We start from the raw sequence: 112,224 nt of genomic DNA, 5'->3' as shown, positions 1-112,224 counted from the left end.
AAGAAGTAGATGCTTAAAATAATGTAGTGAGAAAGCCCTCCTCTCCTCTCCTCCCCTCTGCCCTCTCCCCTCTCCTTCTCCCTTCCCTTCTCCCTCTCCTCTCCTTTCTTTCCTCCTTTCATTGTATGCAGATCGAGTCCGGTCAAAGCGCGTCGCTGTCACTCGCAGGTCCCTCACGGCAAGCCAGGACTCCCAAGTAAGTTCCGCCTCTCCCGCAGCCCGGGATGCTCTCCGCGCTCTCCGTGTGGGTGCCGGCTCGCCGCCGGCCGCCAGGTAAAGCTGCGGGGCGGCCGGGGGCCCATCCCGCGGCTCCCGGTGCCGCTCCCGGTGCCGCTCCCGGTGCCGCTCCCGTGCCGAGCCCGCCCCGCGCCGCCCTGCAGGGGGAGCCGCGGCGGCCGCGTCCTGCGCGGAGGCGGGAGCGGAGCGGGGCAGCGGCGGCACCGCCGCACGGCTCCGGGCGCGGCCGGAGCGGAGCCCCCGAGGCCAGGTGGGTGAGGCCGGCGGGGCCGCGGGGAGGGGCGGCGGGGCCCGGGGTGCAGCTCCCGGGGCGGAGCGGGAGCTCCCGGCCGGGGCGGGCGGCGGGGCTCGTCCCGCCGGAGCATCCCGAGCGCGGCTCGGTCCCGGCCCCGGCAGCCGGGGCTCGGTTTCCCTCACGGCGTCCGCGGCAGCCGCGGTCCCTCTGCTGCCTGTCCCGCGAATTTGAAAAGTGGCCGCCCGCTGCCCTCTCGGTGCAGCCGAGCCCCCAGCCCCAGGACGGGGCGATTTTGCCCGGCTGTCGCTTTCTCCTGCCCCGGCTCGGATGGTGTTTCCCCGTGGAGCCGGTGCGTTTCACTCCGTGCTGGTTCCCGACTGTCAGTCCCTCGACACACCCCCGCGCTCCAAGATGTTTGCTCCGCGGATCTTCCCTCAAACATCAGGTGCTGGACTTTGCCTCCCTGCAGCCACCCCTCCTCGGCCTTCCCGCGGATATTTGTGCTTAATGATAAAATAGTGATTCCGGGGGAGCACCCTTCGTCCTGCAAACTTCTCTGTAGTGCTTTCAAAGGAAATTTCTATCCGCTTCATAGTGTTAAAGGGAAAAGGGCAGGGACTGGCTCCAAACCTGTGCGGTCTTGTCCCATTGCTTGCCCCAAAGCCCCATCTCTGCCCTGTCTCTGCCCAGCAGCTGAAAGTTTCTCAGCAGAGCCCCTGTGCCCGTGCCCGGGAGCGCTCAGCCTCGGCCCCCGCGATGGAGCCGGCCCTGCCCGAGGGCCTCTGCCCTGTGCCCTGTGCCCTGTGCGGGGAGAGGGCGGCTGAAGGACGGCAGACGGGCTGCGGGATGTGGGCGCAGGGTTCTGCCCGCCCGGAGTGCCCGAGGTGCGTTCCCATCCCGCTGGGTCGGGGCTGGTGCGCGGTGCCCTCGCCGGGGATGCTCCCGGGAGGAGGTTTCTGCGTGGTCTGAGAGTCACGGTTGCTTTATTGCTCTTTTGTGCCCTGACCGGTGTGAGTTTGGGCGGTCTCGAGTGCGGGTTTTGCCATGGCCTGGAAGGAGGGAAGGTGGTTGAACACCTTCTTCAAAACTGCCTGGGGCACTGAGCCCACAGAGAGACAGGAAGGGTTAACTTAAAGAGAACAACATGACTCACTTGGTAAATAGTTAATAGAATTGCTGTAACTACTTAAAATGATTTTCCTAAGCAGATGGCCAACTATTAGATAACTCTGTCTTTGGATGTATTTGTTTTCAGGTTTCTTATCAGGCTTGTAAGTCTCAGGCACATGTAACTCAAGAACTGGAGTAATTGATAAATTCATTCTTCTGCATGAGGGAAACTAGCAGAGAGAGAAAGCATGGTCAGCCCCTGCAGTTAGAGACACCCCTGGAGCATATTGCCCAAGTGAGGTAGAAAAACATTAGATAAAGTGACCAGCAAGGATGTGAGAAATATTTCAATTGAATTAGGTCTGTTGAGGAAATGCCTTATTTTGAATCTCAATAAAAAAGTCAATATAAACGTAATCATGTACCACAAAAACCTATGGAAACCAAATCTTGTCTAATGTGGCAAATGGATTAAATTCTGAATTAACCAGGAAAGCTGTGAACCTCTGAATTTGTAGAGAAAACATGTGGGTACAAACTGCAAACATGGATGTGTGTACCTAAAATAAAAATGACCTATTGCAGGGTGTGAAAAAAAAAAACAAAAAAACCAAAGGCAAGCAGGTCTCCTTTTTAATGGTGGCCATGTGGTACATTTGTAATTTTCATGTGTATATAATCTGTGTCTTTCCATATGTACTTTTATATATAAAAAATAGAATCAGCATGACCCTGTACCAGGTCAGGGGATGGCCCAATAATGATGTTTTTAGCCTCTCTCCTTCTATCAGTGGGTGCAAAAGGCACCAAAGGTCTGGGCTAGAAAGCCTCTGCCAGGTCTCCCATATTTGCATTTCTGTTTTTGCTGGTATTTTAATAGGGTGTTTCCATAAGGGCTGCTGCTGCTATTGCATTTGAATAGAATCAACTTTTGAAAGCTCTTCATCTTTCTTGTTCAATCTTCAGTGACGGATTTCATGTAGAGAGAGCTGTGTGCTTAATTTCTCCTGAGAACCACTGGGAAAAGCTCAGCCCTGCAGAAGGTTTGGGGGGAATCTTTACTCTTCCTTTCAGTCCTGTCTCTCAGAAGGGTCTGGTCCCCCCTTGTTTTTGAACCTGGCTGCTTTTCCATTTGGTGTTGAGGGAAAGCCTCTCCCTTCACCACTTCCTTTCTGCCTGGCTGACTGATGGCTGCATGATTTCTTGTCTGCACAGGATATTTAAGGTTTCACAGATTTCTCACCATTTTCGCTGTGCTTCAGCTCTTCACTGGGGTTTGACATTTCTGCCCACACCAGGTGGGACAAGGCAGAGAGTGGGGAAAGTCTCTGAGTTCTGCACAGCTGGGAGTGAGGTGTTCTCCATCCAAAGGCTGGTGCCAACATCTCTCTTGGTGTCCTGCAAAGTTTGTCCTTGTCTTCAGCTCAAACAGATTCTGGCTCTGCTTGTTCATTTTCTCATTTGATCTGGATGGTGATTAAATCCCAAGCTTGTTCTTCATTGTGTGATTTCCATCTGAAAATGGAGATGGGCTATTAAACATTTTTTTTTTTGGTTGGACTCTAAAGTAAAAACCAGGAAAGAGATCTTGAGCTGTGTGTCAAGGAATCAGAGAAGAACCTCACAAGTCAGTGGAGGGTTGTTCCCTTTTATCAGGATATCTGGTGTTCAGGACCAGAAGGTTTGGTTGCTTCGTGACCATCTTCAGGTTTTGCACAGTGCACCTGAACAGCCTTGGTAAAGCTACATGAGCAAAACAGCACCAGTTCCTTTCCTCTCTGCTCATTTCAAAAATGCTGAGGAAGCTGCCACTTAATGAGATGCTTTAGTGGTTGAATATTGAGGGTTGGACTGTGAAGAACTGGCAGCATTCTCTCTTGGGAGGGCAGATGCACAGAAGGTGATTTAACCTCTGGAGGCTTCAGTTCCTTCTGTAGTCAGAAGATTCCTCTCCCTTCACAAAGGTTGCATCTCTATCAGGGATAATTATTGGTTGTATTGCACTTTTTTTTTCCTGCAGTAGATCTCTGTAGATCAGAATGGACAGATGGCACATACAATTCTCAATTATGGAAAATATCCTCAGGAGGCACTTGGAGGTCATCTACTCCAGACCTCTGCCCAAAGGCAGGATCAGCTATGGGTTTGCCATTCCTGACATCTTTCTCCATCCTGCTCTTAAAGACCAGCAGTGGAGACTCCTCACTTTCCTGGTGTGCAGGAAATACCCTGATTCCAGCTTAAACCTCCTTTGCTCTAACTCATTCTTCATCCTGATCACAGTGGGCAACCCACAGGCAATCAGCAAAGAGTATTTCAAAGCACTTCACCAAATGCAGGTATTTGGCAAATGTGAGTGGGTAAAGGTGTGATCTCTCATTCCTCAGCCTGGGTCCTGGGGCTCTTGCTGATGGGGATTTTTACATTTTTGTTTCTTCAAAAGTTACACATTTCAAGCCCAAATAAAGTAATTTTATTACCACTACAAAGGCAGCTGTGGAAGACGGGGTTTGAAGAGAAATGACAGCTACAAGACAAATTGTATTTATCTTAGATGGTAAGTCAGGGGTTGCATGCAGTAGGTTTATCACTATCTGACAGGTAACAAGATAAAGTCCAGGTGTTACACAGGGATGTGGAAAGACTTGAAACAGGAATAAAGAGTACTTTACAAAGCATTTTTAGGGAACATTTGCAAACAATGCATCTGAGACAATGGAGGAGTTAGCAGGGAGAGAAAGAAACTTCTTGCAGGGCTGATTTGAGCCAGGGGGAGGGAAAGGCATGCCGGGCTGAGGGAATCTTCCTGTGCCTCTGTGATAGCAGGAGAGGAAAGGGGGGTTTTCCTGGAGCTTTGGAGACGTGACGGGTGACATGCCGGGCTCCTGTCTGTGTGTCCATTAGCGTTTGTGATTGCTCCCAGTTGCAGGGGGAAGGCAGCGGCATGCTGCTCCTTGCAGCCTGGGGCTGTTCCATCTGCGGCAGGCTGCCGCACGGCATTCCCCGTGTCCCTGTGTCGCTGTTCGTGCTCCCAGCTCCTGCCGTGGGCCTCGTCCCGCAGCTCCCCGGGGGGATCTTGGCTGGTGGAGCCTCTGGAAGCCGCCCCGAGCCGCGGGTCCCGTCCGAGCATCCCCGGGCAGGGGCAGGAGCGCTGCTGAGCGGAGCCGAGTGCGAGCTTTCAGTGCATCCCTTCGGGAATGGTGAGCTTTGCACTTTTCCCTGTTAGAAGTTTGCTCATTTAGTATTCAGACCTCAGAGTCTCCTCTGTTTTTCTCCTGGCTTTGCTTTCTTGGAGATGTTTTGGTTTGGGTTTGCGCTGTTGTGTTCTCCTCTTGTTTCTTGTCTCCCCCTTTCCCTCCCACCCTCTCATTTTTTCTAACTAGGGCAGCATAAATGTTTCTGCTCTCTCTGCCCGTTCTCTAATATTGGCCTCTTATACAAATTCCCCTTCTTGTGCTGGGAAAGTCCTCAAAACCAGCCCTATCATTTTGGTTATTGAGTTTTCCCCATTAGAACAGGACTGTCAGATCCTGGTATGAATCAGTTGTTCAGCTTAAGGACTTAAGGGAGGTAGGTGGTTAAATGTCATATTCTCTGATAGTAACAACTTTGGTTTCAGTATAAGATCCATATACTTGGGCACAGGCTGGGATCTTCCATAGGAAACATTCCCCTGGATAAAAGACAGCTAAGAGGTAGGCAGCTTTTTACTAAAATCTTCAGAAGAGAGGCACGTGATTGAAATAGATTTGAATAATTGCAGTTTCCACATACGTCCAATCCACAGATCAGTGCCCAGCTTCAATGGGATGGTGGAAAATCACAGACTGAGCTGGGCTGGCACCAGCACCATTACAGCTCCTGCAGCATGTGTGGGGAAGCACACTGACATTTCAAAAGTTTGTAGGATGTTCTGCAGCCCGAATTTTGGCAAAAAAATGACCCCTGCTGATGGCTGCCTAGGGATATCCCAGAGATAATCTGGGACTGTTCCTGATAATCCCAAAATGCAGGCCTCTTTAGCAGACCTTTTAAAACTGAGGCACCTAACTTTGTCAAACACCTGAAAAACATTAAGACTTTGTTTTATGTCATCCTGTGTCTTATGAAATGTTGAGGCAAACTTTGCTTGACCATTATGATTCATTTAGGGTTCTTGTTAACTTTCCTACCCCATTCCTAAAGGGAAAACTTCCTTTTCCTCCCTGTGGCCATCCTACAGCCCAGCAGGATGATTACAGCAGGCAAGAGATGGACACAGTCCACCTGGGAGAAACCATCCTAAAGGCTTGGGGAATCTGTTCTGAGAGCTCCCCGGGATCCATCTCTGTCTGATTAACATCTTCTGTGTTTGGAGTCAAATGTCACAGTCCCCAAGGAATTTGCCTTGGGGGTCTTTTTTGGTTTCTCCTTGTTTGGCAAGGTGTGAGGATCATGGTTGTCATGCATTTGAGAAACGATCACAGGTTTCTTTACAGATGGACCTTTTCTATGATGTCTTGTTGTGCAGAGACTGTAAAATATCTAAAGTTTTCACAGGACAGGAGAGCCACTTGCCAAGGCTGGTGGAGGGATCTCTGCTGTAGTGGGGTCCTGACAGCTTCTCCTCTCCCCTCTCCCCTCTCTCCTCTCTCCTCTCTCCTCTCTCCTCTCTCCTCTCTCTCCTCTCTCTCCTCTCTCCTCTCTCCTCTCCTCTCCCCTCTCTCCTCTCTCCTCTCTCCTCCAGCAGCTCATGAACAGCCAGCAAAGGCAGGGAAGCGTTTTCTGAAGTGATTTCCGAGCGGCTGCTGTTCTCCAGCGTGAGGTGTGATGCACAAGGACAGAGCTCGGTGGTGAGCAGTGTAATTTCCCCAGCCCTGCGCTCTGCACCCCGGCCCGGCCGGCGCAGGAAGCGGGAGCGGCGCGGGGCGGATGCGCCCTGACCGCAGCGCAGGGGCTGGGAAATGTTGAACTGCGCTGAACTTAGAGGGAAATGACAGGAGGGCCGGAGAGTCCTCACAGCACCACACCGACACTCTGCATCGCTAACAGTGAGGCTGGAAATTCTTAATAAATAGGATCATTGTCAAGGACTTGGGGAAAACCCAGTCCCTGTGAGTTCGTGCAGTGTCGCTGTGGTTGGCGGGGACAGTGGAACTGCAAGTCACCTCCCAGGGGTGACAGCAGTGTGGTGCAAGTCACAGCAAGGGAGAGGGAATGACAAAGTGAGGCCATGCGGCCTCCGGGCGTCATCAGAGCATCCACTCCTTATCCACAGAGGGTGGCAGAGTCCTGAACATTTCCTAAATAGCTCTGAGGCTGTGGCCAAAGCACTGACAGGATGGTGAGACTGACCCTGAGCAAATAACCATTGGCAGTCAGAGCACCTTACAAAATGGATGAGGGAAGGTTGCTGGAAACAAACTCAGGGGACAGAACGTTTGCTATTGTGGCTTTTACCTGCTTTTGGGATGAGCAGGGTCCTACAATGCTTTCATCAGGACAGGGATGGACAGCTGGGGAAGCATTTACAGTTACATGGAGAGGGACAGTAAGAGTCACATTCTTCCTGCTGTGGAGGGGTGTTGGTTGACCTGCTACAACAGCTCTCCCTGCTCTGGGGTGAGTTTTTGTTTCACCATCAGAGTTTATGCAAACACTCCTGGCAGCCTGCAGGACAGCGCTGGAGGGAACAGGAGCAGGGATCACCACGGGCTATGTGGAGAGATAACCTGCACTTAGAGAAAGCAAATAGGGTTTGGGAATAACTGGATAAAAATGCAAGAAAACGAACAGATGTACCCAATTCTCAACTGCCTGTCTGGAAACTTCATACAGAAATGAGAGGCTAAGTCACATCTGGAGAGAAGTCTGCTCCATTATTTTAAAATAGACCAGAATGGATGCATTAGCCATATGATAAATATCTTCAGAGTAAATTCTTCCCTTGCCTGTATTCCTCAGTGGGTCACCTCTTCTTTATATTCTGTTTCCTCATTTCTCTTATTTTGTCCTTGAAGGAAATGCTCCTCATGTGTGAACACAGCTGGCTTTAGTAGGGCTGTGAGGAGGCAGAGTTTGCCTTTGAGTTCTTCCCTCACACAGGAAAGGAAAACTGGCTCCTCAGAGACATTGTGGATGATATTGGCAGTAGTAACTTGTTTCTGGCCATGGTACATGGTTTTAATTATGCTTTTTTACTTGTCTGCCTTATGAAAGCCTATCCAAATGCTCTATTTTTTTTTTTAGAAACACCACATAGATAAATGAACATCAGCTGTCCTGAGTACAAAAAATTTGCTAAAAAATCCAATGTTTTGGTGTCTTTTGGCAATACATCATGATGCCTGCTGCCCAGCAAGACTTTGGTGAGCACAGGGGAGCTGTTTTCCCTTCTGTTTGTTTGGTCTGGCTTATTTAACTGCTGGTCATTCATCCTTACTTAGTTTTGCCCTCCTTGGCTTTTTGTGACCATTAGAATTGGAATAATTACTGTGAGGTTTTTTCCTTGCTTTTTAAACATTTATAACATCCACTTAGGAAAAAAATATGGTCAAATGTGTTTTGTTCTAATCTTCTGCTACCACAATAAAAATGAATCCACTTCTAGCCCTTGGAGGGCAGGAGGCAAAGCTGCAATATTGGTTTAGGATTCACCATTCCTGTCAGCCAGCCCATCTTCCTTGTTGTCCAGTGGGATTTCACTTTTGGGGCAGTTTTGTTTTTTAGTTTTTTTCCTAATGGGCATAAACAGGAGGAGAAGAGAGGCCCAGGACAGGCTGGCAGGGTGTGGTTTTGTCACAGTTTTGGCTGCTGTCACTGGTGCAGCAGTCTGGGTATCTCTGGTAAATCAGCCAAGACTTTACAGCCAGGTTCACCATGCTTGTGGCTGGAGCACAGCCTCCTTTCTTGGCCTGCACTGCAGCAGGGATGGAAATGTAAAACAGAATTGTTGCCCCTCTTTCCCATTTTTAAACTGATAGACAAAGTTCAGGCACAGTACAGGTCTCTGAAGAGCCATTTCTTCTGCCTTTCACAAGTATGTGAAGGGAAGGTTTTAGGTCTTGGAGGGCTGTTGCTTTCCTGTAAGAGGGGATTACACCAAATTTAGCAAAGCTGAAACTCTCATTTTACTTATTATTTCAGGAGAACTTGCAAAGCCTATCCAGAAAGCTCATTACCCCACTGTAGGTTTATATTACAGCAGACTTCACTTCCCAAGAGGAGACAAAGTCTGTGCTTCCAAAAATCCCTGGCCTTGCATTTTTGCAGTCAGAGCATCAGTGGCTCAGATGATATTTTGGATAAAATCTGAAACGGTGCCTGGAAGGGTCAGACTGGCATGTGGAGCCCCTTGATAGAACAAAAAATTCCACACCTGCCCATGTTCTGCACTTGCAATGGTGTCCATGCAGGCAGGGGTGCAAGGGCCTCCAGGGAGGGCTGAGGGAAAGTCCAAGTGCTCCAGGTACCTGAAAACCAAGACCATGGTGTGCTGATAATTTTGCCTGCTTTGTTTCACTTGTACCCTTTGTTAACAAAGAGCAGTCTAGAGGGAAATAGTCTATTATTAATATTTAATTTCCTCCTATTACTGTAAGCAGATGACCTAAAAGATCATTTAGGCAGCAGCCAATAATAAAGCAAAGAGAGGAATCAGAGAATGTATGTCTTGGTTAGGTGGGTGATGCCTCCTTCCTCCTCTCTCCTGCCCCACCCAGCCCCAGCTCCTCATCCTTCCATGGGAGGCAGGGCTGGGGGTGCTCCCCCAGCTGTGTGTGAGCACTCAGGGACCTGGGGAGCTGCTCTGTGTGAAGTGCTCATAAAATACTGAACTACAGAAAGGAAACCCTTGAGCAGCACAGAGAAGTGCTCCTGCTGCCTTCCCTGTCGTGCTCCCCCAAGGACACCTGTTTTCAGCATGTTTTACAGCCCCGGTTGTTCTGCAAATTTGTGTTCTGCCTGTGAGCACATTGGCTCAGTTTATTGACTTGATCCTCTGAAGTGGTGGGGAGAGACAAGATTTCTTGGAGTCTTTGATTTAAAAGATAGGGAGATTCTCTTTGAGCTGAAGGGATTTCAAAGAGAGGATAAAAACTGACAAGCATCTCCCCCTCCAGGCTTTGGAACGTAGGAAACAAATGATTTAGCAGCACCAATGTTTCTGCTTAGGGCCATGTGTGAATTCAAGGATTCTCCCTTAGGGAATTAGGTAATCTGCATGTGGCTGGTACCTGGGAAGGGTCATGTCAGGAGGAGATGCAAGATTGTGATCTGTGGAATGGGCCCTGATGAACAGCCCCCTGGCCCCCTTAAGCTGCCTGCTGCCTCTGCTGCCCCATATCCTAGAGCAGGCACAGAACCCCTGTGGGGCCAGGGGAAGCTGCAGTTTGTCACCCACGTGCCCACAGACTGTCCTGGGTGCCCTAAGGGCTGCTGAGCATCTGCAGCTTTTGCTGACAGGTGAGAGGAGCTGTGGGGCTGAGGTGTCCCAGGCACTGGGAGCCTGGCAGGCACAGAGGTGCAGCTGCTCTGCAGCAGCTGCCAGAGCCTGGGCAGCCCAAAGCTCCCGGGGCAGGATGGGCTCAGCCTGCAGGGCCCAGAGCAGCAGATGAGCTGCTCTGAGCTGGGTGGCTTGAACCAAGCTCTGGCCAAGGGCTCAGCTCCATGCTCTGGCACTCAGGAGAGAGAAGGGGCAGCACCTTGGTCCAAAGTCAACTGGAGATGCCAAACTAAAGCTTGCTTGGGCTCTGCTGGTGAATTGCTTCATGGGAACGTGCTGTGCAGATGCTTTATTGAATTTTCAAGGAGGAGTTTCTCATTGGGACTGAAATATGAGAGAGAACAGAGTGTTCCAAGTCACTACAAATGAACAGAGCAGCAGGTTTACAGGTTTGTGAATGACAAAAAAGGTTTATTTAATAATGGGGGAAAGGCCGGAACATAGCCCGGGGTATCAAGAAGGAATTAACAAAATAAAACAAGGGCTTATGAAGAAATACTAATTGTAGCTGTCCAGCCTGTTGGATGATACAGGTTATTTTTCTTAAGTTTCAAGAAGCTTGCCATGCTGATCCCTCAAGGGCTTGAGATGTTAAATATACACTTCCCCAGTGAGTAAAGCAGATTGTTAATTAATTTTTGCTTACTAGGCCTGATTGCTGAGCCTTTGGGTCTTGCATGAAGTAGACAATTCTACAATAAATTTAATTTTGCCTCTGGACCTACGTCATCTTCTCTGGGTGGTCTCTATTTCATTTTGTCCCTGTGCAGTGAATTTCTATCTGTATAAGCAGAAAGACTGAGCCTGTTCTTGTTGTAAAGCAAGTTGCACACACTCCTGAAATGGAGATTTGTTATGTCAGGTGAGCAGTACAGCAGCTGACACTGAGAGAGGAATGAGGAGAGGTGGGTGAGCTCAGGTTGAGCATGAACCCTCCTGGGCTGTGGCACATTCTGTCAGCAGCAGGTGAGGCTGGGCTTGTGTGGTCAGTAATTGGTTTTTCTAATGTCAGTGGCTACTCAGCGGCGCTGAAGCAGAGACAAAATGTTGTTTTGTCGTGGCTGGGACACCTGCTCAGCTCCAGCCATCTCTCCCCTGAGATGTGCTGGCTCTGCAGAACTCCGAGTGTTTTCCGGCCCATCTGAGAGCAGAGGGTGGAAGGACATGCTGTCCTTTTCTGGACATAACATTCCAATTGCTTCAGAATAAATGACTGGGGCTTGGGATGAAGAATCAGGCCACTCACTGTTTGTGTAGAGAGATGGAAGCAAGAGACAAACAAACTCAGAGATAAAAAATTCAAATTCAACATGAGGCCACAAAAGAGTCAAAGTAGAAGGTTAAAAGCTCTGTTGTGTCAGAGAACAGTGTGTGATGCAGCTTCAGGTTCCAGCACTGTTCTTTTTCAGGTTCAGGCAGAGGTGTGGGGAATTTCAGCTCTGTGCTGAGCCATTGGTATGTGCAGAAGCTCCACAGTGATGTTTGTAACTTTCCTCCATGTCCTGCTGCAGTTTGAGATGAGCCAGAGTCAGGTTAAACAAAAATGCATCAAGGATTCGTATGGATTCATGATCCTACTGAAGGGAGCTCTGCAATGGGGAAGAATATGCAGTAATTTTGCTTTGATCCTCTTCACTGAGGTGAATGTGAACATGATGGACAAGAGCAACACAGCAGGACTGTAGGCAAATCCTCTGAGCACCAGGGTTAAGGTGCCCAGTTCCCAGGCTGGCTCCTCCCAAACAGGGCTTCCCTCAGTTCTTCTGACTCCATCTCAGATGAGCTTCTGGGGGAATTATAGTGGCTCTAGCAGTGGTTTGGGCCCAAGTATGTCAGAATAATTTGTTAAATTTTTCTAAACTTGGCCCTGGAGTTTGCTGTGCTCTTGTCCTGCATGGTGAGGTGTGAGGCTGTGGGAGGTGTGTGCTCCCACTCTGTCCTGCCGAGGGGCCCAGGGGCTCACACCCACCTCAGTCTCAGCCATGTCCTGCACCCCCCTTCCTCTTAGGAGCCTGTTTTGCCCACTGCTTCCTTTGTTAGGTTGTTTTTTTCCTCCTACCAGCTTTTTCCTGTCTTTTTTTCCTCCCTTCTTGCTCACACACATGCACAAAGCCTTGTTTATTTCTCATCCTGCCCCTTCTGTTCTCTCTGCCTCCAGATCTTCTTTATTTCTGTCTTATATTCATTCTAGTCCTCTTCCCTAGAAGCTGGGCTGGAGGATGAGGTTTCAGTGTCACTGCTTTCAAACAAACCTGTTGGGATTTGTAATGGACAAGCAGATCCTTGCTAGGGCATATCACTGACATCCCTGAAATCCTAGAAAGTAAAAGCCATCTTTAGGAAGCCACTGAAAAACTGAAGGTTTTGCTGTAGGAGCACAGACAATATAGAGAGTTCTTGGGGGTTTTCTTTTTTAAAAAAGATTAAATGGATGATCTTTATCTTCCTCTTAATAGCTAGATCACACACTGATCTCTTCTGTTGATCTTTTCCACTAAAACCAAACAAAACACAGAAACAAGATAGCTGAAGGTAGAGAAAAGCAAGAGTTTTGAAGCATGTCCAAACCACCAAGAATCATTCACTTTCCTTTCAAATGCAGCATTAGCAATAGAGCTCTAAATCAATGAAAGGTCTAAAATTAGATTATATTCCTGAGATCAGATGTGAATCACAAGTTAATCATATTTTCTTTTATTATCACTGTCTTTACCCTTTTATTTTATCCTGAGAAATTAGGTTTCTGACTTGAAAACAGAGTGAACTGTAAAGGCATCAAACCCTGATGGGTGAGACCACGCCAGATCACCTGTGGATGGGGCTCAAAAATCTTGTGTTTTGGAGGTTCATGTTGCATCCAAAACTGAGCTCAGTGATTTATCAGTTAGAGCTGTGCTTCTCTCTCTCCTAACCCTCTGATGTATCAAGCTGTTTCTTAAATTAATGAGAAAATATTATTGCTAAAGCTTGCTAAATAAGGTTTGCAACCCACTCTGGAAGTGACAGGCGAGGACAGCAAGCAATTATCTCTTGACTGTGGCACAAAGCTCAGGGAATTGTGTTCTCCCTTCTGTATTTTTAGCTGAAACTGTGGTGAAATGCGCCCATATCTGAAGCAGGGGTACGAGGTGACCGGCAAGGGCGTGCAGGTGATGTGTATCTGCTGGTACGAAATGCAGCTGCAGGATTGTTTCCTCACAAGCAGCAGCAGCTTTAGCCCCAGAGCTGTGTGCAGGACACTGCAGGAGCTGGAATGCAGCCCTGAGCCATGGCACTGGCACTGTGTCTGTGTGTGTTTTTCTGGGAGAGGTGTGTTTGGGTGGGCCTGGTTCTGGCTGGTTGTAGGAGAAGGATGATGCTGTCCTGGATGCAACAAACACTATGGACAGTGCAGGTATCATGAACAAATGGTTTGCTTATAGGATAGAGATTTACATGAACAAAAATAATGGAGTTGCAGGAGGGGAAAGAGTGAGCATGGTCAGCAGGAGTGTCCTCAAAGATGTCCCTGTCTGAACACCTTGAACACTCCTCCCTGCCCTGGATCTTGTTCCAGTGCCTGGATCCATGGAGGCCAGACAGGTGTGGCACAGAGTGGTGACCACACATGCCAGCAGAGCAGCTGCCCTGTGGGTGAGGGCTCCTGTCCTTGCAGAGCAGGGGATGGTGCAGCAGTTTTGTGGCAAAGCACGCGAGGGTGGGCAGCACGTGATGGCTCAAACGCGGTGTTTGCCATCAGAGGGAGACAGGTGTGTGTGAAAGGCTCCTCCACCTTTCCCCTGTGCAGCCTCAGCACTTGCCAGGACATAATTAGTGGGGCTCTCGTGTTTCAGGGCGGGCTGTGGAGCAGCTGCTGAAGTGCCAGCTCAGTTGGTAGCCTCGAAAACAAAACGTCCCTTGTTTCTCATCACCACTGTGAAACGCTGCCTTCCTGAACTTGGGTTTGGCCCTGCAGCTTTCAGGATAGACAAAATGTGAGAATTTTGCCAATAATGTATTCTTCTAGGTCTGTGTAATATCCGTTATCAATTTAATGTGCCACTTTAATGAGATTTTGCTTTCTCCATCTCCTCTGTAGAGCTGATTACTTAGTCTATCTGGTTGGTGTTTTCTTTTCTTTTTAGAGGAAACTGCAAGTGAAGAAGTTTAATGTTTGCTTCAGCTGAAGAGAATATTTCCCAAGTCCTGGTGGGAAAAGGTGAAAAAGAGGACCAGAGGATGTTGCTATGGTATGGAGATGACAGGAAGCCATGACTAGAAGGGGGATTGTCAACAGGAAACAAAGCACCGCAGCCAATGTGGCACTGCTGTACAGTACAGCTGCTGTGCTGTGCTGCCTGCTGGACCTGAGGCCTGGGGAGCACTGTCTGTCCCCAAGAGAGATTCTCCCGTCCATTTGTCTGCTGGAGCCTGAATTATTCTGCACCTGGTTAATCCACTTTGCTGGAGCTGGCAGACCCAGGGGTTTTTTTTCTTGACACCATCTACTGTAAAGTCCTTGAACAGCCATGGGGAGGAAAACGTGTGTGTGAGCAGCTTTCCTGGGCTGGCAGCGAGCCCTGCAGGGAGCCCAGGCAGCTTTGAGGGGTGCTGGCTGTTCAGGGCTCTGCAGATATGAACGCTGAGCTCTGGGGCTGGTTGTTCTCACCATGCTAGTACATGGGAAGGACGACTTCCTCTCAGACATAGCCTACATCATCCTGGAGCTGATCATTGCTGTGCTGGCCATCCTGGGCAACATCCTGGTCTGCTGGGCCGTCTATCTCAACAGCAACTTGCAGAACGTCACCAACTATTTTGTGGTGTCCCTGGCTGCTGCTGACATTGCTGTGGGGGTGCTGGCAATCCCCTTTGCCATCACCATCAGCACTGGCTTCTGTGCCTTCTTCTATGGCTGCCTTTTCATTGCCTGCTTTGTCCTGGTCTTGACTCAGAGCTCCATCTTCAGCCTCCTCGCCATCGCCATCGACAGAATCATTGCCATCCGAATACCCCTCAGGTAAGCAGGGGCTGGGCTGGGGAGGTGAGGGCTCAACATCCCTAAAAAACACAGGTCTGGAGATGAATCAAGGAAGGAAAAGTTAAATGAAGATTGGTTCTTTTTCTCTTGTATTTTGAAAGCAGCTTTTCTAGGTCCTAAAGTCTGCCTTGGCTGGTGGATTTTCTGGTTGCTTCCTTTTCCTGTTCTTCCCTGTTCTCCTATGGTGGGTATCCATGGCATCACAGAGGTGCTGCCTGGGAGCTGCCACTCCATACCCAGGCAAGCTGTGCCCTGAGCTGCAGCCAGAGGCACCAGAGGGATGGTGCAGGGCAGGAAGGGGGTGAGGTCAGCTTGTCCCCCTCCCCGTGGGGAGCAGGGGGCTCTGCCTGAAGCTGCAGCAGCAGGGCTGGGCGGAGGGAGGTGGGGTTTTCTCTCAGGAGTCTGTTATATGGGAAGGGAGAGGAAGCAGCAGGCTACCAAGAAATGGGCTTTAGGAAGGTTTGGACTGGCTCAGACACTGCCTCTGAAAGCACAGCATGGGCTGGGTCAAGGTGGAGGCTTGTCCCACCCCATGCCTGCAGGTGGGGATTTTTGGTCTCTGCAGTTGAAAGAAAGGAAAGGACATTTTAATGACTAAGACTGGCTGCTACTTGGTGTGGGACCAGGGAGGCTGGCATGGGACAAGGACAGGTTTTGTCACACACATGCAGGGGCTGCTGCTCAGTTCAGGCTGGCAGGAGCACGTTGCTGCAATGGGCTCTGAGTGCCCGTGGGCGCGAGGCAGCCCCGCGCTGCTGCGACTGCTCCAGAGATGGAGAGGAAGCTCTGGAGAGGCTGCAGGAGAACTGTAGGAGTCTCCTTCCTTCCTGTCTTGTCCTTAGGAGGATGCAGCACGCTCTCAGGAAAGGAGAGACCGCCTTCGTCTCCTGAACAGCCAACTGTGGCTGCAAAAATGGAACCAATTTCTGATTTTTATGCTCTTGAGTTTGAGTTTTTGGACATCCTCACTCTTCTTGAGCTTGAATCACTTTTGCTGATCTGTACAATTTATTTCTGTCTCTTCTGAGTACTTTGGTCATGCAGCACTTGTGTCAATTAACACAAACCTCCTGTTCAAAACCAGAATGGGAGCCCTGGAGAGCGGAAATTGCCTTTCCATGTGGATGGACCAGTGCAGCCAAGTCCTTCCTGAAGCCTCACCTCAGCAAGTTTGTGCTGCTCTAACATTGTCTCCAAACCCTATTGGTCATACCTGTTACAGCCTCTAGTTTTGATGTAGATGTAAGAAATAACTGTTCCATTCCATTGCAGAGAAAACTCTGTTGATAATAGTTATCTATAAACTGGACTGTCTCCACTTTTCTACAGTTCTTCTATAGATTATTTCAGTTTATAAACCAAAATAATGATAAATGGTACAAGGAAATATGTTGAGTAGCCCCTGGTGGGAGCTGCCTCTGAAATGGTTTTGAGAAGGGCTGATGTCTTGATTTCATCTCTCACAAGGTAACTCTGAGGATGCCTGCTGACAGTTTAAGCACTCTTATTGCTAGAGCATGACTTGCCAGGAAAGAGAGTTTTAAAATCTGGATTTCTGCCCACGTTTTGGGCTATCACTGTAACTATATTGTCTTGAAAATGTAATTTCCTGGAACAGCCAAGGTAAAAAGTCTTTTCAAAAAACCAGACCACATCAGTGCTGGGCATGACACCGGTTTCTTTCACTATCTTGTTTTGGAAAAAACAGAGCACACCCTCTTCCTCCCCAGGAACAGAGGGACTGATTGGATGCAGAAACCCACAGGTAAATCCATGGGTTCCTCCTCCTCTCTGTCCTCTGCTGTTTGTCCTTTCACAGCAGGAGTGATGTACTTGTCAGTTGTGTTTTGCCTTTAGAATTTATGGATGAACAAGCATTTATAGCCTCAGATATGCTGAGAAAGTGAAAGCTGATTATCTGAAGAGGAAAATGTGGTATAATTTAGATTGCCCACATCCTCATGTTTTTTCTTTTTTCTAATAGCTGTTTGTCTCAAAAAGGGGTCAAACAATTTGATGGAAAGTTCTGCCACTAACAGTGTGTTGTTTTCACCTCATCCTTTAATACCTGGGAAGGCCCCTTCTCCTCACAGGACACAAAAGGTACCAGCAGGTATTCCTAATATTCATTAGCTGAATAATTAATAAGCCAGACTTCCTTCACTCTAGGGAAACCAAAAAGGGCCAAACTTGTGCTTTATTCTTCTGTTTCTCTTTAAATATTTCATGTCTGATCTGTCCTAATGGAGATAACTCCATATGTGGATATGTATTCCCACAGAAATAAACTGTCAGTATTAAGAAGGCAGAAGAATGGGTTTTCTGATACTGCTTGCTTTTGGACCCTTCAGTACATTATTAGTTACCTTTGAAATTATTTTTTTTTGTGGAGAAGATACCCTCCTCCAAAAAATAAAATAGATAAAATAGATAAAAACTAATTTGTGAATATCTTATATGTTCTGCCTTTTATACAATGGAAACATTTCGTAGAATGTGGTCTATTTTCCACAAGTTCTCAAGCACTTGGCTGAATTCTGCCAGGTTTTATACAAATGTAACACTCTGCAAGTGGCAGTAAGGCACTCCCAAGGAAGGGAGCCCGAGCCATTGTTCACTCTAGGACAAAGTGAGGCTCTCCCGTGGCAGGTACCTGAAAACCTGCACTGGCTAAAACCCCCAGGTGCTCTGAACAAAAGTGGCTGTGAGTCTGAGCCCCGGGATGAAGCCCTGGGCCAAGGACAATTGCTGCTTTGCAGGCTCCGTGGTGCCAGCCAGGGCTGCGTGGGCAGCGTGCCCAGCCGCGTGCTCCTGGGCAGGCTTTTGTGGAAAGATATTCCCAGGGAAGGACAGGTAGCTCCAGCTCACTGGAAAGAGAGGGGAGGTTTTCCTTCCTGCAGCCAAACAGAGGAGTTTGCTGAGGTTACTGAGGTTGCTGCTTGCTCTCTGTGCTGGATTCAGGCATGAAGCACGTGGGTCACACAGTGCCCACTGCAGGTCTTTGCCTCTGGTGAAAGCTGCTTTTGCTGCTGCAAGGCTTCTCTGGGGAAACATTATTAAGGTGCAGCTCCCTGATGTTTGGAGCTTTGGGACTGATTTTTCCCATGTGGTGGTGATTTAAACTGCAGTTCTGAGGTGGCATTGGGACGTTTTTCTGCCACAGGACGTGAAGAACTGGGTTCCCAAAGTCTAGGGAGAACAGGGGAGATGAACACCAACCCTGAATAAAGTATAGGATGTGCAAGGGACCTTTGTGCTGAGAACAGCCTGTTTCAGTAGTTGCTTTAATTCCCTAGAGTCCTTTCTGAAATGCTCCTATGTGAGCATCTAAACCAGTGAATCAGGGTTTTAATGTTTTATTGCCACTTTGAGCCATATGTGGATTTATTTCTTTCCCTGCTCACCATAAACCTTTTGATTTTATGGCAGGCATTTCCTACGTATGCTCATATGTTAAATAGATTTAGGGCAGGTTCAGCCTAATGTGGGAACAGAGTAATTCCCCTCCTTCTTTTAAATGGGCACAGCTTTGAAAGCAGTGCCTTCATGGCCTGCACAGAACTTGCTGTTACCAAGGTTTTGTTCAGGAAGCTGATCACGTCACAAGCAGAACGTGTCTGCCCATCATTCCTGCTCCTGCTGATTAAAGAGATAATGCTGGGCACCTGTGCCCACCTGGGGACCTCCCCCCTCTCCATAGCGTGGATCAACACCAGGATCTGTTGGTACCTGGCAATAGAGGAGGAAGGTTCCAGATGACTGGTTTGGGAAAGGTTGTTCAGCTGGTACATGTGAAGGTCTCAGTGTGATTTGTTCAGTTGGTACATGTGAAGGTCTCAGTTTGATTTCTTGCCCTGTCACGGATTTCCTGGATGATCTGGGATTGCCAGGGTCTCTCATTTCCACATACATGTAATAGGGATTGAATCTCCTGCTTGATCCTGTCTCTGATGGCTGCAGCTGCCTGAGGTGTGGGCTGGTGGGTGCTTGGTGAGCAGCATTTTGTAGTGATTTGTTGAACACCTTTGAGCAGTGCCTGAATGCAGATCAAAGCCCTCAGCTGAGCATTAGGGTGATGCAGTGTCTGAAAAATGCTCCACAGCTGACAGAGGATGTGCAGTGCTGTCCACCAAAGGAGGGTTTGGAAGACAAGCAGCAGGATGGCTGGACACTGTGAGGGTGAGTTAGGCCAGCTACATATCACTCAGTGTATTGAAGGATTTTAACTTCTCCCTGAAGACACTCTGGACAGACTACCAGCTCTGTCTTCCACCCAGCCTCAGAGGATTCTTCGTCTTCATGGCACAGAACTGGTCCAAGGGCCCAGAAGTGGCACATCCACAGCCAGGTTACTCTAGGCAGCCCAGAGGAGCTGTACATTCACCAAGGGCAGCTGTTCTCCTGCTCCATTTTGCCAGCTGGGTATCTGGGAGAGCAGCAGGGCAGGTTGAAACTATTTTGGGGAAAACTTCCACATTTTCACGTGTTTGCAAAAGTTGGGTTTGCTTTTTAGAGGAGATGTGTGACTCTATCCCCACCATGAGCATCCCTGTGCTCTGCACTCACGTCCTTTGTGTCTGGAATTTCACAAGCAGAAGTGGTTGGTTGTGTAGCAAGTGTGTTATTTCCAGGAAGCAGAACTGCTGCTGCACAGACAATCCAGTGCTGCCTGGACACACCAGACACGCTGCAAAGTCACCTGCCAGCCATGCAGACCAGGGGCTGCAGGTGTGACCAGCTCCTTTCAGCTGGTTGTGTCTCCTGCGTGGTGCCAGCCACCCCCAGGGTAGGGGATGTGTCTGGGAAGCCCTGAGGTTACCCTGTAGAATGGAATGGCTTTGGCCTGGCTGCTGTGAGCCTGGAAAGATACTGAGACCAAGCACACAAAGATGTACACAAAGTCTTCAATGACATCTCCAAGTGGAGAAGAGGAAAGAGTCCAGGAAAGCCCATCTGGACTATGATGCTACCTCAGCCAAGTCAGTCAGAGGTGCCTCGTGTGGGTTCCAGAAATTAAACTCTCCTAAACAAATTAACACTTCTCAGTGGGTACCTGGCCAGCACAAGGCCATTGGCTTTGTCACCAGATGCTGTGAGCTTTCTGTCCTGACCCTGGGAGATATTGAGCAAGGTGTTATGGACATGCACTGCAGGACAATGCTCTGCAGCTGGGCAGCTGCTTGGGTTCAGTGCTGCTCTGAAGCCTTGTAAAGCTCCTTGCATGGGAATCCCCAGAGGACAAGAGGGAGGGGGAAGTGTGGCGGGGTGTTTGTCTGCAGCAGTAGTGAATGTATTTTTAGTGGAAGGGAAGGGACATCTCTAGTCGTGGGATAACAGCTGCACAATTTCAAAATTCCTCTGACAAGATGTAGCTAATTCCAGGGCTGCAGGGTTTTGGTGGTTGTGGGATGTTTTGGGGATTTTTTTTTGGTTGTTGTTGGGTTGTTTTGTCTTTTTTTGTTTGTTTTTGTTTGTTTTCTTCTGTTTGTTTTGTTTTGTTGCTTTTTCAAGCTTCAAGGGCCTCCAGCCACTCTCTTGCTCCCTGAGTGTACATTTCAAAGCACAGATGCTGTTTTGATGTGTTGATGAGGTCTGAATGGAGCAGCTCTCTGCTACCATTCATGCTGCGCCCTTTGCATCCTTTAAGCACTGGGCAGGATCCGCTAATTGCTGGAAAAAACCTTTTTCTCCCTCAGAATCAGCTGAATCCCTTCCTCATTTCTGGAAGGGCAATTTAGGTGTGTTTTGCGTGCTGGGAATTGTGTGCTTGGCTCCCTTATCCACTTACTCTTTTCTGGTTTTGAAATGCAACTGAGAAAGGGAAATTGGAGCCTGATGGGTCTTGTTTTTTCCAAGGCCCTTGGTCAAGGATTAAAGCATGTGCAGGATCTCCATTCCTTACTGTGCAAAAGCAGCCACTCTTCTCCCCTGTCTTGAACTTGTGCTGGGATAGGAGCATGAACCTGTGGGAGTAATTATTTCACTGGGAGATGGAAAGATTTCTGTGGTTTGTTGTATTATTTCTTGTAATGTTTGTTTTTGGAGAGAATTCTGGGGACAGAGGGAGAAGGAGCACTGGGTAAACACTGGGAGCTACTGTCCGGTCAAATACAGTGTGGGACCCACGCTGCCATGTGGGAACCCAGCCATCTACTTTCCATGCTGAGCATTACCCAGGGAAGGAAATTGCATTGAAATGTTAAACTGCTGCCCTAATTTACATTTTCAGAGGGGAGAACTGGTGGAGTCAGCTCAGGATTCGCAGTAACCTGTGAGGCCCTGGAAACTGGCTGATAACAAACAAACCAAGGTCTCTGCTGCACTGTCAGATTCTTACCATGTTGCTTATTGTTTCTTTCAACAGATTTTGGAAAGTTTACTATTAGGAGCACTGGCTTCAGGCAGGCATCAATACCTCCACCACTGAGGTCCCTTTGGTGTGTGCAGTGCAGGCCATGGCACACCTGTAGTCAGAGAATTGTCCCCAGCTTAATTCCTCTTTTCTGAGAAAGACATGGGGTCGACTTAGCTGGGCTGGTGAGGAAAACTGCTGACTTGCCTCAGTTATTTCAAGAAGGTTGGTGGTGCTGGTCTTCCTGAAAGTGCCACTGAGGAGCAGAGTGAGATGCCATGCAGGCAATGCCAGCCTGGCTGCTGCAACTGAGCCAGCAGGAATTCCCTGGAGCACACCAAAATGTGGATGCAGGGCTGGTGGCACTGTGCCTCCAGGCTCTTTTGTGCTATTTGGTTTACAGATCTACTGCAAGACAGACCTAACAATTCCATGCTAAAAGGCTGCTCCTTTGTCAGGAAGGAGATGCTGCCTTAGGCTTTGGCAAGAGACCCACAGTGGTCTTCATCACAAGGGTCAGAGCAGTGCTCTTGGTTATCCAGGCTGCAAGATCTGTGTGCACACCCAAGTGGACTGGTGCAGTGAAGGAGCACGGATGAAAACTGAATTGATTTCCCTGCTTTTCTGTCAACTATTCACTGCTTAAAGGAAAGAGGAGGGAAGTAGGTGGCAGACAGTGTCACCATGTCCTTGGTGTGCTGCATGGGTTCTGCACATCAGTGCAAAGGCCCCTCTGATGAAGCAGGTGCCTTTCTCAGTGTCTTCTGGACCATGGGGCCATTGTGAGGTTGTGTGAGTGCCAGCAGCTTGTTGAATGACACTGACACAGCTCCCATCTCCTCTGCTTTGCAGGTACAATGGCTTGGTGACTGGCTCTCGAGCCAAAGGCGTCATTGCCATCTGCTGGGTGTTGTCCTTCATCATCGGCCTGACCCCAATGCTGGGGTGGCACAAGCGTGCCCAGATCCAAGAGCCGCATTCCAACTGGTCCTCTCCCATCAACTGCAGCAACAGCATGGTGGCGTGTCTCTTCGAGGCCGTGGTCACCATGGAGTACATGGTCTACTACAACTTCTTTGCCTGTGTGCTCCTGCCCCTCCTTCTCATGTTTGGTATCTACTTGAAAATCTTCATGGCAGCCCGGCGCCAGCTCAAGCAGATGGAGAACAAGATGGTACACGGGGAACGTTCCCGCTCCACCTTGCAGAAGGAAGTCCATGCAGCCAAGTCTTTGGCCATCATCGTCGGGCTGTTTGCAGTCTGCTGGCTTCCACTGCACATCATTAACTGCTTTACCCTTTTTTGCCCAGATTGTGCCCACGCTCCCCTGTGGCTGATGTACCTGGCCATTATCCTGTCTCACGCTAACTCGGTGGTAAACCCCCTGATTTATGCCTACCGCATCAGGGAGTTCCGCCACACCTTCCGGAAAATCATCAGCCAGCACATCCTGGGCCGCAAGGAGCCGTTCAAGGCAGGAGCCGCCAGCTCCAGGACTTCCACCCACGGGGGGGACGCAGAGAACGCCAGCATACGGATCAGTGAGTATGCACTGGAGGTGTACAGCAACGGAGAGATCCACAGGGATCCTGAAAAGCAGGACTTGAACAAATGCAAAGCTGCCTTGGAATGGCACCAGAATGGAAATGCTCTGGACTTGGAGACAAACGGACATCTCCCACATTCCTGTAAAAATGGGATTCTCTCAGACGCATGCCTGAACAGGGAGCTTCACAGTGAAGAGCTAATTGATGCCCAGGTGTCTTACTCAGATCTGGAAAGAGCAGCCTTTGCTGCAGCTGATGTTTCCTGATGAGACTTTCGAAGTTTTCCTGGTAGAATTATTTTTTTTTCCATTGGTCACCTCTGCCATGGCAGAAAGGGAGGCTGGGGGGCGGGGGGAGAGCAGTGTACTCAGATCGCTGTGGAGAAAGGGGTCCATATCCAGGACTGTTGGATGATCCTAAATACCAGACTGGAGAAGAGCCAAGAGACCACTGAAGTGGACTAAGGAAGGAGGGACACGTTACCCATCAATGACCTGTCACCAAGAGAGGTGCCAAGGTCGAGGATGGCATTCCAAGCTGAGCACTGGGAGACTGCTGATGCAGGGATTTCAGGACATTTTGCTGTACTGTGCCTGTGGTTGAGAGTTGGTTTCGCTGTCTTTACCAATGGAAATAGAAGCGTGGCTGGAAGTATTCCCTGAATAACAAAGAGCAGCTGGGAAGGGCCTCTGAGTACTGTGGCCCTGCAACAAGCAGAAGGGGGGATAGCAAAATCTGTTGTCAGGAAGGATGCCAGGAACTGCTTGGAGAAGGAAGGAATTTACCTGATTGGAACTCTGGATACTTTCAACCATGGCACTTTGTCTTTCAGTTTGTGTTCTTGAAGCTTATACTGCAACAGGTTGCTCAAATTGTTTTTTTCCACATGATGATAAGGTTACTTTATGTTAACTTATAAAAGATGGGCAAGAGCTCATATCTTTTCCCTGAGTGCTCAGTGTTCCAGATGCACATGGCAAATATAACCTCTAAGCACTCCCCTTTGTCCAGCAAATCACCAAAGCTGAGCCTTGCCAAGGATTTCCCTTGGCAAAAGGTTGGCAGGACGTGGTGCTGCGGGCTGTGTCCTCAGGGCAGGGCTGTCAAGGGCTGTGGGTGTGTGAGCTCTTTGTAGAGCTCTCCCCCTGCCTCTGTGCTTCTCCTCCTGAGCTCCTAGAATGCAAATTCTTTCCATGGCCCCAGATGTGTGTGAGGGGAGGTAATATTCCATATTTCAGTCATCTTCATCCTCACTCAACAGGCTGAGGGACTTTTTTTTTACTTCTTTCTTGGGATGGAGAGCAACCCACACACATACCTTGACCTAATTTTGGAATTCCAATGAGCTCTATTTAAAAAACCTTTTCTCCTGTGATTTCAGTTTTTTTTCCTGTGAAGCCTGATGTGTCCCTGTGATGCAGAGGCCAACAGAGGAAGCTCTGGGCTCTGTCTGGTTAGAAGATGCTCCTGCTCTGAGAAGCTGAAAGGTGTCAGTGGTATTGGAACTCAGCTTAGAAACTGCAGTTTCTACTTCTGTAGAAGAGAACAGGCAAATTTGTGCTGCAGCAAGTGTACACGTTGCTGTGGTTTGTTGCAGAGGTGTTTCACTGCAGTTTGGTAATTTTCTGGAAGGAAAATTAAGGAAGTCTGGCAGCTCAAGAACAGCAGAAAACCACATCAGCTTGAATTCTACCTGAAGATTGCCTGGGTTGTGTTTTTCAGACAAATAATCCATGTCCAGTACTACCAGCCTTCTGGAGAGACAGGCAGTAGTCCCAGGTCCTACTGGGAAGTGAAAAGTCTGGTAATTCCAGGAATCTGAAGCTTATTCCCTAGCTGAAAACATCAGAAATATCCTCCCTCAATCTAGCTCCTCCTCGTGTCTGTCCACGAACATTTCAGAAGCTAAGGGGGATTTTCATACTTGAGGAAGAGCAGGTCAGGTCTGTGTGTTCTTATTCCATGTTTATTTTATATATTGTGAACTATTAAAATGAAAAATCAGTTTTATTTTGAGGAGAATTTTCTTTTTGCCAGTTTCCCTACGTACGTGGGGAGAAGTTTGTGATGCTGAATGTGTTTGAGCATGTAGCTGCTGTGGGCTAGCACAAAACTTACTGTGAGATAGATAAAATGATGTGGCTGCCACCACAGTCCTTACAGAAAGACAGGCCAGTTGTAAAACAATAGACTTGGTGGTTTAATTGAACTGCTGCTTTCTTGGCAGGGCTCTTGCCCGTGGTCTGACGTCAGAGGAGAGGATTATCCCTGCAGCAGCTAAAGGAACTCTGAGCCATTCCCCTGTCACTGACGTCACAGGCAGCTCCTCCACAGGGTGACTCGGGATCTCGTTACTCCTGGTCCTTCTTGGTGGAATATGTCTGTAGGTTCTTTGTGTGATGGCTTCTCTGACCTCCTGTAACAGCGGCAGAGGAACTCAGGAAAATGGGGGGCTGCTCTCTTCAGGCCTCAGCTGGGAGCTGAAATGTTTCTAAGAATAACACAAGATTACATCCGGCACTCATGTCAATAACAATTAGGTCCACAAAGACCCAGAGCAGGGAAGGAAGTGTGGGAAAATACCAGCATTGCTCATGTGCTGGAACACACACGAGTGCAGAAGTGTTGCCTGCTGAGCTTTAGCTGCCATTGGTGAAGGGATGGTTTGCACTGTATTGGATCAGACTTTCAACAGCTGGTGTGGATTGGTTGCTTTCTATATTTCCTGAGCATCTCTACACCTACTTGTGGCTGTTTCTTGCTTGGTTGCCCCAAGAATCAAGTTGATCTATGTCGATGGACAAGCTTAGGTTTGCTTTGCTTCCCAGATTGCTTTCCTGCCCAACCAGATCACCACGTGAGCTTAGTGACTTTCCACTTGAATTTAACTTTTGTGTTGCTGCTTGAGCTGCCCCCAAGTGTATCCAGTCCCTTTCAATATTGGTGATCAAGACTTGAAGTGAAAAGGGTGTGTGAAGGGGTGGGCTGTGTGCAGGAGGAAGGGCAGGGTATGGAGAGGGTGGTTTGTGGAGCTCTCTGCAGTCACAGCAAGGAAGGGATGGCAGCTGCACCACAGGCTGGGCCTTCTGGCAAACACATGGCTGAGGTGGACCCTCAGAGGACGTTTCTGAAGCAGTTGTTGGGGAGAGCAGGAGCTTTTTGAACAGAATTTTGGACTTCATATTTCTTGTTTCCTCGGGATCATAATTTCAGGGCTTCCTGCTTTTTTGTTTGTTTTCCATTAAAAAAAAAGAATAGGTCCCATCAATGAAGTGTGCTCTTCCCTTCTCCTGGCAGCTCTCCACTCTTGAGAGAAGTACCTGCCTTCCAAACTTCCTAGGACCACTCATATCCCCATTTTTCTTCCAGCTGGAGAATGTTTAGCTGATCCAGCTGTTCTGGATAAACAAAGATGGTGCCAAGACAAAGGGAAGAATGAGGTGACTATCAGGAGAGGCTGGAGGAGACCTTCCTGGGAATCCCAGGTGCAGTGGGTCCAGAGAGTAGGAGCTGGGGCCAGCAGAGACTAATTTAATTGAACGAGAACTTCTTGCTAAAAAAGTCTGAAGATGCATAGAGAGATGTGGTGCCTCATTTGGTGTGAGGGCATTCCATGAATTTCACCATTCCCTGAAGACTCTTAGGCTCCAGAGTTTATTTGCTTTATAAAAGTTTTGGAGAAAGCAATGTTTGATCCATTGCCAGGAGTAATTTTACCAAGAGTTCTTGGTGCTCTCTCCTCAACAGGGCACTGCTTTTTGTGTGTGCAAATAAATGCACTCACAGCTGTATCCTGCAGAGTCCCATTTGGATTAGTGATATTTCAAAGCTCTGTGCAAGTTTGAACTGCAGCTCTTGAACCAAGAAGCAATGTGGCATGGTGGGACAGCTGGGAATGCTGGAGACAGAAAGGGTTTCTCACTGGTCCCAGTTGGTGCAGGTGGACTTGGAGTGACATAGAATATTAGCCTGACATAGAATAATAGCCTGACATAGAATAATAACCTGAGCCTGTGATCATTTTTTGGCGATGCCTCAGGGGATGCTGGTGGAAATGGAGAAGTCTCTAAGGTGTGGGAGACTGGAGGGTCAGGATGGACAGGAACTCTTGGTAGTGAAGGAGCATTTGTAGAGTAGGTGTTTGGGAGGATTTCAGGGGAGCAGGAATGTGTTGGGAGGTACTGAGGGGTGCAGAGGATCAGCCTTTCCTGGGGCGTGCACAGGGCTGACTTTGTAGGGTCTGTATTGACTGAGGCAGGGATGGTTCTTATGGATTATGTTCTTTCCAGATACATTGTCCCATTTCATGAGCAACTCCAGGTATAACAAATCCCCTTCTCCTTCATGAGCATGGGCCCTACCTAAACCAAATCCTTCCAGCCAAGTTCTGTGGAAGGACAAACAGGCTGCAGTGGTGCCACAATGCATTAAACCTGCATGCAATACTCTCTGGTGGTGTTTGCTAAGTTCAGCTGCCTGAAAGTCAGTTCTCTCCCAAGTTGTTTTGGGCATCAAATTGCACTGAGTCATTTCAGCTTTTTTTTTCTTTCTAGCCCTCAGCTTCTGGCTGTCTTTATGGCAAAACACATAAAGAGTAACAAAAATCACCAGTTCCTGATTTGCATGAGAGGTGACTCACCCTGATAGATGAGAATCCCCAGACTGGGGCAATGCTGTGTGTAACTCCCCACCTCACTTGCCTGCTGGGGCTGTTCACACAAGGATGTGTTAAAATCAAGACTGGAACCTGGTGATCTGAGAACATCCATCCCTCCCCCACTGTCTCAGGAGCTGGTGTTCCTGCCCTGTCCTGTGGAGAGGTTCTCTGTGGTGTGCAAACCAAGACACTATGAACACCCCGCTGCACATGCTGTCAGTATGAAACAGTTACTCTTTTAATTTAAATGTTTTATGATATAGGTGTTGTTTTCCCTTTGTCAGTTACCATTGGGGGGGTGGGGGGTGGGAAGGGAGAAGGTGGGAGAATCTGTGCATGCAAATGTATTTAAAGTGCATTGACCAAAGGTTTTTTTGAATCTGTGAAGTTTTCTTATCTGTGAAGTCATCAGACTGCTGGGCAGTGAGGAGCCGCTGGTGCTGCGGAGTCTGTCTTGGTTACATTTCTTAATAAGCATTAAAATAATAAAATATATTTGTAAAAGAGAGTGTGAGTGCCTTTGTCCCAGGAAGATCCGGCTGGCTGGATCTTGTGTGCAAGTATTTTTTTATTATGTTGTTAGCTTTCTCCAGTGATTGATCCTTCTGGAGAGCTCTCTCCCTGGTGCTGCCTGTGCTTTCCCAGGAGAGATTAGCATGGACTAAAGTGACAGACCCAAATGGACTGGAAGACTTCTCCCATCGTGGCAGTAGAAATCCCTCACAGCTGTGTATGGAACACAAAGTAGAGCTGTTTTCACCCAAACCACTGCCCTGGCAAAGAAGAATCCCACAGCAGGACCTGGGCCATCCCACCCTGCTGGCTCTCCTTCCATGTGGCCCTGCTGGTGTACCTCAGACCATCACCCTTTCAGACTTCTGCCCAGCTCTTGCCAGCCAAATTAGTCTGGAAATGGAGGCAGGAAATCTAGATGCTGCTGTGCTGTTTCTCCTGTCAAATCTGAGCAATGCTGAAGCAGAAGTAATTTCCAGCTTTTTCCACCTGGCAGCTACTAAATGTGTGTCTAAGGAGGTTGATAGAAGTCTGTTCAGTCCGGGAGCACTTGGAATTGGGAGATTCTGAAATAAAAGTTCACCAGATAGCCATCAACCACCTTCTGGGTGGTCGTTCCCTCTTCTGGGTCACTTTGAGCTGTGCTCAAGGCCTCCTCATGGAGGTGCTGGCACCCTGGTGCTCTGCAGCCCTGGTGCTCTGCAGCCAACTGCCCGAGCTGTTCAACCAAGTGTGTAACTGAGCAGCTTTTTGATTTTCCCTCCTTTCACAAACACTGAGCGTTTTGTTCCGCAGCATCAAAGGCCGGGAGCTTCCGAACAATGGGCGTCTGCAGGAGCCCAGGGAACAATGCTGTGCCTGAGAAAGAGAACTTGGAAGAACAGAGAGAGCTCCCAGCTCAACAGCACAATTGGCCTGATCAGAAATCTCTGCTCAGAGATCCACACCTTGGCTCAGTCCCCCTGAGCAATTTGACTCTGCAGGGCTTTTGGTGCAGATATGAGCTGGCTGCAGCACTGGGGAACTGCTGACATTTCTGAGTGATGAAGTAGGATGGGACTGTGGAGGATTAGCAGGTTTTCCCTACAAATGGGAAATAACGATTTTGGCTCTAAAGAGCTTTTCACAGTATTTAAAGCAGCAGAATCTTACTTGTCACTTTTGCCACAAACTGGAAGACTTTGCTGCTAAGCATAATACACACAAGTGTCTGCATGTGTTTCAAGAAGTTTCAGGTAGTGAAAAAGCTCTGAGCACCTCCTCTGAGGCCCTGTGGACCTCACAATTTACTTTCACAGGAAGGATTCCTCCAGTCTTGCATTTGACTGTGACCATGTGAGAAAAGAGATTCTCTGTGTGTTCATTCATGGGAAGGAGACAGACTTTTGCCTGCTTTGAGTGACCCTGAGAGGAATCCACTCCTCTGATCCCACAGATGAGCACCTCAGGTTAAATGATGTGACCCACTGCAGGTTGGAGTCTCCCTGAATAGGAAGTGGACCTGTGCTCCTCTATGATTTCCCAATCTCCTCTTCAGTGTTGTTCAGACAACAAAGAGGGGCATCTCTGGATACTGGAGATGTTTCCTCAGAAACGACCCAGTGGGTGGAGTTGTTGGAGGAGTTTTGGCTGTAAGATGCAGTCATTCTCTGCTTTGGGACTGCAGCAGTCACTGCTAAGATCCTGCAGTGTCAGGAAAGGGCTGTCTAGATCTCAGAAAATCAGAATTTCACTTCAAGAATTAGAGTCCTTGCAACACATCAGAGAAAGTAATGTAAACCAGGTTTGGGTCTGAGAGCAGCGTGGTGATTTTTCAGCAGGTGAAAGGCAAGGAGTGGGAAAAGAACTTTCCATCTGCAAGTTCAGAGTGAGCTGTACAAAGATGAGGTTATGTGGAGTGCAGATCCATAATGTGTGGTCCAAGACTGTTACCCTGAACTCCAAAGCAAAGACTGTGGTTTCTGGGAGTGTTCTGCAATCCAGAGAGGTGACTGCAACTTCTGCAGATCCCAGGGAAGTCTTTAAACCCGCTGGCTTGGACAGACAGCAGTGAAGCTGCAATTGAATGGGTTTAGCCAAGGATTTAGCCAGAACCTGAGGCAGCTCCCATTTTTGTCTTTCCTAGGTAACAGCTCATGATGACAAAGAAGAAAGCTATGTGTGTGGGGTATCTTGCTGCCTCAGCTGTTGAGGAGATCATGGGGATTTTTTTTTGGGCTGCTATTGGTAGTTAAGCATATCTTGGGTACCTCATGTTGCTGGAGAACTTGCAGCTGCATCATTTGGGTATTTGGCATCATCTGGGCTGTGAAAGCTTTTGCCTGTTCTCTGGGATTTCCATGGATGCAGGGCAGTGTGGTGATTGCATCCAGGAAAAAAACCACCTCCTAATAAAGAGAATTGAGCAGCCTGGATCAGTTCTATGAAGAATGCAAAACAAGCCTGGGCCATCTCAGGGTAAGCTGCACTCACGGTGCCTCCTGAACCCATGTCCTGTTATTGTTGGTGTGGAACGTGAGGGTCTGGGCCAATGAAAATAAGGAAGGTGACTTGACAGACACAGATTTTATCATTTGAGATTCGTCATGACCTTTCTTGTGTATAATAAATAAAGTTGACTCAGGAATTGGCAAGTGCCCTATAACACGCAGTCCTGGTGTTGGGACTCGGCAGAACGTTCTGCTTAGCAATGCACTCTGTTGGCTCTGTTTGCCAAGTTCCTATTTTGGAGGTGCTGAAGGGCTGAGCAGTGGCAGATGCTGAAGCCTCCTGTGGACAGGTGTGCTGGGCCCAGCTGGGCTGGGTGAAGGCCGTTTTCACTCCGTGCTCATACAAGCTTTTATCACTGAGCTGTAGCAAAAGGAGTCCTGCCAAGGAGAAATGCTGTTTGCAGGGCTGTGAGTCCCAGGCAGGCTCCCATCCTTCCACATCACTGAATAACCTGCCAGGCAGTTAAGTCAACATTGAACAATATTGCTTCCTGTGTTAATGTCTTGAGCAGCCCTGCCACACACACTGGATCCTGTGATATTAAACCATTCCATCATCCAGAGAATTTGACTGGTTTCACAGGTGACAGGAATGGTGGCTCTGAGACTTGCCGAGTGACTCCCTGACATCCTGTCTTCTCTGTTAATGTGATTGTGAGCAATCACAGGTTTCCTGATCCAGCCCTGAGATCCACAAGGCTCCTTGCTGGCAACTGAAGATTGTGCTGCTGACTTGAAGCTGTTCTGTGCTGGTAACATATGCAATTGTGAAGTTATTCTGCAGATCCAAAAGACTTTGGGGAGAAGAAGGCTAATGTTTGCATTCCCAGCCCCAGAGAGGCTACTGGGGGACAGCTGCAGTTAATTCACAAGGATTGTGACTGATTGAAAGGCAGAGTCTCAAGAGGAGAGCACTCAGGACCAGCACAGGGGTGCTGGGTGGCACCCAGCACCTTAAAGGACAGCTGACTGCCTTGTTTCTGAGGTGTCTGCCACTTGGGAGCAGTCCAGTATTCCAAGTGTTTCCTGCCTTTCTTTATATCCATGCCAAAAGCACTAACAGAATAGGGTGGAGACAAAAAAAAAATTTCAGACCCTCCTCAAGATCCTCCTCTAATTCCAGAAGGATCAAAATGCTAAAGGTTGCATTGGAAAAACAGAAATAGTCTTTTCTCCCACCATCGGTAACTCAATGCCACGAGTAAAGCTGAGACTCAGCTGCTTGTTCTACAGCTGTGTCCTTTCTGAAGTCATGAGAAACAGCATTTTGGTTTCCTTCCAGAGGAAATACACAATAATATCCCTAACTTGCACTGAGGCCTTCCAGTCCGCTGAACTAACCCAGCTAGCACTCATCCACAACAAAATTAAACCCAAGATCCCCTATTCCTTATGGATTGAGCCAATGCATAGGAATCAAGTCTTTTGATCAGAAACACTTCCAGCTTGCTTTCTCTGAGCACTTGCTTCCCAAGCAATTTCTCTCCCATCCTAAATTCTGTGTTTGCAGATGATCCCTCCTTTCCTGCCACACACCAGACCTAATGCACAAGGAGTTTATCCAAGATGCAGGGGCCACCATGGTTCAGAACCACCTGCACTTTCAAGGACTGCAGCACCCATGTTCCTGTAGATTTTCCCTGTGTGGCTGGAGGAGATGTGCTCTCTACGTTAACAGAAGTCTCTGATTCCCTTGCAGGAGGATCTTTCCATCAGCATTTGATTTGGAAACACTGTGTGGGACATAGAGTCCTCCCTGGGAGAGTTTAATGCTTTCTTCCCATCAAAAGCACGAGGCTGCGTCCTGGGGTCGGGGTGTCAGTGACATGTGGCTGACACTGAACACTGAGCCTGTGTGTCAGTCAGGTCTTGGAAGAGCTGTGCTCTGCTGCACAGACACGTTCACAGTCTCCAAAGGGAGCTCCTTGAGGACAGAACCATGAATTCAGTGTTTTCCAGGTGGCTGTGCTCTCTCCGTGCCAGATGAATCCCAGCGCTGTGAAACGTGTCCCTGCTCTTCTTCCTAAAGAGATGCATCTGCTGATGTCAACTTCCAGGTAAGGACACAGGAACCTGCTCCCCCTCAGCATCTGTGGCCTTTGGCCTCTGCTGGTACTCAGGCATCCCAAGAAAACTAGAAGTGAACCTAAAACCCTTTTTTTTTTGCTAACCCTTGGCCAGTGTTGCAGATAGAGAAGTAATGGCAGTTTTCCAGCAGGTGAGACCCTCCAGGCCAGCTAAGCAGACAAGAAAAATAAACACAGGAAATATCATCCATGCAATAAGATAACAGAGAAAGGAGAGTCTGAGAGAGCTTTGTGATGCCTGTCTGTTGAGGGGAAACCCAGAGCTTGGAGCTCTCTCCAACAGGAGCAAGCAGATGTTGAACCTCAGCACAAAGGAAGGGGTTACTGCCTGGACAGAGGGGAGAGGAGAGAAATGGAGTTTTCTGCTTTGCTCAGACAGAGCAGGGGTTGCTCTCTAGGGTATGGGGTCTGTGGAATGAAAATCTTGGGTCCAGGTGTGGGGTGAGTTAGTGCTTTGCTCCAGGGCAGAGACCGATCAGCTCTGCTCTGTTTTTCTGTCTCAAAAGCAGTTCTCAGTCTCGGTGTTGATGGAAATTCTGCTCTGTCTCACCTGTGAAACCCATTCCCTGAACTCTTCCCTTTGTGTCCCATCCCCCCAGATCCAATGGGCTTATCAGAGCCTTCACAGTGCTCAGTTCAGCCCTGGTGGAATGGCAGAGCAGTATTGTGGTGAGGCATCTGCTGCCTCCATCCCTGTGCTCAGTGAGATGGAGAAACCACCTGTGGTGCCCAAAATAGCCCATGCCTGGGCAATCCAATCCAAATGGTGTTGATAGTGCTGGGGGATTCCCATGCCTCATAAAGAGGCTTTTGTTGGGAGGATCTAAACTGAGCTCCAGGCCTTGCCAGCTGTGGAGAGAAGCAGATGGATCTGCAGTATAAAAATAGATGGAAGCAGACTTGTTCTGCCTCTTTTCTTCACCAGCTCAAAGTACAGCCCCAGAGGTGCCTGGTCAGCAGAACCAGAGCAGGGAACTGGGTGCTTTGCAGCTGCCAGGCTGCCTGGAGCCCATTAGCTATTGTCAGAGACAGAAATTTATCTCTTCTCAGTCCCATTGCCTTACAGCTGCCATGTGGACAATCTCGTTTGCTCGCAGCTGTTGGCAGCATGTTACATCCCATTTCCCTGGGGCAACAAAAGCAGGAGAATGGGACATTTCTGTGAGACATTTCATGTCCCCAAAAGAGGTATTAGTCTGTGACTATGTCCTCTGAGATCTCTGTTCAGCACTTTAGGAAATGTGCTGAAGACTTGCACCAGTGTGCCAGGGGCTGTTTCAATAGCTGACTGGTAGATTTTGCAGCATCTGAGACCTTTGAGTATTGCACATGGAAATCTCACCTTTTCACAACCCCAGCTACAGGGGGAACATTTTGGACTGGTATTGTCTCTGCTGTTGCTCCAAGTGACTTGGCTGCCTGTTTCAATGCCATAAGTTCATATCCAAACTCTGAGGTTAAAACACCTTCCAAAGGCATCTGATGCTCATCAGCCTTGGTCTCTTATGTAGATTAAAAGGGGATGTCCCCTGTGGGTACCTCCAGGTCCAGTTGTTCATCCCAGTATTTTCCATCTAAGATTAGAATTTTTTCAACTCTAAAATATGATGGTTCTTGTGCACAAAAGCATTTGAGAGCTTGCACCAATATTCAGCTGCACCAATATTCAGTACAGGCAGGACATGTCCCTGTCAGTCCATCAGTCCCATGTTTGCATAAAATCCCCTTCTCAGCTGACATTCCTACTCCATCCCCCCAGATAACTGAATAAGGGGCATGTAGATGTTTCCTGAAGGGGCTTTCTAAAGGCACTAATTTGATACACACAGGGCATCTTCCTGTAATGAATATTCCTGAGGTAAGGTAATTAAAGCTGACTCTGCATGGCTGGCAGAGATCATGGGATGAATAGGAAAAAAAATTATTTTTCCAATGAATTCAAATGTGTTGTCCCTCTTTTTGCTCCTGAACTTCTACCTGTGCTGTTCATTTGGAAGGTGGTTGCACTTTTCCTTTCCTCCTCTTTTCTTTTTTTTTTGTCCATTTCATCTTGTGAATCTGTTCTGCACTTTTTTCATTTTTAGCTTTTTGTTCCTTTGCTGGTTTCTTCTCCTCTGCCTCATGCTCTCCTGCTTCCTGAAAAGCTGTGTGCAGTGGTGTGTCAGGCTGAGGCCCAGAGGCTGGCCATTCCTGTCCACACTGGCATCCAAGGATATACTAGCTGATTCCCTGGTATTTCTTTGTGCCAAATAGCAGCAAGAAGGGGAGAGGGAGAAAAGAATAGCATCATTGGGAGAAACCGGGTCAGAGGCTGAGGTGGGTGTACAAATGGGGCCCTTTTGATAAGAAATTTCCAAAAGGCTGCAGAGAGTTTCTCATCAGGAATATTCTCCTTGATCACAGACCCCTGTGCTCTCATTTGGTGCTGGGAGTCAGGAAATAGTGGTAGCATTGAGCCTTTCCACTTATTTACAGCACTTCCTTTTGCTTGCTGGGGGGCAGAAAGGGTTGTCTAAAGGTCTTGTGTTTTATCTGAATAAGTCTGGTTTGTCAGGTAGAGGCAATTGCTGTTCCTATACCTTGGGAAGCTCATGGTGGGGGCAAGGTGATTTCTGGACCCCAGAGATTGGGGTTTTTCCTCACACATCTAGAAAGCCTGGATTGACAGAACTGCTGACAAGAGCCCACAGGTAACATGCGAGTAAACAGACTAGGAAGCATCTGCCCTGCATTTCAATGGTGTAAATTTGACATTTAATCCCTGACTGTTTCTTTTTTTAGCTGCTTAATGTTTGGTACTTACAGGAATGTTTCAGCCACTAAATTGATGGGATTCAGCTCACAAGATGTTTCATCTCTAGTGACTGCCATGAGAGGTCTCCACACTTCATGGGGGATATCAGTGCTGCCTCCACTTTGGACAGCCAGAGGCTGGGATCGGGTGGGATGGAGCCTTCACAGGAAATTCCAGCAGCACTGCAGGAAAGGTGGGATTAAACCTGGGAGCTCCAGCAGTCCAGCCCAGACAGCATTTCCATCTCCATGTGTGCAGTGAAACCCTAAATACAAACCAGAATCAGGACTAAATGTGTGCTGTGATTGCTGTGTGCTTGGTGCAGCACAGCAGGGAAAACATCCTCCAAAACACAGCCCTTCTTAAGCACCTGATTTGGGCAATAACTTGGTCTAATAACTCAGCAGCATTCGAACCACAAGTGCAGCATGTGTATATTGGTACCTCCATTTTCCCAGGTGGCCACCGGGGGTCATTTTTACTTTTGTTTTGCGTTGCTGAACTCGGACAGGATGCTCGAGCTGCGGGCCGGAGCAGTGAGTGCTCCCTCTGCTGTCTGTGGTCTTTCAGGTTCCTGGCGAATCTGCTCCCGGCTCAGATTAAATCATTTGCCAGGCTGGAGATGACACTGGAAGCTGTTTGCTCTGCAGATGGCTCTGTAAAGGACCCATCAAATACATTTATTGCTGTTTATATGCAAGGCCCAGCGTGACTCACAGCCTGTGTGTGACTATGAATTCGGGTTTGGACCAACTGTAATATCCCAATGAGAAGGGATGGATGTATCAGTTTTGTATTCAGCTGAGGAAGGACTGGACTGGGGGACACTCATGCAAGGGGTCTTTCCACATCACACCTGTGATGTGCCATCCTGCATGAGACAAGAGGAAATAAAATCCAAAATTCAATTTTGTAGGTACACAGTTTGTGGTAATTCGGAATGGGCTACAGCTGTGAGAAGCAGGTGACCAGCATTGACAGCAATGAGCCATGGAGTGCCCAGTGCACTGAGCGATCACCAAAGGGAACAGGGCACACAGGTGCAGTGCATGAATAATGAGGGGCATAAAAGGCTGGGCTAAAGAACTGGATGGACAGCTGTTTGCAACCTGCTGAAGTGATATGGTGTTACTCTGCATGGGTTAAAGCCTTCTGAAATTGTATGGTGGTACTCTGTGTATTGTGGCTGTCTCAACTACAACACAACTTGCAGTAGAAATCTCAGGTCTGTAAAGCAGCTTCTTCCATGGGCTTCTCTGATGGTTTATTTCAGGTAGGTTTCTTTACTCTTAAAGGAGAGAATGATGGAGGCTCAGATCAGGACACATGACTTGACTCAGCATCAATACTAAGGCCCTTAGGGGGGTGCCAAGAAGTCGAGAGGGAATGGGGCAACCACAAAGGATTTTTAAAAGCAATTAAGCAATTTAAGAGCAAAAGTGCCTCTAAATTACTCTGACTGTTGTGATTATTAAGCTTATTAACCCCGGTCATTATTTTTTTGGGTGAAGATAGAAAACATTCTGGCTGTTTGAACTGGGCAGTGCCTTGCCAGAGAGAGCAGCAAGGGAGGCAGCCCTTCCCTTTGCCTTGGACTTGTGTGGCTTCTCACTTTGTGTTTATGAGGCCTCCTTTTGCTTTTGGAAGGTCTTCACCTTTATTTGCTTGCTTTGTGGGATTTTTTTTTTGTCCCCTCAGGACTCTCTATTTGCAGACCACATTCTGGAATTGTGCTCAGGAAGACATTCCTGTGTTTCTCAACTGTAACATAATCGATCCTTTGTTATGGTATTTCACTTAGTTCAGGTGCCCCTGAAGGATGAGCAACTGTGGTCAGAAGCAACAAGGTTTTCTGGCTGTGATTGTTCACTGGCCTGGCAACTAATAAAAGTGCTATTTTTCTTCACCTGGGTAAACTGCAAACATGTCCCTGCATGCACAAGATGTGGAGGTTCAATAAACCCAAAGGGCTCATTGTTAAGCAAGGTAAATCATCCTGAGAGGCTGGGCATTACACGGTTTTCTACATTTAAAAAAGGAAATTACCTTAAGTATCATTCTTGTTGTTGTTAAGTTTGGCCCTTGCTTTGTTAGCAGCTGTGCACATTAAACAAGCTAAAATAAAATATAGCATAAAAAATGAGATACAGAAATAAGACAAAGGAAATAAGATAAACAAGCAGCAATCTGATCACATATCTGAGTTCATCCAGACCATATGGAAGCTTTGAATTGTAAGCAGGCAGCTGAAAGACAAAATTGTAGTAATTTTAGAGGTTTTGTTTGAGTTTATGAAAGTAAGTGAGAACATACTTCTAGGCCAAGTATGTGGATGAGGGAAGCTGAATCACTGGCAAATCAGAGGCAGGAAGAAAGAGGTGGATGCAGAGGTCAGGACTGGGAAGGGTTATTGCTGGGATATGAATATTTTGTCTAATGCATAAGGAGATGGAAAGGTGAAGAAAGGCCACAGGCACATTAGTTATTTCTAAATTGCACTATGCCTTCCCTCCCTCTGCCCATTTTCAGCCATTGTGTGGAGCAGGCAGCAATATGTGTGCATGCTGCATCCATCCGTCTTCATAATAGCTGGGTTAAATTGCACAATCTTTAGGAATATCATTTTCAGGCAGCTCTTATTGCTGCTCCCAGCCTCTGTCCAGTAATCTGTGGCTCCAGGGGCTGGGCACATTTTGAAACTGTGGTGAGACAGAAAGTATTTGTATGCTGCTACTCCTCTCCCCTTTATATTCTATTATTCTGCTAAATCGTTGCTTTGTAAGTAAGCATTCCTCCAGGACTGGTAATTCAAGATCTGGTGATTCAACATGACTAGAGCATGATTGTTTGTACCTGTAGGAAGTGAGGAATCTTTCCACTCAGATGCTTATATCCTTGGGGAAGGCTTCCACTGAAAACTGCAGCTTTGTACGTACAGAGCTTCCCAGTGGTTTGGTTTCTGAAGAGATCTTGCTTGCAGTGGAAAATACACAATTCTAGAAGGAAGCTGTGAAGAACCTGCAATAGTTTACATGAAATTAGGCAAGTAAGGTGACCAGAGAAGCACAGACCAGCAGATGTGTTAGCCAGTGTATCATGGTTTTTTTGTACACTGAATGCAAGGTCCGAGTGAATCTCTGAAATGTTGCAATTCCTCAGGATCACAGCCTAACTGGATGTTGTTTTGCAATGCTGAGCAGCCCTTCAGTGTAATTGCCTCTTCCCTCCCAAAGCCTGAACATCTGGATTTATGGTGACAAAAGCAATCCAGCAAGAAAGGGCATGAGAAATGGTACCCCTGTGGATTAGAAGAGATAGTAGATATGATCTGAGTTACAGCACATGTAAGACACTCTCTGACATTCCCCAGTTGTCCCATCCCTCAGTAACAGTTCCACTGCTGCTCCCCTTTGTTGGGAGCTGCTGCTCACAGGGATGGCTCCTCAGCCAAAACATCTCAGAGCTTTCTGCCATCATCTAAATGGTGCCACATCAGCCCCTTTCCATAGGATCTACTGATAACAGCCCCTACCATTTTGCCCTAAATAACTTTATTAATTACCTTTCTGTGGTTTAGGTGCATGTTGGTTAATTTCTACCTGCCCACCTCTCTGGGGAGAACATACAACCCATGTGTTACAAGATCATAAAAACTCTATAGCTGAAGGGGATGCAACAGTAATTGAGGTGACCACTGTCTCTTCCTGGGACAATTAGGAATTTTGGTGCCTCTTGAAGGAGCTGTATGGACCCTACTCTGCCTGAAGTGCCTGCTAATGCTCTGTGCAGCCAGGGTGAGGAGAGTGGATGTGCAGATAGGCAGGTATGTGTTCTTCACTGCTCCTTCTGATTAACACAGGAGGAGGCTGTGCTGGAGGGGCTTCCCAGGGCACAGCCTGGCTTGATGAAGGCTTTTAAAAAATATCTAATTTTCTTCAGTTCCTGGAACTGAGCTGATGCTGGTGACTGTCATTATGCCAGGCCCAGGAGGAACTGAACTGTGTCAACGTATTTGTGAGTGACACACTTGTGACTGCTTCCCATTGTGGAACAGAGGATGTAAAGGGTGAGTGAACAGATAGCAAAAATCTCCAGGCATGCAAATAAAGGGGGGGTATGCACTTTTTCCAAAAACATTATTTTTGGTATGTAAAAAGAAGGGTGCTTTGTTCAGGGTATTTCTCACCCAGACTTGCATCTTGGAGAAAAGCAAGAGCTAGTGCTCATGTTGTTGCTAGTGATTAAGAATTCCCACAGGAGACCCAGTGTATCTTTGACATAGGCTCATTCCTTTGTGTGCTGGCTGCCTCCATCCCCATCAGTGAGCCTTTCTCTGCCTCTCTCTCTTCTCCCATTGCCTTCTGCCCCTACCAACTTGAAACAGCATCTTTTGAATAATCTTTGTTGACAGAAGCTGTCTTAGTTGTAGATGCTGCAGGGGTTGGGAAGGCTCCTCAAGCAAAGTTCAGTCCTTGGGGTCGTGGAAACCAGCCAGGAATTTCTGCTCTCCCATTCCCAGGGGCATGAGGAGCCCACAGAGGAAAACCAAAGGTGACTATTTCCTCAGTTTAAATGTCATTGACCTGAATTGCAGATGTTTTTCAAGGCTTTTTAAGATCAAGAGAGTAGTTTTGGAAATATAACTGGTATCTTGATGGAGGATCATTTCAAATTATAGAGTCCTATAAAATAATATAGGAAATTCTTATTTCAAAAAAAGAAAGCATCATTACTGTCTTTTTCAAGTCTTCAGAGCTTTTTTTTTTTTTTACCACACTGGATACATGTGTGCAGCTTATTCATTGAGGGAGCTGGATACTAAATGGCCAGATATTATTTCTTGAAAATCAAGATGGTCTAAAATGTTAGCAATGTGCTATAGGATCACTGAGGATAGTGTGTTACTCACAAGGAGAAAGGAGGTGACAGTGGGACTAAAGCTGCCTCTTTTCTGTAAGGGTGATATCTTAACAGCTCTCATGGGAGGAAGGACATATTCAACCTAATAGGATAATGGAATAATATGTTGAACATATCAGCTTTGACACAGACCATCTGGTGGCTGTAGACACAAATAACCTAAGGAAAACAAATTTGAAATGTTTCAGGAAATGGCTATATGCATGCAGCACAGTGGGGGGGCAGGAGGGTGCCTGTGTGTAGAAGGAAAGAGATAAAAGCCCCTCTCTTTGGCTGTGGGAAGAATGTCTCACTCGTTCCTGGAAAGGACTACATTCCATCCTTAATGATATTTGGGCTATAAATTTAGTACTGACATCTCCTCAGGACCCACAGAACTCTGCACTGTGAGGTTGGACCAAAGGTCTCATATGGAGTCTAGCTGGTAAACAGAAAAATCCCCAAAGCCAAACAAAGAATCTTCCTACAGTTACTGTTGGAAATTTGCTCAGAAATTGTTGGTATGGTAACTATTGCTCAGCAGGGAAATTATCTCCACCAGTAGGTCATCCACAATCTCTTCCCTTCCTTCTTTCTACTGCCTTTGTGTTTCTAGCACATCCTGTATCCTTATCTCTGTCCAACCAGTTTAAATTCCAGCGGCCTGCGTGTCGCCCATGTCAAGCGATGTGCTGTGTCTCGAGGCAATGTGGGCCTGCTCTGTGTGCACAGCCCAGCTCCACACTGCAGCTGCTGTGGGACCCCCAGAGGCAGCACTCCCATCACTCTGGGCTCCCTCTGCTGTGCCTGGCTGTAGGGGGATAGAACAGAAGTAAATAAAGGTAGTGTAGAAAGTAATCTTACCCCCTAAAGAATTGCAGCAGAGCCAATTATTAAGGATTAGGAGCAGGCCTGATGTTAACAGGCCACAGCTGTAGCCAATAAGAAGAGTGTTATAAAAGAGTGGATTGGGTGGTTGAGGGGAACTGCAGTGAGTTGGCTACTGTGAGGACAAGGAAGAGTCAGTGCCTAGAGGAGCTGCCTACAAGAAACATCAAGGAGGTCTGAAACTCCAGCAATATGGAACCTTTGCAATGTAATGACAATAGAATGCTTGTACTATAATGACAACATCTGGGAACATGTCACCAATGACACTGTCAGTGACATAAACTGCTAAAAAGCCTTTAAAAAATACCCAAAATATTGCAGAGGCAAATCAATCCCTGCAGATCTCCTCTTCACTTGGTGTCTCTCATTTGGAAGTTTTTGGTTTGTGCCACTACAAGTCCACAGACATTTGTATGGGCTCAGGAAGGACAGTGTAGAATGTGTTACACTCTTCATAAATGCACCTTCCTCCTTCCTCGTGTGCCAGCAGCATGTCAGCAGCAAGTTTAACTTTCCTGTGCAGGAATGGCTTTGATAAAAAGTACACTAATAAGATATAGTCTATTGCCGAGTTATTTCTGGCACAGACAGACCTGGAAGGAAGTCAGCATTACACACAGACACTCTTTGGCCTGGGAAGGTCTGAGAACCCTTTAAACATTTGGCTCAGAAATGGCTCTTTTCCTTTTATCTAGGAGATTTTTCCTTTCCTGTTAAGTTAATTAAACTTCTGTTTTGTCTTTGTCATGCCCTTTTGCCAGTATCTAGGCTGCTCATGAAGACACCAGTTCAATAACCATCATTTAGAGTGTCAAGCTTATGTTCCTACTGTTTGTTTGCCAAGTGCAGCTGCAGCCGTCTGCCCAATTTCACGTGCTCCTGTGAGCCAGAGGTATTGGCCTTCACTACACAAATGTGCCAATGAGGCTTCCCAGCATCCCTTCCATGAGCTGTCCTTAAAAGATGGCAAGTTTTGTTGTCCTCCCACTGGTCTGGAAAAAGGGCTTGTTTACACTGAATAGCTGATTTGGGTTGCAGTGAAATCTGCAGTGCAAGTGAGATATTATCTCTGGTTAGTGCCCCGTGTTCTCAATATCGCAGATATTCTCACTATGGAATAAAGTATGTTACTCAGAAATAAATCCTACAGCAGATCTGGTTATTCTCAAGCAGAAGTTCCAGGCTGGGTGTAAGTGTCAGTCCCTGAGTATAAAACCTCTGAAGTCCTGAGAGAATGTGTCAGGGTATGGATCAACTCATTGGGTAAATTCAGATGAAGGGTTGGAGCCCCTTTGCCACTCCTTAGCACAAATTGTGCTCCCACATCAAGGTGCAGCAGATGGATTCCACAGATGCTCCTGTTTTTCTTGCCTTTCCTGCCACTGAAATCACTCTGCAGGTCTGGTTCCTTCTGGTCAGTGGGAGCTGTGAGTTCAATGGCTTTGGTGAGAGACTAATGAGGAAGTATTTAACATGGAGAATGTCCTGTCTTCAGGCCAGCCTGTGCTACCTGCGCTGGAGTTTCTTTTATAAAGAGGATAAAGATCTCTCTGTGTGAGAGATCTAACATGTTTTCCCTAATAATTCTAGTGATGAGAAGGGTCTCATCCTCTATGAGAGAGAGCCTTACTGCAATTTCCTCAATCTCAGCATGAATACCTTCCCAGAAAAGCAAGGTGTTGACTGGTAGTGGATGTTGCTGTTCCTTTTGTGCTGTCAAGTGTGAAATTAAAGATTAATGTAGCACTCTATTGACTGCTGTGTGCAGGTTTTGACCTGCCCAAAAAATATTCAGTGCCTATCCTAAAAGTTACCCATTTGGTGTCCAGTTCAGTGGGCAAGCTCTGGAAACAAACCTCTTCAAGGTCCTTGTTGAGTTGCTTTGAATACCACCAAACCCCAAACGGTACAATTGAGAGCCAGGGCAGTGTATGGAGTCATTTAACAGCACTTTGCCACTGGCCAAGCTATTAACCAAAGCTCTCACCTAGAAGATAATGGGTCTTGGGGCCATCTAATAGGCTCGCCTGGAACAATTTGCAGGTTTTTGCATGAAATAATTTTTCAATTACTTTTTTGCTCTTAAGGGCAATGTAAGGCTCCTTTATTCTGCATTTGGTTTTAACTTGGGCGGCTCTGAGGTAGCTGTTTGGGATTGCATTACAATCAGATCCTTTATGCAAGGTTAAATGACTGAAAAGTGTCCTTTTCAGAACTTCAAGCAAACTGCCATTTCTTTCAATATGACCTCTCTATCAAAAGCTTTTCCAAAGTTCATAAAATTCACATAGAGCTTCTACTCAGAGGGGAACTCCTTGAGGATTCTGAAGTTAGCCCTGTGATAAATTCAAGCCCATCTTTCTCAAAATGAGATCACTCAATTCCAAATTAGATGTTTGCTAATTCCATTATCTAACAATATTCTTGATAGGAATCAGGCAGTATAGAAATGTCACGTTCCAGACCCTTCCTCATGTCTCCAGCTCTTAGGCTTTGAAATACCTAATTTCTGCAAAGATTGAAACAAAAGATCTTTCTCCTCCTGTGAGGGGAGGGACATCTTCCTCTTCCCAGATTACACCTAAAATTCATTCATTTTGGTATAGACTACTACTCACTTTGATGAAGGATTAAAACACTATTTATAGTAGGTGCTTAAAACCGGGCTTCCTGAACCCGTGGAAAACAAATGCGCCAGATTTTATTCTTTTGTTCTTTTAATAAACTGTCCGTGAGATTCTTCCCCTCCCCTCCTTTCCTGCTGGTTTACTTGCATTCTTATATGTTCAGTGTTTTGCTCTTCTGTCTTTGTTCCAGTTTATCAGCAATTTACACACAGTTGTTTCCCAGACTCCATGATTTGGACAGCAAAAATAACACTGACCTTTTGAGCCCATGAGCAATTGTGTTGGTGGTAATTTAGCAGAAAGTTACAGTAATGAACAAGAACTCTGCTCTTAAATGTTAGATCACTAAATGTGTTTTATGAGTCTTTATTACTTCTTTAATGCACTTCCTGTGCACCAGGGAGACAGCCATATTCTGGGGGAAGATGAGGTTTTTAATTGGCAAAGTAGCCAATTTACAAATCTCCTCTGCCTTAAGGATACATTTTCAGGTGTGATTCAGTCAAAGCAGTCAAGGAAAATGTTTCTAGCTAGAAAGACAACAGCACTAACAACAGAAGGGATCTTCCAAAGATATATTAACTCTGAAAACTGTGAGCTGGGCTTTTCCTGTGGGAGGGAGGGGAGAGTGCTAAAAACTTAGATTTCACTGCCCGGATTTGGGGCTGCCTGGGGACTGCTTTGGTCCCAGGCATGCCTGAGAGCAGACAAAATGTATTGTCAACAATAAACTTCCTCAGTTTTCAGCCACTTCCCCTCACCCAGCCTTCAGAACAGCAGGAAGCCAAAGCAGAGGACACAAAGCCAGCTGGATGAGGTTTGTAATTTGGCTCTGCTGCTCTATAGGTGATTGTACCTGTGGCTGTTGCAGAGTTCACAGTTAAGACAGGTAATCTAAATACAGGCTGGAATTCTCCATCCATATCAAAATCCTCAACTTCACTTTGGCTTAAGTTTACATACAGATCCATTTCTAAAACTGCTAACAGTGCTTGTAAGGATTTAAGTAGAATTAGGAGGAGAGCTTTGTAAAAAAACCAAACCCCAAAAGCCCCGCCAGAGTTAAGTGTTATTAGCAAGAGGTTGTGGTACAAAGGAGTGATTTTAAAACAGAATTTTGGTTTTCCTTCACCACAGCACCCTTAAACCAAAGCAGAGAGACAGGAAGGTTACCAACTCCCTTCTTTTAGCTGTGTGTTAAGGAGCCTGAAGCTTGTGTTTTATCTTCTCTCTGTATTTTAGAACTTCTCCTCTCCTACACTTCTATTATGCTAATTCCCCTTCACTGCCTGTCTCTTAAACTTGAAATGTTTTGAATCAGGTGTGTTTCGAGATAATTGTGTTATATTTCCACATGAAGCAAGGGAATTTGTACTGGAGGTGAAGCAATGTAAAGACCTGATTGCACTAGAATTCAGTACTTTATTTTGTGGCCACTGCAAGAGGACATTGTAGAAGATAATTTTAAAGGGTATTGCAGCATTACAAAAGCAAGCTTAGCCAAAGCACCAACATTGTGTGCCCGTGCAGGACACATCTGTGTCCACCCAAATCCCTTGATAGGGGTCAGTGACCAGCAGCATGACACTGGGGATATCTGAGGAGGTCCTGGATTAGGGACATGAGTTATTAATTGATTTAGCTGCTCTGGGGAATTCTGTGGGACCAATTGCAAGGACTGACATGCAAAGAGTCAGAAATGTGATTCACATGATGAGAGTAGCAGGGTTTGTAAGAAGCTGGGTGTTTCAGAGGGAGCACATGTACTGCTACTGCCTCAGGAAGGACAGACAGAAATGCTGCCTCTGATGCTCCCTATGAGCACTGCTTTGTGATGCTGTTCAGCCTTTCCTCCTATCTTGGGCTACAGCAGAAAGACTTTGTTTGTTTGTTTAAATCTTTTCTTGGGTCTTTCCCAATTTTAGCCTGAACTCCAGATATTTGGCTCTTAAATTAATTCTCCAGGGTGCTTCTGACTAATGCCAGGGTGCTATTGTGGGGTTTTGCAGGAACTCTTGGGAACAGTTGCAGCACAGAGCTGTGGACCAGCACTACCAAAGCCCAAGTTTAGTTCTGTGATGGTGTCTGTGCAATGCAGGGTTTCAGCACAGAAACACATGAAAACTCTTTCTGTACAGACTGCACTGTGTGGTCTTGACTTCTCGACTTTATGGACCACCCTGCCTGAGGGCAATGGAGATGAAAAGCATGTGCACTTCAGAACTGTTTTGCAGGAATTTCCCCTCGTTTTGAAGTGCTTTTGTTCCATAAAATACTTATTTTCCTCTAAATCAGTTATTACAGTTTGGGTTCATACCAAAAGCTTCAGCTGTTTCCCAAAACAATTGCTTGGTCCAGGTAATGCAGAACTGAGAAGAAGTTAAAATACAGAGGTTTGAAGAAGTCAGAATCAGCACTGGGATCTGGATTCGAGCATTCTACTTAACAGATAATTGCAATGACTGAGGTAGAACATTCAGACTTAAATCCAAGCCCTCTAATATGCTTTGTCTGGGATATGGAAGGCATCTTCCTTTATTAGGTTACTTTCCTGCTCAACATTAACATTTTGTGCTTTGAAGGTTTATTGTGTTGGCTGGAGTTATACCTTTATATACACACAGTCCCTATGGAATAGCCTGGTCTCCTTTCATCATTATTAGTAATTCTAGGCTTGTCATTTCCTATCCATGCAGTCTGGACCTCACCACATTGTTGCAGGATGGTTGATATGGTGCACAGGAAATGTTCTGTTTTTTCAGGTCTCCACTGTTCCTAAGTATTCTTTTCAGGGGCTTCAGCTTTATTGCCATGAAGTCCATTTCCTACATGTAGTACAATTTACTAAATTACAAATAAACAAGGCACCCATAGAGAAGTCAGTGAAAGTTCACACTAAGAATAGAACTTAAAGAGAAAAGTTCAGTTATGTGACCTTCTTCAGGAGCTGGATACAAAATAGACCTGCTGTTTTTCCCGTTAATTTCCAGTCCAGGCAGAAAAGAATTTGAACAGTTCCCAGAGAAACCCAGGCCCTTCTGTTTGTTTCTATGAATCCTCCAGAAATGCTTTATCTGTTGACATCCTGACTATGCTGATACGGAAATGAACTTACTTGGCCTCCTCATTTCCCCCCTATATTGTCAGCTGACTTTGTCGTTGATCTCCCTCCCTGCAATGTTTAAAGATTTGCCAGCCATGGAGAGAACAAAATGTTACAGATAGGTACCTTTAAAATTGCCCATTAAAGAAAATTGGGATCATCAGATGAAAAATCTAATGTATCAGTCACTGCTTATTATCACCCACCCTTCAGAAACATGTTTGGGAAAGAAAAGTAATTTGACTGAAACTTTTTTGGTTAAAAAGGGGGAATTGGAGAGAAAGAATCACATGTCTCCAAATGCCTTGATGAAACCAGACTACCCCTGGACACTTTCTGCCTAAAGTTAAATATTAGACACTCTCTCCCTGACATTCTTTTTTTTTTTTTTATTTAGTCTAAAAGGCTTAATATTTAACTCAAAATACCTAACAACTGCAAATGCTAAGTGCTGAAAGTTGTTACATCCTCCAGCAGATACATAAAGCAGTGCTTAAACTCAGTGGGATATATTTAGAGAAGTGTAGCCATCCCTGGACTTCGTGTTCCACTCGAATGAGAAATCCGGTTGCTATGTTGTGAACTTCTGTGTGTTTTGAAGCAGAAGGCATGGCCCAGTGGTTCAGTGGGAAAATCTGCTTTAAACTGGGTGTCTGCCTTCGAGCTGCAGAAGGAAATGGCCTTTATTTGGTGCACTTTTATTTTGTCCCAGATCAAGGTCTTAATTGGTTCAATCCTTTATCTGACATTAAGTCTGGTTTTGGGATGGATTTCCAATTATAATGGGCCTCAAAATCCATGTTAAACTCAAAGTTAATTATTACTGGCTTCTGTTCAGAGTTTTACTGCAACTTTAGCGGACACACACATATCCCTGAGAGCCACTGCCTTTTTATGACTTATTTCCAAGCTTTTTTGTTGGACAGGTACCACTAGAAAAAGCTCCTAAAGATGTTTTGCTTTTAGATGAGTTATGTCTGAAGCTCAAGAGCTGGTCCAGAAGTGGCAAATAGCCAGGAATGGCCTCATCCCCTCAACATCCCATCGGCAGGACCGATGAAACCAGGGCTGGTGATCTTTTTCCATTCCTTCTTTTTCTTTCTTTCCTCTTCTCCTTCTCTCTTTTTCCCCCTTTTTCTCTCTTTCTACTCTGTGTTCATAGAGGGGCCAACAGAACGGATTTCCACACCAAGTGACTTTTTGTGGACTCTCCGACTTTGTGGTTCTTTTCCACCACGACCATTTACGACTCCTGAGCTCTCCCTGTCCCTTTGTGGCCGCACTCGCTCCAGGAGCGGCAGAGCCGGGCAATGGCCCTCCCCCCCCGCCCGCCCTGTCCCTGAGGGACCGTCCCGCCAAAACCCGTGAGGGGAGCGGGGCGTGGCCGACGGGGCCGCCCGGGGCAAAGTGCAGGGGCCCACCGAGCGCCTGAGGGGGTGCGCTCGGCCTCCGCCATGGCGGCAGAGCTGGAGTCGCTGGAGCTGTGCCTGGAGCGGCACATCCCGCCCGGGGAACTCGCCGAGGTGAAGCGGATCCTCTATGGGGGCGAGGCCAGGTGCGCCACCAGGACGGGCTCGCCCCTCGCTCTGCCGGTTTCTGTCCCTCCCCTCCTCTCGTGGGGCTCCGCGGGGATGCCCAGCCCCGGTGTGAGGGGAAGGAGGCAACGTGAGGGCGGGTGTGCGAGACACAGGGCTGGGCTGAGGGGAAAAAGGAAAAATAGGGCTTGTGGTGCTGCAGTGAGGTGACTGGGGTATTTTGGAGGTGATCCAGGTGTGGGGAGCAGGGCAGTGTGAGGAGATGACGGACAGGGATGGAAGACATGACGGGAATAGTGATATCACAGCGATGGAGCCTGAAAAGTAGGGATTAAACTTGAGGGAAAGACATGGGAGGGAAAGTGTTTGTAATCCATCTATGGCAGGTGGAAGTTTGCGTGTGTGCTCCTTGATTTCTGCAGCAAGGTGTTAATGCCGGGGAATGACAGGAGGGCAGTGGGCGATGGGTGATGTGGGATCAACACAGGAGCTGGACTCTGCCTGTGCCTGGCTGACATGGTGACATTGGTGGCGTGGGGCATGGGAGCTTGGGCGTCTCTGCAGGGTAAGGCAGAATTGTCATCTCCTTGGTCCATTGCATTCAGAACAGAAAAAGAGAACGTCTCATCTTGAAATGTCTTTGCTTCCTGTTCAATCCAGAAAACTCGATTTGCCAACTGCTGCGCTGTCAGCAGCTCAGGAAAGAGATTTTGAACTACAGGGCTATGGATTTGAAGCTGCTTTGGAGCAATTGAGAAGGCCACGTATTGTTCGAGTGGGACTGATACAGAATAAAATTCCTCTCCCCACAGACACAGCAGTGGCAGTCCAGGTACACAGACTGGGACTGGGGCTGTTTCTATCTCCTCTTCTGCTGGATTGAGACATAAGACAGTTCAGTTGTTGCTTTTAGGAACTTATCATGAAATGTCTAATGATTGTCTGGCAGTACAGGACTCACCACTACTGGAGTAAAGCATTCTGTAAGAAATTTGAGTGACACATTTAGTTTTATTGTTTCTCAGAAACACCTCTTGTATTTACCTAGCACGCCCAATCTGCTTGCAGTTTTTCCAAAGCTAAATATTAGTAGCTCATTTTACACATGAAAATCCTTTGCCTCTAAAATGAAACACAAAATCATTTACACAAAATCAAAAGGGATGGCAACCAGTGGAAACCACAGGTGCAGTTCTTGTTTTAATTGAGAAATGTTCCATTACGGGAAAATCCATTAGAGGAAACAGATTAATAAAGCTGTGTTCATTATTCTTTGTAGAGCAGTGAGTGAAATCTTATTACAAGATAACATGGTTTAGTGGTGACTTGGCAGTGCTGGGTTAATGGCTGGACTTGGTTGATGATCTTAGAGGTCTATTCCAACATTAATTATTCTGAAACCATCATCTCTTAACGTCTTGGACACAGCAGCACTGAAGTGACAAATCTGTATGGAAATAGTCTCCTGAGAGTAGCTTTAAAAAAGGGAAAGAAAATACTGCATTTATAAAATCTGGAGCAGTAGTTCTGTACAGTGACAGGACAGAACATTTCTGAAGTAGTTTGATTTGGAAAGATTACCTGTCACAGATGCAAGTCATTAATTCAGTGAACAGATCAAGTTTGTGGATCCTTTATAACAGCTGTTGAATAAAGTACCAGCTGTATTAATGATTTTATTAATTACTAGCTAACATTTTCTGTAAATCAATATACAGTTTTTGATTTCATAGGTCACTGAAGTCTTGTCTTTATTAATTTTTTTGAAACCTGAAAGTAGCAATGCAAAGTACTATGCCTATGCTTATCTTTACATAGAATACTCTAGAAAACTAATTAATAAACACATTGATCATCTTTCTTGGTAATAATTGCCTAGCTGTTAGGACAGAGGGCTTAACATCATCCTGTAGGTTGTTTACAATGAGCAGCAAAATTATATTTTTTGTTAATTCTGTTTAGATTTTCAGCTTTTTGCAAGTCAGGCAGCACTGAATTTCCAGCTATATAAATGTTGCAACAATGGAAATAGAATCCCATGGATTCTTGGAATATTTTCTCTATTTTTAGTATCTAAATGCTTTTAAAAATCTATATCTGACTCTATCATCAGTGTTCAGGGATGATACCCGGAGTTGCTGCCCCTGAAAGCAATGGCTCTAAGAACAGAACAGATAAACTCAGAGTGAGCACAGGCTGTGAAGCCAGGCAGTTGCCAGCGAGGTGAGTTGCAGCAGGTGCCTTTTTAATGGTGTGACATTTCTCCCCTCAGGTGGCTGCTCTGCACAGACGCATCGAGGAGATGGTGGGAGTGGCTGCCATGTGTGGGGTCAACATTGTGTGTTTCCAGGAGGCTTGGAGTGAGTATTGGCTGTGGTTCCCTCTGGGCTCTCACGTGTCAAGTGCTCTCTGTTTTAACAGCTGGCCTGTAAATGAGCAGTAGAAATCTTCCAAGATACAACAATTGACTGCAGAGATTTGCTTCCTAAAGGAAAAACCAAAGAGTCTGAGGTAGCAGAACTGTATGGAGGAGATATGAGGGCTCTGTTGTATTGAAGACTGCCGTATGGTATTTGGAGCTCCTTCATGGCATCCTTTATGACCCTTTCCTCATTTTTTTCTCCTAAAACTTTGGGGTTTTTTTTCTAGACAGATATTAAAATTGAAAAATCTGTTTTTAATTTACATGGGGCGTTGGGGCTTAATTGAAGCAAACCCCTTCACTTTCATGGCCCATGAAATGTTTGTGAGAACAGGTTGTTCACACTTACACCAGTGACTGGGGTTTATTGTCTTTTTACCCCTGCTGAGACTTCACTAAATGCATCCATTCTTTTCTGGTTTGCCTTGTGTGAGCTCAAAACTCCTTGCCCTGGCTAAAAATATTTTTAAATAGCTTTTGCCTTTAACAGTTGAAGGAAAACAGTTGAATCATTAATTGCTTAATTTTTTATCTGTATTCATGCAAATATAATATAGTTCTTGAGTGACACGAACATTTTTTTTACATTTTGCCCTGCTTTGGTGTTTTCCAGCCATGCCCTTTGCTTTTTGTACAAGAGAGAAACTTCCTTGGACTGAATTTGCTGAGTCAGCAGAGGATGGGCCAACAACAAAGTTCTGTCAAGAGGTAAAAAACCAAGCAAGCAAGCAAAAAAAAGACCAGCTGACATCATTTGAAGGAAAAGACAATATATCAGTGAACTGGCAGGCAGAATTTGCTGTATTTCTGACTTGCACCTGTGTTGTTTAACATTTCTAGTTAACATGTAATGCTGTTTTACCTTTTCTTTGAATTAACTGTTTTCAGCTGGCTGTGGTGCTGCAGGCTGCTGTCTAATAGAGGAACTGTGTTCATTTGTGCAGCTTGCAAAGAAGTACAACATGGTTGTGGTGTCTCCAATCCTGGAGCGAGATGAACTGCATGGTGGAATTCTCTGGAATACTGCAGTGGTCATTTCTAATTCTGGAGCACTCCTTGGCAAAAGTAGGAAAAATCACATTCCAAGGGTTGGAGATTTCAATGAGGTAAGGTGCAGTGTTGTGACAATCAGGTCAGTCTTACCTTGCAGCTCCTCTTTGTGCCAGCATGTGTTGTGTCAGGAAATGCAATGTGTTCCTAGAAAATGTGTTCACTTACTGTTGAATCAGTTTTTCTGAGGTGAAGTGATAGTTAATTTATCATGAAGGAATAATTTTTTTGAGAGTGATGAGTCATAAAAGAAGAATAACATTGAATCTTGTTAGGTACCCTTCCTTGGCCCAGTGAAACTTCAAAAGTATCAAGTATCCTTTAAAAGGATTGTTTAGGTTACAGCTGTGTTATGTTTGTTGTGCATGATTGGCTTGGGTAGTTTTGTCATGTGTGCACATTGAACTTACTTTAATTTGCAGGGCAATTGTTTCATGGTTCAAGCATGAACATTCCTTGCAGCCTTTCTGTTTCTCTGTGAGGTTGTCTTGGAAATGACAATTCTTTTGCTTGTGCTTATTCGAGCAGAATCCCTTAATTCATTGTGCCTCTGAGTGAGTGGCTGGTTTATGGCATCTTCTGTTTACTAATGGCATTATTGCAGCTGAAGCCCCCAGCAGGTTTTGGGCCATCCTCCAGAATCAGAAACTGAACTGGCAGTAAAGGCAGTGACTGGTAGATCTGAAACGTGTTTATCCATCCAAACAATTGTCACGAGCAGAAAGATCAGGATTAAAAATTAACTGAAGTCTAAAAATACATTGTCTTACCTAACTAAATCTCTCCTTGTCAGCTCAAGTGAGTAATTAACAGAGGCATTTCTGCTAAGCACTGGAGGCTGCTGTATACCTGCAGTAGCTTTTGTTCCCTGTCTGACTGCTCCAGTCATCAAACTGAGGCGTCAGAACTTTTTTATTAATGTAAAAAGTTCTTTTGGGTCTCAAAACTTTATGTTCAAAGACCTCTGGAAGTTTTGACCTTGCTCCCAGACCTGATCAGGCTGGTTTGAGTTTCTCCAGAGGAGGCTGTTAATAGAGGTCTACACAATGAATTTCTGGCACAGCCTGTCAGTCACCAGTCTTACCTTGTATTTTTAACACTTACTCTGATATTTAATATTATTTTATCAGGTCTGTCCTTTAGCTAGCAAAAGTAGTAATTAACAAATCCATTGGTTACTTTCCACGTTTTTTAATTTGTTCTTTATGTAATCTAACAAAAAATAAATTCCTGTTGCTTGTGCTAAAATATGTCTTTCAGTTTTCCTGACAGTGTTTAGTGAAGAATCAGCAGATTCCAAGATTCTCATTGTTTCCAGCTATGAAACTGTAATGAGAGACACCTAAAAAAAGAAAGAATTTTTACTTTCTCATGTGAAGTATAAATAGAGTTTCACTAAGAGTTTTGCACAGTTGCTAAAAGAAGTTAGTTCTTAGAATCCTAAATGCCAAAATTACTACAAAACTGTCTGTTTATAGCTTCCAGATACACTGTAATGATCTGGCATTTCTTGTATCTACTTGTTACAGAATCAAATGGTGCTTGCCCAAGACAGCACTGTCTTCAGCTGGCTTTGGTAGCAAAGCATTAATTCCACTCTTCTGAGCTGAGCAATTCTGATAAAGCAACTTCAGAAACCACCCAGGCTACAGGAAGGGATTATATTCATCTGTGTTACTTTAATGTTGTTTTCTTTATCAACAAAGTTAAACCTCAAGGAAATATCGAATTTGAAATTGTTTCTTGTGGGTTGTCTCTGTAGGGCAGATGGGAAAGGAGCCTTGTTAAAATCATGCCCATTGAATCAGTAAGAACTAAATGGAAAGGGCACAGAGGTTGGTCTGTGGCCTATTCAGCCATGTGTGGGAGGCCTTATAAACAAAAATCAGTCCTTGAGACATCACAGTTTATTGCTGTGGAGAGGATTTTGACCTCTGGTGTGAAATAAAGAAATAGGAACTGATGAATTCCCTGAAGCAACAGCATTCTTGTTTTTCTTCTGCTGTTGTAAGAAAAGAAACTGAGAATAGGATAAAAAATGGAAATATATTCATTCAGCAGAATTGTTTTGAAAAAGACTTGTGTGAGCACCCACCATGTGGTCTGCTGTCCACAGACATGAAAGGAGATCAGATCACTACCCAAGGGACTGTGCAATTTCATGAGAACTGATAATAAACAAGAAACATGAGGTAAATATTTTACTGGACATACTGAACCTGTAGCCCTTGGTTTCAGAAGGTGATCCCCTGTATCTCTCATGCCACTGGCCCACACTTACTGGAGGCCCAGGTTTGTTCCCCAGCTGCACCTGCTTGCTTTAGGCCTCAGGTGTTTCCACTTGCTCCAGGACCAATGGCAGTGGTGGTTACAAGAACAGATAATTTCAATAAAGAGGGGTCTGCTTTACAGCACACCTTCCTTCTGGGATGAGACACCAGTCCTGGAGGCTCAGGGTGCTGGATTGTGTCCCTTGCTCTTCTGCCTCACATCAGCACCAAAGGATGCTGTCAGGAATCAGCCTGGCCACTGCAGCTTCTGTGCTCCCTTGGGATCCTCAGTATTGTGGAAGGAATGTTGGGTGGCAGGTTTTGTCTCCTTATCTGTGGATCTTTATCACTGTCTTTGTCCCTGTCTGAACCTGGTGATGGTACTCACAGAAAGCAGCACATTTTGGAAGTTCACTGCCTGCTGCATAAAAGAAGTTCCTTTGCTTGAAAGCAGTGTAAGAGTGTAATTGCAGTGAATACACACTCCTGCTGCTGCCTTGGCATTTCTGTATCCATCTTTTCCACTGCCTAAGTGATTTTGTAAATCTCATCATATTATCCTCAGCCTTCCATCTACAGATTAAAAAGCTTTTTTAGTTGGAGGTAATTCTTTACACTTTTTAAAGAAGTCTGCCTTTGTGGGTTTTGTTATTTGATTGGACTTTTTCCTTTGGTTTTTCTTTTGTTTGTTTGTAGTCTACTTACTATATGGAAGGAAATACAGGACACCCAGTGTTTCAGACACAGTTTGGGACAATTGCTGTGAACATCTGCTACGGGCGCCACCACCCTCTGAACTGGCTCATGTATAGCATGAATGGAGCAGAGATCATCTTTAACCCTTCAGCCACTATAGGGGCACTCAGGTAAGACACAAACTAATCTGTGCCATTGTTCCCTTTCTGGGTTAACTGAACTTCTGAGCCCCTCACTGGGGCCTAAAAGGCACCTTGCTGAGCTCTTGGAAGTGTAGTCTCCTTGTTTTGTCTTCAGAAGGGAGCCTGCATTCTCCTCCACCAGGAATTGTGGCCTTCCAGTCTCCTCCCAGTAACTGATTCTCTTTGAGAGCTTTATTGTACATCAGCAGCTCTCCTGTCTTTGAGACAGCATTCACCAGCATCCAGCTGGTGCTCTGAAAACTGAGAATTTATTTTGATTTTTTATGTAATATTTTTTGCTATATAGTAGGTCGTGGTCATGTTCAGGCTTATTGTACCAGCTTGCATTGTCCACCTAAGGAGCGTGGTATGAAATTGCAGTTTTCAGAACCAAGCTGAGATACCCTTTTCTCAGAATTTTTTTTTAAACTGTTGGCAATTTTATGATTATCAGGCCTCTTGAACCAGAGTGGACCGGTGTAAACTGTCCCTTGAGATTAATCTTCTGCACATTAACACTAATTGCACTCGAGTGACTTGATTTCCTCGAAGCTGACTGTGGCTGCTTGGCCAGAAAGCGTGCAGTGGGAGGCAGTGAGGGTGCAGATGCAGCCCTGGAGTGTCAGTCAATGAACAGTTTTCTGTCTGTGTGTGTTGCAGTGAGGCGCTGTGGCCCATCGAAGCCAGGAACGCTGCCATAGCCAATCACTGCTTCACGTGCCCCATCAACAGAGTGGGAACGGTTTGTATCCTCCTGGCTTCACTCATTCCACCGTTCAGGCCTGCCTCGAGCAGGGGTCTGTTCAAGGCAGGGACTGAGAGCACTAGAATGCATGGGTTCCCTTCCTGGGTAACCACTGTCCTGGGGTTTGTGAGGTGATTTGAAGATGGACAGTGAGGAAGAGATTGAGAGCTGCCTCTGTTGCTGGCAGCCTACTTTTGGTTGCAGCTGTTTCCTGTTCTTGAATTGAATCTTTGTAATAGGCACCCGCCCTTTTGCTAAGTCTCCCAGTTTCTCTGCTATTCTTTTAGCAAAAATGAGTGAAAAATTAATGCACCCTTAAGTCAGTGGTAACAACTTGTGGCTGTTTTACAGCTAATATCTCTTTCTGGACTGTAAAATTCTATAATGAAATTTAATAGTGCATGCAATAAGTCATTCTTACCTTCAGACTAGTCCAATTACACTATGTGTATATTTTTAAAATTAGATTCCCTGCAAAAATCCAGAATTGTTCTTGCTGCTATGTGAATATGTTTGCCTTTTTTTGTGATCTGAAAAGATATCTTTGGATAAATATCTCCTCTTTTGCCTCTTTAAACTTGTGAAATGGATACAAGGCATGTCCCTAAAGTGTATGAGCAACAGGCAGTGATACAAAAAGACCTTGTGTTCTATGCTATCCATCACAGAAACTAGGCCCCTCTGATGACTCCCTTTAGACAGTGCTGATTGTGTGCCAGAAAAAAATATTTGTAGATTTATATAAACTCCCAAAATATGATAGACTAGCAAGGATTTCTTGAATGAAACGGAATTATACTGCCACCTATGGATTCCTCTTATTTCACAGGAATACTACAAGAATGCCTTTACTTCTGGAGATGGTGGAAAAGGTAAGATCAGAAATCACATTCACTACCAGTTCCCAGATTTGCTGGAAGTTAAAGAGAATTATCAATGAGGAGTATGAGATTTTCTTGTATATACTTACATGTTGAAACACATGTTAATTTGTGCTGTGAAAGCTGTGGCTCCATCCAGAGTGTGCCTGAGCCTTTCTTAGCCAGTTCTGGAGCAAAGTGTTTTTAGCAGCTGCATGAGAAAGGTCAGTGGAATCCATGGCTTAGTAGTACAACAAATGTGATTGATTTTTGGCACAACTCAAGAGTTGTGCAATATGAAATAACATCTTTTCTGTGTCTCAAATCCCAGTGTTTTCACCTCTGACCTTTTATTGAAAATAGAATGGGTGTATCTCTGTTTTGAAAATGTATAATTTGACAATTAGAATTCATTTAAATGCAAAGTAAAAAGCAATGATGGGAATAAGTAATGGGAATTAATAATGGGAAAGCATAATGGTGCATTATTTGAAAAGCAATGCAGGGAGATTTTCCTGATAACTTCATGGTGTTCTGTGCATGAAAATTATAACTGGCCAAAACTGGAGTTATTCTAGGATCGTGCTGTGACTCTTCAAGCTGATTATCTTGCCTAGAGGACAGTGAGTCCCCAAGAAACGGAGTCAGGTTTGGTGGGACCCTGCATGTTAAGTTACAAACCTATTTGCAGATGGCAATTTATGCTTTTTAAAAATCTCTCTCAGCACACCACGAGCTGGGCCATTTCTACGGCTCGAGTTACGTGGCTGCGCCGGACGGCAGCAGGACCCCGGGGCTGTCTCGCACTCAGGACGGGCTGCTGGTGGCAGAGATGGACCTAAACCTCTGCAGGCAAGTCAGTGACAAGTGGAATTTTAAGGTAAGCCTGACTATAAAGGAAATAAAATATTAGAACAAACAAGCTTTGATAATGATTCTGTGTGGTTGTGGGTTTCTCTGGGTCTGGATTGAAGGCACTCGAGACAGTGTTTCATGTTTGGACTCAAGTGTTTATTATTTCTTATCAGTAAAACAGTCTCACTACTTTTCTTTAGAAGCTTTTCTTTAGAAGGCACAAAATGACCAACAATCTCTTGTTACAAGGTCTTTTAAGACTAAACTATCCAATTAAGAGCTGACACCTGGATTATTTTCCCTTTTACCTCAATAACTGATCCCAAAGAGCCCCCAATGCAGACTTTTCTGCCCAATTACCAAATGCCACCCAAACCCATGGAGAAGAAGGAAGAAGAAGCATGAAGAAGAAACCCAGGACGACACCCTGTGCCCTCCATCTTGCTTCCATCCACTACATACTAAAAATCCCAAAACCTCAATTTCTCACCCAGTGATCCACCTGCACTGCTCTCTATAATCTGTTTCACACTTTTGTGGATTCCAGTCTATCTTGTAGTCTAGGAAACTTTCTCCATGAATGAGGGTCAAAGTCAGTGCTCCCCTGGGGGTCAGGGCACCCCAGAGCAGACAGAGAAATATTCCCAGTGCTCTGGATTTCCACAATTCTATGATGTTACAATAGTTAAAAGGCAGCCTTTCTTTTTTATTTTTTAGCAGTTCAGAGCTTAAATTGTTGAAGCAATTTAACAGGATGTTATGGAGGCCAAAAGCATAAATAGATTTGGAAAAGGAGTAGCTAAATTCAGGGAAACTAGGCCAGTAGCTTTCAGATGAAAACCCCAGCCTCAGGACCTTACTGTGGATTGGCAGCAGCTCTGAGGATCGCTGGGGAAGAGTTTTGCTTTCCTTATGCAGTGAGTGCAGCCATTTGTGCTGAGCTGAGCCAGGCTCATTGCCTCTACCTAACATGGTATATATTCTTAATTGTCAGTTTGGGTGAAATGTAGTGAAAACCCAAACCCACAAGCTTGAGAACTTTCTGAAGGCAAAATTCTTGCAAGGTTAACTTCCTGAATTTGTGGATATGTTGAAACTACAGAGAAAGAACTATGTACTGTATATATTCATCTCTGAAACATCTTAACACACGTTTGAATTTATCTAAATCAGATTAAGATAGCTGCAAGCCACTCCATATGGCTTTAACAAACCTTATTTATTACTATTTTTTTGTATTCTGAGGTAAAGCTAATTTGGTTCATCTTTCCAGAGGGCATAATTGGATTTAATTGTCCAGCAGCAGTGCTGGTTGAAGAAATGGCTGCTTCAGCACAGCAGCTTGCTAACCCTTCAGTTGTGCCAGTCCAAGCTGTGTGGGGTGCTGTATTATATACTGATTTCGTGGAGTAAGCAGATTATTATTTTTTAAACAAATGATTCTCCTTTTTTATTCTGATCAAGTTTACAACAGGCCACACAAAGATCCTATTGGAACAAAAAAAGAAAAATAGTGGCAACTCTGGAAATAGGCTTTGTTGATGAAGAAAACATCTTGTTTGCTTCTGTGGAGACAGATCTTTTGTTCCAGTTCTCAGTTCTGCTAAGGACTAGAAGTTTTTCCTAGGCACTCTTAAGATCAGCATGATTTGAATCCTAACAAAATAGACCAGAACTCCTGGCTAGCAGCTGTGCAATATATGTAGGTTCTTCAGGGATCACCTGGTATTTAAAATAAGTAATCATTTGCAAGGAGTGTCAGTTTTTGAACATCATGCTACTGCAAACAGACATTTATTTTATAGAGCTGCTTTATTTGCCTGTTGTTCATTACAGTGTGGTGCAATACTCAATGTGTTTTGATGTCAGTTTGACATAAAAATGAAAAATCGCTGTGGATTTGAAATGCTAAATAAGCTTTATAATGAAAAAATAGTAATTTCCTATCTACAGCACAATTTCTTTGCTAATATTGCTAATCCATACATAGGGACTAAAACCAAGAAGTAATTTCTGGTCATCTTCTGGAACAGAATTGCATTTGTTATTTTACAGATGCCTGTGGTAGGCATGTGGTTGTTGCCATAATGGAATTAAGTTGTGCTGAAGGATTCTTAGCTTTCCACATCAGGCACGCATTTGGTTCTGCTTTGCCACGACTCTGAGCCCCTTAGTGCAGAGCAGAGGCTTGGTGTGTCAGGAAGCACATGGAGCATTGCTTTACCCCCTTAGCAGGGCTATCTGAACAAAAGCAATTGGACTGATTAGGAAAAACAAACAGTAAAAGCAAAACACTGCCCTTTGGCTGATGTGTGTAGAATTGTGTATTTTTTGTTGTCTTCAACTCCTGTGCTTTCAGCACCTTTATTTCATGTTGATGGTGTGGAGTGCTATTGTTGGCTTTTGGCACTTAAGGCACAGCTGTGGTTTTGTTTATGTGACAGGGGAGAGCTGTTTCCTTTTCCTCTCACTTGTGGCCAAAACAGAGGTGGTTCTTGCTGAGGGGAATGAGGAACAGTGGTCACAGGTTTTCTCACCCTCTTTAACAGCAAGGGGGAGCTGCATTAACCTGCTCTGGTATCTGCAGTTTGCACCCAGTGGTGCCTGAAAGGGACATTTAGTAGAATGTCTTTGCTAAACTTAGAGCAGCAAAGGGGTTAAACCAATTAAATCAAGTGATTTGCCCAAATATTGTGGGTTGTGCACTCAGAGGAGGACAATGGCACCACATCAGGTGCTGTATTGCAGCACTTCCAGCACTTGCTCTGTTGCCCAAACCACAGATATTTTGTATTATTAATGGGTGAAATAAGAGTAACCCCAGCAATGTCAGTGGCATAGATGCAAACTTACTGCTGGCAGCAGGGTTCTTTGTTGTCAAGGACATGACATGAAGCCCTAATCACAGAGACTCCTCTGCCTTCACTGACATAACTTAAAAAATTGTCAATGCATAAGAAAGCAAGTCCACCTTTCACACTCAGCTTTCAGCTGTCCAGAACAGCTGTAGTAAGTAGGAAGTCAGTGGACATGACTGTCACTGAAGGAGAGCTGCAAAACAGGAAGGTGTTCATTTAAAAGTTGGACTTTTCAGGGTGGAACTACTTTTTTGGATAGAAATACAGTCCTAGGCAACATAATATGAGTTCTCTCATTAAAAAAAAAGTTTTCATAAAAAAAGTTCTTATTAAAAAAAGTTTGTGCTGAGGCACTGGAGATACTGATTTTGAGGGAATTATGGTTTTGATGTTTGGGACAATTAAATCATATATTGTCATAGGAAAAACCAAACAGTAGATATAAATATTTTCTACTGAAATACTTCTGTAGCTTACTTGAAAGAACTGAAGCTTTGATTTTTCTTTTCCAGATGACTGGTAGATATGAAATGTATGCAGAAAAGCTTGCTGAAGCAATCCAGCCTTTCTTTATACCCAATATCATCAAAGAGTAAGAGAGAGCATCTCATTACACTCAAATGTTACAAGCCAAATTCCAAGTTACTGTTGGATTATAGCTTTCCTGTGTTGCTGTTTTAATGTTGTCAGTTTAATTTCATGTAACCAATTTTAAATAATAGGAGTCAGAACTGTGTTACATAAAATAATTGAAATGGCTTCTTCAGTGTTTGTCATTTACACTAATGAGTCTAAAGTTGTTCCTTGCTGGAAATACATCCAGTGTTTATGTCTATCTCTCTAGAGTAGATAGACATACAGTGTACTGTGGAAGAGTTGATGGGATGAATTCAGAGGACATGAAAATTTTTATGTTTTTAAGCTTTGCATTGTACATCTGTTTCTGCTTTCTGGTTTTTACCCTCTGCCCAAATGCATAATTTACAGAGAAATGAGGCAGAAATTGTTTTCATCTGGGTTTTGTTTGCTTTTTCTGCTTACAAACTACTTGATGCAGTTCAGGTGTAGCTGAGTAATGTACCAAACATCCCAGCTGGGTGAAGGTCTGTGGGTGCTGTAAAGCAGGACTGCTTTGGTTCTGTTGCCTTTACACAACCACAGCTGGAGCTGTCTTTGCAGGGCCCCTTCTAGGTGCAGAAGTCTTGCTCAGGGAGATGCTTTGGTATCTTCTGAAGCTCAGTGCCCTGAAGGGAAGCAGAAATAGAGACCCTGGCCAGTGCACAGGCAAGGCTGGGGCAGTTGCCTGCTTTTCACTGTGAACAGAAAGCTCAGGATGGGGAAGGAAGACTCCTTCCCTGGGGCTGCACTCCAGTAGGATGTGGTGGCTGCAGAGTACACAAACCAGCTCTGGACTAAAGGTACCAATGCTACATTTGCTGTTCTTAGGTAGTACTCAAACTTTAGTAGTATATTCAGTATTCTTAGCTAGTATTCTGAAATTTTGCTTCATATGATTTGGGTGATGGCAATGGGTGTTCAGGCAATGCAGACTGAATACAATTTACAGCCCAGCAATTATGAAATTGTAGCTAGTAATAGTAAGAAATAGTTGAACTCTTGTTTTTGTTTTTCTGAATTACAATTTCAGATTTTCAAAACCATTATTTCTAATAAATTTGTTAATAAATGCACTTGCTACATTATGTTACCAGGTTATTTGTGAGCTTAACCTTTATTGAGAATGGCTTAATTACAAATAAAAATATATTTATGTATAAAATCCCTGCATGTAAAATCCCCTTCCTTTGCTATTGACATCCTGACAGAAACAAAGCAACAGAACATTTTCAGAGTGTTTTGATAGACAATCTTGTAATAGGAAACAAAATTTCAGAAAATGCAGGTGTTCTGGATGCTTGTGCAGATGCTTTTTCAGTTGAATTTGTGTCACATACTCAGTCTTTTCACTGGGCTTTTGCTTCTCCCTTGTGTTTCCATCTCTCACAGCCATCTTCCATTTGGCAGCTGTATGAGATCCTGCTGTCATACTGGACCTCCCCTTTGTCTGCACTAGCTGAGACAGCTTTATCTTTCACTTTTGTTGAAGCATTTAAACCCTGGGTACCCAACACTTACCTGTCAGTATTGTTACACCTGTGTGTGCACTTCAGCACACTCAGCCTGCCCTTCAGTTCATGTTTCCTATACACCCAGGATTCCCTTTTGGCAATGGAAACAGTAAGATGCTGAATGCCAATGACAAGCCTTTGTAAGAATTGGTTTTATTCAACTAATCAAGCCTGCTCTAAGATAAATCCTGTGGCAGTTTAATGGTATTGAATGAACTACCTACCTGAAAATGCATGGGTTAAGGGGGTACTCTAACAGCCTGTAGCTTCCATACCTGTTAATTATTAACAGAGATAATACACTCTCTTAAAATCAAACATCACGATTTTGGCCCTGGACATAAAAATTCCCAGACCGGGAGTCTTGTGGTTGTTCACTTTGGAGAGTTGAAAGGCATTACCTTCAACAGGTTTTGTACCTTTCTTCTGGAAGGATTCTGCTGGTGGCACTGATGGACCAGTTCTCCACAAATCACATCCTCCCTGTTGCTCATCACTGCCAGAATGTATTTAAACTTCACCAATGATAATCAAAACTTGACACACAAAGCTTCCTGTCACACGCTTTTGTTTGGGTTTTTTAAGGCTTACTGCATTTTAGATGTTCTGTTACTATTTTTTGCCTTTGTAGAAAGGAGCACTCTTGACTCTACTAAGTACTTAGTCAACACTGTGTACTTTTCAGTTAGTCAACAACTGATAAATTTTTTTACCAAGATAAACATTTTCTTTTTCTATGCTGAAAGGAGAATTTCTATTTATTATATCCACAGTTTCAGAACTTGAACAGTTCTTTTCCTAAAACCATGCCAGAGATGTGGGACCTCTGTCTTCAGTGCAAATTTTCCTAGTTTTATGTCAGTGCTGGTTTTCCTACTCACGTTCATACAGGCAGGACTGAAGATTGAGACTTGGAAGAAATTAGGATGGATGAAGCTGAAATAAGTGGTTTTTCTTACACTTCAGAGTGCTCCTCAGGTAACAGAGGAAAGGGCTATGAATGGGTGTTACCAATTTCACTTAATGTCTCCATATAGCAACAACTTAATCCACATACAGCTGCAGTATAAGAGCTAGAACAATCTAAGTTCCTGCCTTTTTACTTGTAGAAGGTATGTTTGTATTTCCTCTTTCCTTAATTGATTTTAGCTCTTCTGAGAATGTCACTGAACTAATACTAACAGCAAAATTTGGCTCAAATTATGATTTAGCATTTTAGATACAATGCAGTAGATGCGGTCAGATATTTACACTTTACACACAAAATATATACCATTAGTGTGGATGATAATTTTCTGCATTTGCTTACTAAGTTTAAATATTTAGAATGTTCATATTTAGAATGGATTCTGCAGAAACTGGCCCATGTGTGTGGCATAACATTCAGAGCTTTTTGCAAAGAGCAGTAAAGACTTCCAAGTGCAAATAAAATCTTTCCACTTAATGTTCTGGAGCAATGTGGAGCTCTGAGCAGTCATCCACGAGGATTTAGCCAAAAGAGACTGAGTTTGTAGTGCAAGGGAGTAATTCCAGTATTGCAGTTGCATAAATGCTAAATCTCTGTGAATTTGGTAGATGGGAAGTTTCCTACATTGCAGACAATACTGATGAACCAGCAAGGCTTTTTTTTGTTATTTAAAGATGGTTTAAATTAGTAATTTTTTCCTTTTACAATATCCTGCTGAACTTCAAATCCATAGGTTTTGTATGAAGACCAGCCCTTCATGCTTTGACAGAGAGAGAAACAGGTATTTTCTATTTTTTCCTTTGTTTACCTAAACCTATGCAAATATTACCAAGTGTTGAAATTCATAAATTTGGTGCTTTTTTTTCTTATGTGTTTAATTTGAAAATAAGCTGAAAGTGAACAGGCTTTGGGCCTGTATTTTAGAACTGCTGTCAGATGTGCAATTTTGAAAATTAGGGGAAGAAAAAAACCAAAGACAGATATTGCAAAATCAAAAAAAACCAAAAAAAAAAAAGGAAAAGGTAGGGACAGCATTGCAATATAGTCCTGTCAATGTCTGTAAAGCCTCCCTTGGTGAAGGTCCCACTGCAGTCCAGGAGTGAGGTGTGTGCAGGGGAGTCCTGAGACGAGCAGCCAGCTGCCCTGCAGGCTGTGCAGGAAGGAGCAGGAGTGTCTGGGTGGGTGTCAGCTGTCTGTGTAGATGAACAGAATATCTTCATCCGTGCCATAACTTGTCCTGGCTTCCTCAAAGTTACTGATGCTGGTGCAGCATGTTCCTGGAAGGAGGAACAACATGTTAGAAAAAATGCAGGATTTGCCAGTGAAAGGTTCTTACATGGGATGTAACAGTAGTATAGAGACTACACCCAGCAGCTTAGGTTACAGCTTTATTCAGGTAGATTTTTCCCCTTAGAGAGCTCCCTGAAGTAATGCTGCAGACAGGTACCAAACTGGCCCTTCTGCTATATTCTGCACACAGACATTTCAGCATCTCTCACTAACCCATCTGAAAGCCAGGCAAGCCAATTGCTAGAATGCCTATGTGAATTCTTCAAATAAATCATATCCCAAAATGCAGCACTGATCTAATTAATGTGGCAAAACCCCTTCTGACAAATTGGGCAGTGATGCTTAAGATGCCTGTGCACTGTGAGGGGAGCTCCAGCTGTGGCTCTGTGTCTCTCGTTAGGAATGCACTGGCTGAATCAGGGACAGGCTACTCACGGTCAGCATAGGCAGGGTTGTTGTAGTAAATACTCCCTGAGGCTTTGTTGTAGCCACATAACACAATGAAATGGCCCTGGTAGTCAGGGCTCCTGCAGAAGCACTTCTGTCCAATGGGAAGGAAGCAGCAGTATTTGACAGGACTTGAGCAAAGGTCACACAGCAGCAGGACTGCGTTCACAAGGACGATGGCGACGTGGCCCTGGGACAGGTGGTTTTGGATGTCTTGAACAGTTACTGTGCTGCAAGGAAAAAAACACACACACTTATTGAAAGAGGCTGGTGTAAACAAAGTGCCTATGGTGGACAGTGCAGCTGGCACTTGATAGATACACTATAGATAAACTTCTTTATCACAGGTACAGATCTTTAGTGTTAAACCCTGCAGGCTTTGCTATGGACAAAGCCTGACAGAACCTGTAGCATTCACAGCCTTTTCATTTTATTGCTGCTGCTGAAGTGCAGAGCAACAGCTCTGGATTCTGCAGTAACACATTCTGAGATGACACATCAGATGCCCCAGAGAACAGAATTAAAGGAACTGGCAACTCACTCAGTAACTTGAGGGACTTCTGTTGTAGGCAAATTTTAAGTGAAATGTTCTCTCTTGCTGTTAGCAAAGCTTATCTCTGAAACACCAAATCTGTATTGAGTGAGTGGTTAAATGTTGTGTAACCACTAACCAAATTAAGATGTACCCAGGTATGCCTCTGTCACTCAGGACTGTCATCCTCCTAGCTGAAGTTTTGAATTGCCTCATATTTTAGGCTTTATTTCTACAGAGAGTAAGTGTTCACCAAACATCACCTATAACCTCATCTGTTGAAAGCTGTCCCTCTCTGAGGCAGATGGTGTGTTCCATATGCGTCAGAAACTCATCTCTTGGATCAGTTCCAGGTGTCTGTGCTGTGTGCACCACCTGGCTGAACTCATGTGCTTTGTATTTAATCCTTCCCCCCTCTGATGCCCCAGACTCAGTACTGCACAGGTAAATGTGCCCTCTGTCCCTGCCTTGATCAAGGCCACGGTCTAAAGACTGCAAAAGCAAGAGAGACTGTGTGTCCCTTCTGTCCTGTCACAGCTTATTATCAGTTAAAGTGAAGGTGACATGCGTGTTAGAAAGGACACTTGACTCTGCTAAATATAAGTTATGCTCCAGCATTCAAATGTTATTGTGGCTGCCCCATATCCTCTCTTCTTTCCTTACCACTAATCATTTACCCCACTTTGACAGCAGGGATCCAAATCCAGCTTCCCTATAAAAAGGGATGCAGCTCAAGTTGGATGCTTAGTCATTCCCCAGTCGAATTTCACTGCTGATTATGAAGATTCTGCAGTTTTTCCATTTCTTCTGGGTTTGTAGTTCTTTCATGGAGTTCCTTATTTCATGGTCTCCTTGGCAAAAGCTCCTATGCTAACTTTAAATTTGCATGTTTGTCTGGGAACAGAGATCCATAATGTTTGTGTCGCTCTGGGAACAATGAGTTCTGTACCCACACAGCATTCTCCTTAATTCCAACAATGGCCAATTAGAGTGCTGTAGGCACTCCCTACTGCCTAAGTGTAATGGATAACCAAATTCAAAACACAGTCAGCTCCCATCAGCATTTTCTTATCACTTTGCATCATGACTAATTTTTCTTCAAACTTCATTATTAGCTCTTGATGTGCATGAGGTTTTTTGAGACAGCTATAGGAGAAAGACACTAATTGGTAAAAAAAGGCTTAGGGCTTGATTTCAGTCTCTTTCAGTGATTTAGCCTGGTGCCTCCAAGAAAAGCAGAGGCCCACAGAATCTCCAAAGAGAAAGAAAACAGCTTACCATTTCTCCACCAGCACCTTGCAGTCTTTGGCTTGTGCAAAGAGCTGATTCACTCGATTCTCTTCTGTGTCAAAGTGCTTCCTGTAAAATGACTGTGGAAATAACAGAAGTTCTGAACTGGAATGGTGTTTACCTTGGGTAATCCACCACTTAGAGTCTGCTAGCAAGAGCCTGCATAAGTTAGAGCTCTGGCTATGGGATAAAAGATCTGTCCCTTAGTTTGCTGGAAACAAGGCAAGGATTTCTGCTCTGAATTATAAATTAAATTTGCTCCTGGTCAGTCACTGTTGCAGTTTCTATCCTGTGGCTGTTCAGCTGCCTACATAACAGAAGCCTGTCTGGTTTCCCAGGGGAAACTGGGCAGGAGCTTGCAATAAAGTCACCACTGCTACAGGCCCTGGAGAGGCCAAGCTCTCAGTGGATGGGAGGCTGAGTTCCCCTCTCACCTCTAGAGGTGGATCTTCCAGGTCAAGGCTGAGGCACGGTGGTGGGGAAAGTGTGGAAGCTAAACACTGCTGCTGCCCAGGCTGTACCTGTTCTGTAGATAAATACAGGGCTTCAGTCTCCAAGGCTGTCAAATAGGTTGGAACCTTTCATGAACACTACATGCAAACTTTTCAAAAATTCAAAAGATGGAATCAATATGGGATCATACTGCCTTTGGAACAGATTTGTGCCAATTTTGGCAGTAGGTCAAATTAACTGTGGTTGACTGTCAGTAAGACACCAGAGCTTTTACAGCATGACACTCAGGGCTTTTAAAGCTGCCTGCTCTCCCCCTGTAGATGAGAATACTGACCTGATTTTTGTAGCCCTTGTCCACTCCGAGTGTCTGGGTGCAAAATTTATGCTTAACTCCGAAGTGCCGCATTAGGTAGGCCAGGTCAATAGTCCAGATACTCTTTGTTAACTGGAGTTCCTGGATGGCTTTCTGAAACTCATCATTGTCCAAATGATTCAGGTACCTACAGTATCAAGAAAGGCAGGGGAAGGGAAGCACAGATCTTAAGAGAAGCAAAATGTGTGCTGTAGTCCAAGCCTCTACATCACAGCACATAAAAACTGAAACAACAGGCTTGGCTAAGAAATAACCAAAAAAAAAACCAAACCAACCCACAAAGGAGACAGAAATTTAAGGGAAGGGAATAGGGAATTTTTAACTGGATTTATTGCTGACTTTTTAAAGTTGGAAATGTGTGGTGCCTTGACTGTTTTAGAGTGCTAGAAGTGTACAGGTGCTGTACCAGAGTCAAGCTGGTATAGAACTCTGTCCTGAAGGGTTTACAGTGTAATGTACAAGAGTATTAGAGCCAACACAGAAAAGAGAGTTAAAGACTAAAACTTCCTTCACACAATAGATGGATTTTAAAAGAAGGAGCCATAAAGGAATTCAGTAAATATTCAAAGGAAGCTTGTCTTAGGCACTGATGACACAAAAGGAAGAAAGTGGGAGATGGAAGTCAGGAGGAAGCTTGGGACAGGTTGCAAAGGGGCAGAGCAAGGTAGCTACAGGGAGTTCTGAAAGTAAGAAAACAAATGGAAGTAAATGATAAAAAATAAAAAGCAACTGGAATTGAGGATGCAGGGCAAACAAGGTCAGATCAGCAGGGTAAGAAGATTAATCTTGGAAGCTGAGTTTTGGGCAGACTGGAGTGGCAAAGAGGTAAAGGGAATAGAGGTTACAGTAGTCAAGATGGGAAATTACCAGCACACGGACTAACGTCTTGGCAGAAGGGATGGAGAGAAATGAAAATCTTCTGCTTCATATCTACTAAGTGGACATCTAAATAGGTATTTCTCCTGCACCTAAGCTCATGTTCCTCTGTGGAAGGAAAGAGGAGTTCAGCAGGACAGCTACTAGTTCAAAAAACCAAAAATAAACAAAAAAACCCCCAGAGGGCAACACAATTTTGAAGCTGAAACTACTCTTGGAACACAAACACTCATCCCACAGGTTGGGGCTCAGCAGGACAGAGGTAGTACAGGTACAGCACACACTCATAAACTGGGATACACCTACCCATCACTTGAAAACACAGAAAGGAATCAGATGAGTCACAGCTAACTATGATTTCTTAATCGTAACAACAGGAAAGGCAACACTTTCTATGAGCTTATGCATGCCAGCCTGCAAAGTTCAGAGCTGATTAGCTATTCTGCATCTGTGTAATTAGTCAATTATTCAAAAGGGTCCAAAGTTCACTTCAGTTTATGTTTTCCCTTGCTTCTGCTGGAGAGCTGGGTCAGGCCCAAGCAGCAGTCACTGTCCAAGGGTACCTCAAAAACTGCTGCTCTCCTAAGACTGAACTCAGGGCTGCTCCAACACACCTCTTCTCCCTGGGATTTGCCTCCTGCTAGCCCTCCCCATGGAATGGCATTTCCCACTCTGAGAGGCACTTACTGAAGCACCATCCTGGAGCAGGCCAGCCCGCAGTCCCAGTGGTACAGCTGCTGAATCACGGGCACTTTCAGCTGGATGCAGTCAACTGTGTGAGCAGGACACAAACAATGTCAATCCATACAGGAATGTTTTTCCATGCCACTAAAAGTCAGCCTGTTCTCAGCACTACAACCATGGAAACTTAGCAAAGTGGTTTTGTCTGACTGGCAGGTGGATTTTTTTTTTCTTAGGGGAACATACATTTAGTATTTCTGTACAGATAAGAATTTGGTTTAATCTCATACTCCTTTATTGTTCTATACCTAGATCACTGGCTTTCCACCCCTTTTCCCTTGGAAGTTTCCTTTTTTTTTTAATGGGGTGATGTACCCACCACCCCTCAATTGAAGCTGTGTCTCCTCCTGGATAACAGCAGGTAAGACACAAGTATTCATCTTTTCTCTTGTGTCTGATTGTACTTCAGTGCCACAAGGGGAGTTAAACCGAGCTGGGAGAAAACATACCAGGATCTCTGGGCAGGAATCTCTTAGAAAACCCCACAGATTTCTATAGATGTCTTTTTTTCTCAGGGATGGTAATTTACAGAATTTAAACAAAACAAGTTAAAACTCGCAAGTAGCACCGTTGTTCTTTTGTATTAATTCCGTCAAAACCTCAGGAGAGGGAAAATTAATAATCTCTGCCAAAAAGTCCCAAAGTACAAGCTCCATCCTCTGCCTCAGTTTTTTATTTTTATGGAGCTGGCAACGTGGAGGTTTCAGTTTCACCACTAGCAGGACTTGAAGAGTCGTGCCTGTCACTGCTACTTCAGCATTGACCAAAGCGCGTTAATCACAAAGGGCTTTTCTCAATAACCTTTGATCTAGAAAAGGCCTTTGAGAAGTTTTGTTAACAAGGTCCTCTACATTTTATGATGGGAATAAAAATGCATTTGACATCACGTGGACTCATTTAGTTTTGGGGTAATATGATTCATAGAACTTTTTAGATAATGTTGTTATATTTTTCCTAGTTGTGCCCCTGTTTAAACATGACTTTAAAGAATGGCATACCAGTTGATATATTCAGTCTTTTAAATTCATGTACCAAGTCCCACATTAACCACGGAGTACGTGTTTTCCACGTGAAAGCTTCAGAGAGCAATAACAAGTTTTCTTGGCCGCCCAGCTTCCAGTCACCTGTTTCCCAACACACCGAGAGCTCTTCAGCGATGGCTGTGGCTGTCCCGAGGCGAGACCAGCCCGTCTATGCCGTGCCTGTAAATCACCCTGCGAACCCTCCTGTGCTTGGCCAGCTCCCGCCGCCCCGACCTTACCGACGGAGCCGGCAATTCCCCATTGCTGCTAAGGCCGAACCCGCAGCCCCGCGGCTCGGCAGGACCAGGAGGCCGGCGGGAGCTCCGGCGGGGCCCGCGCTCCCCGCCCGCTCCCCGCCGCCCGCCGGGCGCTCTCCCCGGCCCGTTCCGCGGGGCGGACTCCGCCTCCCCGCCGCCCCCTGCCCGCAGAGGCCCCGCCGGCCCGAGCAGGGCTGGACGGGCCGCACTGACCTGGCGGCGGCTCGCCGGCCTCCCGGGGGCTCTTCATGGCGGTGGCGGCACCCGCCGCCCGTTCACTGCCGGCCCCGCCGAGCCGGCGGCGTGGCCCCGGGGCCCGGCGCTGGCTCCTCCCGGAGGCGGGGGCTGAGGGGGGCCGGGCCCCGGCGCGCTTGCCCCGCGCCGTGGCGGCGAGGAGAGCGGCGGGGCGTGCGGGCGGGCAGGGGCATGACACGGCGGGCGAGGGACGCGCAGCCCTGCCCCGGAGCCGGGGCACCGCGGGGCTGCCGGGCTGGCCCCGGGCGGGAGCGGGCGGGACGAGGCCGCGCCGCCCCCCGCGCTCGTTCCGGTTCCGGCGCGCGGAGCAGGGCGGGAGGCGGCGGAGGCCATTAGGGGAGAGCGGCGCGGGCGGTGAGTGCGGCCCGGGGCTCTCCGCTCCTTGTGGTGCTCTGGGCTCCCTGTGGGGCACCCTCGCTCCATGGGCGGTCTGGGGAGGTGCCCGGGCGGTGCCGCATCCCCTGAGGGGCCGGAGGGGGTCGGGTCGGTGCGGTGTGGGAGGGCTGGGGTGGCCTCGGCTCCCTCACGAAAGGGCCCGGGGCTTGGCGCTGCGCCCCCGAGCGCGGCCGCGCTGCCCGCGGGGCTCGCAGGGGCCGTACCGCTATGGGATCCACCTGGGGCCCTTCCCGTGGAGGTACGAGTAACCGCTCGTTTGTAGTCCTTGAAAGTGAATTTCCCAGAAGAGACCTGGAAAAGACTGGCTGCTGATGTTTAACGTCTACATGGGCACGTCTCTAGAGAAGTGTTATTGATGCGTGGTCAAAACACGTGTTAAAAATGCGAGAAAATTGGTTCTTCACACTACTGGAAGGGATGATGGATTGTGTAATTGGAGCTTATTCTGCATCTTTCTTTGTAATAAAAGCTTTTGTTTTCCTTGTGCCTCAGGTGTAGAGCCACAGCACTGCAGCCATGTCGATTGGAGTGCCAATCAAGGTCCTGCACGAGGCCGAGGGCCACATCGTGACCTGCGAGACCAACACAGGAGAAGTTTATCGAGGCAAACTTATCGAAGCTGAGGACAACATGAATTGTCAGGTATCTTTTGTTTCACAAGGATGGAGGGAAGGTTGGCTGATCTGGGCCTTGGAAGGCTGAGAACTTTATTAAAAGAGTGTTGCTTTTAGTTCTGGGATTAAAAAAAAACTGTACTGATGCTCTTTTTTTACCGTGGTGAAGTGGATTCAGTGTTACAGAATGCTCCAAAGAGGCCAGAGCTTATTTCCAGTTTCAGAGTAGGATTGGGCATCCCTGTCAGTAGGATCAGAGATTTTAAGTCTGTCTTGTGAACGGTGTTTTCCAGAGTTCTTTGTTTAAAGCCACTGAGTGTAAGAATAAAAACCCCTTGATTTAAGAATCTGAAGCTTATTTAATACAATTGCTGTAGTCATTCCAAGAGGGCCTAACTTTGACTTCAGGCAAGTGCTCATTGAAATCAGCATGCTTTCCTTATAGTTAGTACTAAAATAGCTTTATTAAAACTATTTGCATATAAGAAAACAAAAATAATGATGCTGATAAAGCTAATTTGTAAACTGGTGAGAAAGCAAAAGTCCTGGGTGTGTGTGAATGAGTTCTGTCATGATGCCTTGTGTCACAGCTGAGGGCTGTCTGAGCACTGACTGATTTTTCCCTTCCAGATGTCCAACATAACAGTGACATACAGAGATGGACGGGTGGCACAGCTCGAGCAGGTGTACATCAGGGGCAGCAAGATACGGTTTCTCATCTTACCAGATATGTTAAAGAATGCTCCTATGCTAAAGAGCATGAAGAATAAAAACCAGGGTTCTGGAGCTGGGCGAGGGAAAGCAGCTATTCTCAAAGCTCAAGGTATGTACAGTTTGTTCATGGTCCCTCCCCCTATTTTTCTGTAGAACTGGAAAATTCATCTCTGTCACTGAGGAGATTAAGCAGTAAGAAGTTAAAAGATTACTGGTTCATCCAGTGTTTTTCTGAATGTTTTATCTTAGAGTGAGAGTCAAGAGTCAAATTGTCCCAGTTACCTGAACGTGTAGTATTGATGCTAAATAATTTAGAGGTAGTGAGTAGTCTTGTTAAACAGAGCCTTTCTGTCAAACTTAAGAGTTCTGTTTTCCTGCAGTTGTGGCCACCAGCTTTTGAATTGCTTAGGGTAGGATTCAGGTGTTCTTGTTGAGCTGTTGTAGGAAAACAGCTTTAGTTACAAAGCTACTGGGAAGCTGTAATTATTACCTTTTCTGTAGTTCCTCTCATTTGTGCCTTCCTCAGGGCATCCTCTGGTTCTTAGGTAGTTGAGTAACAGTCATGTGCCACAAAGTCCCTGCTGAACTTCAGTATTCAGTAGCGTTTGTGTGGGGGAGTAACTTAGTGAGTAGTGCTACAAAACCTTGCAAGAGCGTGGGGTTCCAAATCTCTTGGGTGACACAGATTTGTGTGTCAGAAGGAACATGAGATGTGTGAATACCTGCTGAGGAGCCAGACTGTGGGACCATTAGGTTCTGGTTCTTCTCACAGAACACTTTGTGCTCTCACATCACTTCCTGAGCATTTCTTTGCTTCTGAGCAAGAGACCTTGAGTTTTGTTGATGTTTTGCTTGTCAGTTGTTGAGATAAATATGCAGGTATGTCAAATTCATGTCATCCCTGATGTTTTCTTTCTTCAGTGGCTGCAAGAGGAAGAGGCCGTGGTATGGGCCGTGGCAACATCTTCCAGAAGCGAAGATAATTTTGGTCTTGGCCAAATTGCTTTTTTTATTAGGGATGTTAACTTGACTTTGTGTGCATTGGTATCAGCTTTGTTTAATAAATGTTTCTGACAAAAACTCGTCTGCTCTTACCTGACAGGACAATTCTTGGGCAAATACGCTGTAGGTTGATTTCACACTCAAGCCAGCTTTGGAAAATAGTGGACTTTGTTATATCTGGTTTTGACCACTTTGTGTGATGCATTGGTTTTTGAAGACCATTATGTTTCCTTTTTCTTGTTTAGTCCTGCTGTCATTTATCCTCTAAAGAATTAGAAGGCATTCTTAATGAAGAATTTTAAGTCATACATTATAAAATCTTATTAGCAGCTGCATTTATGGAAAATACAGCAAAACAGGGCAGCTTCCTGAGAAGCAGAGCACTGTGTTCTTTAGCTTTATATGGACCTACAGTAGATAGAGGTCCATCTGTATTGAACTTGTATTCTTGCATTTCTTATCTTTCTCTTTGGATATGGGGAGAATTTTTCATTAGGAGCACACAACTTTGATAGCCTGAATCTATATTTGCAGTGAAAAAATCTATTCTGACTTTCTTAGCAGCTTTTCCCTGTGTCTGGGAAAAGATGACAGAATACAAAATAAGCATTTTCCAGGATAAGTTTGAAATGCTTTGTAGATTTGAGAGGCAGTGCAGGTGTATGAGGAAAGTTTTATAAATAGTTATCCATTAAACACAACTCAATGCAAATGCTGATTTTTGAACAAAGCTCACTATCAGCTTCAACTTTTGATCTTATTATCTATACACAGTTGTGTATAGATCAGCTGATCTGCAGGAAGCCAAATGTAGTTGTAACTTCATGGAAGTGTAGCATGGCTGTTTTTACTGACTTAAATGGTTGAAATGTTTCAATGTAACCCTTGTGTACCTAATCACATACTTGCATAGGGTCAATTACCAGTCTGTACTCACACAAAAGAGCTGCTCTTGCTTTTCTGCCTGGATGCTGTGAAGACTCTCCCTTGTGTGCAGACAGGAAAGTTGAATTAATGTATTAACTTGTTGAATTGTGTGTAAATAAAGCTGTATTTGATCTCCAGGGAAAGCCCTGCTGCATGTTCTTCTGGGTGGTAGTGATCCTAAATATTTGCAATGGAAAACCTCCTTAGAATTTGTGTAAGGGATACTTGAGCTTAACTCTAAAAGCATTGTAGTGTCATCTTGCACCTCTCATGAGGAATGTGTCCAAAAGATGGCAATCCTCACAAGCAGGGACCATTTCCACTGGTGCTGGCTGGCTCACCTCTTTTAAAAAGTTCCTGTTCTTCTTGAGCAATGCCAAGCTGCTGTTCTCTCAGGAGCACTGGATGTGCCATTCAGCAGCACTGAGGGTGGGGGACAACCACGAATTTTGGAGAGAAACAGTAACTTTCCTCAGAAGATTTGATGGAACAAACTGTATCTGCTTTAAGAAGTTTGGAGTAACTTCTCTAATGCCTATCAGCTTTGAAGATGATACTGGATTTTGCATAAAGAAAAAGCTTTGCACTGTGGCCTTGGGTTGAGGCTGAGTCTAGGATGAACTCTTCAGAAAGATACTGTGAATTTAGTGTTAAAAATGTGGGAGTTTCACACTGGTAGGAAAGTCTCAGCCAAAACAAACATCACTTAGCAATTTCTGACTGGAGTAACTGGAATGCTAGTTTGTTACAGGCTGCTTTCCAGAGCCTTCCCGTGCTGTGTGTATTACTACAGTGTGAGAAATCAAAATTTCCTTCTCACAGACCAGGTCTCACCCACTAGATGGCTCTGTTGGGAAGAGAATGAAGCTCAAGAAACCAGAACCCTCTGGAAAAGAAAAATGCAAGAAATGTGACTTCTGCTATAAAGTCCATAAACTCAAGGGTTATTATAAACTAGCATGAAAATACTCACCTTATTTTCTTTCTTCTTCAGTGTTCCTGAGTGCTGCCTTCCTACATGGCTGAGATATTCCAGCTGCTGATTGATGCTGTGTTTCCCTGGTACTTGGCTAAGTGGGCAAATGCACTTAGATAATGCAGATTCCTCAGTTCAGTAACTTAAGCAATCTATTTCCCTGGGATGGCAGATACTAAGGAGAGATGCAGCTGTTTTTAACATCTGTACTTTTTTGTCACTTTTTTAAAATCCCAGATTGCAGCATTTCTTTTCATTCTTTGCCATCCCACTGTGTGTGGGCTTATAAATCTCATGCTCTTCAGTGGGTTCAGGGCTCTCCACAGTTTCCTGCTTTTGGCAGAGAGAGACAAGCACTGGCCTAAAGCCTTGTTCCAAATTTGCCCCTTTGAGAACACCAGTGCAGGTGCCTTTGATACTGGTAGGACAGAGAAGTCTGTACTGTAGGTGTCCAAAATGGTGTGTGGAGAGGTGCAGGTGGAAATTCACCTGGTCTTCCAGGGTCAAAACCACACTTGTGCTCTTGTATGAAAACAAGGCATAACATCAGAGAAAAGTTCAAGAAAGTATCACTTGAAAAACATTCCTTTGCACAGAACTGTAGGATCTTTCCCTGACCAGGTGCTTTCGTCCCATACATGTGCAGCTCTTCTCTCCAGGTATGTCTAACTTGTATTTGATCCTAAAATGGTACTTTAGTTCATTTTTCAATGCTCTTCAGAAAACCTCTTCTAGAAGGGCAGAATGGAGCAGGAAATGTGAATTTCTGGTGCTGGTAGTCAGGATAACTGTCCAGTCTGTATCTCTTTGCTGTTTGAGCTTTACAGTGAGCTTTCCTGTAAAATAGATGTGTCCTATTTCTTTTGCCAGTAAAATGTGAGCAAGGGTGGAAGGCTGATGTCCCAGTGGACCAGTGGTTTGGTAAGGTAGCAATGGATGGAATTCTGAGGTCTACAAGAAAGTGTCAGTGATTCAGTTGTTTATTTCTCAGGCAAGGGTCAAATGTGGGGAAAGAGTTCTCCCAGGGATCTTTGTTATTTCCATCCTGGTAGAAGCAAAAATTTAGATCTGGACTTACACCTTATTGCAGCCAAACTGATTTCAGACAGACCTGATCTTCCTCCTCCAACATTAGATAAAACTTTACAGGACCCTCCTGCCTTCAGAGATTCTTTGGAAGGAAATACAGATACCACTTTAAAAGCATATTCATGGAACAGCCTTGAAGAGGTGCTGATGGTGAGTGTGTGCAGATCACTTTGCAAATGAGAGGAGGCTTCACCTGCTCACACCTGCAGACAGGAGAGCTGCCAGCTGACTGCAGAGTGCTGAAGTAGCCAAAGCACTGCCTGTCTGCAAGTATTTTCCAGGTCAAGCTGTGTTTTGACTGCTCCAGGTGTCCTGTTGTTGCCTAGACCTGTAATGAGAGCTCTTGATAGAGTCAAGAGTATTTTGGAGGTGGTGAATAAGAACGTGCCACCCTTCCCTGCTCATGGTCACTGTTCTCATAGACCAGGGTGTGGGATTATTTCACTCCTTCTGGAGTTAGTTCTGACATTAGTGTGCAGTATGAGTAGTAGGTTTGGGGTGGGTTTATGCCACTTAATTCAGATGTTTAATGAGAAAAGTATTTGGGGTTTGTGTGTGAGTTGCTTGTTCCTAGTAGACAGGCTGTTATTCCTGGCACAGGACCAGTCATTGCATAAGCAAGTATTGTGCAGCCTTCTGCTGCTCAGCAGAGACTATCAGAGCCTATGAAAAGTGGAGATTTTCCAGCATCATTAATTCAAGGGAGAATGCTGAAGCCCTGGCAAAGAAACAGATTGTATCCAGAAGATGTGTAGTTATGCTGGGAGAAATGAAAAGAATTGCAGAAAAACACTATCATTGTTCTTTTGTTTGGTGAACTGCTTGCAGTGAGCATTTAATTTGTTCTTCATTTTCCCTTGCTTGGGGACTTAAAATCTGTTGTGTGGCTGGGGGTTTGCCCTAATTCCAGCTCACTGGAGAGATGCTGGTACATCTAATCCAGAGCAAGCTACTGCTTGTGAGGCAAAACTTCTTACATTTTGTCCCTTGGTGGCTAAAATGTTAATAGGGAGTGCAGCCCACAGCCTCAGAGAGGTTTTGGAACACTGCAGCTGATGGCCCTCAGCAGACATGAGTGAAGCTGATATTGTGACAATACACAGACCCATGTAGTGGCATTTTAGAATGTTTATTGATATCTTTACACTCCCCTAAAATCTCAAGTAAACTGTAGGGTGAATAGGGTTTTTTCCCTGACACCATAGCCAGCTGAGACACAGAACTGGCATGTGGAGATTCTCACTTTTCTCTACCAAAGAGGTGTTGCTGTTTGTTGCTTCATGATCAGATGAGCTCCTTTCTGTCTCATGTCTGGAACAGCTCCACATCAGGCCTGTTTTTGCAAAGCTCAGCCAAAAGTCAGTGTTGTTCCCCTTGAAGAGCACTACATCAAAGGGCACATCAGATGCATGCTCAGAACCAGACAGGAGTGTGTCACTTGCCTGCAGTCTTGTTCACCTCATGCTTTTGAGGGCAGCTTGGAGGTGGCAGCAGAAGTGCCATGGTCTGGGGAAAGGAGTGGCTACACTTAGAGGAAATGTTGCTTCTTCCTTTTCTCTTGGTCCTTGTTAGCATTGGCTTTGTTTTGCCTTTTCACTGCAACCTTTCTTTTTTATTTTCCAGTTTATGATCCAAATTTGACATGGAGAAAGTGGATGAAGCTCTAGGGAACTCATTAGAGGCTTTTCATGTCAGAATTGGACTCCAAACACATGAAGTCTAATCCTGAACCTGGGCAGAGATTTATACCATGGGACATGCTGAAGTTTCTGGCTGGAGGGTTTCTTCTTGAGAGGGTCCATGTAGGAGATCTCACTTTATCTCCATGGCCTCATTTGAGCCTGGCTGTTACTGGCCCTGCACCCCTGGCTGAGCTGCATACCCTGGGAAAGAGCTCTGGGGGTGCATCCTCCTGTCCTGCTTGCAAGAGCCAAGTGTTCACCCAGCTCCAGAGCACCTGGCCTGGTGCTAGCAGGAGCTTTGGGGCTGTCAGTGACACTGTAAAACACTGGGATTCATACTGGAGCTGAGGGATGGGCCAGTCCAGGGCTGAGACCCAGGCAAGGGGACCTGGAGACACTCTGGGCTGTTGTCTCTGGGTATCTGGTTACACATCAGATCTGTTTCTTTGGTCTCCACTTGGCTCTCTTTCCATTGCAGTTTCTGAAAAACTAAAACCCCAAAGAACTGTTGGTAAAATGAGTGGATGGGTTGTGACTTGCTCAGTTTTTCAGTTGCAGCAGAGTTCAGACAAAGGTGCACACATCAAACTGTTGGCTCTGCAAACCAAAAGATTTCAGGGGATCAAGAACAAAGCTCTGCTCAGAAGTCTGACATTGAAACTCAAAGGCAGCTGCCTCTGCTAGTCTGGGAAAGAGCCTTTTTCCCATACTTTGTGCCATGTTTTTGCTGTTGAGACACCATGTATTTCAGGGGAATTACACAGGTTAAATAAGGCCCATGTCATTTTTGATAGCGCTTCAAATGCTTCCCATCATTGTGTCCAATGTGGGGCAGATCGACACAAAATGGACTGGGAGGAATAACCCTCCCAGAAGCTGAGGAACTGGCTGGTGAGAAAGCAGGGAAGTGCCTCTCTTCCACCTTTGTGACACACCCTGCATGCAAGCAGAATGAACCTGCTGCTCCTGTGGGAGGAAATGTCAGTGCCATTGTGGCTCACTTGCTTTTGAGGCCCATTTGGATGCAGCAGGGGGAGTGCTGGCCTTTGGGAAAAGGAGTAAATGGAGTAAAAGCTGTCTTTCCTCTGATCTCTTCTGCTGGAGAACAGCTCCTGTGTGGTTATTGTGTTTAGTGGTTGTTCTGGTTTTGAATCAGCATCACTGAACTGGGATCCTGTCAGATCTGAGAGGAGCAGCAGAGGGTCACCAAGTACTTGGTGTCTCAAAGTGGATCAAGAGGCAGTCCTGGCCTTCTGGAGCACTGGCCTCAGCCAGCAGTGTTCCTGTTTTGTTTTGTGAAGTGCCCCTTGGCAGCCTTAAACCAGCATCTATGCTGAGAGCACCTGCTTAAGGCCAGTAAACTGTAAACCAGGTTCTCTTGTCTATGGATGATGTCCCCAGCAGGGGTGGCTGGGCTTCCTGCCAGCTGCCCTTGGAGGCTTTTCCATGCAGGGACTGCAAGTGAGTTTGTATTGAGGCACTTTGCCTCTTCCAAGCTTTGAGTCACGTCCTCTGGTAGGGAGCAGAGCAATCTCTAAAGGCAATGTTTAATCTTCTCTTGTTTATTTTCTTAAGATGAAACAATTTATATTTTTGACATCTTTGTCAGCAGCTGTCCACTAAGGAGCTTGTCAGCCTGCCCCAAACAGTGCAAACTCCTTTATCTTCCTAGTGCTTGTGATGAGAAATGAATTAGAAGTTGAGAAAAGAGCCTTGGCAGTGCAAAAGAAAAGGGCCTTGACAGGTTTTGAAGTGTGTGAAATAAAAAATAGATTAGACAAGCCTGTGCTTCCAGCTGCTTTTTGCATCCTTACCTCAACAAAATAATTACCACTTATTTAGGCAGAGTCACTGAAGTGAGCGGGGCTTTTGCTGAGCTCAGTGCTCAGTATATTGCTGCCTGGAGCATGCCAAGATGCTTACCTGGGTTTTGTGGTCAGAAGCTGAGGTAAAATACAGGATGGAGTTGCAAGGTAGGTGTTGTCCTCCTAGGTAGGGAGAGCACAAGTGCTTTTCTGTTGGAGTAACTGTTCCTTCTTCCCTCCCAGGCACCAATGGCCTCATTAGCTGTGGTGTTGTTTGTTATCTCCACATGTGATAAGAGATATGGGCTGGGCTTTGCAGGCTGGTGCTGCTGGAGCTCTCTGCTGCTGCCTGAGCCCCGTGGAGCCCCAGCTGACAGTGCTCACCAGCATCTTCAAGGGATGCTTTACACCTGGTGACCTCTCCTTCCAGCTCACTGCTGCTGAACAGTGTGCTCAAATGTCCCACAGAGCTGTGGTGAGGCTGATCACCTGCAGGGGCTGGGGAGGGGCTGTGGTACCATCTGTGCAGCTGCACCTTCAGCTTCCAGGTCCCATCCCAGGCTGACCATCTGCAGCCTGCACACAGAGGGAGGCTGGCAAACTGAAAATGGTGGAGAGAGGCTGGTGTCTGAGTCTTGGTACTGAGTGCTGCTCCAAACACCTGAGATTACAGCAAGAACCTCCTAAGGAGAGTATTGAATGCTGCTGTGTCACCTGACAGGCTCACTGCAGGGCAGTGTCCCCTGATTTAGCATCATAACTAAGCTGGTCCCTCTGGCTATCTGTGAGGAGACCTGAATTAGCAGCTCATCCCTTTAATACCCTTTGAGAGCCCTGAGCCTTCTCATTCAGTGCAAGGAAAGGCTCATTTCAGTTGTGTCATCCTCTCTGGTTGGTGAACTCAGCTTTTATGAAAATTGCAGATTGGGAGCTTCTAGGTCTGCTCCTTGAGCATGCACCTCATCTGTAGGGGGCCCAGGAGCACTTCCCAGCTTTGGGATGAGCTGGATGCACTGTGCTGCCCAGAGCCCCTCTCCTATCCATGGGATCAGGGAGTAGCTGGGTGTGCTGGGATTGTTTCTGCTGAGTTACAGCCCATCAGAATTCATCCAAGAAGCAGTGGCAGCACTTTGTAATTTGCATTTTCACACACATTTATTCACAACCAGTTCTCCATGGGGAGCTTTCTGTGGCAAAGCAACCAAGTGCATATAGAGGAATAAACATGCATGCCCCAGCTGCTCAGCTGAACCCCTGTGTTTCCTGCTTTATCTCCAGATCCTGGAGCTGCCAACTGGCAGGTGGCATGGCCAGAGATTGGCACAGAATTCCCCTGCAAGGGGCTGAATGTCTCATCCCTGTCCTGCTGGGCAGCAGAGCTCAGACTGAAAGCACAGCTTTGGGCAGGGCTGGGGCTGAGCCAGGGGCTCTGCAGGGAGAGCTGTGTCAGGGGTGCACTGCACACTGAGGGTCTCACCTCATTTCAGGGGGGTGCTGCTGCTATGGAAAAGCTGTGAAGATGCCTTGATGCAGAGCCCTAGGGGGACAGTGCTCAGAGCCAAAGACCAAATGTTCAGCAGCACTGCTCCCTCTTTGGAGATTTGCACTGGCTCACCAGGCAGCTCCAAGCCTTCATTTAAATGCTTTGTGCCCGAGTTTTCTTCTTGGCACAGAGCAGAGTGCTGCTCTGCTTAGACTGTAAGAGTTTAAACAGATCTTGCTGACATCTGAAATACTTTCCATTTTTGCTGAAAGGTATTTTGGAAGGAAAAGAAAAAATTAATACCATCTCTTCCATAGCAGGGAAGGGAAGGAAGGGGGGCTGAGCCTGGAGATGGTGGTAAATGGAGCTGCAGCCGGCTGGGGCTGTCACTGGTGGCTTCCCCAGGGCTCAGTAGTGGGGCCAGTTCTGTTTAATGTCTTTATTGATCATCTGGATGGGGGACTGAGGGCATCCTCAGCTGAATTCACAGGTGACACCGAGTTGGGTGGAAATGTTGATCTGCTGGAGGGTAGGAAGGCTCTGCAGAAGGGTTTGGGCAGGCTAAATTTGATGGTCCAAGGACAATTGTTTGAGGTCCAACAAGTGCCAAGTTCTGCACCTGGGTCTCAGCAATCCCAAACACGACTCCAGGCTTGGGGAAGAGCAGCTGGAAAGCTGCTGAGTGGAAAAGGCCAGTGGCATCCTGGCTTGTATATGTGTGGCCAGCAGGACTGGGCTGTAAAGCATTGAACAGGTCACCCAGGGCAGTGGTTGAGTCACCATCCATGGAATTATGGAAAAGAGGTGCAGCTGTGGCACTCAGGGGTGTGGTTTAGTGGGGGCTTTGGCAGTGCTGGGTTAATATTTGGACTCAACGACCTCAAAGGTCCTTCCCAACTGAACCAATTCTATGATTCTTTAAGATACTACACTGAGAAGGGAAAAATGAGTTGTGAGAAGAGAGCAGGTGGTGACCTTGGTGCAGGTTAATGTGAAGGTTATGAGGTCCTGCACCTGTGACTGGAATGCAGATAGGACTGGGTCCAGCATTTGCAGTGTCAGATTGTAATGCTCAGCACAGTGTCCAATCCCACCTTTCTTCCTCAGGGAACTGGTTTTATTTAGGGCTTTTGGTGGTTGATCAGAGACACCAATACCTTCCAGTGTCCTCACACTCTTGGTCCAAAGGGAATAGATCCCTTGAAAAATATCACCAATTTACTTCTTGCAATGTTTTGTAAAATTAGGAAAGAGCATGAAAGGTGTATCTATTCCATGTGAATTTGGGTTGTTTTCATATAGGAGCATTGCTTATGTGTGCTGCTCTGAGACTCGCAGACAATCAGCAGAGGAAGGCAAAGTTACCATTGTTCATTTAGAAGGGTGAGGATTTTTAAAGGGTTTTTTAATATATCTCATTTTTATAACTTTTAACTCTCAAAAACTCATCCAAGTCTGAATTCCTGTGGGGACAGATAATTGAGAGGACTTGACTTATCAGCTAAATCTCATCAGTTTACTTCTACCAGCCCCTTGCAACACAAAAGATGGCAGCCTACCACAAATAAACACCCATGTTTCTCCTTCCTTAAAGGAATGAATCACACTGCCCAGTGTGAATGGCACCTGATCCTGTCCCTCAGGCACTGCATGAGGGTTCTGGTCCATATTCCAACACCTCTGAACAACCCAGATATTCAGACTCTGAAGTGCTTCACGCTCATATCCAAGAGAACTCTTTATTATGTTTACATAGGGCATGAGCAATGTGGAAAACACTGGAAATTCTGCATCAGTGGCTTGGTTTCTGGACAGCACTGGGAATGGTGATGCAGCTGCTCCCGTTGTGGCTGTATTAGGAGGTGAGCAGTGTGCCACGAGGAGCCAACGCTCTGCGCTTCCGACTGGGGAGCTCCCACCTCTGGCACATTCATTGCTCGCTCCTCTAGTGCCACAGTTAGGTGCTCAGCTGTCAGCTTTTCCTCAATTTCACTTGGAACTTGCAATTGTAGTACCTTGGAACTTGTAATTTTAGTACAAAAGCACAGTTTTTGAAACCAATCCTACTAATCCACAAGACCGTTTCCCATTCCCTCTCCTCCCCCCTCCTCCCAATCCCATCCCAACTCATCCCATCCCCCATGCTCCCACCAACACATGCCTCCTTCCCCTCCCTCTCACCCCGGTCACACAGCAAATATCCTGATGCTGCAGTTCCAAGCCATGTGTCCGCCCCAGCCTATGTGATCCAATGGTCTCTGACCAGGTCCCTTTGTTCAGACGTTCATACAAAACACACAATAGGAAAAAAACAAAACAAAAGGAGCCAGACACAAGAGGGAGACACACTGCCGGGCTCCAGCTCTGGCCTCTGAGCCCTTCCACTAAGCTCCACAGCACTAGGCTCTTGGGGTACCTCCTTTCACACTCAAGGCTGCAGGTCCCAAGGTTTCCAAGGTGCATAGGAAAAGGAAGAAAGGAAGTAAACTACAAGCCTGTTTCTGTTTTAGGTTCCCCCTAACCCCTTTCCCTCAACCCAATGGCTGCTGGAGGATATTCTTGACTCCGACAGGTCTTTTCCCGTCTTCCAGTGAGACCCTGCCTGGGGACCAGGTTCACTGTAAGTCACTGGTTCCTCTCTGGAACGTGGGCAATGGGTTTGGCAGCGAGGGGAGGGAGCGGAACATGTCGTGGGGGGACGACAGGCTTTTGTCTCACAGCAGGTGGGGGGGGAAGATGTCAGGGAAGGCGAGAGAAAAGAGCCAAGGGAAGCCGGTCAAGCTGGCCCTCTGCTTGATGTTTGTACTCAAAACCTCTCCTTGGGGTTGCTTCAGCGTGCCAGCGCCGGCCCGTTGTTCAGTCACCTCTCGCAGCCCTGCTGAGAAAGAGCACGTGGCGGGGTGCTTCCGGCTGCTTCATCCTCTGGCTGGCTGCCCTCGTGCCCGCCGGCGATCTCAGAGTCGCAGTCAAGCGCCTCATAGATGGTCGGCAGCGTGGTCTGCTGGCTGAGGCGCTTGCGCAGGCCCACCAGCAGCGGCTGCGGCATGGAGGAGACGTCCACGTTGTTGCCGAGGTCAACCCAGGCCAGGCAAGGGAACTTGTTCATGTCCTTCATGGTGTCAGTCAGCTCCTTCATGGTGGCCCGCGTCAGGCGGTTGCCGTTGAGGGACAGGTGGGTGAGTTTGGGCAGCGCCCCGAGGAAGGGCAGCAGCAGGCGCACCATGTCGTCGTTGAGCTCCGTGAAGCTCAGGTCCACCGAGGTCAGGCGGTCGCCGTTGTTCTGCAGGTAGTAGGCCATGCGGTGGACATCCCGCATGCTCAGGGGGATCCCTGACAAATCCATGGAGTCCTGGCTCACCTTCTTCTGCAGGCTGGTCTTCAGGCTGGTGGTGGAGAAGGGGAGACATGGAGAGAGATCATTAAGGTTTAAGTGTCATTAAGGGGAGCACTCTCAGCCAAGTGAGGCAGCATTTGGGACAGGGAGAACTCATCAACAACATGGGCTAGAATGTTAAGGAAAGGGTTAACAGAGCTCACTGGGGAAACAAGTATTTGCATCATACCTCAGGGCAGACTGTTCTGGGGATGGGGAGATGGTGGGGAAGGGGAGACATCCAGAGAGATCGTTAAGGTTTAAGCCTCATTAAGGGGAGCGCTCCCATCCATCTCAGCCAACCTGAGAGAGCATTTGGGACAGGGAGAACTCATCAACAACACGGGCTAGAATGTTATGGAAAGGGTTAACAGAGCTCACTGGGGAAACAAGCATTTGCATCATACCTCAGGGCAGACTGTTCTGGGGCTTTGCTGTGTATTTTCAGCACTTACACATAAACTTTGCCAGAACTGGCTCAACACAGGGTGCTAAAGTGTCTCCCACTAGCAGATGTCAAAGGGTTTGTCTGTATGTGCCCATACAGGCGCTCATGCATAGAAAGCAAAAATAACCAAGGCAAGCAAACTTTCCAAAAGCACTGATTTACTCTGTGTGGGGGCTGTTTGTGAGCTGCCTCTCCAGGTGAATGCCAAGCTCTGTGCTGCAGAGGAGAGCTGTGTTAAATGTCTGAGAAATGGATGTTTCATCAAGAAAACAATAGATAGGCAAACTGCACTCCAGGAATGGATTTACTGCGTGTCCCTTTAAAAGCCTTCACAAGCAGCACTTAGTCAGTAAGCAGCACCAGTGGCTGCCTATTTGGGTCTCTGTGGTCAGCAGATCATCTGGGATCTGCTGCAGCTGTGAAGAGGCAGGGAGGGCATAAGGGTGCTAAGAGATGGCTTCAGCCATTTCTTTTATTGAATGCCTGGCCAAGGGAGTGAGGAGGAGGTAGAAAAGCTGTGTTGTGAGGCTGCTGGGGATGCAAAGAAAATGGGGTGTGGAGCTTAATGATGGCCTGTGGGTTTGTAAGAGTGCTGTGAGAAGTGGGAACTGTGGGGCTACTGGAGCTGCTGGGGGATGCATTGCAAAATTGACTAGAAATGTGTGTTGGTGTAACACAGGAGAACATAATCCCTTACTGTAAATTGTGTTAATCTTGCTGCTCTTTCAGACACATCTTGCCTTAAGGACATAGTAGGACCCCCCCCCAGTCATGTGCTCAGGGGGTCTTGTAAGTGCCTTATTGAGTTTGGGAGGATCAGGGTGGGTTAAGCATTAACCACCACTTCCAAGGTCCCCACTCTTCCTATCTGGCTCTCTGTAGTGTCCTGCACACCTGTGGCACAGCCAGTCCCTGAAAGCAATGGGGACATGGGGACTTGCAATTTCCTCGGAGGAGGCTGCAGCAGCGCAGGAGCTCCCGTGGCAGGTGAGAATGTCCCTCCAAGCCTCAGTATTGCCAGGCTCTGCTGGAGCTGTGCAGAGGATGTGGCACTGCCTCTGCAGCTTTGCTTTACATATGCAGTTCATGGCATCCTAGAAATTTCAACTTTTAATAGTCCCCTATAAGCATGTGTTGACATAAGTCAGTAAATGTGCACCAGTGCAGGCCACAGCCCTTTGTGGACATGTTCAACACTGGCACAAACTTGCAGCTGCACTTCTTGTAGGAGCATGAGGCAGAAAGACCTCGTGGCCTGCCCTGTCAATTCTTAAGCCCACAAATTCCTGTCCTGGGTTTAGCAGTACTTTGCCCAGGCTACTTCTATGTGTTCTTGTATTTCCCATGGGAATTCACTGTGCAAGGCTGAAACCATATCTGCAAGCATGCATTTGGACTAAGGAGCTCTCAAGGCAGAGAGCTAATAACAGCATGAATTAACTTCTATTCAGACCTGAAGTATTGTAAGTAAAATGTATAACTTAGTAAATATTTACACATCAGATGACCCACACACCTCACCTCAGTGGATCACAGGAGGGGCAAGGGGAGCAGTGCTTGTCTGTCCTGTCAATGGCAGGGACTGATGTGCTGGGGAATTATAATTGGTCTGAGCACACAAGGGAGATCTCCAAAGAGCCTTGAGGATGGTACCTGATATCCCTCCACTATCTGGGCCCCAAAGATGGGACTGTGAAGAATTAATCCACCACATTGCTTGTAGCAGCAGTGCAGTTCTTCTACCTGCTGCAGCAGCAGGTGTGAACTGTGCATGCTGTGGTCTGGGTGGCACTGAGCAAGTCTCCCTTTTCCTGCTAATCCAAGACATGCCTGAGATCAAACCAGGCTTCTGGGAGCTGTATTTCTTCCATTCTCTTGAAAAACAACATGTGTGTTTTGGTATAGTTTGTCACCAATCACTGTCAGTGGTGTAGCACAGTCTACCACAAAAGAGGGTTCATCTTGTATGAAATTTATCAGGGACCAGCCTTGAAGCTGGAAACATCTCAGGTTTCCCCTAGCACAATGAGAGTTATCCTTTCAGTCATGGGAGGTATTTTATCTGGGTGTTTGATCTGGAGTACTTGTTCTAGCAGAACAGAGCATGCAATGCACACTGCAGGTGTGCATTCATGTGGATCAAGTGAAACAGGGAGGAATGAAATGGAGTGTGAACCTGAGAGCACAGGGTAACTGTCCCCTGTATCCACAAGGGGCTGGTACAAGAGATACAGCATCCTTCTCTGGCCTGTAGGGGTTTAGAAGAAGGCTTTCTTGGGAGTGGGGAATAGAGGATAAACAAGCACAGAAACAAGCCTGTAACTGCTTCAGTGCCTGGTTTGTACAAACACAGCCTGTGGCTCCTGGAAATTCTCTTCCCCAGTGCTGTCAAACCACGGCAGATCCTGGGTGGGTGGGGGACACAGAAAGGAGACATGAGCACAGGGGCACGTTCCCCAACCCTAAACCTTGTCTGTGTCTGTGCAAAGCCTCCTCAGACCTTCCTTTTTGTAAAGCTGCGGGGCACGAGCCTGGTTTGGAGTGGGGATGGGAGCCAGGCTGGAGTGGGGACCACTGGAGGGCACGTCTGAGCCGGCACCGCTGCGCTGCCGCCCTCGGCATCCAGGTGCCGTTTTCCTGCCGTGTCTGCAGCAGCAGCAGCTTTCTTAAAAGGGGACAAGTCTGAGAGGCTCTTGGGGTCCCCTCTGGAGCGACTTGGCTCTGAGTGCAGACAGTGATGACTGAAGGGAAATGTCTGAAAGACAAAAGCAATGTGCTCGTCTGTCTGTGCCCGTTGAGCCTCCCCTCCCCTCCTGTGGCTGCCGTGTGCAGACTGCAGTAATAAGTCACAGATCGTGCTCTCACCACAACAGGTACCTTCTGCTGCCCTCCCAGCACCGAGCCAATACCCCAAGGAGGTTTTAATCAAGCAGACAAATTATCTTCCCATAATTGATTCTCCAGACCGGACTGCTCCTGGCTGAACGTACTTAAACCCTCCTGTCCTGTGCCAGAGCCCGCCCTCCCTTCTTTGCTGGCTTGTTTTTCTTTCCTTTCCTGTGTTTTTTGCTGCTTCCTTTTGCCCTCATTGCTGTACCTGCCAGGGTGACTCTGGGCCTCCTGTCTCAGGACTGGGGGGCTCCCTTGTGTGTTTAAGCTGTTCTCTTGCCTATAAAAATGCCTCTTGTAGGGATGTGTTTGTAGGAGCCTCATCCTGGTGGACACAGCCCTATGCTGCAGCCAGGCCCTCAGCTCTCTGGTAAGTGCTGAAGCATGAGATGCAACACCCCACGCATGCTGTGAACCCTGGCAGCCTCCTCCTCGCCTCCCTGGTGTTTCTGTGCAGCTCCCAGAGGCACAACTAAACCCCATCTCTAGGGCAAGGCATAGAACAGCTACCCACTCTCTCTATTGCTTTAGAGGAAAATGGGTCTGCAGTCAGAAATGGGTCAAGGAGATGGGGGTAGATGCTTTACTCTGAATTATCTGACACTTGGTTTGTTGGTTTTTTTCTTGGAGGTCTGTTAAGCTCCATTTCTTGGGAGGAGAGGGGCATGATACACAGGGCACCAAGTTCTCAGTCACTTGTGCAGCGGCTGAGAAAATACTAGGTTTATTTCCAGGGAAAATGGTCATGTATTATCCTCTAATTTCAGCACTTAAAACAGGCTTTAAGATTGCTTCAGCTGCAGAAGGCTTTTTTTCTTTTGTGTGAGATACAACAGCTACTTAGCAACGTGGCTCTTGATGCCTGAGGGACTTGTGGACAGAGGCTGCAGAGCACTGGGGGCTGGATTAACCTACTGGTGCTCAGGGCACATTTGTAATTGTGAGGATTTGCATCTAACAAGGATCTGGACCGTGGATGCAGGGCAGCAGACTGTGTTTGTATTATCTGCAGCAAGCCTGGAGAGGAAACAAGCCCCCACTCCCTCAAATGCTGGAGAAATGGCTTGTAAGAGAGAAATTCTTGGAAACTTTGAGCAAGAAACAAGGGCAATCATCAGCCCAGCCCTACTGCCTGCCTGGGGATGCAGCATCCAGTGAGGAATGGTGCTGGCCCAGAGTTCAGTTTATAAAGGATCAACACCCTGCTTTCAACCCTTCTCCACCCCTGCTGAGGGATGGGAGCTCTTTGAGGTGCATGTCCTTGCTTCTCATGTGGAAGGTTTTACTTTGCATTGTTCCCAGCCCCCTTCTTGGGGTCTGGCCTTTCTCCCAGGGACAAGGAGCCAGTTTTCCTCCCACCCTCACTGCCACTTATCCCTTCCCTGGGTGCCAACTCTACTCTCCAACAGGCATTACCAGCAGTCTCTAGGCTGCACTTTGAGCCTGGCTATGGGAGATCCACCCTGGGTCAGTCCAGACAGAGAAGGGGCCTCAGAGACCTGAGGGTGTCTGGAAAAAAAACATCCTCTCAGTGAGAAATGTGGGCTGGGAAAGAGGTGAAACCATCTTGTGCCTCCCCAGGCTTTATTTTGGGATAAAAATCTTCCTCTTTCCACTAACACACAGCCAGTGTTCCAGCCTCCTGGGAGCTCAGCTAGCATAAGCAAATACAGAGCTGTCTTGAAATGGGACAATTAGGGGACCTGAAATTAATTGCTAGCTGTTTGTCTCCAGGACTTGTCCCAAGAGAATTAACCCTCAGGCCATCTTCCAGGTCCTTCTTCAAGTCCATGAAGCTGCAGGCTCAGCATGTTTGGTTTTTTTATTAGCACTGAATCCCATCAATTTCTTGCTCATCAGATAAATTCTTTGGTGGCAGCACCAAAGGGGTGCAGTTGCTCCTGAGTGTTGCCCTGTTGGGACTTGTAGCAGTCACAGTGGTGTCTGAACCCTTGTTAGCTTTGTGGGGTTTGGGGGAGCTTGCTCAGCCCAAGAATGTTGAAGTGCCTGGAGTCTCAGCTCATTTCCTTGTCTCCATGCTATGGAGAAAGGCTGGGAAGAGACAGTAAGAGATAGAATTTTGCTAATGAGGGGTGCTCACCACTTCATGCCTATTTCTCTGGAGAATTACCAGCTTTCTATCACTCTGTCTTTTATTTTTACATTAAATTTGTCTCCAAATATAAAACTTTGCTGATGCCAGAAATTCCCATTAGTGGATATCCCCTCTGTCATTAACAGGCACTGCCAGTAGTGGCTAATTAGCCATGAGTCAGGTATCTCTCAGCTGCTCTTTCTTGCACAGAACCTCAGGCATGTCTGGATGGCATCCCTGCTTTGAGCAGTGATTTAGGGGATGGATTCTGAGCTTTTTAATTGCCTACTTAGCATAATCTGCTTGCTTTGCTTCCCCAGTGGCACAGGGTGCTGCTGTGCAGGGTTGGCTTTAGCTGCCTCTAATGCAACATGAAAAAGGAAAGAGAAGCCTCAAAAGTACTGACCTAGACTAACCCAGCCCCAGCTGATCCTGGCCCTGCTGTGAGGATGGAGGCAGTGCACAAATAGGTCACTTCCTTGAGAAGTCCCTTAGTCACGTCTCCATCTTTGTGGCCAAGCTCTTGTGACCAGCTGTGGAGAGGAGGCAAAGGCAGCCCTTCTCCTGTCTCACTCCCTCCGCAGCTGGGGTGGGACATGGAAATCTGGAAATCTGTAGTTGTTGATGCAGCTGAGTGCCTCTCTTTTCCTGCCTCTGCTGTCACTCTGTCCCTGAAGGTGTGTTCAAGAGACCTGTGAGCCCTTGGCCTTCCCCTTGCTGCTACTTGATCTGTCCAAGGCCTCAGCTTGTTTCCCTTCATTATTTAGGCCTCTCCTAGCAAAGCAGGGAATGCCTCCTTGCTGTAAATATCATGTATTGACCCATGTCCTTGTCAGACCTTCAACTGGGTACGAGTCACAAAGGCACAAGGTCTCTGCTTTTCATTACCCCCTTCCACGCAGCCTCACTGTCTGCCCACCAGTGTCCTGCTTCTCTTGCCTGCCAGTCTTGGCCTTTTTACTCCTGACTCTGGCAGGGCAGTGTCAAGCTGCTGGGTGACCCTTTCTGCCACCTCCAACAGCCTTTCCAAATGTATAGGAACCCTCAAATGTATGGTTCCTGCTGGGAACCCTCCTCAGGGCAGTCTTTGGGATGCTCAGAACTGTAAGATGAGGGCGCAATTCCTGCCTCCAATCCACAACTCATCCACCAGCTCATGTCTGTCCATCTGACGTCTCTGTGAGCAGCAGCTCCTTGGAAACAGTGTGTGGGGCAGTTCCTGTAGTCCCATATGATGTTTTCCATGTGGCTTTAGTTAACTGACTTGGCTTCCTCTCACTGGAGCAGGAATGATGGGGCCTGTTTACCCTGTTGCATAAGGGTGACACGAAGCTGTAGTTAATATTCTCCTCATGCCATGTGAAGGCTGGGATCTCATCTGCCAGAACTGTCAGCCTCAGTGCTGAGTGATGTTTTCAAGGAAAAAAAAAAAGATGTGAAGCCCTTTAGAGCTGTTTCCTTGAAGTCCTCTAGACACAAGTGCTTTCACTGCATTTTAAAAATGCATCTAATGCTGCAATGTCTGGCCAGTGCACATCAATTACAGAAAGGGAGCAATAAGCCCAGAAGGGATACTGGATTAGCCATGATGAAATTCACTCAGATGAGCAAAGTAAAGCTGTGGTAAGATTTGTGAAAAGGAAAGGCCACATACATGTGGTGTGGGAGTTAACTCCATACACACAACTAACTGCATTTGCTCTTCCAGAACCAGCCACTGTGTGAAAAATCTGGGATTTTGGTCACAATTATAAAGCTGTGTCTGCTGCCTGCCTGCTTTGAGGAGTCAGGGTTGATCCTTTGCACTCAGGAAAGGAAGTGGTTACACTGAAGGAGCCAGCTCTGGGGATGAGGCAAGTGGAAGATACATTAAGGTTCCCTGACACTGCCTTGCCAAGACAGTTCAGTTGTAATCCAGAGCTTCCTAATCACAGTACCAGACTGTGATCCAGCTCTCCAGACAAAGGCAGTCTTCACCTGATACCCTTCTCCCTCTCTGCTCTGAACTGAAGCCCAGTGTGTCTGGCCCTCAAAAAATAACACACCCTCTGGGTCCCACCCTGTTCTGACAGCAGATGGTGACAGTTCTCTTGAATTCATGGCAAGAGGCCCCAAGAATTCTGAAAACAAGAATTAATAACATCTGAAAGTTCTGCATCTGTCAAAAATGCCACAGAAGTGGCACTGATAGCCTAAAAGGTCTATGTCTGTATAAAGGAGCATTTCTTAATCCATTACTCTTTACACACTAAACATCAATTTAATGAGAAAGTGAAGCTGGAGTTATACAACACTCCAGGATGTATTCTGCTCATTAAGTGGGAGTGATCTATACAACCGTAAAATGGTGCTAAAACTAAATTCCCTCTAGGATATAAAGGACTGAAAATTGTGTAGTAGTTATGCTAGTCCCTGCTGCAAAAAAAAAAAAAAAAAAAAAAAAAAAGAAAAAAAGAAAAAGCTGCAGAAATCTTATCCTCCAGCTTTTGAGCTTTCAGTTTTAAAACCCCCAGAGTAAATCTGCAAGAGCTTATCTTCCCAGTTTGGTTAGGCAGCCAACCCAAGTAGGGCAGAGCTAGTGGGGTGCAGGCTGTTGGCTGCAAACCTGAGCCAGGATTTTGCAGGAAAGAAGCCTCTTCTTTTCAGTGTCTTAGTCTGAGTATCACCAGGGCAGCTGAAATAGTCTCTTTGGGTGGCTGCACAGCTGGGACTGCAACCCTTCCTTGTACAAGGCATACAGCCACTCCAGGGAGCCCACAGGCATGGATGCAGAGGGCAAGTTGGCTCCCAGCTTCACCTTCAGCACTTCAGTCAAGCACAGGAACCAGACAGAGCCTGGGCTGGATGATCCCTGCTCCCTCCAGCTGCCTTTGCATTGACTCCATGGACGCACACTGAGCTTTATCCTTCCACATTTCTGTATGGGCTCTGCCTGTGCACTGAAACAGCAGTGCTTGAAGAAATGTCTCTTATCCTTTTTTGCTTTACCAGCTCATGGGTGGCTCAGGTGTGCACCTGCTGGATGTGGGTCCCACTGAGAGCAGCTGGGGATGCAACTGCTGTTAAGTTGTTTGTGACCCACTGGTTTGGCAGTGGGGACCAACACCTGGTGCATCATCTGACTCCAGTATTGCAGTACCACATCTCCATAACAGCCCAAATGTAATTAAAACCTGGCAGATGCTCCAAGCTCTCTGTATGGCTGAGCTTGCTAATTATCTCCTGGACCCATCTAACATGCTGCAGAAAGTAGAAATTGCATTTCAGAGAACAAGGGAGTCGGGCATCAGCTCTGTGAAAGCCAGATGCCAAAGCCCAGGAGGCTGCAAAAGCAAGAGGAGGATTTGGTTTCTGGATGTGGTCTCCATGCACAGATCCTCCCTGCTGTCCTTAACCCCCACTAGATTTTAGAAATTCCTTCAAAGTATTGCAGCTACACCCATGCTCTCTGCAGGACCTAAAGAGCAGGAAGGGTGCAAGCCAAGGGCACAGGCTTTGAGACAGACACTGTAGTAAAATACTCCCACGAGCAGACAGAGGGAAGTGCAGAATGTGGATCATGTAAAAACAGCCTGCCTAAACAAACTTGTGCCTTGGTATCTCCAAATGAAGCAGCTATTTCTTGCCTTCCTGCTACTGGCAACACCCATTTTCTTGCAGCGGCCTCAGATGCCAACTCTGCAGGCGTCTTTTGCTGCAAACTGCAAAACATTTCATCTCCACACTTAAAAGAGAAAGCTCTGCTGTTAAATATTTCATCAAAATTAATTTGTGCCTTATGCAACACATTGTAACTGGGTGTGGTAGCCAGGCAGGGCAGCCCATTTCAGACTTATTGCACATTGTCTTGTTGCCCTCTCCCTGCTTGTGCTCACAGGTGTTCTGTACCTGGCCAATACCTGGGGCCTGACCCCTCTATGTGGGCTGCTCACTGGACACAGAGCTCTTCCTCTGGCCACAAACCTCCTCTCTGTTGTTACTAAGGGATGGGTTTGCAGCACTTTGCAGTCCTCTGCTGTCCCCAGGCTGTGCAATCACAGGGAACACTTCCAGTTTGACCCTTCATCCTGAAGTCCAGCTGGAGACTGGAGACTTCTGCAAGCAGGAGTTTGGAGATCTGAACTTCTCTTTAAGCTTGGGAGGGGACAGGGATGAGGTGGGAACTGCCATCTATTTCCTGCATCTCCAGTATTCTGCAGGATCTTACAGGGAAAATGTCATTGAGTGGGTCTGGAAAAGGGCTCACTCAGCTCTGAAAGCTCAGTCTTGTTCTGAGCTGTGCTTGGCACCTGCAAAGCAGCACAAACAATCCTGCCCTGTGGGTGCTGGGGTGAGAGCACTGGGAGTGCTCAGCTCCTGGCAAAGTGGGTGCAAGAGGCAGATGGCCTGGAAATCATGGCATTAGGGATTTATTCCTTAACATGCACTTGGAACCTGCCTCTGAGTCAGAATGAAAGGTATGATGGAAATGTCAATTCTCATGGGGGATTTTAAGTTGCTGGCACACACATCAAAGACCAAAAGCATCAGAAAAGCCCAAGGCCATTCTCAGAGTGCTGCTGATTTTGCATTTCTTTTTATCGAATCCTGCATTTATTCCTGTGAATCTAATGGGGCTGACATGAGCTCTTTTCTTAGTCACTTCTCTGTCTTTTCTTCAGCAGTGGTGATCTCTGTCACAGGAACAGGGTTTGCTCCAAGAAAATGACAAGAGGATGGGTAGATTTAAAAGACATGGGGATTGCTCTTTATCTGGGCAGAAAAACCAGCAAGTGTCAAGGAGGGAACAAGTGTGGGTGTCCAAATACACTTCTAGTAGTGAAAAGCAGCTGCCATCCAGTGACCAACATGCTCTGAGTTGGGTTCTCTGTGCCTCTGCACCATCCCAGGGCCCTCTCCAGGTGCTGGCAGAGAAGTGGGAGGTAAGAAGGATGGTCACCCATCCAGCCACCCCAGAGTGGTTCCTGCTGAATGGGGTGATCAGCTGGGGGCAGTGCCTCATAATGGGACACCTTTCCCACCGTCAGGGAAGCTTTAAACTAGAACAAGGTGTGATGCAGAGCTGGGAACAGCTCCCTTTGGCACATGGGGGTTTTTACAGGCTGGCAGCCCTGGCCATGCTCCTGGGGCCAAACACCCTGCAGGCCCTGCAGGAGGGGTGTCTGTGCTGTGCACTCAGGGGGATTGATTTCAGTGCCCTTTGAGAAGGTGAGGAACTGTAACACCACACAGGAAGGAGCAAAACACATCAAAGAGAGGGCTGCTGGGGCTGGGGTTTGGAAGAGGCTGCACTGCAGCTGCTGTGCACTGTTTTCAGTCCTGCCTCTCTCTGAGGAGGGGAGTGCTGGATGGGTTGCCCAGGCAGATCCCCCTCTGTTCCCATCCACACCATCCCTGCTGGGCTCTTACCACACTTGGGACTTCCTGCGGGGCATCCCGTGCCGGTGCCATTTCGAGTGCGGGGTGAGGTGGTAAATCAGCTGCCTGCAGATCCTGTCTGAGGATTTCCAGGGGTCGTATTCCTGAAAGCAAAGGGACAACTTAGACTGCCTGCACCACAGCAGAACATGAGAAAAGGAGGAGGGCAAAGGAAGATGGGAAAGGAATAAAGATGGCAGTGGAGCAGGGTCATGTATGTAAGGGAGCAGATGAAGAGAAGAGGGAATGAAAGAGGAATGGTGAGAAGGCCTGAGATGCCTCTGCCATATGCCAAGCTCTCCTGGGGAGGAGGAGGAGCAGGAGGAGTTCTGCCCTGCCAGGAAGAACCCCAGCCCAGCCAGCATGTTCTTGCCCAGAGCAGAGCTACAATTTCACAGCCCACCCAGGAACAAGTGAAACTCAGAAGAGGGGATCCTTTTCTAGGGCTGAGGCAGGGGTGACTGACAATGCCCTGTTTCAGGGACTCCTGTGCTGCCAACTCCTTGTGTTACAGGACAGTGCTAAATTTCTGTTAATTACCTTGCTGCTGTGCTTCCCCAAACTCTGTTTCTGGACTATCTGATACCCTGATGTGGAAAGGTCAGTAAGTGGCACCCTTGCCCCATCCCCAAGGTGCTTCTTGCTCCTCCTGCAGTTAACACACTGACTCCACAACCTCCTGTGCTCTAGCTGGGAGATGTCAGGACAGGAAACTTTGTCTATAGTCCATCTTACTTCCTTGCAGTCCACTCTGCTACAGGAGGTTTGGGAGCTTGAAATGCCAGCAGTTCCCTCCCACCACTGCACTAACTCGTCAGGAAAAGAAGGCACCCACATGGTTGTTGCCTTCCTGGGTTATTTTTGCACATGTTCTGTAGTGCCATGACTTGGAACAGAACCTCTTCCTCTGCTGAAGCAGAATGGCAAATGGCAGCTGCTGAAGGCTGGGACTTCTGCCTTCCCTATTGCATTTTCCAATTGCTGACAGACACCTGCATTCTCACCCCTCAGCCCTCCAGCCCTGGGGCCAACATGTGCATTTAGGGATTTGATAGGTGAACACCAGTAAAGCTGTCAGGGAATGCTCTGATTTATTCCTTACTGTGAGCAGTTAAAGCTCTGTACTGGGGGCCAACAGCTGCTCTGTGACTTTGCTCAGCAGCCCCTGAAGCAGCTGAACTCCCCAGGGATGCACTGCCAGCATGGGGAGAGGGATCCCAGCCTTCTGCTCAGATGAGCATCCCCTGATCCCCATCCCAGCTTCCCTAGGAGCCCCATAGGGACTGGCCCATGCCTTTGGCTTAGGTGCCACATTCTAGACTCTGTGCTGGCAGGGCTGCAGCTGGCACTCTGCTGTCACCTACAACAGCAAACCTCTCCAAGAGGGTGCACGTGCACAGAGGCTCCAGTACAGCAGCTGGCACAGAGCCCTGTGAGTGATGGTTGGCTCCCAGCTGAGAGTTACCCTCCTGTTCTTTCCTGTGTCCTCTCTGATTTAATTTCCACTGACAGACTGGGAATTGCACTCAGCCTGCTTGCCTGTAATGCAGTTACACCCACCAGATGCTCAGCCAGGGTCGGAGAGGGGACGTGCTCTGGCATTGTTCTGGGAAGGGTGCTGGTACTGTAGGTACTGAATTTCTACAAGAATTTAATTAAATCATTAAACCTCTGCTGGCTTTGAAGGGCAACTCAGGTGCTCAACATCTTCCTTAGGAATGGGGAAAACAATTTCTTGTGCAATGGTACGTGTGTCAGTGCATCCATAAGGCATGAAAGTAGAGAGGGGGGATAAGCAGGTGTATAAAAATGGCAATGTGTTATCTGCCAAACACATGGGCACTGGATTAGAGCAAGGTCCCCTCCTGCTGCCTGCCCTGAGGGGCACTGCACAGCACAGGCTTGGAGAAGGTCTAGTAGAACAGCTGGAGATGAGGTCAGGTGAAGTGTGGTTAAAGAGATACCACTGCCACCACCCAGCCCTTCCTTCAAATGCTTACATGAATTACACAGACATTACTCTTGGAAAGGTTTTTCGTTTTTTTTTTTCAGGCTGTCAGGCTGTGCTACAGCCTAATAATGATGATTAAACTTTGGCTAAATGTGGTTTGTCTATTGAGACATGACTGGTTAATTGTTATCAGTGAGCCTCTGTTATCAGGAGATGGCAGAACAAGGTTAGAAATGCCACTAATCTACACCAGGCATTCAATGTATTCCCTGGGGCACTGCTGCTTGCTCTGAGCTCTGTGTTCTTAATATCTCTCTTTGAATAAAGAAATTCACTCTATTCCTCTCCTTATAAAGCAAACATGACACTTGCCAAGCCTAATGAGCAAATGGGTACATTGCAAATCCAAGTGTCTGTGGTGGCAAAGGGTAACAGAAATAGATGCTGGTTGTTGCAGTGGGACTGGGACATCTGTGATGTTTGTCAGTTCTCAGCCCTGCCTTTCTACTCTGCCCTCCTCATGCTCTGAAGGAAAGTGCTGGAGCCTGCAGGGATGCTGTGCCCATCACACATTTACTTCCTGAACCCCCAGTGGCAAAATATTCCTGCAGCACCATTCTCTGTGGGGAACTCTGAGAGTTTATGGGGACAAATAATGCTGGGTTGAGGTAGTTACATATGGAAAAGAGCCCAGGAAGAGAGAGGTGGTTGTCCTGCAGAGATCTCTGCTCTCCCCTGCAGCTCCATGAGCTCTAATTGCTTTGAACCCCTGTGATACCACTGATTAGGGCTCTCTGCCCTGTCACTAAGTTTACTATGGACACAAAAAGTAATTTCCTAATATCTGTGCACATAGCCATCCCCTCCTTCAGCTGTTCATGTTCTGAGGTAGTTTTAACTGATTTCTACAGAAATATGCCCCACAATGCACACACTGCCATTCCCAGGGCACACTCTGCCTGGCTCTGGAGGATTGATGCAGCACCAGCTGCCCCAGAAGGGCTCTCAGCATCAGTGCTGTGCCACAAAGCACTCACTGAGCTGAGGGAGAATTCACCTTTTTGGGACATTGCAGATCTCTGGCAAGGCTCATCAGCAGGTCATGAGAGATGGGATCCACCAAGTTGAGGAAAGTTGCATTTTTGTAGAGCACTTCATTGAGAAATGTTCCTTCCAGTCCTAGGTCCTACAACAAAAACAGACAGTCAGGCACACGGGATTCCTCAGAGCTCTGTCCATGGGATGTTCTGAAACCAGAAAGTAAATCTGCTGTGGTGCCAGCTGGATGCCCAGTACAGGAAATGATCCAGCAGAGGTGAAGCAGCCGTGTCTGACCCAGCATTACTGTGCTGGGGGTGAGGCAGCCCGAGAGTTGGATGAGATGCAGTGTTAATTGGAGCTAGTCCACCTTATTTCCACCTACCACAGGAAGGTGAGAATTCTATCATTTCCAGGCTGGCTGGAGCCTGGACAGAATTAACTTCAGAGAAACACAGTTTTGTCAGCTCTATGTGTGAATCTGCTGAAGAAGCCAAGCAGGAAGGCTGGCTCTAAAGCTGCTTCTCCAATCTCAGCTTTTCTGGAAGAATCAGACCTTTCTCAGGTATTTAGATGCTGCCATATGCCCTGGTGGTGGCTGGCTGAGCAGAAGTCCTGCCCACCTGTGTGAGTTTAGCTGTGCTGTGAATTTCTCAGGATGGGGTGCAGTGGTAAATTTAGAGGTGGCTTTACACCACAGTCAGAGGAGCTCCTCTTCCATCTTCCACAGTGTGAGTTAGGGGAACATCTGTGGTCCATGCAGTTTATCTGTGTGGACCAGGGGATGGGGCACCTTTGGAGGAAACCTCAGCATCTTTGGGAACAAAAAGCCTTCCTAGGGCCAAATGGATAATACTGCAAAGAACTAAGATGTTTCTTGCTAAGGGGAAAGCAAAGAGCTAATATACTGACACAGTTACTACAATCAGAAGGTACTACAGAGCTGTGAAAAAAACCAATATTTTAAAAAAATGTGGGAAAGAGAGATCACATATTCACATATGAAAAAAATACCCTAGGAGCAGAGATGTAGAACAGAAAAACTCTCTAGTAGGGATAGTGCTGAGTTTGATTCAGTTTATAAGGAGGGCTCAGCTAAGGGAGGAAACAAGTCTTTTCCCCATTCTGTATGCAGCTGACAGGAGAAATGAATAAGCAAATGGGTGCCCCATATGTTCACACTGCTCTACTGAGTGTGTGTTTCAGGCACCACCCAGTGACTGGGAGCTAAAAAAAAAAAATGGAGCGAGAGGGGGGGAAAAAGCTGGATGTATGCACATACATCACCAACAGGGGCAGAGCCATAGCTGGCAGAGGTTTGGGATCCTTACTCCAAGCACCAATCAAAGCCAGTGCTGCATCCTGCTCCGGATATGCTGGATTGAGCAGGAAGCACAATCCCAAAGAGATCCTGGCTAGAGACACAGGAAGGGAGAATAAATTAAATACTTTACAGCCCCATCACTCTGTGTGCACAAACGGCACCTGTAGGCAGGCAAGGAACCCAAGCAGTGGATCAGTCCTGAAGGACAGACAGCCACAGCTGGACATGGGCCAGGAGCCTGCCAAGGCATCATGCCAGTGTCTCCCTTAACCATAAGGCTTCAGGGAAATGGAGCCTCCCACACCAAGTGTAATGTGCACAGATGAAGAAAGCTGCTGTGAGGATGGCATGGCTGGGCATGCAGCAGTGGATGTCAGAGCAGTAATTAAACTCCCCCAGTTGGAGCTATACCATTAAGATGAATCTGCATTCCCATTATAAATCCTGCCTGCAAGGGTTTTTAAAGTAATATAGCTGTAAATGTTCACTTCACATTGATATTCCATAAATTCTTAGCCCAGAGGCATTTTTCAGCTCGTCTTACTTATTTCTCTCTCTCCCTCCCTCTCTCTCTTATTTCTTGGAAAATTTTGTACCAGCTACAAGGTGGCTGCAGACAGCAGAATATTATAACTCTTGCCACTTCAGTTGGCTTAGTGCTCTTAAAAGTGACACTTTGCCATCGTCTCAGCACAGGGAAAACAGATTATAGCAGACTTTTTGCTGGTCTAAGTCTAATGTCTCCCTGGGCTTCAGCTGAGTGATGCCCACCTAGATCAGCAGGAAAGCTGATCTGGCTTCTGCTGGTGGCATTTCTGGGGTAGATGGTGTGCAGTGGAGCTGTCCAAGTGTTCATGTACAAAGCACACATGCACCTGCAGCTTGCAGCTGTTCTCCATGCAGTCCTCTGAAATGCTGGGATCTCACATCTCTCTTAGTGGATCTGCTTCTGCCTGCCTTGCTTGCTTTACATTCTCACACCCTCTGAACATCCTAGGAACAGTCTGCAGCCCACAGGTGAAAAACCACTGGCAGATCCATCAGCAGGGTACACCTGCAGGGCTGGGCAAGGGGGATGTGCTGGGAGCAGTGGAGGCACACAGGGGATCCCGTGTCCTCTGCTCTGGCTGAGCTCTCTGCTCACCTGAGCACGCTGCAATCCCAGTTCCACCATTTCTCTGCCTTCCCTGGGGTGTTTGCACCCTGGCCCAAGGCACAGTGATGAGGTGTGGTGTTAAATATCCTCCCTGTCCACTAGAGTGAACAGGTATCTCTCTTTTTCCAGGTAACAAACAGATCCTCACCTGGGACACACTAATCCGTGACTCCCGAGAGCGTGACACTGCCAAGGTAAGGAGGGACAGCTAAGGGGGACCAGGCTAAGGGGTGAATGCAGCTGTGGAGTGAGGAAAATCTGTGAGGTAGAATAAAAGGCTGATCTGAAGCTGACATTGGGCACCTAAGGAGGACTGGTAGTGATTACCTGACCCCAGCCTGGGGTGTGGTACATGTTAGTGGTGTAAACCCTCCATCTCTGAAACCTCTGAGTGCTCAATGAACCAGAGGCTTTGGGGATGGGTTGGGTTCCCATCTTGCTTGGCAGAAGATGTTGTGATTACAGGATGCATGTCCCACTGTTCTGTTGTGAGCAGATGGGCAGACAGTCACTGTTTCAACATGGCCAGGCAGAATTGGGGACCAGGAATAACATGGGGAACTAGAAAGGCAGCAGGCAAAATGTGACTGTCCATGACATGGTAATTCTCAAGCGCAGATATGGGGAAGCCAGGTGTTCAACTGATCCTGAAAGGAACTTAGAAATGACCCTCCATTCCATATGGCCCTGTGCCTTAGCACTCAAACCCTGCCTGTTCACAGATGGACCTTCTGGAGACCTCCCGGGTCTGTGGAAGGTTTCAGTGCTTCACTCTCCAGGAGAGGTGGAAATGGCATTCTGTAGTTCTGGCCTCTGGCATACCCTAGAAAAGCCTGTTCATGTTACCTTGCCACATCCATGAAGTGAGTGGTTGCCTCTATGTCTTCACAAGCCTCTTGCAATAATGCCTCTCCAAAACTGCCTTAGAAATCTTATTTAACCCTTGTTTGCCATACTGGTGCACACACAGAGGTTTTCTGCTGTGAGTTTATCTGCCTACATTTGTGGCAAGAAAAGTGTGGTGCTGGTAACAATCTTCAAGTGAATGCTTAAGTAGTGGACAGGAGAAGCAGAGTGTTAATTTTTGGTCCTGTGGATTCTCACCTGTGAGTTTGTAACTTCCTGGTAGCCCAGGGCAGTGAGCACCACTGTCAGATGTGTTGTAAAACCCTGGACATGCAGAGCAGGCAGGGCTGTTCATGCAGCACAACCAGTGGTGTGGGTGAACAAGCATCCAGTGAGCCAGTCCCTGCCCCACTGCACTCACACCCAAAGGCCACTTGCTACTAAGGCAAGAGATAATGTACATTCCCAAGATGAAGTTAGATGATCGTTATCTAATGAAGCAACATGACAACCTACAAACTGATGGTGTTTGATGTCCACATCAGAGGTGGGCTTTGTCCCCTGTGCTACCAGTCACAGAGTTGCCTGCAGTTTGGGGCAGCTGAGTTTGGCTGGAAAGTGATGGTAGCAGTGAGTGATGGAGGAGATGGCTCCGTTCCAGCAGCAGGGCTCTGTCCTCAGCATCAGTTTGGCACCGCACTGTCTGCACACTGCCTTTTCTGTTCCTGAATGGCGGCAGACTGAAACATGCTCCCACTGATACACTGACCCCTTTACCTCTCCTCTCAGCCTCGACTGTCCCAGAGGTGCCCTCCAAAGCCATTTTGGGGTTTCCCAGGATGGCTGAGTGGCCATGATGGGATGTGCTGGCAGTGGGGCGGCAGTGGCTTTTTTCTGGAGGGGCATCAATCCTGAGCACACCCTCGGGCTGCCATGGAGGGGTGTGGATGGGCACAGCCCAAGCCCGGACCCCCCTTCTCCTGCGTGCAGCACAGTCCCCCTCGCAGCTCCCTCCAGCCCCTCTCTGTGCCCCCGGCAGTCGGGCCAGCCTGGGGGTCGGGGAGGTGGCTGGTGCCGCCTGGCACGGAGGGCACGGAGCGGGGCACGGAGCGGAGAAAGGCAGCACAAAGAGCCCCTCAAGGAGGGCTGCACACCCAGCGCCGGGCAGGGGGCTCCTGCACCGCGGCTCCTGCAGCCCCCGGTCCCGCACGGCCCTTTGTCCCTGCCCTGCCCGCATCCCGCATCCCGCATCCCGCCGCAGGTACCTTCCTGAGCAGCCGGAGGATGTGCACGGCGTGCTCCCGCTTGTGCTCCCGGATGGTGGCCTGGATCTCCCGCAGCCACCCCACCCGCCGCACGTAGGGCGCGGGCGAGGCTTTCCGCAGCACCCCGGGCAGCTTCTGCGGGTGCAGCAGCAGCGAGGAGAGGTGGAAGTCGCCCCGGCCGCTCTCCAGCCTGCCGGGGCACGGCTCCTCGCCGCTCTCCTCCTCCAGGCTGCTCTGCCGGCTCAGCCGGGAGCCCATGGCCGCGCTCCGCCGCGCTCCGGACCGGGCGGGCTCCGGGCTCCGGGCTGCGGGCCGGGGGAGGTGCCGGGGAAGGCGGGGGGTCCGGGCTGCCCCGCCCGGCCGGCCCCGCCCCGGCTCCCCGAGCTCCCGGGGCTCCGGTGCCGCGGGGCTCCTGCTCTGCGCCCGCCTCCCCGGCGGCCGGGCAGCCCCGCGGCACCGGAGCCCCAGGCGCCTCCTCCTCCCGGGCTTGCTCTGCCCGGAGATGCTCGCTGGGGAGGACAAAGAGAGACGCGGATGCTGCCGAGACTGCTCCTTCCATCCAGCTATTTTATTCCTGGACAAACTCTTTAAACATCGCAAAAGGTTGCCTAGATCAATAGTAGTTCAAATCACACCATCTGCAGGGACTGCTTCTGTGGGCTGTGTTTTCTATCAGTCTGCTGTTGGACCCAGAGGAGGTGTTTTACTAATCTAGAAAGTGGCAGGAATTTTGCCCACCACCCGTCATCTGCAACTGCTAGTATGATGCTGGCACTGTTCCTCACCTGCTGTGGGTAGAACTGTTTTCCTTGTGTGCATTCTTCCCTCCTCCAGCAGTGCACTGCAAGTTTAGCACATGCTTTCCCTCAGACAAAATCACTGCCATCCAACAGGATGGGAAAAAACAAAGCCTGGATCCCATCTCCAGCCACCAAGATCTTACAGGCAGCTCAATCATGCTCCCAGCACAACCAGTGGCTCAGCCTGCCCTACCTTTTGGAATTGGAGCCATAAACTGACTTCTATCAGGACTAACTATGAGCACAGTGAGCCCAGGTGCCCATGGCAGGCTGTGAGTCCTGCATGCAGAGCAGGGGGAGCTGTAATGTGAGGGCACACAGCTATAGGAACAAACCTGGAGTTCCCTCTGCCTTGTGCATCCATGGGCAAGCATCATCCAATGCATCTGTGGAAGAATGTTGTAGCTATTGGGCTCTCACTCTGGGGAAATGGGGATGGCCATGGCTTTTTGTGCTACAGAGGCTGCAAGGATCATTTTCCTTCTCAACCTTCCTCTGAGCCATGAATGGGGATGGAGGTGTGGATGCTATGCATCATGACAGCTCCTTTCAGACACTCTGCTGGTGATCCCTGTCTGGCTTGAAGAGACAGAGACAGAAAGGGGCTGGACTATAAAGCAGCCTGGCTAATGCATTAATTTTGTCACTGTCTGTGCCACCCTCTAACCATGGTAGGTCAGATTCTGAGGGCCCTTCTCAGAATTTTCCTCAGCTGACCAGACAAAAGCCCTGACTGTCCATCTGCCCATTTGTCCCCTACCTGCTCTGAGCACCTGCATGAGGGAAATTAGCATCAACAGATCTTGAGATATGGCTGAGACTGACTCAAGCTAATCCCATTTGGAGGGAGTAGGTGCTGAGTAAGGACTTCTGGGTCTGGTCAGAGAGCTTTGAGAGAGGCTGGGTGAAGAGAAAATCACTCATATGGGGTGCAGTGTTACAGCTGCAGGATTATCACCGGGAGCAAGGGGAAGGACAAAAAATAAAGGTGTCAAAGGAGGGGTGCACGATGGCCTTTCCCTGCTGTCTGGCAGCTGGACAGGGTGCCACAGATCCCTGCTCCTGCCTGCCCTGCTCTGAGTGCTGTGAAAGGAGCAGCAGCAATAGTGGATGTGGAACCAGAGCATCAGTTCATCAGCAGAATGGCTTTGTATGGCTCACTTGTCTCACCCCTTATCTCTGAGAGTCAGAAGGAAACACAATCTGCAGTTTACTCGTAGTGAGGGTGAAACCAGGTGGGTTGTTCTGAGGCAGTGGGAGAACCAGGGCACACAAGTGGCTCAGAGGATGGCACTGTTACCAGGACACCCCTCCTCTGCATGTGGCTTGGAAATATCCTGCCACAGAGCAAATCCTCTTAACAAACAAACAATTGCAGGGCAGCCCAGCTGTCTCCCGGCTGTGCTTTAGCACTGGGAGCACTACAATAGCATGGATAATGGGAGCTAATGAGAAACACACCAGTGCTCCACTTGGCTTCCCTGAAGGAGAATGCCTGGCCAGCAGCTCTCTGCAGGCTGAGATAATCCTGCCCTAGCTGTGTGTGCCTCCAAAGGGCACATGACAGGGAGTGGATGCACTTCTATAGCTGAGATGGTCAGCAAGGGGAGGAGGCAGGAGTTTGCTTGGCAAGAGTGGACTCTTCTGTCAGAGTCTGCATCCTCTGGTCCTAATGCAACCCTAGGGGAGAGTGAGCCAGCGTGCAAGACCTGGGAGATACCAATCTACACGAGTGTCCCCAGCTTTCTTTCATCTCTGCTGCAGTGCCAAGGGCACCCATAAACTTTACACAGAGATAGATCAGCTCAAGAGCTTGTTTGGTACAACAGAGTGGGAGCTGGGGTTTCTCACAAGGACCACAAGCTGTGGGTTTGAGACTTGGAAATCCCATCCCTGTGGGTATTTTAGCACCTCTCAGAAGGATGTTATCTTGTTTCTAAACTGAACACAGGGTACATGGTGCTGCCAACTGCATCTAGCTGGGTGCAGCATGACTGAGTTAATTTTACCAAAAATTGCTCCTAACATGAGAAATGGGAAAAAAGGAAAGCAGAGATCCTTTCTCTATTCACTCAAATTCTGTGCTATGAGCACATCTCCTTGTCACCCAAGTGCCCAGGAATGGGAATGTTCCCAGTTCCTTGTCTTTCAGGCAAGTGGGGAGAGCTCAGATGAGTGCCAGGACAGGAGAACAACAACTGTACAGGATCAGTACAGGATCCCATTCCTCTTTCCCCTGGGATCCTCAATTAGCAGTGGTTAACAGAGGATGTCCAGCAAGGAGGATAAAACCAGGGGGATGTAGGTCAGTGTGTTGCTGGGTACTCTCCTTACCATCAGCCATCCATAGTTCAGGAATTTCCTGAGATGTGGATCTCTGCATTTAATAGGATTTTCAAGTTTTTCCTAAACCCTTTTTTGAGCCTGAGAAAATTTTGGGTATCCACAGCAACTTATGGTACTGTTCAGCTGTGTGAAGAAATATTTACTTTGTTCTGAATCTGTCACTCACTGTTTTTATTTGATGCTTTTGTAGCTTAAATATTGGAAGAGGCAGCAGGCAGTCATTCCTCTTTCATTTTCTCTAAGTCACTCTCAGATAAACCCCTGCGGTGCCCCCTCTCAGGTTTCTGCTTCCCAAATTGAAGAGTGTTGGACTTGTACAGAAACCATTTCATCCTTAACTAAAAGTTCCTTCCTCTCCTCTAGCCCTGCTGTAGCCTCTGCTGCAGTGGGACAGCAGCCATGGGAGCACGCTGGGTTTGTGATCCTTGCTCTGCCTGCCAGCACTCACTTGGATTTTTTTTGATTGTGCTCAAGCTTTGAGCTGAACACTCTGCCTTGCTCTTGCTATCACTTGGCCCCTGTGACTCAGTTTCCCATTAGTGGCCTGGGGAGGGGGTAACCATTGCTCACCCCATTTATGAATCCACACTGGCAGTCATGGCCAGGGGTTTCCAAGGCCCCATTTCCATGTTGTCCATCCCTGCAGGGTCTGCAGCCTGTGTAGCTGGGCTGGGACTTTGGGCTCCCATCTGTGTCTGGGGAAGGTTGTGGCTTCCTCCCTGACACAGCCAAAGGGGCTTCCTGGAGTGTGCACTGCCTGATGTGCCCTGGCCCCTCTGAGCAGTGCCAGTGCCATGGCAGTCCCTGCTGCCCTTTCCCCGTGCCCCTCTGAGCAGTGCCAGTGCCATGGCAGTCCCTGCTGCCCTTTCCCCGTGCCCCTCTGAGCAGTGCCAGTGCCATGGCAGTCCCTGCTGGAGCTGCTGCCCTTTCCCCATGCCCCTCCGAGCAGTGCCAGTGCCATGGCAGTCCCTGCTGCCCTTTCCCCATGCCCCTCTGAGCAGTGCCAGTGCCATGGCAGTCCCTGCTGCCCTTTCCCCGTGCCCCTCTGAGCAGTGCCAGTGCCATGGCAGTCCCTGATGGAGCTGCTGCCCTTTCCCCGTGCCCCTCTGAGCAGTGCCAGTGCCATGGCAGTCCCTGATGGAGCTGCCCTTCCCCAGCACAGCCGGGCTGTGGCCGCAGTCCCAACGTCCCTGCCCGCCACGGGGCTGCTCTCATTTGTATGCTGGTCAAGCTGGCTTCCAATGACAATCCTAATTATGTTTGCCTTGTGTATGATGGAGGTTACACTTCTGACTGATTTTGCCGGGCTGGAAGAGTAATTGATTAATTTAGAGTTTAAGAAGGGAAAGAGGATTAAGGCGGAGGTGAGGCTGTGCTGCCAGACGCTGCATTGACTGCTTCACACTTTCACAGCTTCAGCTTTTGTTTGCCTGCAAACCAGCTTGTCTGAGCTCCCAAGTTGTTATTTCTCGTGGCTCTGAGCTTGCTGGCAGATCCCTCAAAGCCAAGCCTCCTGCTGGGAAGGGAGCTGTAGCTCTGGAGACATACATGCAAAGAGCTAGGGCAGGCTCCAAATTTAATTCCACTGTATCTAGGGGCAAATGAACTTGGTTTGGCCATGAGCTATTCATGTGGGAGCTCCATGTCCCAAATACCTGCAAGCTCTGGACTGAACGAAGCAGCAGACCTGCAGAAGGTCCATCTGTCCATGACAGTGCAGTTTTGGGGAAGAATTCCCCTTAATAACAACCAATAGGGGGATTTCTTCCCTGAAACTGCAGAGCACATGGAGATGGGGAGATATGAGATGAACACAGCATCAGCTGGGCTCTGGTCTTAGGGATTTCCTGCAGCATCAGTGCTGGTGGAAGCAGCTGCAGCAGGCAGTCACTGCTGGGGCTCTGCATTTGATAGAGAAATGGCAGCAATAGCCCATGTAACATTCATTAGGTCTTAAAGCTTTTGCTTCTTGCAGCTGAGGCTCTCTTTGCAGCCCACGAGGCCCTTGGTGGTGTTCTGGGTCTGAGGCAGTGATGGGTTTTCAAAAGGACAGAGTTCTGCTATGTAATTATGGACACTGGTCTGCTCATTATTGAACAAATTAATCAGGTTCTTGCAGTGCCCATAAAAGCAGATTTGCTGGGGTGTTTATTGCCTGCATAGAGAATATTAACAACCAGTTACAGTGAAATTGGCCAACACTGCTGTGAGCACAGGGAAGGTCACCACTCTGCTCCAGTGACACATGGCATTTCCTTGACTTCTTAGCACAGGGGAATTCTGAGCTTCTGCTGCTTTCACAGTCAGTCAGTTTGGGAACTGAGATGCCTGGAGGATTTCTGTTACCTCCATTCTGTGAGCACACTGCATCCATTTCATTTAGATTAATTTTCTCTTGATTAAATTAAGGTGGGCTGTGAAGATCCTGTGAGGTTTGGACTGACAGCCCTGCTCTGAGCTGCTGCAGTGGCTCTGGTGCCTGGCAGAAGGGCAGCTCTGAAAGCACCACCAGAGATGTTCCTCACTGCTCTGGGAGCCGTGGGGCTGGCCAGACCCTCCTGTCCCAGTCAGGAAGGGAATCACACCCCTGCATTGTGGGGCATCTCTTCCAGCCATGTGGGGCTTGCAGAGGGAGGTGCTGGCGAGCTCTGGCTCTTCTCACGTTCTGCCCCAGACTCACACTTCCCCTCTCTTCCCTTCCACCTTTTGCACCTCTCCACTGCCACCTGGACCTCTGTGTGCTTTCCAGACACCTTTTCTGTCCTTCCCAGCCCTCTGCTTTCCCCCAGCAGCCACACAAGACCCTCCAGAGGAAGGAGGGGACAGTCACTGGGAGCATCAGGAGACCTTCCAAGGCAGCAGCAGCACAAGGTCCCCTTGGTGACACCTTGTGCTTTTGATCAGCCTGGAAAGGGGAGCAGTAGAGTTAAAAGAACAGCAGAGCAATGCAGTTAATGAAGCAAATGCTGCAAAAGTCACTTCCAGGGCAGCCTGTGGTCTAAGGGGCTGCTTTTCTGCTCAGCCACTGCCTTTGTTTGGGGCACAGAGGTGGCTCTTGCCTGCAGATGCTTTCACAGGGCTGTTGGGCCATGTAGGGGAAGGCTCTGGGACCTCTTCAGGCATTTCCATACCTTAGACATTTAAGAAGCAGATCTAAGACAGGAGAAACATTGGAGGAAAGCCTTGCAAGGACTTAAAATGCACCTTGTCATGGGGCTCTGGCACTTCCAGCTTTTAAGAGGCAGAAATGTCTGATCTTATAATACATCCCTCTGGAATCTCCTTTATTTTTGTGTGTGTGTGTATCATGAAAATATTTCTGAAGAGCTTTTAGAAAACCTGGCTTAGAAGCTCCTCATTTGAATTAAGAATTAAACCATCTTAAAGCCCCTGCAGGAGAGGCTGAAGGCAGCACCTGGTGCTGCTAAGCTTCTTTTGGAATTTGAAACCACTAAGTGCACAGATTGTACGGGCTCTAAGCATCTTAGCAAGCAGCTCTAAACCACTGAGAGCAACCACAGGCCCTCAGGGGAGTGTATGGACCAGGCACTGGAGGCCAGGCTGTGGAGTCTGAGCAGACACAGAGCATGGAAGTGCTGCTGGTTTGAGGGGTGCTCAGTGCTCCCATCACTGGCTCTGGCAGAGGGGAGCAAGTCCAGCCAGCACATGACACATTAAATGTCCTTCTGCTGAGGAGATGGCCTCCCTAAGACTCTCATGTTCTCCAAAGATCTCAGCACTTCTTAAAATGTGTTTACAGTTCATGGAAGGCCTGGAAAAGCAACCAACTGTTATTACTTCTTTTCAGTGTGACTATTTTTTCTCCATTTATATCCAAAGATAAAAAGACATCTCTTGTCTAAAAAAACCCTAAATGTTTGAAGAAGCAGAACTTGGAGTGGGAATTGAGGCATAAAAGCCTTTTTTGAGCATTTCCTTCTCTGCCCAGCAGCCTTTGAGAGGCAGGTTGTTACACACAGTGACCCGGCATTTGGATTGAGATGGCTGGTCAGGAGCAGGGCTCTGGCCAGGCCTGTCAGTCAGAGCCTGCTGTGGAAGGGGCTTCTCTGCTGCTCTGTCCTTCTCAGCCTCTGGACCCTGGCCTGGAGCTGTCCCCAGGACCTAGCACGAGTCTCTCTCCAGGTTTTGCCCAGGTCACTAGGGCCACCCACTCCAGCCTTTAAAAGGTAAGAACCACTGAGCCAAACTGACCTGTTTGACCATGGATGAATTTGGATTTTACACTGCAGGCATCTGAATTGCATTTTGTCTCTCACCTACAACACCCTGAAGGATTCCCCCTGTGGGTTTGACCCAGGTGATCCCTGGCCCCACTGCATCTGCAGGGCAGTGCCAGGAGCAGACAGACAGGAAAGGGTAGTGCTGCTGGAAAAGCAAACAGGCTTTTCCTTGGAGACTTGTCTGTGTCATTAATACCTGGCATCACTGAGCTGCTCAGCACAAAAGCTCTTTTGGGCTTTGCCAAGCTCAGGTTTGGTTTGGATAACACCCATGTGTGCCACTTGTGCCCTGTGCACAGAGCTTGCTGCTCAGTGCCACCCTGCACATGCTGTCCCTCGTGCCCTGCCACGGATGGAGCCGTCCCAGGCCGGCTGTCAGAGCCTGTGATCCTCACCAGAGCCATTAACTGGGTTAACCTTTGAAATAAAGTGAATTTCCAATGTCACAACAGCAGAGGCCAACATACAAACTTGCACCTTGCCATCCTTTTTTTCTGTCACAGAAAGCACTTTGGCTTTTCCTGTGCTGACCACAGCAGTTCTGCGTGGCTGAGCCCTTGTTTGCCTCAGCGCGTCACTCCACACGCTTCATGGGGAAGGAATTTCATCCACACCTTAAAGAAATTGAGGAAGATGAAGTTGGGAAGGCTCTGGGGTGCAGGTCCTGCCTCAGTGATTGCAGTGCTGAAAAGGAAGAAAACCAGGAGGAAGAGTGAGCTGCTTTAGAGGAGCTACCTTGTGACAAATGCTTAAAGAGCAGTGACTAAGGGCTTCCCTCCTTAGCACCATCATCCCACAGGACAAAGGAAAGGTGCTGGGTGCCACTCCTCAGAACTGGCCTGAGCCCAGAGGGACCTCTGATGGGGTCCCTGCCCTGGCTGCCTCTCTCCACGCTCCGGGGATCAGGTGCTATTTATTGTCCTGGAGGCTGATGGCCAAGGTGCAGCCTCCCACTGAAACAGGACAGGCCCTCCCAGGGAGGATTTTCACCCTCCTTTTGATGCAGTTTCAGCCCAAACCAGGTATATTCAGTTTGTATATACAGTTATGACTGACTTTTGATGCACTTTGAGCTCAACCAGGTATATTCAGTTTATATATTTAGTTTTGACTGACTTTTATGCAATTTGAGCCCAACCAGGTATATTCAGTTTATATATTCAATTTTGACTGACTTTTGATGCAGTTTGACCCCAAA

General features: G+C 47.0%; 5 protein-coding genes across 7 annotated transcripts; 3 read left to right on the top strand and 2 right to left on the bottom strand.

Annotated features, from left to right (window-relative positions):
* Positions 1-14,219: 14,219 nt before the first annotated feature.
* On the top strand, positions 14,220-28,148 carry ADORA2A (adenosine A2a receptor). The gene is made up of 2 exons (XM_066562391.1): positions 14,220-15,063; positions 22,289-28,148. The coding sequence occupies exons 1-2, from the start codon at positions 14,714-14,716 to the stop codon at positions 23,247-23,249; spliced, it is 1,311 nt and encodes a 436-aa protein (XP_066418488.1). The 5' UTR covers positions 14,220-14,713; the 3' UTR covers positions 23,250-28,148.
* A 4,494-nt stretch (positions 28,149-32,642) lies between these two features.
* UPB1 (beta-ureidopropionase 1) lies at positions 32,643-62,296 on the top strand. The gene is made up of 10 exons (XM_066562211.1): positions 32,643-32,699; positions 49,239-49,410; positions 50,851-50,938; positions 51,614-51,708; positions 51,945-52,106; positions 55,017-55,186; positions 55,859-55,940; positions 56,773-56,815; positions 57,529-57,683; positions 61,029-62,296. Exons 1-10 carry the CDS (start codon positions 32,674-32,676, stop codon positions 61,110-61,112), a joined length of 1,077 nt encoding a protein of 358 aa, XP_066418308.1. The 5' UTR covers positions 32,643-32,673; the 3' UTR covers positions 61,113-62,296.
* Positions 62,222-71,209, bottom strand: GUCD1 (guanylyl cyclase domain containing 1). 3 transcript variants are annotated; one of them, XM_066562212.1, is made up of 7 exons: positions 71,107-71,209; positions 69,561-69,645; positions 67,959-68,124; positions 67,606-67,692; positions 67,160-67,251; positions 65,338-65,579; positions 62,222-64,889 (listed from the first exon to the last, which is right to left on the bottom strand). In XM_066562212.1, exons 1-7 carry the CDS (start codon positions 71,141-71,143, stop codon positions 64,798-64,800), a joined length of 801 nt encoding a protein of 266 aa, XP_066418309.1. In that variant the 5' UTR covers positions 71,144-71,209; the 3' UTR covers positions 62,222-64,797. The 3 variants fall into 3 exon arrangements, with proteins under 3 accessions (XP_066418309.1, XP_066418311.1, XP_066418310.1); XM_066562214.1 differs by lacking the exon at positions 71,107-71,209 and adding an exon at positions 68,865-68,981; XM_066562213.1 differs by lacking the exon at positions 67,606-67,692.
* Positions 71,210-71,375: 166 nt separating this feature from the next.
* Positions 71,376-74,938, top strand: SNRPD3 (small nuclear ribonucleoprotein D3 polypeptide). The gene is made up of 4 exons (XM_066562078.1): positions 71,376-71,502; positions 72,037-72,186; positions 72,789-72,981; positions 73,794-74,938. Exons 2-4 carry the CDS (start codon positions 72,061-72,063, stop codon positions 73,853-73,855), a joined length of 381 nt encoding a protein of 126 aa, XP_066418175.1. The 5' UTR covers positions 71,376-71,502; positions 72,037-72,060; the 3' UTR covers positions 73,856-74,938.
* Positions 74,939-83,556: 8,618 nt separating this feature from the next.
* On the bottom strand, positions 83,557-103,943 carry LRRC75B (leucine rich repeat containing 75B). The gene is made up of 4 exons (XM_066562115.1): positions 103,640-103,943; positions 99,068-99,196; positions 96,051-96,163; positions 83,557-85,219 (listed from the first exon to the last, which is right to left on the bottom strand). Exons 1-4 carry the CDS (start codon positions 103,895-103,897, stop codon positions 84,697-84,699), a joined length of 1,023 nt encoding a protein of 340 aa, XP_066418212.1. The 5' UTR covers positions 103,898-103,943; the 3' UTR covers positions 83,557-84,696.
* Positions 103,944-112,224: the final 8,281 nt, after the last annotated feature.

Source organism: Molothrus aeneus, chromosome 18 (assembly GCF_037042795.1).
Source record: "Molothrus aeneus isolate 106 chromosome 18, BPBGC_Maene_1.0, whole genome shotgun sequence".
In the NCBI taxonomy this organism is placed as follows: Eukaryota; Metazoa; Chordata; class Aves; order Passeriformes; family Icteridae; genus Molothrus; species Molothrus aeneus.
This window is presented reverse-complemented; position numbering and strand designations above follow the sequence as displayed.

What these genes read in the sequence shown, in the direction of transcription:
- SNRPD3 (XM_066562078.1), top strand. Translation starts at nt 72,061, where the DNA reads ATGTCGATTGGAGTGCCAATCAAGGTCCTGCACGAGGCCGAGGGCCAC. An exon ending in AGGACAACATGAATTGTCAG is followed by an intron (nt 72,187 to 72,788) that starts GTATCTTTTGTT and finishes TTTCCCTTCCAG; the next exon opens with ATGTCCAACATAACAGTGAC. An exon ending in AGCTATTCTCAAAGCTCAAG is followed by an intron (nt 72,982 to 73,793) that starts GTATGTACAGTT and finishes TTCTTTCTTCAG; the next exon opens with TGGCTGCAAGAGGAAGAGGC.
- LRRC75B (XM_066562115.1), bottom strand. Translation starts at nt 103,897, where the DNA reads ATGGGCTCCCGGCTGAGCCGGCAGAGCAGCCTGGAGGAGGAGAGCGGC. An exon ending in TCCTCCGGCTGCTCAGGAAG is followed by an intron (nt 99,197 to 103,639) that starts GTACCTGCGGCG and finishes TTTTTGTTGTAG; the next exon opens with GACCTAGGACTGGAAGGAAC. An exon ending in ATCTGCAATGTCCCAAAAAG is followed by an intron (nt 96,164 to 99,067) that starts GTGAATTCTCCC and finishes CTTTGCTTTCAG; the next exon opens with GAATACGACCCCTGGAAATC.
- UPB1 (XM_066562211.1), top strand. Translation starts at nt 32,674, where the DNA reads ATGCATCTGCTGATGTCAACTTCCAG. An exon ending in CAACAAAGTTCTGTCAAGAG is followed by an intron (nt 51,709 to 51,944) that starts GTAAAAAACCAA and finishes TCATTTGTGCAG; the next exon opens with CTTGCAAAGAAGTACAACAT. An exon ending in GCCACTATAGGGGCACTCAG is followed by an intron (nt 55,187 to 55,858) that starts GTAAGACACAAA and finishes TGTGTGTTGCAG; the next exon opens with TGAGGCGCTGTGGCCCATCG.
- GUCD1 (XM_066562212.1), bottom strand. Translation starts at nt 71,143, where the DNA reads ATGAAGAGCCCCCGGGAGGCCGGCGAGCCGCCGCCAG. An exon ending in GGCCGGCGAGCCGCCGCCAG is followed by an intron (nt 69,646 to 71,106) that starts GTCAGTGCGGCC and finishes CTGCTCACACAG; the next exon opens with TTGACTGCATCCAGCTGAAA. An exon ending in TGCTCCAGGATGGTGCTTCA is followed by an intron (nt 68,125 to 69,560) that starts GTAAGTGCCTCT and finishes TTGATACTGTAG; the next exon opens with GTACCTGAATCATTTGGACA.
- ADORA2A (XM_066562391.1), top strand. Translation starts at nt 14,714, where the DNA reads ATGCTAGTACATGGGAAGGACGACTTCCTCTCAGACATAGCCTACATC. An exon ending in GCCATCCGAATACCCCTCAG is followed by an intron (nt 15,064 to 22,288) that starts GTAAGCAGGGGC and finishes TCTGCTTTGCAG; the next exon opens with GTACAATGGCTTGGTGACTG.